The sequence below is a fragment of the Emydura macquarii genome, unplaced genomic scaffold (genome assembly GCF_026122565.2).
Source record: "Emydura macquarii macquarii isolate MOO-44397 ecotype Brisbane River unplaced genomic scaffold, CSIRO-AGI_Emac_v2 contig_1253, whole genome shotgun sequence".
Lineage (NCBI taxonomy): Eukaryota > Metazoa > Chordata > Testudines > Chelidae > Emydura > Emydura macquarii.
In genome coordinates, this window is record NW_027131390.1 from 4,368,426 (window position 1) to 4,493,492 (window position 125,067).

The window sequence follows — 125,067 nt, forward strand, 5'->3', positions numbered from 1 at the left end:
CAGATTCCACTTGAAGAGGTCAAGGACTCACAGCACAAACTGTTGAATACCCTGCAGTCAGCGACACCCTCCAGGGTGGCATAATCCATTAATGAGACGTTGCTGAATCCAGCTAAGATGGTGTGGCAACTACTGTTTTGCCAGTGTGTAAGTGAGCAGCTAAGAAGTATTATGTTCCCCCTGATGATTCTGGATTTTTCTTTTACTTTTGTTGTTGTTGTTATCCCCCCTCCATCTAACTCCATGGTGGTGGATATGATAAATGAGTGGGATAAGCAATGTTTTTCCAAGTGTACTCTCTCTGACAAAGACCAAAAGAGATTGGATCTCTTTGGATGGATGTCCTACTCATCAGCAAGTCTACAGTTCAGGATTGTGAACTATCAGGCAATCATGGCCAAATACAGTTTTACAAACAATAGTAGATTTACTGCCTTAATTAAATATCTGCAGCAGGAACATAGGGATCAGTTCCAGTCCATCATTATTGGTCAGAACTCCGCATCCTTGGATCATGCAGAGACTGCTGCCAGGTCTATTTTCACGGTAGTGGTTATGCACAGGGCATCATGGCACCAACTCTTGGGGTTTCTGAGAGGAATATAGAACAGTTGAGGACCTCCTTATCAATGGTTGTAAGCTTTTCTCGGAGACCATGGATAAGTCTGCGTACACAATGAAGGATTCTAAGGCTACTTTATGATCCCTGGCCATATGTACATCTACAAATAAGAGATGGTTTGTAGGTCACAGATTGCCCAGAGATTGCATCCTGCTCAGTTCTCTGTATTCTTTAGATCCAGTGGACTCCCCCAGGAAGGAAAGGACACAAATTTCAGAAAAAGAGGGCTGCTCACCCACCCTCTACAACCACCCACTCATCTTCAAAGCAACAGTTTTGACAGACTGGTTGATATTCAAGTTGTCCTGCAACCTCTGCTTTTACAGCTGCTTCCCTTTGCTCACCTGCCCCCCTTTGGAGACTGCCTTTCTCATTTCCAACATGGTTGGAGGTGAATCACTACAGATATGTGGATCAGAGAGGTCATGACATCAGGCTGTATCATCCATTGTACATCACTCCATCCTTTCCACCCTCTTCCCCATTCCTTTTCAGGGACCTCTCATGAGTTTTTGTTGAGACAAGAAGCGAGCTCTCTCCTTCAGTTAGGGTCGATAGAGCCAGTTTCGCCTTCTCACAAGGGAAAAGGGTTTTACTCAAAGTATTTCCAGAAGGAGTGAGGATGGAGACCGATCTTGGATCTAAGACTTCTGTACAAATTTGTAAAGTCTCAAGTTCAGGTTGGTAACTCTGGCAGCTATGATTTCTTCACTGGAGAAAGGGGATTATTTTTCGGCCCTCGACCTACAAGATGCCCATTTCCATGTAACGATACACCCATTGCACAGGAAATATCTATGCTTCACTATAGGCCAAGATCATTTCCAATACCGAGTGCCTCCCTTTTGCCTTTCATTGGCCCCAAAGGTGTTCAAAGGTCCTGGAAGTAGTGGCTGCTTACCTCTGACAAGACTTTCCATACGTCAATGACTGACTACTCAATAGCTGTTCCTACGAAGCAGTGCTATCTTCTATCCAGATGACTCTTGCTCTGTTCCAGAAGTTGGGTCAAAAATCCTCATTAACACGTGTACAAAAGATAGTTTATAGGCATGTCTTTGAACTCATTGACAGCCAGGACCTTCCCTTAGACCAATTCATAACTTTTGTCAAGTGTGGCATGGATAATTCAGGGGAGCCCTCAGGCCACAGTAAGGAACTCTCTTCAGTTCCTGGGACGCACATCAGCTTGCACCTTCGTGACATATCACGCAAGGCTGTGCCTCCGCTGCTTCCACAAGTGAGGAATTCCCTAGACTGGTGGAAAGATCAACTCATTGTCTGTGCAGCCATTCCTTTATCACCCAGCTCCTTCAGTAACTTTAACAACGGATATATCACCGTAGGGATGTGGAAATCACCTCAATGTCGTCATGATTCAGGGCAGATGGACAACTCAAGAAACCTGTCTCCACATCAATCTGTTGGAACTCAGGGCTGATAGGAATGCATGCCTTCATTTCCTACCCCTTCTCAGGGACAAATCAATAGGGTAATTATGGATAACATATCCTGCGTGTTCTAGATCAATAAAAGCGGGGGGGGGGAGGGGAGCAAGCTCTCCCATCTTTTGTGCTGAAGCCATGAAAGTACAGAACTGGTGCATAGCTGATCTGATCCAAATTTCAGAACACCACATCCGATGTTTTCAGCAGACACTTCTCACAGGACAATGAAAGGAAGCCACGCTCTTAAATTCTCCACAGCATATTCTGAAGATGGGGACTGCCAGAGGGGATGTATTATTCACGTTCTCAAGTTGCATTTTTGGTTATTAAATGCCCTATATCTTCTTTTCTCAAATCTATTTTGAATTGAAAGGCTTGTTTCCACCCTCTCTGGATGACATCAAGAAATGCACTCCCCCATTTTCTTAAAGTGATTTCACACAGGGTTTTAGTGGCTACCTGAAATGTGGTTAAAGTGAGCTATTGGGCTGATTCCCACTGTGATTCTACACTGGGAATCAGGGTAAATATTTGCTACCAATACACACCATCTCCAACAGTTCCCCCCAGAACGACTGTGCCCCAGCTCCTCAAACTTGCTTTGATGCAGTTATCTCTTGTCATCCAACTGGTAAGAGATTCTAAATCTAAATGGCAGGCATGAGTCTACATGCTCTGTTTCACTTGGAATGAAACAATTTATGTTGCCCAGGTGTCCTGTTTGAAGTCAAATTACAAACAACAAAAATGACTAAAAGTCTAGAAAACCTGACCTAGGAGGAAAGATCGAAAAAATTGGATTTGTTTAGTCTGGAGAAAAGATGACTAACGGGGGGAGGTAAGTCTTCAAGTCCATAAAAGGCTGGCTGTTACAAGGAGGAGGGTGAAATTGTTCTCATCCACTGAGGACGGGACGAGAAGTGATGGGCTTAAATTGTAGCAAACTAGATTTAGGTTAGACATTAGGAAAAACTTCCTATCAGGGTCGTTAAGCACTGGGACAAGTTAAGGAGGTTGTGGAATCTCCATTCTTGTATGCAGCGGTAGTGTAGCTATGTTGGTTCCAGGACACTAGAGAGAGAAGGTAGGTGACAGAGTATCTTTTACTGGCCCAAGTTCTGTTAGTGAAAGAGACAAGCTTTCAAAATTACACAGAACTGTTGGCAACACAAGTCCAGACCTGAAGAAGAGCTCTGTGTAGCTCGAAAGCTAACTCGAGTCACAAGTGGCTGTTGCGTCTCCTGTGGCTCTTTGTATCACATGATATTAAAAGTTTGATTTAATTATTAACCACTCAGGATGCTTTTACTATGTTATTAACCAATTGTAGTTGATAAAATAATAGTGGTCAGTCATTTTGCTGTGAGAATAATATATATAAAAACTAAATATTTCCCATCATACTGTTGAAATATGAATAGAGAGCACTATAGTAAATGAACCAAGGAATTCCACTAGTGTGGCTCTTTCGGGTAATGTTGATGGCTAATTTAGCTCCTGAACCACTGAGGTCTGAGTATCGCTGATCTAGATATTTAGTCCTGAACTAGATGCTGCGATCCTTTCCAATTCTACATTTTTATGATTCCAGGATGAGATATGCCCTCAGTGCCCTTAGAAGTTAAGCTAAAATAGTAACGTTGTTATGGACTATTTTTACAAAGACTCACTTAAAAGTCTCATTGTATAAATTAATATCCGGAGCAGCTCTCACTTAAGTACTTCAACTTCACCATCTTTTGTGCAATCACTTTTAAATAACTTTTCATCTCCACATGGTGTTTTCCTGCTGCCTATGCACAAACAGAGAGGTGACCCGTAATATGCAAGGGGAAAGGTGGTTTAATTTCCAACATATTCTTTTACACGGCTCAAGGCATGGCATATAGACCTTTCATAAACAAACAAAGATTTTTGTGAAAGAAGCAAACAGAGTAATGCTGGGCCCTAGAAAGGAAACATTAAGCTTTTCTTTCAAAGTAGACAGATTATATTTACATGGGATGTCAAACAGAGAAATTGTTTCTTTTCCAGCACGAGACAAAACAGAAATTATAAATTAATCCACACTATAAAAATCAAAGCTGAATTTCAATTTCTTGCCCTCCCCCCCCACCCCACCCCCCAAAAAAATCAAGTATGCTTGTCTAACACGTGTGTACAGAGGACCATGGCTATGTTGCTATATATTTATTTTCAGGTCATTATCAATGAAAAATGGTAAGGTATATTTCCATACTACTTTGAAGTGGGAGTCCTGGACACATGAGTTTTCTCTTGCTAGATATTATGTATCTATACTTAAATATCTTGTTACATTTGTATGTTACATGTATTTATTAAAAAATTGTGTTTTATTTAACGTTTTATGATTTATGGTTGTGATGCAAAAAAGATCTATAACTAATTCCTCAGTGAAGAAGACCCTTATACCCCATATACTTGTTAATGATGTCAGGAATTGAGAAAGTACTACTTCTCCATCTAAACTTAATGCTGTATTTATTTCATAGTTTTTAGTGATGGAATTCCAAATTCCATCTTAAATGACAAGCTTTATGTAAACTCTGATCATTCTGGTATTTATACATAAAATGTTGCTGTAAGTACAGAGGTTACCACGTAATAGAATAAACAAATGAACCTTTCAGATAGAACAGTTTGCTTTTATAGTGCTCAAACACTGATGTGAACATGGATTTAAAATAACAAATGTTACTTTAATAATTCTTTTGTACAGTAGATGTAGATATAAAAATTTCTTCAAAATAATTTCACGGATATCACTAAACATTTCATAGCTGTAACAGAAGCACCTAAGTGTGCTTGTCTTTTATTTAAAGTTATACGTAGTTAAAATATATTACACTTTTGAAAGTATTTTAAATCACTGAATAGCTTTTCTAGCATCTTAATGTGCCACATGGGAGTAAAGGCAGTCCACATTCATGATGTGACTATATAGTAAGGTAAAGTTGGGGTTTGTTTTTTTACATCCACTTATGTCATTACTCATGTCCTCAAGATAACCATGGTGATGAGACCTGAAAGACAAGAATTGAAGAACAGTGTAGTTTAACTGAATGAAATAGTCAAAGTAGAGGTCTAAAAGTTGCCTGTCACAGGCCAGAAAACAACGTAAGAGTGCATAAATCTACAGAGTGAATTTTTACATACATTTCACTTAATATTTTATAGGAGTAACTTTCAAATATTATTTAACAAAAGTTTGGCTTAATCAGAATCAACGTTTGTTTAAAATGTTGGTTCTAAAGAACTAATTGTGTCTACATCATCCAGTATGAACAGATCCAGAGACTTTAGTGCTAGAAGCTCTCTCTGTATGTTCTGCGAACAATTATGGATCAGATTGTCTGACAATTTTAACCTATTGTTGCTATTTAGATTCTGTGCAGGGACTGTCTTACTCTGCATGTACAATACTTAGCACAATGAGGCACTGTTCTTGGTTGAGGCCTTTAGGTGCTTTTCTAATATTAATGTTGCTGGCACCACCTAAACTAAGTAACGGAAACATTGTTTTCTCTTCTACTCTGCATTTAACAGCACCTTTGTCTATAGTCTGTCTCATCGACCAGTCTGACTTCCTGTCTCCTGCCATCACTCAGGTAGTGTGGGAAGTTCCCTCAGATTCTTGCCCAGCACCCATCAGCATGTGTAACGGCAGCAGAGCTATATAAAAAGGAAGGTGCCTAAATGTGTTTGGCATTGTCACTCTTCTGTCCGCTCACTGCCGAAGCCCTTCCCTAGCGGCAGGGGAGCAGAAAAAGGTTCCTAACGGGTCACACTATTTAAAGAACTGACTCACTTGACTTTTTAAAAACTAAGTTCTCTAGCACTAGTCATGCAACCATCAACTGCCCCCCGGTGTGAACGCTGAACTGCTGCCACGACATTCAAATCTGAACCGAATCGCCTCGGTTTGGGCAGATTGAGTGGTTTATTTTGTCAGACTTTGTTTGCTTGATCCTCATTTTCCTTCTGTCTCAGCTTCTGAAACAGGTAATATATTAAAAGTCCAGACCTGCAAGTGCAGAAGCACCTGGCGTTGCACTGGGGTGAACCCTGGAATTGTTCAGTAGTAACGGATAGATGGTGAAGAAAGCGGAGGCCGAAGGCGGCTAATCACGGAGCTGCAGGTAAAGTGGGGCTCCCTGAACTAAAAAATACACTTCCACTGGAATGCTCCTTAAATTCTTTGCCTCAGTACGTGTTTAAAGTCGAAGTCCACAAATAATTAACTCAGATTCCTGTATAGGGCATCTGAAGACTTGCTTGGACATTGTGAGTTTCATATCATCGAAGGTTAAAAATTAGTTACCTAATAGCTTAAAAAAAAACCTTGCTCCTGTGAAAGTACCACTGCACTGCAGAGATGTGAGCCTGAAGCCAGATAGGTCACTATGGGAAATGAAGGTGCGGGTGCTGACCTGCTGTTACCATACAATGTCGTAAGTTGTGGGTTCTATTTAAGGGGTCCAGGGTAGGTAGGTAATGGGTGGAGCCAAGGTGAGGCAGTACTGTCCCTTTGATAAACACCCCATCCATTCACAAATCTAAACTAGTTCTTCATCCTATGGCAGGCACTAGCATAGAAAGTTATGACTACCAGAACTGGAGAGAACCTGAGCTTACCAGTTAACTCGTTTCACACCACCAAATGCTGGGTTTATTTAAAAATGCACAAAGACCACCTATGCCATAGGTCAGGGCCATGTAAAGCATTTAACTAAAAAAAAAGGACCTATGAACTAAAAACAAAGACACTTTCCTCTTTCCCATCAACCCACTGAGTTGCTATAGGTATAAGCCTGAGAAGGGAAGATGCGCTATGCATGCTTTCTCCATGGCAATAGATTTACGTTTTGGAGAAGAAAGTGAAGTGTATACCAGACTAGGAATCTTTTCACTCCTATAAGAACACCCAGTTGGTGGATGTTTAAATCTAGGGATTATTAGCTCGCACCTTATCTGATCAGCTGCTGTAATCATACAGATGAGAAGAGGCCAGGACCCAAACCACATAAAACATGTAAACACCTTAAATTGTACCCAGAAGCCAGGAAGCTAATGCAGCTGTCTGAAAAACTGTATATTATCCCATTTTTTGCACTGTATTTTGCATCAGCTATAGCTTCTGAGTGGGTTTCAAGGAGAGAACACGCTGCAATCATCTAGAAGTTATAAAGTCAAGAATTACTGTGGCAAAATCCAGATCTGAAAAACAATCACCACAGCCTTGTATGCAGATGTTTTTGGCTACTGACAGCAGGTGAATTCAGATGCACATCTGGACAAAGGGTGAATAAACCACCTCAATACTGGGCACAAGGTTCACCACACAATCTGATAGAGCCTGAGTTTCTGGTTGCTTGTCCTTATTTTAGTCCTGATCTCAGCCAGGCAATGGGAAAAGCAGAGAGCGAGTCCAGTGCTACTTTCCTTTAAATCAGCACTGGTTGCTGATGAGTAACACAAGTCTCTCTCTCCATGAGGTTAAGGGGCTACCTTCTCACTCCTGCCATTTTAAGGAGCAAGTCACAGGTGTGGGAACCAGAGGACGGTGTTGCGGGTGCCCTTGTCCATTCACCCATCAGTGCAGTTCTGTTTCTCATTACTAAAAGCTAGGATAGAAGGAGGCAGCTCTTCACATTAGATCTTGTCTGGATTAGTGGGGTTGAAGAGAAGGAATTTCTAATGTCAATAGATAAGATGACAACTACAATTTTACAGTGGAGAAGTCCTGGCAGAGAATCCATAGGAAAGAGCAACGTGTTCCAGTAGTTTTCTCTGACAAATGATTGCAGTCTTCAGCAACGTAACCAGTCAGTAAATGAAGGTGTACACCCCTATATGCTAGGTTCCTGTTCTGAAAGAGACTTGTCCAGAACACTAACATTGCTAATGATGATGGCTTCTGTTTGAACCCCAGCAAGTATTACCGGGATCTTCTATGTTAAGTACAAGTGGAGATGTAACAGAATGAAATTAGTCTCAACCCTTGCCCCTGAGACATGAAAGTACATCTCCTTATCTAGCCAGTTGTGAATTTCAGAGAAGTTTCTGTGAGTCTACATTCTGGCTCCCCTAGAGACTGAAAAAAAGATGTTTTTTAAAAAAATCAACTTTTCAAAACCCCTTACCTAACACATAAGCAGCTACTAACTTTTGATTCACACTTAAATGGAGGTAGAGAGGTACCAACGATTCCACTTCCCCCGATGTCGGTAGCATTAGTGCTCCGATGCACACTATTCCCAGGAAGACTGTTAGTAAACTAGGTCCCGATGAGGCAGTTCTATTTTCTGAAAAATAAAATGGCATTCATTGCAATGAAAATCTGCTGCATTGAAACTTGAAATGTTTTGCATTATAGTGCATGTGTGAGGTGCTGCAGAACCATGAGATGTTGCATTTGTCATGCCCCTTTGGCCACCTCATCTGCCCATTTCTGCAACTCTGCTGGGATTAACTTTAACATTCCAAAGCATGAACCCTCTTTCAAACATCCTTTTTCCTAAAGGAAGACCATACAAACATGTTTCCTTCTTTCCCCTTCATTTCCCTACCTTCAGTCCCCAAATTACATTAGTGGGAGCTGCAGGATCTTTGATGCGGTGGTATGACTGTATTCTAATAGCCCATGGCACTGTCTGAGAGCTGGGAGTCCATACATTCCACTGGTATAAGGCATTCGTTTCCAGCGCTGGTAGATTAAGATAACTGTAATCATGAATACGACTTACAGAAGTGCTGTTTTGGATATATTTTAGAAAATGTTGCTTATGATCCTCTCCTCCTGATGCCTGTAGAACTAGGCTCAGAAGGAGAAGGCAGCCTGGCTTACATATGTGGAATGATGAGAAATAACACCAATCTATTTTTTTAAAATTCCTCTTAAAACATTTTACACTTGTTCCTGTAGCATAAACCAAACACACAATGTAATATAAGATTTTGCTGGCACTCACTTGGGGATGACCTGCACAACGTGTTCAAGGCTATTATATCTGTAGCCCATTTAACCCAAACATACCAATAAAACCTTTAAACAGTGGAACACCATGTGGTTTCTTTTTGGTAAATAATATTGGATTAATACTGCAGTTCTGGGGACCAACTTACAGACTTGGAGACAAAGGTATAATTAATTTATTATTTATCTAGAGCAGCGGTTCTCAACCTTTTTTTCCCCGAGTACCACTCGGGTCAGGTGCAGTCAGGTCAAGTACCACTTGACCTGACTGTACCTGACCTGAGTACCACTAGGGAAAAAAAAAAAGGGGGGGGGGGACTTTCGGCAGTGGCGGGGTTACATGGGGGGAACAATGCTCTCTGCCGAAACCCTGCCGCCATTTGCCCCTTTTCGGCGGTGGCGGGGGGGCAGAACTTGTGGAGGCGGATTTGGTGGCGCGGTACGGCTCGCATACCACCTAGCCTTCTTCGAAGTACCACCGGTTGAGAACCGCTGATCTAGAGTAATACAAAGATGTTATCTTTCTAAAATATACTGTAAAATAACGCAGTAATAAGGTTGCAGAGGGGTAGCCGTGTTAGTCTGTCTATAGTAAAAACAATGAGAGTCCTGTAGCAATTTAAAGACTAACACATTTAATTTCTGCAGGCACAAGCTTTCGTGGGCTGACGAAGTGGGTTACAGCCCACAAAAGCTTATGCCTGCAGAAATTAAATGTTAGTTTTTAAAGTGCTACACGACTCTCGTTGTTTTTTCAGTAATAAGGCTTTCTTGTGGTTAAGGCAAAGGAATAAAACACTATCCCTTATGTCTGACAGATGCATTCTGGGTGAGGTAGGTTTTCCACAACTGCTCTCTTCCCTCAGAGGAACTGTAAATATGACGTTTTGTTATGCTGCCTTTATGAAACCCTTGATATCTCTTTATATTACTAGCGAAGTGATGTTTGAATATGGTAAGAACCTCAGATGTCTGGCTCACTTTAATCATTTTATAGCTCGCAGAAGCTAAGTACCAGAAAACATAGTCAAATGGTATCAATTATTGCTTGAGCAATCGATTAATATGCAGATTCAAAGCTACCAAAAATCAAGTGCACCTATAGATACAGCTTACAAGCATGATCTCCCCTCATGGAAAAAATCTTATACTTACAATGTAACAGTGAATTATATATTAAAAGACAGCTTCTGTAATTATTCAAAACCTGTATCAGTTTAAAGGGAAAGGCATAAATAAATAACTGGGATCCAAATATAGAAGTCTGACTGGACGCCCGGCTGCAGCTAGGAGTTTGTCTTGACTAGGACAGAAGGGGCTAGTTAACGCACACCACCTAAAACTCTAGTGCAGACACAGCAAACTGTAATTAGCATCTGCTAGTTGGCAAATTGAACCTGCCTAGGTTAGTTTCAACTTGAGCAGCTCACGTCTGCATTAGAGCTATAGAACATGCTAGCTAACACAGTCTTAGAGAAAACACCCCCCTTTACCCTAATCTAAATGTACCAGAGAAGACGAGGAAGCAGAAATGGGCAGGTCATTTTTTTTTTTTTTAAATCTTTTACATACAGCCAAGAGGTTGTGACTATTCCTTTCAGGTGAGAACATTGCAACCATCATCCACGTCCGTCACCTTCAGATTCGATGACTAACATGCACTACATAGAGCTACTTTACAGCCATCGAGAAACTGACGCTGGCGCAGAATGCAGCAGACACTTGGTAAGTAGAGTACTTTACCTCACGCTTACTAAACCAGCACACCTGTACTGGCTGCTATTGGTTTCTGGATGAATTTTAAGGTGCTGATATTGACTTACAAAGCCCTAAATGTTTTAGAAGCTGAGACTGCCTCTCTCCGTGTGCCACTAGAGCTGACACCAGCAGAAGCCTATGCTAGTGTAAACGAGATGGGTCTGTTGGCTGGACATTCTTAGTGAGGGCTCGGCCGTGTTGGAATTCACTCCACCACTTGGTCCTGGATTAAATGGCCTTCAGGGCACACTGCAAACTACATTTTTCCCCAGGCACTTAAGTGTGGGATAAGGGTGGGGGAGAGAACGGGCGCTTGGAAGTTACCTATCTTGCTGTTGGTGGATTATACTGAATTTTACTGCTGTGCTTTTGGGGTATTCTTTGCGACGTGCTGCCCACTTAAGAGGGTACCTAAAGTGTATGGCTAGTTGTCCTTTTGAGCATTTGTACAAATCTAGAGAAAAAACCCCAAAATGAATAATCAGGGCTCCATCCATGCTGAACATGCTTCTGGGCGGCATGCAAACACTCCACGAGCATCCTGCATTGGGGGAGGCTGCTCCCTGATCTGAGACGGACAGACACTTGGAATTTGGCTTCACAGTGCTGTCCACGCCCATCCTTCTCCCAGCGGTGGAGTCTGACTGCCCAGCACTCTTGCTACAGACCTGGCAATGGGATGTTTCAGCCATGCTTGGGGGATGCGCCAAGCACAAACTCCATTCCCTGGCTGACCGTCAGCAAGGGAAGAATATTTAAAGAGGCTGCACAGTCTGAAGAAGTCCCCCTTTATTTACAACTCCAGAACAGAGCTCAGCCAGAGACAGGCAACAGGCTCCCTTAGGCCAAAAAAGCCCCATCCCCCGCTTCCCAGGGTGTCAATTGTGATCAAGAGAAAAGAGTAGAACTGGCATGTCCCTCCCCATCCCACACCTCCTGAAAGAGTGCCAGTTTAAAGACGCTCCCCACCACTAAATGGGTAGGAGCCCTGATAATTATCCCTGTTCAGTGATCAGGGTGAAGAGGCCCCTACCCTGTATAAAAGGTTTTGATTTTAAACTAAAACCTCAGCACTGTCTTCCTCCCTCCCCTGATGGAGCTGCACCTGCAGTATGGTTATATAACAACGCTAATCCAGTAGGGACCAGTGATTCAGCCACTAGTGACCATTTTCTAGTAACACACAAGGTCTAATGTTGCCAAAAGGGGATGCAGACACGGCTAGGACTCCATTCTTAGCACACCTTACTGGTCGTAGCACAGTAGGTAGGTAACTGTTCAAAGGCTCTAGAAACACGCTGAAATAGCTTTTTGCCTTTTTTTTTTTTTTGAGTTGCTAATATGAGGTCTGAAAGATCTTTACACTGAACCTTTACATCTATTAACATTTAGCCAAGTTTTATACCTAGTTTTTTAAAGTATGGATTCAAAGCATACATGGAAATGGCTCCTGTTTTCTAAACTGATTTTGCATTTCTCAGAGGGATGCTGGCAATGCTGGTCCCATTTTAACCCTACCACTCAGATGTTTTTAGTTTGCATTCTCTCATCATCCTGTTCCTCTGCTCTGGCTGCTCCATTCTTGTTAGTAGATACGGTGTGGTAAACTAGATTCTTATGCACTGGAATGGCCATACTGCAGCAGACCAATGGTCCATGTAATCGAATAATCTATTTCAAACAATGCCCTGTACCAGATGCTTCAGAAGAAGGTACAAGGAATCCTGTAATGACATAGCCTGACCATAGTGCAGTTTCTTCCTAACCTTCATCAGTTAGTGGTTGATTTATAACCTGAGGCATACGGGCTCATGTATGAGCCTGATTCAAACCCCACTGAAGTCAGTGGAAACTTGTCATTGGGTTTTTGGGATCAGACCCTAAATCTTTTTTTTTCTTATACTATCAAGTGGGAACATCCATGGTTATAATCTTTTTTGTTTAAATTGTAACTGAAGAACACAACTGTCCCCTGCCAATTTGGGACTTACATCATCATGTATGAACAGTTGGTGACAGTTTTGTTTTAACAAGAGGAATTCTCTCAGGTAGCACATTTCAGGAAAGATGTGGACAAACTGGAGAATGTCCAGAGGAGAGTAACAAACATGATTAAAGGTCTAGAAAACACGACCTATGAGGAAAGACTGAAAAAATTGGGTCTGTTTAGTCTGGAGAAAAGAAGACTGAGGAGCAACGTGATAAGAGTTTTCAAGTCCATAAAAGGTTGTTACAAGGAGGAGGGTGAAAAATTGTTTTCATGAACCTCTGAGGATAGGACTAGAAGCAACGGGCTTAAATGGCAGCAAGGGAGGTTTAAGTTGGACATTAGGAAAAACTTCCTAACTGTCAGGGTGGTTAAGCCCTGGAATAAATTGCCTGGGGAGGCTGTGGACGCTCCATCATTGGAGGCTTTTAAGAACAGCTTAGACAAACACCTGTCAGGAATGGTCTAGTTATTATTACATAGTCCTGCCTTGAGTGCAGGGACTGGACCAGATAATCTGTTGAGATCCCTTCCACTCCTACACTTCTTTGATTCTATGCAAAGTTACTTAGAGTGGGATTCACAACGGGACTTAGTCGTTCTCTCTCTCTGGCCCAATGTATAGTTAACTAATAAAGTGGACAGCTTCAGTAGGAGCAATCTGCCCCACAATATGATTATGGCATTCTCTTAGGGAGTGGGAGACCCAAGTTAAAATCTCTGTTCCAGGTTGTGGGCGGAGAACATGAATCCAAGTCTCCCACATCCTGGGTGAGCGCTCTAATCACTGGGTAAAGGTTGTAAGGGAGGCCCTGCCATCACCAGTTTGTATGGGTTTTCATGCCCTAAGCACACCTACCAGACTGGGCCCTGGAGGCAAGAGAAGGCCTATTTTGCCTATTTGCTTAGGTATGAGTTAGGCACTGAGCTGCTGAACAGCGTCAGCACGTGAATGGTGGAAACACAGGTGCCATGGGATTCTAGGCACCTACAAGGGCAGGTGGTAGCTGAGCAGGGGTTTCATGTAAGCCAATGGCGCCTAAATGTTGGATTTAGATGCTTAACTGCTACTTTCCGCACTTAAGTCATCCTTGTACATCCTAGCCTTTTCTCTAATTAAGCTGTCAGAAGGATTGGGGGTGAAAGGTTCATTTTCAGCCAGACTAAGTAAAGATTAAAATTTTGTTTTAGAAGACAACAAAACAATCAATGAGTTAACAAGCCTTCTCGCCACCCCTCGTTAGGTGTAGAGCTCATGCTTCAGTCATGGCTGTTGGTACATCATCTACTCTCTATGCTACTGCATGTGCATAGGAGGTATTCGTAACTCCACTTTTCTGTGCATTTAAAAGCTAAAAGAACAAGACACACACCAAGTGCCATGTGCAGAAAGAGTTTGGCTGTATCTGCTGCTGGTCAGGAGGTGGAAGATTAAAGTTTTGAAACAGACCAAAATATATCTGGAGACACGCTTTGATAGAATAAGTTAGTCTCTGAGGGCATGGTCTTGCAATCCTTTTGCAGCCACAGATTCCACTGAAGTCAGTGGGAATTTGCTTGTGTAGTGGGATTGCAGGATTGGACCCTTCAAAGATACAAATGAACAAAACTCCAGATAGTAAATGAGATGTTAGGGTCACATGGTAGTTTACAGCTCTCTTGTTTGACTAAAGAGGACCTAAGCAGACAGTAATACCATGATTCTGGAGCACCACTCTGAAGAATAAGCCGTGCGCTCTTACAAGAAAGTAAAAAAAGGGAGATAATTTAGAATATTTTTCTTCTAGAGTCACCTCTTTCCAGTCATTTCAGCTGTACCAAACTGTTTGATCCAGAAGAGGGTTAGGTAAGACATTAACTACCTGATTGACACAAAGTCTGCTCAAAAAAGACACTTTCAGCCAGGTGTTCTTTAATTCTTTTTTCCTCTTCTTCCTTTTGCTGTTGCTCTTTCGCTGATGGAAGTAGCGTAGCAATGACCTCTTTTCGCCCTAATGCTTTCCTCTGGCTTTGCTCAGACACTTGTAACCGGAATTTGTCTATCACGCCATAGTGACAAGCCCGAACGTCTCTGTGACGAATCACACTGTAGATTTAAAAAAAAAAATTGTCAATTTTTATGCATGTTCTTTCAGAAGCTTAAAGTAATTATATTAACAGTACGAATACTCTAGTATTAGGGGAATCTTCAAAAGCAAAAACCAATCACTAAGAGTTCCAGCTAGATATGTAGTTAAATTTCAGTGGATCTTTTCACTGCTCTGTGGATACATTTCTTACATTTTGTTTAGAAACCTGCAACTAACTTTGCATGGGCAGATCCCTGCATTTCTGCTGAGCCTCATTCGAGAGGTTCATCTTCATGATTTCAACTGCAGGACGGGGGTCAGGAAACTCCTATTATGCCCACAATTACTAACTGAGCACCCAAAATGATGCAGTTCTCTGGTACTTCACGTCAAAAGTCTCATACAGGACTCAAATAGCAGAATTTAACTTAACTAAATTCAGCACCTCTTCCATATCTTTCTTCTATGAACAGTAGTTTGTTCACTTGGGTAATCACTGTAGTTATAAATCATTATGAAAATGCATGTGTACCTAGTTCTAAAATCCCACATTATTTAGCCACCATAATGGTTATTTTGGAGCAATTTCAGTCTCTTGGGTTAATATGCACTGTAACTCTCCCCCCCCCATATGACCATAAAAACCTTTTCAGAGATATTAAGAGCTACTAAGAGAAAATACGTATTTAAGCCACTTAGCTCCAGGAAATGTGCAGTCTGACAAGTTTCAGCCCAGAGCAAGTTGCAAACTCCAAAGAATAAAGGCTTTTAACTACACTGGCACTGGATGGTGCCATTTTAACACTGTTCCAGGAAACTGATCTCCTGAGCATTATAATACTGCATAAAAAACCCCCACAACTTCTGCATTTTGGACCGAATTTTAAGAAACTGGATTCAGTGACCACATTAAGTTACCCACAAAGACTTGTTATCAAAATAGTGGGTATACTTAAAATTAACATGTAGTTTAAGTAGGGCTTTCAAAAGGGAATAGAAAATGACAGAGGTTTGAAATACATCAGCCTGTAAACCATATGCTTATTAAATATAGAAGTATCTTCATAACCTTAGAAGCAAATGAGTTTGGCCATGATGGAGTTTCACTAAGTAAATTTATTTCAACTGTGGCTAGGCAACTGCCATCTGGTGAAGAGTAGATCACTGAGCAATGAAGTTTTGATCCTGCACTCCTTATTCAGGCATGTGCTTTTGCTTAGGTCAGAACTGCAGCTTCAAACCTTTGATTTTTATTTTAAGACTTCTTGTGTTGCTTTAAATTATTTTCTATTGTTGGTACCATGCTTCGAAGCATCAGCATAAGCACAGCATTATATAAAGATTCTGTTTGAGCATACACAGTTCCTGTCAAGCAAATAGATGTTTCTCTGCAGACCCATATAAACAGACACATTCTCCTGTTTCTTGCTGGAGAGCCACTGCATAATTAGAGGCTCTGTAGAAGATCAGTGTATCTGGCAAAGGGCCATATGTATACAGCACAGTTCATATCCTACCCTCACAGCAATCAACATAGTTCCAATAACGTTACCCATATCGAGAGTCCATCCCCCAAAAAGGGGATGTTGCTGGAAAAAAATATTCTTGGAGACCTAACTAAGGAAACTAATATTTTCTGAGATGGACCCAAAGGTAATCAAACAAAATTCTATAAAGATCAGCTAGAGATCAGAATGACTCAATGAATTACAGCAACATAAACATTCTATGCACTGCTATGTGTTGACTAATCATTTCTGTGCCTTTCACAGGTTGCTGTCCCTACCCACTGATGCTTTTTAGTGGGAGTGCCAGTTGGCTGCACCCTTGAGATTCCCAATCATTCCTGCCACAGTACTGGATTGGCTCCTCATATCAGAGTAGTGTCATTTCCTTTGCAGAGGACGAATAGTTCATTACAAGTAGGTCTTTTGTTAATGGCATTTATTGGCCAGAAAATCCAAAAAATGCTTTTTGGCATTAGTAAATATATCATCAGAAATCCCCATTTCCTTTTTCTTTATATTTTTCTGCACATTTCCTGCTCCTCAGGCACACAATGCAGATTTGAAGTCATGTACATCAGCATGAAGCTAACATACAGAAGGTGAAACACGTCAGGCTATTTTGCATTAAATTAATATTTACCAATTTGTTCTGCCCTGAATTACAGAAGTCAATACTGATATAACATGGTTAAAGCAAAAAACTAGAAGCTTTATTTAACACTTGGGGCTTTTGAAGGTAATGCTTAACTGTCCATCAGCCCTTCTCTGTGAGTGAGTTGGGATCTAGGAAGGATAAACTTTTTTTTTTTTTTTTTTTTTTTTAATGGTAGGCAAGAGCATCTTCACTGAAAGGACAGCAGGAGTATACTCACTGTGTTCCATAGCCCATGGAAAGCATGCACATTAGAATTTCACGGATTCTCACTTTGCCAATCTGCAAATAATTCTCACCAAAAAATCCCAAATTGCTGGTCTCACTCATCTTAGCAAAAAACCCAATAGCAAAGTATTCTAGTGTGGTTCATATGACTAAGACTGTTACTTTTACAAAAATATACCATAGGATGTACTTATTGGCACTCTACTATTGTTTATTCATACTCACACAAGCAAAGAAGTGCACCTATCTAATGCCCCTGCAATAAATGACTAAAACAGGGGAAAAAAGCCAGCAGAACACAGAACGATGATGATTTTAAGAGTTCCGTACACTTACCAAAAGAAATTTACAACCTAAATGTTGTGATTCAGTGCCTTGATCCATTGTTTGTTTACTTTTCTTGCTAATTCATAAAGTTTTAGCAACATGCAATGTGTTTCTGCTGGTTAATATAACTTTGAGGTTCTACCAGATTGAGGCAGGAACACACTTTATATATTGAAGTATTTAATTTTATCTGGCTAATTTAGAATTACCAAGCAACTTGCTTAGGCACTCAGATATTCTAACGTTCAACCCAATGTGAATGATATAGTAAAAGCTTCATAAAGAGTGAATAGAGGTTAACATTTTCTGTAGTGTGGTTAAAAATGTGCCTTTTAAATATTAGCTGACGTTTAGATATACAATTAACTCATTTAGTTATTCAAATGTTCTACAGTTAGGGAGAACTGAGCTATTTTTACTTACATATCAACACAACACTGAGGCTTCACTGCACCTGCAGCATCGACAACAACATATTTATTTGGAGTTGTACAAAGAACTGAAATGAAAAGGACACTGATAGTTACATGGTATAAACCAGCCACAATGCAAATTTTAATAAACAGATTTCAGTATGAATTTTAACCTAAGAAACCCACCTTTGAATTTTAAGGCAAACTCATAGGGATTATATAGAGTCAACACCTGTTTGTGTGTTGACTGGTCATCTGCATAAAATATAAGCTCCGTAGGAAACACAAAAACAGGAAGATTTCCTTCCACTAACTCTGGCTGTCTTTTTTGTTGCTGCATTGGCACCGAATCCCTCCTGCTGCTTCTTCTGTTCTTATGATTTTGTATCCCACACAGATTTCTGGGTTTTAGTCATTTAAGAATTCCAAAGCATTTTGGCAAGTCTGCAGAAGAAAGGAAATGGAATGATGATTGTGTTTGTTTTCACAAGTCCACAGAACTTAATCAGACAGCAGCATTTGACATTTTGGTTTTGAGTTTGTTTGTAATTATTTTAACTGCCTTCAAAAATGTTTAAGCTAATATAACTGTACTCTTCTTTGACATTTTGTTTACGTCCATTTTAAAAAAACTGCTATAAAGTGAATATGCACTCCTTTCATTATTATTGTTTATATTGCTGTAGTGCCTTAGTCATGGACCAGAGACCCCACTGTGCTAAGAGCTTGAGGAACACAAAGACAGGCCCTGCAGCAAAAAGGCTATAACCTTAGTATCAGACAAGAGGCAACAGCTGGATGAAGACAGACAGACAGACAGACAGGGGAATACAAGGAAACAATGAGACAATATTGGTCCGCACGACAGCATACCAGCGGACTAATCAAAACATCCCAGGGTACAGTACAATATGTTATGTGCCGTTCATGTTTGTATATGAACCATGTCACAGTGCAAAGATTCAGAACAAAAGAATCAGGAAGACCGTCATTCTTTGCCTAATTGCACCTTTTTAAATTTGAAGTCTGATCATAATAGGATTTCAACATAAAAGCAGTGAATTAAAAATCAAGTAGGATGTATAAGACATTTGTCATTATTCAATAGTACAGGCTAGGTTTTGGATTTTTCATCACATTTACTGAAGCTAAATTTGTAGTCATTATTTAAGTTGATACAAAGAATAATTGTTTTCCCCAGTGTGTAACCAAATCATCTTTTTTCTCTGGATTTTTCAGGTTCATTTCTGGACTCTCAATCCAAATAAAACAAAAATAAAAATCCCACAAACTGTTCATACCACACTCCCAAATGTAATTTATAAGATAAAAATTAAGGCCCCAATCCTGCAAAGACTTATACAGATTCTTGCCTTTACGCACTAAGTAATTCCACTGAAGTCAACAGGACTATTCACAGTGCATAAAGTTAAGCAGGTTTTTAAGCAGGTCTTTGCAGAATTGTGGCCTAAAATAGTATTTCAAGGCTAATAGCCTCATGAGGACACCAGGAGCCTGACTGCAGACTCTTAGGCTGGGTGTACACTAGGAAATTTTATTTTAAAAAATATCCCACTTGTGCTGTCACCTATGGAGGTAGCATACATAAGGCTCCCAGTGATTTCCAACATTGCATCACATCATCAACTTGGGCCCTGTCTACACTTACCTGTGAGATTCGGCGGCAGTTGACGGGAGTTACGCAAAGAACGCAAAAACTTTGCGTAACTTCTGTCGACTGCTAAGCTTCTCTTCTGCGCTCCCTCTGCACTGTGCTGTGCTGTTTTTGTAGCTGGTCTTAGTACGTCGATTTCTGGATTGACTGAGTGGGTCTGCACTAACCGCTCAGTCGATCCAGAGAAATCCATCTGATGGCGGCGAATTTGCCACCGTCAGTGTAGTCATAGCCTAAACCTGTTGCACCAGTGGTAATTTTGTTTCTGGAATTACCTAGTGCAGGCACAGCCCTAAATCTATTACATTAAGAAATGCCTAATTTTCTGTTTTAAGTCATGAAATTACAATTCAGCGTGTCAGTACTTTATATTTGAGCTCATTTTCACAAAACTGATTCCTGAAAATCTGAGAGAGATAAAACGGATACTGCATGCACTACCAGATGTGCAGATTTTAGTTCTGGTTCAAGATGTAAAAACTTTTAAATTCTCCAAGAGTAGATGCATATTGTCCTTCCCAAGGACTGATGGTTCTTATTCCAGTATATTTTTCCCCCAAGATCCAATCTCCCTTCAGAATCCAGGATTACTTTCCAGTAGACTAGAATGCTAATTATCTTCTTTTGAAAACAAATCCCTGATGATAATATTCCTGACTGATGTTACAGTTCTTTTTCAAAACCCTTTTTAACAAGGCTACATATCAGCAAATGGCAATTTGAATTCTGAGCTCTTCTCAGAATTTTGGTAAATATTTTTTGTTTCAGAAGAGATGAATAAGCTCTGCAATTACTTTGCACAGCAAATCTAATTAGTAGAACTTGAGTATCTTAATGTGCTATTGCTAAATAATATTCACTGATTCATTCAAACATACAAGAACTGTATCAGGGTCTAACTTGAAAGAATGCCAGCTCACAGGAATACAAAACTGTTTTCAAATAAACTTTCTTACAGGCAACAGAGGAGAGAATTCTAGGATGAACTAATTACAGTGCAATATGTAGTAAGCAATTCAAGAACATAAGAAATAAGATATTAAAAGTTCTCATTAATATAAAATCTACATATATGCAATGGCTAAACTGCACAAAATATTTTTAATGGTTTTAGTAAATATACTTTGTTCTTACTTACTACATTACTGAATAACTAATAGAAAATATATTTTTGGATATTTTAAAATATCTTATTGGATTATAAAATTCCAATAAATTTGATTTTTTATTTTTCAACATTACACTTTATTATTGTTTCTTTTTAACACTTGCAATGGATTCATTGCAGATTCCCTGATTCTATCTCAACTCCAGATGTCATGTGGGGTTTTATTGTTTGTTTTAAAATATACATATGCATCATGTTGTTGCTTCCACTTGTCATTTATTGGCTGGGTAAAGAGTTATTATTCAAACTGATACCAATGGAAAGTGCTAAATTTTCACCAATATGAACGAGTAAGACCTAGAAACTTTTGTGGCATAGCAACATCAGTTAGGGGGAGGGGGAGAGTGTGTGTGCGCGCGTGCGTGCGCTGGCAAAAGCCTTCATGTTGATAGAGTTATACCCGCATAAAACTATAACATATTATGCTTGCTGAATCAGTATAAACTATACTAGGAAAAGCACTTTTTATAAGATACATCTAAACAAGAAAGGTTTGCTGGTATAACTATAATAATACCTAGGTCTTTCATCAGTAGATTTCAAAGAGCTTTATAAAAGAGGCCTATAACAGCAAACCTCCTTTGAAGTCAAAGTGACTAACAGTGCATAAAGCTAAGACCGGGCCTAAATCTTCGCAGGATCAGGGCCTAAGGCTGCAATCCTGCAAACCAATCCACACAGGTGGACTCCTGCAGCTGCCTGGAGCCTCAGTGATGTCAATGAGATTCTGCAGGTGCAGAGATCCACTTGCACACCTCATCTCATCTTAGCAGTGTTAGCTGTTTTGCCAACAGACGAAGTGTAACAGCCACTCTACACCGATGACTTTCCAGCTCAATAAAGAATTCTTCCTCCACAGAGTAACTAAAAGTACACTGTGTCATGACAGCACTAGTTTGCCAGCATTTTCTTCAGAAACCCCTTTTCATAAGAGATTTTAACTTGGCAGAGAAAAGCTGGAATAAAATAGAACATTTCTCCAACCCTATAACTTTAATTTTTTGGCTATTTCTTAGTTTACTAATAAACAGTGAAAATAAAATCAGGAGACTTTCACATTTAAGATTCTGTTCTATTCTCTGTTCTTATAACCAGCTCATCACCATGGTTCCTGAGCATATTCTATGCTCTTTTTTTGTATTCAGGACTACAAATGGCTTCTTTTTAAAGGAGGAAATTGGGTAAGCAGTTTATTCAGAATAATGAGCTAATCTCTTTATAACAGACCTAATATGTGCAGTACTTTTCCTGAGATTTCTAAACTGTACATCTGACTTAAGAAATCTGTTACAGTGTAGTATGTACAAGGCTTTGCACTGGAGCTATCATCTACTAGCTAAATGATGTATATTGTAAAACTCTTCCCCACTGATATATTCAAACTGTGTCAAGTTCCAAAATATGATCAAGATATTGATATATTTATTATGTATTTACACAGTAAGACACAGTCCCCTTCAGAATCATTATGGACTAAAAGATAAAACAATCTTAGAAATTCTTGTCTTTTCAGATATGTCAAGAAAGCCAATACAGTTTGAGATTCACATTAAGGATTAGCATAAGATTCCAACAGCTTTATCATTTATTTGTATCAGAGTAATTTTAGATGGCCTTAATATATATCTACACGATCTATATGCTAACTCTCCCTTCCAAATAATTACATGTAGTTTATCTAGAACAAGAAGTCAGGATGGCTCCATTCTACTATTTCTAGCTGTCATTGACTCACTGTGCGAGTTTGAGCAAATTAGTTAACCTCTCTGTGCCTCAAATTGTTAGTCTATAGAGGACTCAATTCAGCAACATACTTAAGTGTGTGTATAGTCCCATTTCAATCTATGGGTCTACTTGCAGGCATATTTTGTAGAAAAGGAACTAAACTGGTTGTACTAGTATTTACCAACCTATCTCACAGGGCATTCTGAAATGTAATTAATACTTGCAAAGTGCTTTGAGATCAGATAATCTCAGAGTATTATCTATTACATCATATTAATGAAATAATGGTAGCATGATTTATTGTGTTCGTTTTTATAAGTTTCTGGGGAGATTCTTTGTTAAAAGATTTTTAAAGAATGACTACTAAACATTAAACTTGGATAAAATTAGCTAAGTCACAAAGACAAAAACAAGGACATTCTATATAACACTGGTGCAGTTTCTGATCCATTTCGTTGCAGTTAGGTAATGCAGAATTTTCAATCAAGTAAGTCAACCTTCATCTGAATTTCCTTATTTTTATGGTGCTTATCTAATTTTCATCTAAAAGTACCACGTTATTTTCCCCTCAGGTCAGGTAAAGCTGTCAATGCAGGGGGGAAAAAATGGAAGCATCTGTGAGAAACTGACTTTTGAGTTGGGCTAAGTGGGAAAACAAATTATTTTTCCTAAATGTACTAACAGAAACAAAGAGATTCCATCTTGGCCAATCCTTTGTGTACCACTGTCCTTAAAATTGTTCCTGGAGTAGGAGTGGATCTTATTGTAAAGCCTCGGCTGAGGCCGGAGTCGAAGGGGAAGTATTGGCACACACCCCAACTTTTTCAAAACCTTGTCCACAAGCCCAGGGAGCAGCAGAGCTATGGCACGATCAGCTCTTGCCCCGAGCTGTGTATGGCACCATCAGCTCTTGCCCCGAGCTGTTCTCCACCCCTTCGAGCGCTGCCTACTCCGGTGCCGGTGTAGACACAGCCTGCAGCTCCCAGCAGCTGAGACTCGATGTTCTGGAGGGGGGGCGAAGAGAGTAAAACACGGTCGCACAGTTGAGGAGGGTTTCCAGGCCTCTCGGCCTTGCACGGTGGGTCGGGTCAGTGGGGTGACCCCCCCCAATCCCTTGAGGCCGCTCCAAGGTGGGCTGGGCTGCTGCTGCTCCCTGCACCTGTGGAGCCGCTCGGGGCCTGCGGCAGGCCGGAGCCGGGGTCCAGGCGCTGGCCGCAGTTGCGGCTCCCGGCCGGCTCGGGGGCAGGTAGGCAGGCAGGCTCCGGAGCTCCCCCGCGCGGGGCCCGGCGGCGGCTCCACGTGGCGCGGCTCACGTGAGCGTGTTGACAGCCGCCGGCCGAGGGTGACGCCGGGACCTGTCAATAGCCGGGGGGGGGGGGAGGGAGGGCGGAGGAGAAGGAAGCGGCCGGGATGGGGGGTGGGGGGGCGTTCGCTGCTCCACGGACACAGCCCGACGCGAGGTCCCAGCCGCACCGGGGGAGGCCCGGCTGCAACGAGCGGGGAGGCGCCGGGGCGGTAGGACACCTCCCCTCCCCCCCGCCGCGAGCCCGGCTGCCCCCCTCCCCCACACGGGGCGCCCGCAGCGCCTCAGCGGGGATCCGAGCTGCCCGCTCCGGCGGCCGCCTCAGGCCGGGAGCCCCCCGGTCCCTGCCCCGCCACTCACTCACGGGCAGCGGGGATCTCGCCGAGCCCGGCCCGTCAGGAGCGGGGATCGCAGCTCGCCGCCGCCGAGCCCGGCCTGTCCGGGGCGCCGAGCCTGCCCCGCAGCTCGCCTACTGGGGCCCGCGGCCCCCCTCAGACCTTGCCGGCTGCCGCACTCACCCCTCGGGGCCCGCCGGGTGCTGCTTCGCCGGCTGCCTGCGGAGCCCCTTTGTCAGCACCCCGCCCCCCCCCGCCCGACACTGCAGGGAGCGTCGTCGCTATGGCTGCCGGGATCGTGGCTGACTCGCCCCCCCCACCTCCGCTCCGACTGACGTCACGGGCCGGCTCGCGCTCCGTCCTGCTGCGCTGTCCTCTTCGACCGTTCGTCCGGCGCGCGCGGGGCGGGGGGGGTGCGGCTCCTCGGCCCGGCCCGGTCACCGGGAGCCTCTTCCGCCGTCACCCGCTCGCCCCGCCCCCTCTGGCGCGGTGAGGGCCCCGGGCTGACACCCTCTTCCCCCCCCCCCCCCCCCCCGCCGGTCTCCCCCCCTGGGCTGACACTCTCTCCCCCCATGGTCCCCCCTGGCTCCGGGCTGACACCCTCTTCCCCCCCCAGTGCCCTGGGATGACACCCTCTTCCATCCCCCTCCGACACCCCTTCCCCCCTTCCCCCCCTGGGATGACACCCTCTTTCCACCCCAGCGCCCCACCCCCCGCCCCAAGCTGACACCTTCTTCCCCCCCCCCCCCAGGCCTCCCCAAGCTCACTAGGGACAGTCTCACTGACCTCCTGCAGCGGGCAGGGCGTCCCCTGTCATCTATGTGGGTGTGTGACCCGGCCGGGTATCTCTGGTCACCGACCCCTGTGGCCTGGTAACTCCGAGTCATGCTCTGGCTGGTAACTCTGTGACACCCTTGGCCTCCCTCCTCCCCTCCTGCTGCTTGTGACATTCTTTTGTTACGTTTTGGCTACCTACAATGAGACTGGTTTCGATGGGACTGCATCGTCCTGTATGTGCAGCACCTAGCGCAGCGGGTTTCGGATTCTGCTTTGGGCCTGCTCGCACTGCCATGTGAATGTATGATCCACCAGGCCAGGCAGTAAGATTGCTAACACCTGCCCTAGGGTTTCAGTACCAGTGAATAGAAGTAAAACAGATGAATTATTTAGATTTGTATCAGCCTTTCAGGCGGCAGGATTCCAGCATCTTTCATGAGTTACACCAGTGGTTCCCAACCTTTCTGGCCCGAGGGTCACAAATATCATTTTTACAACCCTGAAGGGCTATCAGTCTCCACCAGCAGCCCCTCCCCCTCTTTGCAGCCAGATGGAAGGAGTTCTCCTTGCTGATCTCCCATCCCCCTGGCTGCAGCAGGGAAATTGCATGTGTCCTGCAGCCCCATGTGCTTTACCTGAGTCCCTAGGCAGTGACTCCTTTCTGCAGCCAGGGGGACTGGAGATCATTGCTTGCTCCCCTCCCTCTGGCTCCAGCAAGAACCCCAGCACCTATGGACCCAGGCGGAGCGCTTTGCCGCGCTCCTTGCTATAGCTAGGGGGAGGGGAGCGCTGAGCTCCTGTCCCCTTGGCTGCAGCCAGGAGCCTGCTCCGATCTTGTAGCCCCTCGGCAATGAGCTCTGCCTGGGTCCTTAGGCAGCAACTCCCTTCTGCAGCCAGTGGGAGGGGAGCAGCGGGCCACTTTGAAAGACCCCTTGGGCCACAGGTTGGGAATCACTGAGTTACATGATGCAGTCACTCTACTCACTACGGAAATACAGCCGCCTCAGAAGTGTAGCACAGCATCTATTTAATATTTCACAATAACAATATGCAACACTTCATGACAGGAAGTGACTTTTTGTCCAGTTGTAATTACAGGGGGGGTTTAAAATAGGAAGAAAGGCGTTACACTGGAACTTAGCCAAGATGATAGTGCTAACAACCATCCTCTCTTGCAAATGTCTCCTATGTTTCTTACAGTTGTTAATGTCTGCACCAGGAATTACAATCTTATAACCACAATTTAGTTGCTTTTGGAGTTTATCACTAATTTTTAAAACAAATTTAAATCTTTTCAGAATCTCTGAAAATTCATGAAGTGAAAGTATAACCTGGTAATATGTAATATTTCTCTTTGAGAGACTTAAATCAGCCAAAACAGCTTAATTTTTCAGTCTGTCAAAAATCAGCTGAAGAATTATTGTTAAACATTTTTGCTGGTAGATTTTGCGTCTTCAGAATACTTTTGGAAAGCTAGGACGCTTATATTGTGCACTAATCAATTGTACCATGTTTTCTCAGTTTGAAAACCTGTATTAGCAGAAGTTCCTTAATGTAGTAGGCATGAACATACTTCTAAAGTATTCCAATTAATAATGAACAGAATGATCAAATTAGAAAAATATAATTGAATATGGCTAGATTTAGAAATAATTTTAATCAAATTATTTACCAGTTGATTCAGCTCATTTACAAAAAAAACCTGGAATATTATAAGAATGGGTTTTCTTTTTCTTTTCTCTTTCAGGATAAAACTTCTGGTTCCCCATGCCTCCTCACATACTGAATAACAAACAATTGGCTCCACTCCACTGACTTCTTGTTGCAAATTTGAAATGTGTGTTGATCTCCTGCCTACTCCACCCAACCATGACTCCTACTTGTTCTAGGTTGCTTTGTTTACCAATTCTGTATTGAGTCCATTGAGTTGCAGGAATTACCATACTGTGTGAGATCACTAGTTTGTCTAGTCTGGTATCTTGTCTCTGACTGTGGCCAATATCTGATGCTTCAGAGAAAAGTGCAAAAACTCACATAATGGACAAGTATGCAATAATTTGCTTCTAGGGAGGTTTCCTGCTAACTCCAGGCAGTTAGGCCCAGATCCAGTTTGGCTCCTAACTTCCATTGTGTATCTGGACCTGAGTGACTGGCTTACATCCTGAAGCATGATGAGGGTTTTATTCCTTATATATCTTTATCCTACCTAGTATAATGGCACAAAATAAACCAACATAAATTTAGAACAGCTAACTTCACTGGTCATTTTTTATTTGTAGTGTGGTACCTAAAGACCACAGCCCCATCATGTTGGATGCTATATAAACATAACAAAGAGACAAAACCTATCCCACAGATCTTACAGCCTAATCAAAGGAGAGAGAATAGATGGTTACTTTCTGATCTTCTAATTAAATTCTAAGCTCTTCACAGTAGACACAAGATAACAATGAGATCATACAGACTACATGAGCAGCAGCCACAGCGCCCCACCTGCCTAGCCGTTATCGAATATTTTGTAGGCATCATGGTATAGGAGAGTTTTAAGAAGGGATTTGAAGGAGAATGAGGTGGTGGCATTGTGCATTTTTACAGGGATAAGAGGTGGCATGGGAGAAAGTGAGAAGGTGTTAGCTGGAAAATTTTATAAATGGGCAGTTAAGACAGACTGACATTTGCAGAACAGAGGCAGGGTTCAATGTCTTGATACTGTATAAAAGAGTACACGTAGGGTGAAGATAGTCTTTGAAAGGTCTTAAAAGTGAAGACTAGAAAATGATCTTTACAGGTGCATTTTGAATGGATATAAGTGTGACAAGGTGGGAATTGTCAAGGCCAGAAAGGAGGAGGTTGGAGTAATTCGGATGAGAGATGATGAGGGTCTGGATAAGAGGTTAGCTATGTGGATGGAGAGGTCAGATTTTGGAGATGTTATGGGAGAAGAAGCAGCAAAATACAGCTTGGATATGTGGTCCTAGAGAGAGAACTGAGTCAAAGAGTATGTCTACTTGGGTTTTTTTAATTTAAATTATAATTGATTGTCAATTAACTTGAGGTAGTTAAAACCCTTATAAAGGCCAGTCTGGACTTTCCCCCAATGTTTGTTCCAGGCTACAAATGTTTGTGGTTTACCCCAGACATAAGAGATGTATGCTTGGTGAAGATACATCAGGTGATTGGCCATTTTGGTGGATGGGAGAATCAATCCCGGACCGTAGGTCAAATGAGGTAGTGAGAGCAAAGAGACTTAGCATTGCACTCTGCTAAAATCTCCTCAGTAAACTTTGTCCATTGGGAGCGCAAATTAAAGATAAGATATCCAGTTCGCTCACTTGCTGTGTTATGCAATATGCTTAGTAAATTTATGCCAGGACTGCTGCCAATAGGAATAGCTAGGGCAGTTGTCCCATGCTTCATGGGAGCCCAGGCCTGAGAATGTCCCGTGTCTGGGACTGTGCAGCGCAGCATCATGTCTTCAGCAACTGCTGAGGGAAGTCAGCTGTAGGAAGATGCTTTGGAAAGAGCTCACAGAGACAGTGCAAGGAGCCTGGACCTGTAAAATTATGGGGACGAAAAGGGGAATGGCAAAATAAGGAGCTGATATAAAGGAAATTGAAAGAAAATCTGGTAGGTGAGTGGGGATCACTTACAAGTAGTGGGGGGTGAAAGAAAAATAGTGGCACACGGAGCAGTGATAAGGGACTTTCTGGGGAGGTTCAGGTCAGTGTTCATGAGGTTGTGCGGGTTGAAATTCTATTACTATATCTAGTTGTAGGCCCTGTGAATCTTTGCTGATCCCATATCCTGGAGATCTCCCTGGGACTGCCATTTTGCAGCCTAAAAGCACTAGCCAGTTTTCTGCTATGTAAAGTATTGCATGTATCCTGATCACATAGGAAAAGTAAGAAATGTGAGAGTGAATACAGAAAACACAGAATGCTCCCGAATGATTCCCACCATGCATGTTTTTTGATTGCTGTGGTGACTACCCATTTGTTTGTGTACTCTAAAATTATGGAGATTCATTACTTCATCGGTGTGAAATATCCTGTTACATTGTCAAAACATTCCATTGTGCTTCGTTCTTCTGTTACCTCTCATACTTGTATAGCAAGGCCATTATTCCAGTCTTTGTCAGTCATGGCAAAAGGACTTACTGTATTTAATGGAATATCAAATCCTTTAGCATCTAGATATAGAGGAAGTGTCACTACAAAGTCACAGACAGGATCCACTTAACCCCAGAGAAAGGGCCTCTATTAAATTCATTAGTATACTGTACATCTATGATGTAGGTGAAACTCATTGTGGCAGAAGAGCTGGAATGCTTGATAGTGAAACATCTTATGGGTTCTGAGAGGGCCTTCTTCAGCTTAACGTATGCTTTGAGTCTTGGAAGGTAATCTCCAAGAGATGGAATACAGAGAGCTGGGACTATTACACAAGAGACATGGCAAAAATTAAAGAGTTACAAAGAGGGGTGGGAAAAGCAGGGAACTGTCAGAGGGGAAGGGAAAACTTAAATATTATTTCTCTAACAAGAGTTTTATATTCAGTTCTTAATATATTTAGTTAATGGTGAATTGCTTGTGCAAGCCATAGAAGCTTGTGCTTCCTCCCTGAAAATTATAAAAGGCTCTGTGTTTGAAATATTGCCATAAATCCTTGGAGTTTACATTTTCTTAGCAGTCCTCTGTTTTCTTTTCTATTCTGCAGCACAAGATATCAGATACACTCTTCCCTGCAAGTAGCTGGGATGGTGAGAGAAGGAAGAGCGTGAGTATCTTTCTTGTTCTGGTTGGGGAAAGGGAATGGTTTGTGGTGTTCTCTTTTATTTTGGATGTCTGCAGAAAATTATCTGAGCTGTTCCAGTATATTCTGTCAGTGAATACTGGTGGTATTCACAAGAGAGGGTTCTTCCACTTTAGAGAACCATAAAGAAACCCAAAACATTGTAACATTAAAAGAGTGTTAATATTCTAACTTAAAATAAACAAAAATCTTCCAAAATCAAGCTGTTCTTATGTCCTTAATTCACCCATTTACAATGTTCTTATTTTTAACTTGTACGTGATGCAGCATCTGAACTTTCCATCCACCAGTGATGACTTCCCACACACCCATGTCTTTGCCGCTTATGAGTTATACGCCAATTTTAACTTTTGGTACACTATGTATATTTGTATGTCAGTGAGTTATAATGTGGCCCTTAAGAGCCACGCACCCAAGCCCAGTGGAGGGAAGGCAGCTCTCTCTCTGTTTGAGGCATAATAGCTCTTGGAACTGGAGGAGGGGTCAGTATGCTGGGCATCAGTAGTTGCTGCAACATGCAAAAGCTACTTTGGGGGAATGCACTGGAAACAATGGAGGTCAACCTCTTCTCGTGTGCTCCCAGGTGAAATTCACCCTTGGGCACAGGGCCAACACAAGGACTAGGTACCATTTTAACCCCTCTTAAGTCCTTCTATAACAGGAGCAATTTTGCACCCAGAGTCCAGGGATATTATGCCTTAACCAGGCATAGAGCTTCCCTCCATGGCGCTTGGGTGTCTGGCATTATTGCTACCTCATGTGCTTGGGAGAAGAGGTGCTCTGGCACATCTGTACGGAGGCAGCCATATTGTAATTGGTGCTTAGATACCATGGTGATAGACATCTTTTAAAAACCCGAGATGGAGATAATTTAGCAGCCATCACCTCTGAGACGTGTTGAACCCATTTCTGCAGAGTCTGTAGGATCCTACTGAGAATCTCCATTGTCTTGCTCACCAAGAAGCTGCAAACTCAGCAAGGGCTTTGCATCTCCCAGGGACGTGCACGTACGTCTTTTGTAAATAAGCAGTTATGGTTGTTTCATTAAACTTCTAATAACATCTTTATTTTATTTTCCTTCCAAACATGTTTACTTCAGCCACAACACGATATCTGTAGTGTTGTCTTGAATGCAAGAGGCTATTCTGTCAGATTTACAGCTATTATAAAAATATGATGCTATCTGCATACAAATGGATGCCATGAACCTTACAGACATTTCCCCTATCGTTACTGAATAAAGGAAGCAATAAAGAATCTAATATTTACCATTGGGAAACACCTGCAGATCTTAAATTAAAACCAGATTATATACTTACCAATGAGCAGTTATAAAAACAAACTCTTTGCAGATTCACTTAAATACATAGTTATCAAAATCTTATTAAAAAGTGACTGAATTAAAGGCTTCACTTAATATAATTCAACACCTAAGTACTTCAAGCCCTCCATCTTTGGAATTTCTATGGTACCATTGGCCACTGTCGGAAGACAGGATACTGGGCTAGACGGACCATTGGTCTGACCCAGTCTGGCCGTTCTTATGTCTTTCAGGATCAGCACAGCCTTCTGGAGGGGAAAGCAAGGTAATATTACAATATGTTCTGTGGCCCATTTTACTGTCTCAGGGTGTTGAGGGGGTTGGAGCCTGGTTTCCACACAGAGCCATACAGGTGATGCCCTCTACCCCATTGTGTGAGGTAAGAAACCAGTCTGTCTTCAGGATGTAATGCATCATGCACAGTTTCCAGTGTAATTTCTCCCTCCCACATGTCTTTTCCAAAGGAGGGAACCATTTGGTTCCAAGAAGGCAAAATGACACCCAAATGCTGAGTCACATGAGCAAAGGTCCATTCCAGGAAGCCCTTTGTACATGGAGCGCCATTGGCTTTGCTGAGTGATGAGCTGTGGCAGGGGTCACTATGGCAGTGATTAGAAAATAAGTCAAGTAGTGTAAATCACTTTGGGCCAAATTCAGAGGTGATGTATAAAGTGATGTTACATGTTGGTAAGCGGATGAGGAGTCTAAATGGGTGCACTCCCACCAGAAACCACAATGTTGCTGCTTGCCGTCCCTGAGGTTGAATACCTTGTCCATCACTGTGGCATACAATTTGCCCAATCTCTGTGTGGCTGTAGAGATGAAATCAGAGACTTGGATTTTTATAACTGTCTTTCTTTTGGGAGTTGATAATCGGCCCTATCCTTTCACTTCAGTGGGCATTTGGGTGCATAAGGAAGACAGGATCAAGACAAAATCTGTAACTTTCTCCTTTGGGCAAATCATAGCTCTTTACTTGGAAAACCTTCTCACATCTCGTACCTGACTTTAAGCGTCTGGGCATTGCAGAACACCAACATATGGATTGTTGTAAATTTTCATTCTTCACACACAACAAACATTAGACACTTGTGTAGTATTTCCAGGATGTAAAAACTGCTTATTTATAATATACTAATTCCACAGAAGAAATATTCAGCAATTCTCTTGTACTGCCACTAGAGGTAAGACAATCTGCCAGAGTGAACAGCAAAGAAAAATGTTCTGTTGGAAGCTAGTACTAGATCCTTCAAATGGTGTTTTTGGTATGTCTCTTTTAAGGCCTGATTCTACTATCTTTATTCACGTTGCGTAGCATTTATGTCTTTGAAATAGTGTAACTTTTTGTGGGATGAAGTATTACTTAATGTGAGTAAGGTTTACAGAATTGGGTCCTTATTTAAATAGTGCCAAAAGCCAGTTCTGGCATAGTCTTTTAGAGCATGTCCACACACAAACTTGTACTGAAATATCTATATCAATTTTAATTCATATCTTTTATTATGTTTGTGCAGTTTTGCATGTGGACACTGTTCCAAAACAAGGGTGTCCACATACTTGCACTGATGTAACAAAAGGTGTGGGTTAAAACTGATTTAGTTATTTGGTGCATGTTTGTGTGTAGCCTAAGTCAGTCATAGCCTCTTTTGAAGGCAGTGAGAGTTTATCCTTAGTAAGGAATACAGAATAGAGTCCAGTATAGTATGTAAGGCCTTCCGCACACTCGGATTTATAACTATGCTTGAAACGGTTTTCAAACTTGACCACAGTCATAACTAAGGTGTAACACAGTTTCAGAATTGAGTTGCAACTGTCTTCTTTAGCCATGCATGCTATAGAGTAGTATAGATATAGTTTCTGGAGTGTAGTCTGGAGCATGATTTTTGGTTATCATGGTTTTTAAAAAACAAAAAATCTTGCCATCTATGACCATGTTGGAAAACAAATCTCGGGAGGCCCCTGTCTACACTAGAGGTTTTAGGTATTGTAATCACTATTTCAATGTCTCAGCATGGCGGGAACACAGCACACAAAATTACTGCCATCTGTGCATTGGCATTGAAAGTACTGTTGGTTGCTGTGGTGAAGCTAACCAACTTGTTGCAATGCCAGTTTAGTCAGCAAGTGTCAGTGCTGCAGCTACAGCAGGACACGTACACCTCCCAGTGCTTTCCCACAATGCTTTTGCCCATCCTTCATGACAACTTTGACAACTAAGAGCATTGGCTAAGAGCATGGCTGCATGCAAACTCAAGCTCTGCCTGGCTCTCCATTCAAGGCAGGCCCAAGAGCATTTCCCTACTCTGTCTGCTTCCAGGGCAGCCTGCCACCCAGCCCCCAGAACAGCAAAGACACATACAGATATATAATAGAAAATGCCAGTTCATTAAAGCCCCTTGAGGCTAGAGCTGAGCAGCGAACAGAAATTCCATTTCATGGAGAATTCTGAGATTTTGAAACTTGGAATGAAACCCAGCCATTTAAAACTTCTCCACAAAAGAGAATAGTGACCACATGTAATTGAATAATTGAGACACTTTAACAAAATTGAATCCAGCTGTACGTGAGGTACAGTGCCTCTCAGGGCATGTCACTACCACGGTCACTACAGCGGACCACTTGCAACGCTGCAACTACGCCATGGCAGTGCTGCATTGTAGATGCTTCCTATAGCAATAGGAAGGATTTTTCATCAGTTTAAGTAATCCATCTCCTCAAGAGATGGTAGCTAGGCTGACAAAAGAATTCTTCCTTCAACCTAGATGCATCTACACTCAGGGTTAGGTCTGCTTAATTGCAGCACTTAGAAGTGTGAAATTTTCACACTCCTAAGCAACATAGGTAGGTAGATCTACATTTTAAGTGTAGACCAGGGCTAAGAAATTCTCCAGGTCAGTGCAGTTCTGCTCCACCTCCCTGTCCTCCCAACACAATCTCATGCTCTAGTGATGCAGTCTGATCCAGGCAATTCAGACATAAAAACGTGCATTGATCTAGGGCTCTCTCCTCTCAACAGTTTTGTTTTCTCAAAATTTTTAATAGCTGTACTGATAGAATCCTATTGGCTCTTGTAGGAGCAAAAAAACCTTTCTGTTAGGATACAAGAAAACAGGGCCAGATTCTGATTTCACTTATCCCAGTGTAAACCCACAGTAATTCCATCGAAGTTACTTTGGATTTACATCAATGTGAGATCAGAATCCAGCCCATATAATTTATTGAAAGAAGCAGCAGTACTGACACTTGCCTTTTTCTCTCTGCACTTACACAATCACTAGATATTGACTAGTTTATTTACAACTTTCCCATATTTTGCATTAAATGTAAAATAGTAAATCTGATTCCAGAGGGGTTTTGGGTTTAGCTCATTGCATCCACTTTGTTAGTATATAAGCTGCCACGCTATTGTCTCCCAAAATTCAAAAAAATGGGTGGCAATCTCCCATGCTTTGTCCACAGTGTTAACATTTTCAAATGATGCAGTTTATTGTCAAGATGACCTTTTTGATTTTCACGGTTAGGAGAAAAGTTACATAAAAAGGATGAATGAACAACAACAAAAGAGGATGGTGAGGGTCACATAATCAGAAAACCGGAACCACCTACAGTTGACAGACTTTATACTTTCAATATGGAAGGCAGCATTGTCTAGTAGTTAGAACACATGATTGAGGGTCAGGAAATCTAGGTTCTGCCTTATACTCACAGTGTGTGTCCCTGAATAAGTCACTCAGGTCCAGCTCAGAGATGTCAAGCAGCTGTAGTTGCTTGCCACTGCCTCAGATATTGGAGTAATAGTGACATTTTGCACTTAATAATACCTTTCATTTGAGAATCTCAAAAAGTTTTATGATAATGGATAAGTACCATTATCCTCACTTTACTGGTGAAGAAACTGAGGCCCAGAAAAGTTATGGGCCTAGTTTTCAGATATACTGAGCACCTGTAACATCCATTGATTTCACTTTTGAAGTTTCTCTGTCAGTAAAATGAGCATAGAAATATTGAACCACTTTTCTACAGCCTCTTGAGATTCTTGGATGAAAAGCACTATATAAGTGCAAATTATTTTATTTTAAGATAATAGAAGTAACTGTATGTTGCTAAACTAAAATAATGACAAGCATGCAGGAAATAGGAAAGAGCTTTTGAGTTCGTTTTGCTTCTTTGTTTTGTTTTTGTCCAAGACACAGGAGGCACTTTTGTACAGGCCTTATTCAGAACAAACTCCTATAGAAATTCCCAATAACTCACATGGGAATTTGCCCTGAGTAAGGTTTGTAGAATCAGACTGGCCGCCTTTCACTTCTTCTGTAGATGTTTGTGCTTCTTGATGCTTCAATTCACCTCTTTGGAAAATTATGTAATACAATTTTCCTTGGTTTTCATTATTTTCTCATTTCACAGGTAACGCCCTTTTGGAATTTTGATTAGTTTAAGAGAGAAAAGATTTAATTAATCTCACAGATTTTTCCTCCCAGATATCTTGATACCAAGACTGCTATTATAATGCAGCTTGAAGGCTTGTCTCCTTGTGAAGTTACTGTGCAGCAAACCAGGGTGTGAATCTACAGTGCACCAGTTTTCCGTGTAGTAACGTCTCATGTGGACAAGACCTGAAGTTTAATATGGGGCTCTCTTTTAGTGCAGTATACTTTGATTTCTCATAGTAAGAAACAATGGTTTGACTCTGCTATGAGATTTCTACTCCTAATGCTTTCCCTAATGCTCAACTAAGAGAACATGCACAGCTCCATCCACAGTAGACGGTTCCCTTTAGACTCACGTGCCTCTGCCAGATGCTTTGAGATTATAAAATCTGGCTTTGAAATCATTCGGGTGAAGGATCTTTGCAAGATAGCAGGTGGGAGCTGTAGGGAGAATGACTCAGAAGTGACACTCTCCATGAAACGCTCTTTTATGAGGACAAGGAAATTGCCAACCATGGAGTTCCTGCGCCATATGTGAAGCCCTGGGAGCCAAGCTGACGTATATTAATTCAAGTCTTGTTTAGGTGCATGATATGACAGTTTAGGCATCCATGATCTAAAATATTCTAATTATGTGTTTTAAAAATACATGCAAATTAAAAAATAATATCTTACTATAAGTCCAAACAAACTGTACAGAATTTAAAAAAACATTTAAACAGAGAAGCACATTCCCAACCTGCATTCTAGTATTTGTATAACGCTAGGAGCTGATAAATACAGGTACTGGATGAGGAAAAACTGGCAGCACTGGAGAGCAGAGGGTTGCTCAGATATAGAGACTTTTTTACTACACTTTTTCACCAACACTACATTTCTAGGATAAATGCTAAGCTAAATGCCACCAAAATTCCTCATGTAAAATGTGTGTGAGAATCATAACTGTTGGAGAGGACTTCAGTTTATCTACTTGCTGTACAGCAAATCCATTTCTCAAGTGGGCTGGTTTCGTTGGGAAGTGTTTGTTTTTAGAGAAATTACATTCCTGAGAGTGTAGCATACATACTCTACATGCTGAACAGCTGTATTAATTTGTCAGATGTATTCTCCAGACATGTTTTATAATAATCACTGAAAATGGCTATCAGGTATGTGGTAATTTTAGTTATCTCTCTGATTTATTCCTCCATGAGGCACTGGTGTTTATTTAAAAAGTTTCCAACTCATACACATGATATTTTATCTGCTGAGACTACAGTGTGTGGTAACTATTTCCCCTGGCTGGTATGTGTAGGGTCCATCCATGCACAGATCTTACCAAATACGTACAGAAGGCAGAAAGTAGGGAGTCAGCTGCATCTGTGTCCTCACTTCCTAGTTCCCCTTTCATGGAAGCATGTAGAGGATCACAGATCTGCTCTGCCAGAAAGCTAGAGGGACACTGGAGATCCCAGAGCAAAGCAACTGTAGATAGTCAGGCATTTCTTTGATGCAGTTTTGCTTATTTACAAAGAATGTACAAAGTCCTGTGTTCCAAACAGAGAAGGAATCACAAAGCAGGAAACACATCATCAAGGGTGCTCTTTTCAGCCTGCATCCCGATCCAAAAATCTCTTCCCAAGCTTTTTCCAGGGTCAGCCACACACTTCTAGCTGTTTAAGAGTGCCTCTCTCACTCTGTCTTTGTCTGACCTCAGTTACTGTGAGATCTCTGGTCTCATACACACGCACCTACCCATAACAATATTCAGTCAAAAGCTCCTGGATGGGTTCACATGCATATTTAGTCTTAGGTAGGGCTTATGCTTACAGTTATGTTAATTGAGTGTGAGTTTACACCTATTAATCTCAATGAGGTTTTAACCCGTAACAAAGGTTTGTCCTGATCATAGTCTTATTTGATGAGGAAGCACTGTGTATTTGGGTTTGTAATTTAAAATGATTAGGAGGATGTTCAGAGCCTGTGAATGGGCACTAGTTATTGTTCTAAATCTAAAGAAAATAAGCAGTAGTTTGCAACTAACTCTTTAGTCTGACGGTGTATCCACTATTGGGTTGTGTGTCTCCTAATGAATCTTTGCACTTTGATGGAACCCAAAATGCAGAGGATCCAATCCAGAGGGGTTTAGCACCCCATTTTAAACAAGTTCTAATTGAGGGGGTTTTTGTTTTGTTTTTGTTTTTACTACTCTCCAGACATCTTCCATTTGATCATAGACATCCAAACTTTGCCAGTTGAGGGTTGTGCTGGCAATTGGCCATGTGTCTGAGGGCTGCATTTACTTTGTATGTAATACAACAGATTGCAGTTGCATTCCCCTTTAACACAGAGGTGTGACCCACAGAGACTACAGGTACCATCATGCAGCTGTGTCTCGATCAAGGGGCCTCTTTTCTTGGACTGGCGCACTGCATTCTGAGACTTGTGCCACATTTTAAAAATATAATTGTGGTGCATGTAGCTATGAAATTGCTGGCCTTTGTTTACTGCTCCTCTAAAGTTCGAAGCTGTGTCCTTGGGTGTAGTGTTTAGCAGCCATTTTGTTGTCATTGCTCATTTGCAGACTGTGAGGAGGGAGACAATGTGGGTCAAATTCTCAGTGGATTTTAGTTTCTTTCTGTGTCTCCATGTTTGAGTGCCCGGCTTTGGGCCTGATTCTCAGATTGCTGAGAACCCACAGATTCCAGTGGCTTCATTTGGAGTTCTGAGTGATTAGCACCTCTGAGAATCAAGCCCAAGATGTGTCAAGTTGGATACCCAAAAAATGGAGGCACCCAAAATCAGAGCCCTCTTTTGAATATATTGATCTGTGTGCTCTCTTCTGGAGTCTTGACCCTTCGTTGTTCCTTGCTTTGTTGTTATAGGAAGTAACTCACTCTGCGTGATAGTACTGTTGTGTGCTATGATATGACATGCCATTGTGAAATATTTAAAAAGAAAAATACGACCTGTCAATTGGGAACCCTAGTGGAATTATTTGGTACCAAATCCAGTTGAAATGCTTTGTTGACTTCCATCCTTGGGTCCATTACAACAGTGTAGGGCAACATTAAGTTAGCTGCCATTGTGTGCATGCACAGATAACTGTGACAATGTCATTTGAATAAATCACACATCATGTGCAATGCAGCTCCTCCCAGATGAACCACAGGAGACTGCAGAGCTGCTCTCCGCTCTGCTTTTCTCACTTCTCCTCAGTCGTATCCCACAAAACTGCTATTTCCCCATTTGGTCTCCACACCCCCATTCTCCTGTTTTTTCTCACTTCTCCCCGTGGCATTACTGGGTGACGGAAGCTAGCTAGGCAGGGAGTCTGGAGTCCATGATATAGGAGAGCCCCCGACCATCTGCACTGAGGTACTTACACTTAAAAGGCTTGCTCCAGCACCATTTCCTCCGTTCCCCACTACACCAAACCAGCAGCTGCACTGAGGGGAACTCTTCCTTAGTACTGCTTCCTTAGCGCAGAGACACTCCGCTCCTCTGGCACTGTTGCCCTGGTGTGCCAGAGAGCTGAGACAACAGTGCTAGGAGAGCCCTTGAAGCATCAATGGGTTGGTTTACAAGCACTGAGTTCCCTCAAATCCCCATTACAGCTGTGGTCTCCTGCTTGAAGCGCCCCGCCCCCCCAAGCCCCATTTCTCCTCCCACACACCTCCACTTAGTCCCCAGCCCTGATCACTCCTTATGTCCTCATACATGTCTGCTGCCTCCTCTTTGCTCCCAACTGGGCTGATGGATGATACACCGAGGAAGCTCTGTGTGTGGGTGGTGGGATGGAAGGAAGAAGAGATGGAAGGGGCTGAAGAGAGCAGGAATGTGGGTGCACAGAAGGCCCCCTTTGCTTCCTGGGCTTCTCAGGTCCTGTGTGGAGCACAGAGCTGGAGAATCGGGGAAGTGGGTTAGTAGTGACAGAGATTGGAGGTAGCTGGCATAAACTGACACCTATTGTTGGCTTTTCCTTGCAGAGACAAAATTGGCTGTGCTGAATCAGGGGAATAGCTTCCTCCAAGCCCCACTAAGTTTGAAACCTGTCCTGTCACTGAGCTGTTATGAAAGTGCATGTGTGTGGGTGTGTTCGGGTGGGGAGGGGGAGGGAGGTCTGTATATGGGAACTATGGTGGCTACCTAGAGGAGTCCAGGAAAAAAATAGACACTTGGGATATTTTTAAGGGCTCATTAGTAATTGTTTCCTCTGCCAAATTTATTAAATATTTCCCTGCACCTGATGTGACTGAGAGAGGCTCTCCTGGAGGTTATTTTCATTTTACTTTCTGTTGGCTGAGGTAAATTATTACCTTCACTTGATTATTGAAGGCTGCTGATAAGTGACTTTTTTATCTATTTGGGTTTAGGCTGCTGAGAGGGTATGTAAGTTTAATTATTGTCAGGGCACGCAGAGCTTTGTATGGGTTTTCTTTTTTAATGACAAACCTAAAGAAAAAAATATTTACCAAGAAAATATGACAGAGAATTCAGCTGTCCCAGGAAGAGTGAATGTATTAAATTTGGAGACTAAAATCAAACACTGAAGTATGAAACAGAGGAATTGTTGTCCTGTTTTAAGTGCAACTGTCAATGTAACTTTAAGTAGGGATATACATAATATTGCCTTTTTATGTAACCATCCACCAGTAACCAGTTGTAACCAGTATGTTTGCTGCAGGGAAGGTGAGGGATTAGATGGTGGAGTTCTCCCTAAAAGTATTTCTAACTTAAGAAGTAGTCCACAAGTGGAAAACATCAGAGAACAACTGGTTTGGCTAGTGAAGGACTATTTTACTCTATTAAAGTGGCACATAACAGCCCACGGGGTTTTTAAAAAAAATATTATTATTATTATTATAAACCTTTCTTGTTTTTTCAGACACAAGCATCAAAAAATATTACCCGGGAATGACAGAGTTTACAAGATTTGTTATTGCCTGTTTGTACAGTTATAATGAGCATTTAGCTCTTGGAAACTGTTCAGAAAGGAAGTGAAAAGACAAATTCTGTTCTTGCAGCCCTATTCAATTCATCGAGGTTGCACACAGGTAACCAAAGAGCAGAACCTGGCTGCAAAGCTCTTGTATGTTGCTAACGATAGGAAATAATAAAGCTGCATGCGTAGTGCACAAAAATCTAAAGGGTGCAAGGGAGTGACAAAGAGCAAGAACAGTGGTAGAGTGGGAAGTCAGGCCACTCGTTCTGTGTTGAGCAAGGCCAACAGTCTGTGTGTCTAACAGGAAGAGAAGTGAACTGTTAATGTTAACTGTTTTTCAGGTTTAAATTTACCTTGTATGGCACAGCAAAGATAAGTGCCGAAGTTAGTCTTAATTAGTGTCACCCCCTAGATGAGAATCCCATGCTCCCACACTGCTGGAATGATATTGATTTACAGAATTACCTCAAGGGTCAGTGTTCTTCTTCTTTATAAATTCCTGAAAGCAAGGATTTATGTGGTGAAAAAAACTTTATTTGATAGAGAAAATTTGAGGAGCACAGTTGTGGAGTGGTTTTAAACCAGATTGGGGAAAACTCAGATTAATTTAGCTTTATAGTGACTTTGTATGGTTGTAAGGTCCATATTTTTTAAGTGGTTGGTTGCTGTTATGGTTTTGAGGCCAGTGAGACCCAGAGTGGAAAGCAGTGAGGGTTTTTGGTTGATTTTTTAGAAAAAGTAAGTTTGTGATTGAAATGGTGACTAGTGTATACTGTTTTAGTCTGTCAGATAAATATGTATTGTGAAAAGTCCAAGACATCTCACTTGTGTAAAACTATCATGTGCCTAAGGCTTTACAGAATTGGGGCCATTATTGGCAAGACACTAGGGAATCCTGTATTCGTACATCATGCAAATCTCCCATTGAAGTCAGCACAAGTCTCAGTAGAGTAAGGGTTTTAGTGTCTGGCCTTAAAAGTCCATAGAACTGTAAACTTAAAAAGATCTCAGAGAGGCTTGTCCACTCACTAATGAATGGAGCTCTTACTTGACAAATGGACAGCCAAGGTTTGTGTACCAGCCTCTTGCTGTGAAAGCTGGGCAAGGGATGGGAACATTGCTAAGAAGTAGCCTGCTCAGTCCTGGGGCATGGGAGTTTGCTGCGTCACTTTGCTGTGATTCATCTGACCAGTTAAGTAACTGCATAAAAGGGAGCCCTGGACAGTCTGCCTCCTCCACAGGTGTGGTGGCTGTGATACCCACATAGAGGATTGTTAAATGCAAAGTGATACTGACCCTTGTTCGTTAAAGTTTGGATCAGCAGCTTGTTAACTGCTCATTTTTAAGTTTTTCCAACTCAGAGGAGGTGTAGAGCACTGCATAGCTCAGATGCAATTAGTCACAGTATGAGGGTGAATATTCTCATCCTGGGATACTATTTGCTCTCCAGTAACTCCTAAAAGAAAAATGACACACAAATCACTAGACTAGGAGGATGAGACATGGTGTCTGGAAAGCGGATGCCCAGATACCCTCCAGTGATACTGCTAGGCATGTACGTGTCTCAGTGAGACAGCTACATAAATCTAAAACACAGGAGGGACCCAGGACCACCAGACCTGTGGGTAGTCACTCTGTTATCATGACAAAGTAGCAGAGCGCTATAGCTTTTGAGACTTTAATGTTCAGAGGGGTAAAAGGCGCCGAGGCAAGAAGCGTGAAACGGTCCCTTTTTTAATTAAATGCCAGGTTTACCCTCCTGGCCATCTAGTGGCTCAACATTTCTGTTCGAAGAGCAAGGTTTTGTTTTACAGATTGCACACTTACTCTAGTCTAACTTTCATCTTTGTAACTCAGTCTAGGGGCTTGCACACTCTACCACTCATGTCAAGGGTGTGAATAAGTCACTCCCCTAGTGACGTAAGTTACACTGACCTAAGTGCTGGTGTGGACAGCGCTATGTAAGCAGGAGAGCTTCTCCTGCGGACATAGCTACCACTGCTCATGGAGGTGGTTTTATTATGCCAAGCAGAGGGCTCTCTCCCGTTGGCATAGAGCGTCTTCACCACACACACTACAGTGGTGCAGATGTGCCACTGTAGCATTTCTAGTGTAGACGCCCTTGGTCTTGGAGGAGTGGAAAGAAACTTAGAAAATGGAAGGTCTCAATCACAGCCAGGGCTGTCCCTAGGGGGGTGTGGGATCCAGGGCGGAGGAGGCTGCCACCGGGCTGAGACCCCAGGGGCAGGCAGCTGCCACCCAGCTGCAAGCCAGCTCGCGGGGCGTGGGAGGCTGCTGCCGGGCTGGGACCCCGGGACGCGGGCAAGCCACAGGCGGTTGCCGCCTGGCTGCAAGCCTGACTTGCAGGGCATGGGAGGCTGCTGCTGGGCTCCCAGCCAGGGCACAGGAGGCTGCCACCTGGCTTCCCGGGACTCGGGAGCGCTCGCCTCCAAGCTGGGAGCTGGGACCAGGGAGGACATGGCCGGCTGCCTCCCAGAACACATGGGCTTGCACGACCGGGGGACCAGTGTGGGCGGGGCCCCCCAAAGTGCAGGGCCTGGGGCGGTCGCCCCTATTCGCCCTATCCTAGGGACAGCTCTGATTACAGCAAGTTATACTAAGGTCTCTTTATGCCATAAATATGTAACTGATGTCCCCTTACTCGTCACCTGTCAGCAGCTGCAGTGTGAGATTTGGTGCCTGAAAACCTTTTGTGTATTTTATTTAAAGTTAAAATAACAGAGCGGTTTGAGCTGCAACTGTGAGGGGCCACTTACCCCAGGTAAGGGGAGTTCTAATAGTGATATTCTCCCTCTCTGCAGCTGTTCAGACTGGGAGCTGAGCAGACTCTTCTGGATGATAGTCCTTTAGGAGGAAGAGGGATGGATTGTTGGCATCAGAAGTTTCCATGACAGTTGGGAGCTGGTGTCTGGACGAAGAGAGAGCAGCATGACGCCCAGGGGCACAGGAGGGTATAGGAGACAGGGAGGCTGGAGGAAGTCAGTAGGAAGCTGGGTAGAGTGTGTGAGGAGAACAGCATGGGGGCCAAGGGAGTGAGAGGGAACCAGCAGGACCAGGGAGAAAGCGAGACAGAGAAAGTGAACTGGACTGTCCTTCAAGGGTGGGTGCTCACTGTGGTGACGTGCCCTAAGGTTTTATATTAATCTCTGGAGGACACATTCTTGTCCCAAAATGAGAGCCGAGGAGAAAGCTTGTGTAGCTCTGATGAGGGGTAAGCTGGTTCAGGGCTGACATTGCTAGTAAGTTCTCTGGGGCATAGATTCTCAACCTGTGGTACGTGTACCCCTGCGGGTACACGAGACCCAGGCAGGGGGTACCTGGGGAAAAACAGAGTGAAGGGGAGGTGGGCAGCAGCCCCTGCTTCCCACCCAGTCACAACTCCCAGCTGGGAGGCGGGCAGCAGCTGCCTGCAACTTGCCCAGGTGGCAGCCTCCCTCCTTGGCGCAAAGCCCAGTGCCCAGAAAACTTGTCATTTTCACTGCTCTATGACAGCCCCAGATTTTACCAATTACCCTCTTTTCCTATCTTTCTCTCTCTCACCCTCCTTCCCTGTCTCTCTCTCACCCCTTTCTCCTCTCAAATCTATGGCAAAAAATTTGGTGCGGTTTTCCCCAGCATTGGCATCCCACTCAAAGCCTCCTAGCTTTGGGTAACATCACCTTTAGCCCAGGTACATACTTGATCTGTGCACCCCTGGTGTAAAGGTGGTAACCCTACCCCCACTAGATCTGACATCTGTCATATCACAGCCTTGTATACTCAGCCCTTCTTCCAGCATATGGCTCACATTAGTCTGTAAATATAAAATCCTGTGGAAAATTGAGTGTTGGGGTACTTATTAAAATTTTCAGAAGTTAGGGGGTACTTGCTTCTTAAAAGGTTGAGAAACACTGCTCTGGGGCAGGGACCGTCTTGTTGTTTGGTGTTTGTACAGCGCCTAGCACAGGTGGGCCATGGTTCATGACTAGGGTTCCTAGGCATTATGATGATACAAATAATCAATAGTACCAAGGCACGTATGGAACGTGATATGTGGGGTGCCAGTCATGACTCAGCACAGGCAACTATTGCACGCCCATGAGTCCTTAGTTACACACACACTTCTCCCTAGCTGACATCAGGAAGGGCCAGGTCAATGAGCCAGGAAAGAGCTTTTGGACTTGTGTCCTTCCAAGCAGTTAAAAGTACACTTTGAAGACAGGCTGTGAAGTCTGCTGTTTTTCTCCCATGTGTCACCTCGAGCGAGATACTCCAGACGGGCTAGAGTAAATACTGAGGTTGAAAAGAATCTGTGCGTGGCTTTGAATTGGATGTTGGAAAAAAGGTTTGTTGATCTCTGTGATACAGACTGCAGGAAAAAAGAGCATTTCTGCACCCTTTTGGGTATGGGGCACTGTAAAAGGCTCTTGCAATCAAGGTTACTTCTTGCTGAATAATCCTTCCAGATGTAGAGGCAACTGTCATAGTCCTTTAAAGAATTCATAAAATATTTGTAATGACCCCAATCTTACAGCACTTTCTCAGTACAAGACCCAGATACAATGTGTATTTTAATTAGGGTAAAAATAATTTGCTTCTCTGTAGCTGTTTCCTTTAAGCATCTCAGAGCAGTTTATAAACACTAGGCCTCCTCACAACACTTTTGTGGGGTAGGAGAGTACTATTATATCTCTTAAATCTGTGCAAAAAGTATCTGGTAAGATCATCTTGCTTCCCTTTCAGTCTAACCATGTCATCCACCTCCACACCTCTGCTATTCTTTTGCTACACAAGCTTTCTGCTCAGCTCTCATTTTGGGACAAGAATGTGTCCTCCAGAGGAGAGACAGACTGTTTTTTATACTATATCAGGTTCAAGTTGTCTTCAGGGCCCTCCGTAACTCTGCCCCTCCTTGCTTACCTTAGTCCCTTACCAGTTTGATCCTCTCCACCTGATCTGTTCTGCTAATGATGCCAACTTCATCACCCTGCTTAACTGCTTCTCCTGCAACCTTCCTTATATGCCAACCCACATGTGGAACACACACCCTGAACTGGTTCCAACAAGGCACCACCCTCTCCTCATTTAAATTCTTCCTGGAGACCTATTTCTTCTACAATGCCTCAAGAAACTGCTTCCTCTTTATTTATCTAGTAACATTTTAAAAATAAATTAATGGAGCAAAGTTTGAGAGAGAGAGAGAGATATAATGCGCTCTAGTCTTTGCTGAGTTTTCACATTACCCTATTAATGTTCCCTGGGCCTTTTTCTCCTGCCCCTCGCTGCTGATTAGTTACCACTCATTCATTCTGTCATGTCTGAAATTAGTTTATAAACTCTTTAGGGCAGGTCTTGTCTTTTGTTTTTATTGGGAGGTGCCCAACAGAGTGCTGTTAAAATGATAAATGACATTGTGCAGATGGGGAAACTGACGCACAGAGGCTACTTAACTAGGCCAAGGTCACGTGGCAAGCCTGATGAGCCAGGGATAGAACTCAGATTGCTTAACTCCTAAACTTTTGCTCTAACCATTAGCTAATTCTCTCAGCTGTTATCATTGCCTACTAAGAATGTTCTTTTTCCAAAATAATCTAATTTTATCCAACAGAGCCCTTTTGTAATAAATGCTTATGATAAAATACAGTTCCATTGAACAGTGGTTTTAATGGCGGACATTTGCTTCTTGCATGCATAGTGGTGATGAAATATATTTATTGCTGTGGTCACAAGGATTTAATTTCAGTGAATCCTGACGTTGCCTGTTATTATGGTATTGGAGAAGTTGAGGTAATCATCCTTAAATTAACATATATGACAGTTTTCTGATATCAGGCAAGGAATCTTTCAATTTGAGAACCTCTCAGGATATGTTCAGTTAATGTCTTATCCTATGGCTTTCCTCCAGCATTTTGGTGTGAATGTTGTGTCTGCCTGTCTTGTTTTGTGAGACTGACAAATGAAAATATCTAACCATACTTTAGGATTCTCTCTGGCTGCAATTCATCCCAGTGCAATGGATTCCTATGGGGGACTGAAGAGGTGTGTAGAGGGCCTTGTCTGGGATTGCACCAGCAACCTCCGGAGCTGAACTACGAGTGTCTACAGCTTATGCTAATAAGCTAGGCTCTCTGTCTGGGAGTTGTGAGGGTCTGTCTACACTGCAGCTGGGAGCAAGCCTGCTTGTGTGCTAAAAATAGCAGTGTGGATGATCTGGCTCAGGCTTTCCAGTCTAGTGGTTTGGGTGGACTTTAGAGCCTGAGATTCCTCCCCAGGTGGAGTATCCACATTGCTACTCCTCTAGTGCGACTTTGTCTACCTGGACTGGGAGACCAGCAGCAATGTAGATGTATCGTAATAAACCCATATCTTTTGTGAATCAGCTACAGAAGGCACACTGACCAGCAGGTCACATAGACTTTTTCCCCGAGGGGTGAATTTCAGACTCTGTGGAGCACTTGTACTATTCATATGGCTTTTCTACAGTACAGCATTGCTCACAGTCATGTACAAATGCAATCCAATCAAATTAGGAGAGGGCTGTCCTTTACTACATGCTTAAGTTCCTAGTACAACGGGGCCCTAACTTGGTTGAGGCAGTGATATAAATGGTGAATAATGATAGATTGTAGCCTAGCTTGAATTTGGAGCTCAGATGAAGGGAAATGCATTTCCCTACTCTGGACAACAGAGCCGTGGTGGCTCTAGGCTCTTTAAAAATACTTCCCTAGTTTCAGGATTCCATTAGGGTGCTGGTTGTGTCGCACCCACTCAAGAATATCGAGAGAAATGTGTGGTTTTTCTCACTATAGGGATATCTATTGAATCATCTCTTACCTTGTAGCTTGAATAATGTCACCAAAAACTACTCTGCAAATGCATTCGATTTAAGTGGTTGCTTTCCAGTGGGTAACAATACTTCTACTGCACCTTTCATCCAAGGTGCCCAAAGCCCATTGGATCTGAATCTCAAGTCTGGCAGAGGTGTGCTTGGCATAGGACCAGAGAGGAGGAAATATAGGTGGCTTCACACAATTCTTAGTCTGGCTGGGGGTCAGTTCATAGCCTGGCATAAAGTAGAGCAGCCTCAGGACTACTGTAATGGGTGCCTTGCTTCTGCTGGTTCCCAAGGACTGTTCCAGCAGCTGAGAATAGTTGGAGCATAGACACACTTCGGACATACCCTCTTCCCTGACCTGAGGGCTGCAAGGGAGGTGGCACAGATCTGCTACCCTGGCGCAGCCCCAACCAGGCTCGTTTTATACACGGGGAGAATTCTCAGCTCTCCAGATCTGCTACCTTGGTAGCCCCTTTGTGTTGGTAAAGTGCTATAAAGGGACCACACTGGATCCAAGAATCGGGTCCATTGTCTCCCAATGTCCCTGGGAGATAAGTAGGAATTATGTCCCCATTTTTACATGAGGACACGGAGTGAGACTGACAGACTCAGTGCTGTGCGGAAATAGAACCCACACATTAATCTGGCATTATGTGCAATCTGATAACGAAGATACAGTACAACTGGAACAAACACTTTCTGGTTTTATTTTTCTATGTTCCTGCATCTTGTCTTTATCTTCTCACATCTGGCAACTTAGTATATATATAAATGTAATTACCAAGGAGGGTTTCAATTTCTTTTTTGTCAAGAAACCACTGAACTTTTCAGTTGTTCCATTCTCATCAGCTCCCAGCAATTTTTTTAAATGATATTTTTCCTCCTGAGGGGATGTTCTCTTGAACTTTGAGGCTAACACTTCGCACAAAGTTGTCCACGTCTGGGCAGCTGCTGCTGCTTGTTTTGAAATCCTGCTTTTTGGATTAATTTTGTATTTCCTCTGGGATATTTGGTAAAGACTTTGCATATCTGCCATTATAACAAAATGATCTCAGCACATGAAGAGCCAATCTCTTCCCCATCCTCTTGTTACAGGTCTTTAAATCTAACTGGAAATTAGACTATGTTTGCTGTTATGCAGGCAGCAGTGATCTGACTTTCACCTTAGGGCTGTGGGCAATGTCAGCCCTTTTCATGCAAAAAATATGTGGGAATGGGCCATAGGAAAACTCTCTGCTTCAGTATCCCCTGGGGGAGAAGGGGTTGGCAGTCATGCAAAAAGGCCGGTCATGGCACCTCTCCTAACTCTGTGGAATCCAGGAAATGGAGGGAAAATCTAGTCTCAATTGTATGGATCTCTATGTGGGCAGTGTCAGTCAGTCCGTGTTTTCTCCTGGTCTCCAGGAGCTCTGCAAGAGCTGCGCTGTCATTAGTGGATTGGTTGCAGCTGCATCCTGCCCCATTCCCCTCTCTGGTTTTCCGGATCCCCTAAAGCTGCAGCCACACTTCAGCTGGATGCACACCCGACGACATACCAAGTAAGTGGCTTCCGATATACCTGAGACAGGGAGAGGGGATAATGCTGTGTACACTCCAATCCCCCTATTCCTGTATTTATGACTGTTGTAGGCAGCATTTTCACTAGTGCGTGGAAGGGATAATAGCCAGTATGAAAATCCCAGTCTTTCTTTGAATTATTCACCTTATTATATATTGCTTCCATTATCTGGAGATAAATATGACAGTTACCCACTGTAGGGATAAAATGTATGAACTGCCAATAAATCAGTGTGAAATGGCATTTACACGATCTTGTGAAACTAAACTCGAGAATGTCTGTATGACTCCCATGGAAGTCTGTGGGAGGTTTGCATGTGAAAGGTCTTCAGAATCGAGTTAATATGGGATTGACCTCCAGCCTTCAGTTATTGCCCTGTAAGGAGACCCAAAACTTACTGAAGCCAATGGAAAGACACCTATTGACTTTAATGGGCTTTGGATCAGGCTCCGAGTTCTTAATCACTGTACAGATTGAGGGTGAGGCTAAGATATGAAGCAAGTAAAGGGGGATGGAAATCTTTAAAGGATAAGTGTATTTCCAAATGAGGAGCAGAACAATAGTTGTGCGGAGGTCTGTAATGTAATTACTAAGCCAGCAAAAATGAGTGCAGTCAGCATGACCTGGGTCACAGTCAGGCAACACCCAACAAAACTGGCATAATGCGTCATGTCCCCTTCAATTGTCTGGTCTACGAGTGGCTAACTGCCTACTACTGCCACCAAATAATACAATATAGTGCTTTTCATCAGTCGATCTCAAAGCACTTTACAAAGGAGGTCAGCATCCATTATCTCGTTATCTCCATTATGCAGATGGGGAAACTGAAGCCTAGAGAGATGAAATGACTTGCCCAAGATCATTCAGCAAGGCAGTGCAGAGCTGGAACCATAACCCAGGTCCCCTGATTCCCAATCCACTAAACAACACTACTAGAGTTCAAATGGCAAGGCTCTGTGTTTTGATGCTACAGGCTCTGGGTTCAAGTCCTGATGATGGCACATGCAAGAAGATCGTTAGACAAGCGCACAATTTTTGCAGGGTCCCATTATGCTAGGTGTTGTTCATACAGAGTTCTTGCCCCAGAGAGCTGATAGTCTAAATGCACAAGAGAAAAAAAGAATGAGGAAATATTTTCCCCATTTTACAGATGGGGGAACTGAAGCACAGAGAAATTAAGTGACTTGCCCAAGTCACACAGGAAATCTATTGCAGAGCCGAGTTGAATGTTGATGTTCTGAGACTCAATCTAGTGTCATAATAAGAGCATCCTTCCTCTTTGATTTGCTTGACATCACCAATAGCTTCCTTGTATCTTTAAAAACTCCAGTAATCTGTATGTGATCTGCTGCTGCCGTGTTGGTTCCCCTGGTTGCTGGAATTGAGGGAGGAATTACTAGCTAACTTTTTCTTGCTCGTCAAATGGAAGAAGCTTGGTCAGCCACAAATATTTTAGTTCACTTCATGTAAATATGAGTTCATCCTCTTAGAGAGGAGATAGAGAAGGAGGCAAGCCTAGTATGAAAATAGGACTGGGTGTGAGACACTTCTCAATTCTCATTCTTGCACTGACACCGGCACCTTAAACAAATCACTTAGCCTTTCTGTTGGTTTCCCCTTCTGTATGAAAAGAATAATACCTACCTCAGAGAGGCATTGTTGGGGTTAATCAATATTTTTACAGTGATTTAAAGATTAAAAGTTCTACATAAATGGTCTAAATGTTAATTGTTTAGCGCTACTGGAACCAGACAAGTGGTGAGGGCGACTGTATTTCTAGGCCAAGATGGGAAGCACAGAGCAGGGACTGAAGGATTTAGCTGTTCAGGAACTGGCAGCAAAAGGAGATTTAAATTAGACTATGTCTTCCTGATTGATCCATCAAATGCTTTTCAAACTCTGACTGCTCATCAGGTGCCAAAGCTGGGCTCCTTTAATGCTCAAGGGTGCATGTCTAGTGCCTTTCAGATCTTTTGATCTTGTTAGTGTCCCTGTCAGATAACAACTCACTGAGAACAAAGTATTATATGAAGCAATACAGATGTTGAGAGGCAAGGAGGGTTGTTAGAGCTAAAATCTTGTTAGATGTTAAGCCAGGTCAAAACAAGGACTAGAAAAATAAGAGCTTGTCTGCATGGTAAAATGGACCAGAAGAAAGCACACTACATTATTCTAGAACAAAGTGATTTTTATTCTGGAATAAAGTATGCACACCCTGCTGCTATATCTGTGCACATGTCCATTATTTTCAGCCGTGGTCAAACAAAAGTCACATCAGTCTAAACTAAAATAAGTCTTGCATTGTGCCCTGAGTGTTGCTAGACTTCAGCTCTGATGGAGTCCAGCTGGAGCAAATTCCAAAAGCCATAGCTCTCCTCTGAGAGAATGCTGCCTGCCACCACTCCTGACAAGCTCAATCTCAGAAACTGAAAGCAAAACACTTGTCTTGACCTTTCATTGCTGTGATGAGGGAGGGTGAGAAAGGTCTCTGAGACAAATGCGTTCCTTTCTGTCCAGTCAAAGGAATCATGGGAGTGTTATGGTTTTACAGTATCTTTTAGCATCTCACATGGTCTAATTGGTCATTGCAGACACGAAACCTTTAACTACTACCTTGCTAGTTTGAATTGCTCCAGGTGTCCTGTGTCAAAGGTTACCATCTGATCTGATCGCTATTCATTGGTGTGAGCGATTAGTATAAGGTCTCATCTCAGTCAAGTTCTTGGTGCATGAATGTCTACACAGCAGTTGGCTGACATCTTCTAGAGAAGTTCAGGACTGAAGCGAGATTAAACTGTCCTTTTCATGCCTAGAATCCATCCTGGTAGGTCAAGGCTGAGACATGTTAGCAGGGAAGTGTGGGAAAGCATGCACTATGCTTTGTGTTGTATCTTGCCTGGATAATTTGGATACAAATTCTAGTTCTATCAATCTGGCTCCTCTCATGCACACTAAATTTGCTTTAAAATATTCTACCTCCTTCAGTGTTTTCATCATAATTGCTAAAATTCAGAAGCCCTAATAACGGTTGTACTTCTATTGCACATATCTGACTATTGGGGAAGGCTCTTGAAAAGGAGCAGCCACGTCAGAAGTTTGAATGTAACCTTGTTTCTTTGTTTTCATCATGCAAGCTTTTTAAATGGTTCTCTCTCACTTTATGGTCCATGACCATTAAATAATTTGCTAAATTATGTGTAAAATATAAATACAGAAGCTAAGCTAGTTATTTAAAAAAAAAAAAAGGGGGGGGGGGAGGAGAGACTTTTAGAAAACCAGTATATAGATAGGAATAACATTTACCAGTTTTAGGTCCAAAATGTAGATCTTGTGTGTGTGAAGAGGGTATTTACAATATCTAGCAGGCCAAATTCATCCCTGAATTCAGGGAAGTTACACGAGAGATGGTTCTGACCAGTAGGAGTAAAAGTATATTAATGAATAATTTTTGTCTTCACTTTCAATTAAAATAGCTTTGGAGGAGATTTTAACTCCTCCTTCTCCTGCCTTCAGTGTTGGTGAATCTAAACATTATTGTTCAAGTACATCAGAAAAATCTACTGAAGTGGATTAGAAACTACCCATTGTATTTTAATTGTTCAGCCTGAGAAATGTGCAAATAGTAAGGGGATGTATATTGTGACATGAACATTTGACTCTAAAAATTGTTTCCATTCAGTGGAAAGTATTATTAATAACTGAATTAACTCTTTGAAATGAGATTTGTTGACAGTACCCCTTTACTATTTTTTTTGCAAGCACTTACTAGTGGGCATAATGCTACACAGCTTCTTTAACTTCACTGTGGAAACTATGGGGTGCTAGTTAGTACTACACTGGCAGTAGATGTTTAGCACATCAGGATCTGAATTACTGATGAGTTCAAAATCAGGGCGATTCCATGCACAGGGGGTCTACCTGTGCAGAGCTTACTGCAAGATTGAGGCCTCTGTAGCATTTTCGCCCCTTTGATCCAGATTTAATTCCGTCTCCTGCAGATAGAGGTTCTCCTGTGCCCCCCATTGAATATTAATGGGGGGTATATAAAATCTTTAATTGTATTGCCATTAATTCTTAATTGCATCTCCTTGCTTTTTGAATGCATAAATTCAGTTGATGCAGTAAGTTATATCTGGCAACTTTTAACTTTTGATAGCCTAGATGGCCATTATACAAACAACAAACAGTAACAAATGGAAGGGATAAGGAATTCAGGACTCTTTAAAGTTTTGAGAGTCCAGAAATCCACAGTGGTCCTGAAATCCAGTGCTTAGTTCAACTGCTGTGGTCATGCTAATGGGCCTGCACATAGCTAATGGCCTTCATTTGGAGCCATGATCTGGTTTCTTTAGTACTCCAACAGCGTAAAGTGTTTGAAACCAAGGTGAATTCTACCAGGGCAGCTGGTTCTGGGTATTTGGAAGGTTGGCATAACAGTCTTCTGTAACCACTCTCGTGTAATGCAGGGTCGGGCCAGAGAATTGTGCACCCTGCTATTCTGGACTCTCTGGTGGCTCAAAGGGGAGCAGTCTGTAGGTAGCATAAGTAACATTGTCAGCCTGGCCCACGATCAGAGAGGTATAAAGGTTGCTTAAAGATCCTCAGCTCAGAATTGGGACCAGAGCGTGCATGCGGTATTTTAAGTTTGAGATAAGACTCTGACTCAATATATTTCTATTTTCTTACAAGTAAGTTGAACAATTTTCCAAATAAATTAATGACAATTTCTGCTATCTTGGAAGACTTTAAATGGACTCAAGTTTTTAATTGCAAGAGGTTGGGAAGTTGTATTTTTCTTCAGAAGTGCTGTTAATGTGTTCTTGTAAAGTGCTCTAAGCAATCTGCCACATCATGGCTCAACAGTTCTAGTCACTATCTACTCCCCACAGCAGCAGCAGATCTCCAGTGGAGATAAGGCATTCGTGAGATCAGTAGTACTGGAAGACTTTGTTCAGTTCCTGTGTCCCTATTTTTAAAAGGAGGTTGTAAAGTTGGAGAAGGTGCAGAAAGAGTCACAAAAATGATTTGAGGGCTAGAGAAATGGCAGCAAGAACCTTAAAGAGCTCAATCTGTTTAGTGTATTGAAAAGGAGATTGACAGGTGACTAGATTAGTCTCTAGGTACCTTCCTAGGGAGAAAATACCAGGCATTAAAGCGCTCGTTAATCTAGCAGAGAAATTAGATCGATTTTTAATATTCAGGGACAAACTATGAAGGGAAGTGATGGATTCTCCATTTCTTGACGTCTTCATATCAAGACTGATGCTTTTCTGGAAGGTATGCTGTAGTGAACACACCCGTTATTGGGCGCTATACAGGGTGGACTGGTGAAGTGTCATGGCCCGTGCTATACAGGAGGCCACACTAGATGATCTAAGGGTCCTTTCTGGCCTTAAACACTTGAACTGCACACTCCTGCTGGGCAAACCTGGCCCTCGGCATCCACAGGGAAATCTGAAAGCCGGCCTGTGCAGTGACCCTCGGTGTTCCCAAGGGGGGGAGGATGTGACCACATGCACAGCGCCCGTGGGCACCATACACGGGGAGGTAGGATGGGAGCAGGCCCCGCCAGAGCCTTGGCCTGGGTGCTGCGGTGTGGGCACTGCCAGGTTGTCAGCCGCTTGCCTGGCCAAGGCACTGCACCGATCTGCAGCGTGAGCAAAAGTTTCCAGCGCAGCCTCGGCTCTGCCTCCCCGTGTGCGCTGCGCAGGCTGCTGCAGTGATGCGCTGCGCGGCCCCTTCCTTCCTCGGCCCAGCGCCGCTCCCCCGCCCTCCCGGAAAGCCAGCCCGGCCCCAGCAGCTCCCTGCCTCATGAATATGCAAATGATGGTATAATTGCCAGCCAATGGCGTGCGGGCTGGTCACATGGTGCCGCCGGAGGCTGAGGGGAGAGAAGTTGGGTCTCAGTGAAGCCCAGGCAGCTCAGGTGGCGGCCACGGGCGGCGAGCGCTCGGGCTGCAGGCGGCGGGGGAGGCAGAGCCGCTCCCCCCGCGGGGCGCCCGGGGCTCTGCCGGGACCATGCCGATCCTCCTCTTCCTCATAGACACCTCGGCCTCCATGAACCAGCGGGCGCACCTGGGCACCAGCTACCTGGACATCGCCAAGGGCGCCGTGGAGCTCTTCATGAAGGTGAGTGCGGGCCGGGCGGGCCGCCCTGCCCTGCCCTGCCCTGCCCTGCCCGCCCCGCGCCGCCCGCCCATCCACCCGCCGGCCGGCCGGCCGCCTAACGCCGCCTCTCGGCTCTCTCCGCAGCTGCGGGCCCGGGACCCGGCCAGCCGCGGGGACAGGTACATGCTGGTCACCTTCGACGAGCCGCCCTACTGCATCAAGGTAACGCCCAGCCGCCCGCCCGGCCCGGGGGGCGCAGCCGGCGGCGGCAGCAGCCCGTGAAGATGGCGGACATTTTGCTTTTGTATGGAGGAGCGAGGCTGGCTGGCGGAGGGCGCTGCTGAGATGGAGGAGGGGGAGGAGCGTGATTCGCCGCCCCGCCGTGGGGCGGGGCCGGACCTGCTCCCCCCCGGCCGCAGGGAGCCCGGCCCGCGCCGAGCCGCACCGCGCGGCTCCGCCCCCGCCTCGCCGCCGCCCAGTCAGCGCCTCGCCGCCTCCCGGACCGGCCCGCCCCGGGCTCCCGGAGCAGTGCGGGTCCTGTCCTGTCCTGCCCTGCCCTGCCCTCTTACCCCTCTCCCCCGGGCTCCCGGAGCAGTGCGGGTCCTGCCCTCTTACCTCCCCGGGACCGGGGCCGTGCGGGTCCTGCCCCTTTTTATCCCCCTCCCCCGGGTCCCGCCCTTCTTGCCCCTTCCTCACCCCAGCAACGGCGCCGTGCGCGTCCTGCCCCTTTTGCCTTGCCACCCCTCCGCCCCCAGGAACCGGGAGACCGGGGCAGTGCGGGTCCCCCACCCCCGAGACCGGGGCATCAGCACCACCTCTCTGCCTAGGCACCAGGATGCCGTAGAACCGGGGCAGTGTAGGTCCCACTTCCCTTGGTGCCACCGCCTCTCTCCTCAAGCACTGGGACCCTGTAGACCAGACCAGGCCAGGGTGGGGCATGTGCCTCCCCCCAGCCCAAGCACTGGGTGCCAGGGCAGTGTGAGTTCTCTGCCCCCACACCTTACTGCTGCTGCTACATAAGGACTGCAGGAAGGGGCTTCTGAAGCTTTTTCTCTGCTTTCCCCCCATCATCCCCTCCCTTTGCTTTCCCCTCTTTCAGCAGAAGCTTCTGCCTCCAGTTCCCCTGCTGGTGCTAGGGCAGCTTAGACTAGAGAGTGCATCTCTCTGCTCCATTGCGGTACCTAGTGCTCAAGGATTAGGGCAGAAGCCGGCATGTCTTTAACTTGCCCCACTCTGCAGCAGCAGGAATAGCATACCTTGGAGAAGCAGCCTGGAAGTGATCCTTTTCCCTGTACACATGTGGCTTCTAATGCAGCACAAAGATTGGGGCAACTGACAGTGTCTCACAGCTGATGCTTCCTTTCCATGCCGCACCTTGGTGTCCCCCTAGTTAATAACTGAAGCAACAGACTGGGCTTCTCTTTGCCTCTTCCTTCTCTACTTACTGCTAACGGTGCAGCTCAGGTATCGAAGAGAGAGACAATGTGGTGCTGCATTGCCATGTGTTGTGACTTAACAGCTGTTCAGTGTGAGTGTAAAACATAACTGTTCTGATTTGATAGTGTTACTCTGCACAGGTGTACGTGATGACACAAGGCAGGGCTGAATTGGGCCCAGTGTGTGTCTTTCTCTTGCCCCATTTTTGTTATTTCTCAAGCTTGAGGCAAGTGGAACAGTGTCTTTGTCTCTCCGTGGCTGCTGCACCTCAAGAAAATGTCTTCACCCCCCACCCCACCCAGAAAAGAACAACTTAGTGCTATTTGTTTGCTTCTCTGACCATGACTTTCAAGCAGCTGAACTGTCCCAAATAAACATAATTTTAAGTCTCATTAAAGCACACCACAAAAAACTCTTTGCTGTTAGAAAGGTTTTGAACCCTCCTAAAATGGATCCATTGAATGGTTTTGATCATAGGTATTCCATTACCATTCTTTTCTGCTTTAACATTTCATTAATGACCAATAGTTATCATCTGGTAACTGATTAAAAGCAAGCAAATGTCCACGTCACAAAACATGCTGTTGTTGGCAGTTTTACCAAAGAAGCTAAGAAACAATGGTCTCTCCAGATCATGGTCAAAGCATGTTGATGGAACATAGGTGGGCACTGATGCTGTCTGCATTGCATGTCTTCTGTGGGAAGAGAAATTTAATATCTGGGGCTATTAATCTTTAGCCAGCCTTTAACCAGCACTAAATTCACACGATTGAAATGCAGTCTGCTCTCTTTAATGCTGATAACACTTGTATAAGTCAGTATTTATTTTGTATTTACTACTCCAAACCTGTCCTCCCCCCTCTCAGAATGGTTCACTTTGTCCCTCTGCATTCGTGAAGATCCATTTTGAGCTCTAGGTTAAAATCACCTAATTTTTGGCAAAGATGTTAGCTGGCATTCTAGTCTGACAATTCTGCAGCACAGCGTGAAATATATTTCCCTCCTCATCTCCACTCAGGACTAAATACAGCTATCCTAGCTCTTTTCATGGCAGCCTTAGCTGTGAGAACACATTTTCCTATTTTTGTTGTATTGCACACATGATGTAATGAAAATGTTTGTAGTTTTTTAGTGTCAATGCATCTATTTGTAACTCTGTGCAATAAGAATATTATAGGTCATTATCACATGCCATGCCAAGTCTCCGTAAAAAAAATTCCTATATTTTGAGTCTTGTGCCAATGAGTAGTACTTTACTACATTCTACTAACTTTGGTACATACCAATTGAAATGTGTGGGATCTGGTGTGTTTTGTCCATTTTAATGTGTAGTGATGCATAGTCTAAAACAAAATTAGTATGAATTTGGTACTACAAACTTAGTATGGTATGTCTTTTCTTCCATCTTAAGAATAAGCGGGCTTAGAAGCATAAGGACCACCTGCAAATATTTTTAATAATTCAACAGCTTGCATGTCATCAAAAGCATATGGAATATTATGATCTTATCCTGTGTTGTAAATACTATTGTATGATCATAGTTAAATGGGAAATAGATATTTCCTCTCTCTAGTTCAAAAGTAGCCAAGCAGATTTGTGTATATTACAGAAACTGCTTGCAAAGGAAATACTAATCAAACTACAACAATATTGGTGGATACGCTAAATTTCCTTTTTTCTGGGTTGGGAAAGGAGAAACAAAATATATTCACTCTTAAATTTACTAAGTTTTTTCTAATACTTGGCAGCAGATGATGTCCCTTGTTAGCTGCTTTGATCTCCTGTTTGTTGTATCATTTACGGAGTGTGAATCACAATCTTGTTTCATTGGTAACTTTAGGAAGTAGTGGTTTAGCCCTTTCTATCAACTCCAGCTGAGTTGACCCCACCAGGTGAGGGAAGAGGGACAATGGCACAGTTCCTTTTGTTGCAGGAGGGCTGTCACTTCAGTAACTTATAACCCTATAATTATTTTACTTTAAATCAACTACCTGGCTTGACTCCTGCTAAAAGAGGGTGCCCTAGATAAAACAATACTTCATGATCTGTGGTGTTTATACTAGTACAGGCTTGCTGGTAGGCAGAAGAGGGCACTTGTTGAAATCAGTGGAACGTACTCGCTTTTCCGTACCCCATGTGGTGTTTGGAAAGCAATGCGTAGTAAAAATGATTAAATATGATGTAAAATAGATGTAGCTATCTGTAGGCTTAAATGAAGACCAACATCTTACATTTTTTTAAAATCAATTTTTTTGGTCTCCAGAGCTGCCCAAAACTGTTGTCAATGGACTTTGTCCAGCCACTGGTGTCGGTGGAAAGATGCCCCTGACTTCACTGGGCTTTGGATCAGGTCCTTTGTTAGGTTTTCTTTTGGTAGAGGGCAAGTTATTTATTTTAAGAATGATCTAGGAAGCTTTATTTTTAAGTATTTTAAAAATGTATAAAACTTACTGAGAGAAAAAACCACTAAGTTCCAGATTAAAAACCTTTAATGAGATGCTAAGTGAGTTTGCTAATGTGCTACTGGACAGAGGCTAGTAGCTGTGCAGAGACAATAGTGCAAGTTACTTTAATTCTGATTGATTTATTATGTCATGTCCTGTAAATGTCCACGTCTATGTTGCTTACACTTAATTTGAGGTATTGCAGGAATCTCATACTCTCGTACACTCTTAATTCCCGTTTGAGAGAATGGCATGTTTGTTTGCTGCTCCTACCTGTAAATCTCCCCATTATCCTAAGCAGGCACAACCAATTGAAGCAGACATGATTTTAATACGTTTTGCCCGACTGCTACTGCTCTGGCAGTGCTGTGTGTAGAAGCAAAAATATCTTTTGGAAGAGGATGGGGAAAGAAATTTCCACCTACCTCCCGAACCCTCAGTAATTGTTCCTCTTGCCATTTTTCCCTATGGCATAGAGAAGTGAGGTGAATATTCATCAAAAGCTAACCAAAGATGACTACAGATTTAGGTTCTGAGATGCTGAGATCTCCAAGTTGTTAGTCAGTCTTGCAATCCCTGGGCATATGTATAGACTTGTTTGGTTTCTTTTTTTAGGAAGACTGGTCATTTCTTAACTCATTTGCTGCTTTTTCTCTGATATAGACAATCTCATTTTTGTCACTCACTCATCCTACAGTTTCTGAAACAGTCCCAAATTACTTTTGTGGCCTATGCTTTGGGTAATTATTCAGTCCCACAATAAAGCACTAATACATCTTATCCAGATTTACTAATTTCATGGACTCTCTTACTCACTTGTGACTGATATGATTTCAGTGGGGTAGGTGACAGTGCGATGGCCTTCCCTTAGTTCTTGGTGGTATTCTATGTGGCATTTTCCCAGAAATAGTGATTTTTGTTTTAGATTGAGACCTTGTTTTAACATGAACTTCATAAATGACCTGCTCAGAAGTCAGAGTATTGAGACAATTTACAATTGATTGATTTACTTCAGGGACTAAGGTTCAGAGCTTTGTATTCTTGCTTGTTTGTATTGTTGCATATTATGTTGACTTTAGTTGGTGATCCAATGGGTTGGGCCTGTAGTTGGTTTCCTTAGACCTAGTGCAGTAATATGTACATGTGATTTCATAGCTGTTGCTGAACTAAGACAGAGTTCTAATTACAGTACTAATGAAGTTTACTGCCCTATAGAACTTTTCTTCTACATAATATGTTCAATTAATATTTGTATATTAACCCTTACTGTATAAACGCATGAAAGATGGAGGAGTTATGGAAGAAAGTGCCAAGATTTGTGGGAGAAACAGAGGAATGGGGGTCAAGGTGAGAATTGTTGAGACGCCATGGGGAATGTAGAGAAGGGTGGATAAGTAGTGTGGGAAATGCTGTGAAGGGCCCTATTGATGAGTGCATGGAGTGTGAATCTGATGTACTAAAAAATGGGGATGTATATGTGTGGATAGGTGAAGAGTGGGAAACAGAATGAGAGGGAAGGAAGGTAACTTCAGCTGTGTTTTGAATGGACTGGATGTGGCATCGTGGGTCTTGGAGGCTAGAAAGAAGTAGTGTGCAATAGTCATGGTTGGAGATGAATGCATAGACAAGAGTTTGAGCCATCTTGATAGACAGAAAAGGAAGGATCTTGGAAATCTGATTTTGAAACCATTACGTGAGGGTCTATGATCTTTACTTCAAGGTTTGCTGCATTAGTTGGCTGGAGGTGGTAGAAATTTCTGGAAGGTTCCTGTCCGCTGAAGGGAACTGAAATAATGCCAGCTTGGTCACTTTTTAGGGAGGCTGCTCAGATTTGGGATTAGTTTCACTATCGTCAGTAGTCTGTCTTTTGACATGAAGTCTGTATACTTAATGGTGTCAAACTGATCCGTGGGTTTCTTTGTTCACTGTGAAACTGTTGCTGCATGCAGGCAGTGGGTATTACCGTGGCCTACGTGGCTCTCTGTGATGGAGGGTAGATGAGTGTGCTCTGGAGGCAGAGAATTGAGAGCTCCAGACATAGGAACGGAGAACTCACTCTGCCTCTGTGCAGGTAGGAGAAGGAAGAAACCTGTTGTGAAAACTGTTGGCTCTGTAGGTGAAGAGCTGCAGGAAAGCTGTTCCAGATGGCATGTGCTGCATCGGATAAAGGCTCTTTTGGCAATGGCCAAATCAAGTAGCATCAAAGGAGGCTTATGGAGAGGGAAGCAGAGAGTCCATTAGGGTAGGCTGTAGCAAATCCATGGAAGGCTTTTAATTTGAGGTACAGTAGATACTTGTTTGCAGCAACACCTTGTAAGAGCAACTGCTGCTTATGAGCAACATTTCTCCTAGGGACACTTTCCCTACTGTGAATCCTTGACAATCCCCATAACAGCAACAGCTGCTTAGGTGCAATGCAGCAAGAGGGCACCGATGTGTTGCTACTAATGAGGGACTGCTGTAACTTGAACAGGATGTTGCACTGAATGGGGTTGTATGAGACTGAAAGTGAAATAGTTACACTTCTCTGTACATGTAAGATTTCTGACAGAAGCATTCTGCACATGTGGGCACCTGTGTTCTGGGTCAAACATGAGGGTAATGGAGTTCTGAGTTGAGGGTGAAAAGGAGAAGAGGAATTTCTCCTCCTAGTTCAGAGGCAGGTCAAATTGGCATGCATGAGGAATCATTTAAATATTAAGATATGTACATTTAAGTATTTGTTATACAGTAATATAAAAGGGAGACTGTAGAGACATGATTTCTGATTTGTTCCATTAGCCTAAAGTTGCTTTTGTGCACTCCAAGTACCTTTACACATGATGGAATATCATTTTTTTCAAGTCTTCAGCCAGCCCCCAAAATCAAGTCCTAAATTCACAGAACAGTCCTGTTCTAACATGTGTAACGTGGCTTCCATTACCCTTGTTATTTTTTACAGTCTTTTTTTTCTCAGTGGTGACTTTGAGCATGAACAAATAACAAATTACAGTTAGTAGTTTAAAACTGACGACTGTTCTTATCGTTGTTTGTTCTCTTAAATTCATTTGCTTAACAGAAGTCGTTTAGTTTGAAGGGAGATTGGGGCAAATCCCTAATGACTGTTATCCTTTGAGAACAAGATAGGTTTAGAATCCATTTACTGTTACTTGCTTGGGAATAATTTTTCTGCTGGCTGTAAGAGTTCCCCTACAGTTAACTGCTTCCTCTCCAAGTGTAAAATTCAGTATTTTGTTTGGTAGCTTGATTCCATAGTCCTAAAGAAAGGTGACTCTGAGGAAACCCTACTTAGTTGATTTTATTTTTAGTTGGACAATCTTGGTATGGGGTGAGTAAGATCAAAGCAAAATAAAATGGTGGGTGTTTTTGGTGGGGGTGAGGCAAAATTGTACACGCAAAGGCCCCCAGTGGATGTATTTAAAAATCTAAAACCAAGTACTATTCACTTGAATTCTGGGGGGGGATTATGTAATGAAAATATTGTGGAATAGTGCCACCTTTCAATTTAAAGGGATACTACTTGATTTTTTTAAAATTTCATTTTCTCATAATACATTTTAAGAGTGCTCTCTACCTATTGCTGCATGAGCCTACGGTCAACACTAAACATGCTCAGGCTGTTCTCCCACCCTATTTTTGATGCACATTCCTTCCTGCTGTCTGCTATCTCCATTTTCAGCTGTGGTTTCTGGTAAACACCTCTTGTAGAACCTGGGGAAGGTACAAATGTCAACAGTGGCAAATTAGTGATACACAGTGCTGACAAATGCACAAAACTGAAAAAGTAGAGGTTTTTTTCTTTAGTTTGCAGTAAGTTTAAGGGCTACTTCTAACAACATTAGATCACTTTCAAATGGAAATATGAAGGGTTTTTGTTTTGTTTTTTAGTTAATGGAGCTCTCTAAATTCCAGTTTCTGCAGAATATGAAGCACTGTGTTCTTCTAAGGCATTGAATTCTGAATGGAGAGAGCAGTGTAAAAGGGACTGGTTCCTTGATATAGTTTTGTCCACCATATCCAGTTAGCTGTCAAGTCTTACCATTTATCTAACTGGAGACCAGTTAGATGACTTGTTTTCTGTGGTCGCTTATAATCAATGAAAAGGAGATGCGGTGTGGGTTGCCACACTATTTTTATTTAAAGCATCTGAACAGCTCAGTGTATCTACCGTAATTTGCAGATAATGGCCCTGATCCTGCATGTGCTTACATAAGACATTGATGGCATAAAATGGTAGGATTTCTTGGAGAAGTCACATTGATGCTAACTCCTACCGTTAATAGCCACTATGACCATTTAGTTTTTGTCTTTTTACTTGGGTCTGTTTTATCTTGGACGGGTCCCTATACACATCTTGAAGCCTTAAGGGCTTACTAGATAAAAATAAAAATGTTTGCACTAAGAGGCTTAACTAATCTCAAATGCTAAAATCACTTGTTATTGCAAGTTTAAATTGTAAAATCATAATACATATTTTCTACCTATGTCTGTTTGCAAATAAGTGGCAGAGCTTCTCTGTTGTGAGTAGGGAGTTGTCTCCAAGTTTTGTATCTTAACTGGAACTCTTTGCTAAATGCTCTTCTGTTTCTTGTGTACTACATGCTGTTTTTTCATCAAAATACAGAGGCAAAATCCAGAAGAATGACTAAATTGTAATCCAGGCTACATAGCATGGCTTTATAGTCCTATATAAATATGTAAATAATAACTTAGATTGTAAATTCCTTAGGGCAGGAACTCTCTCTCCTTTTAACCTATATGATGTACTATTACGTTCATCTGTAAAATATGAATGTGTATGTTAGCTTTTGCAATAATGAATACTATAAGATAGCAAATACTCTTCATTTATTCTTAATTGCATATAATGCATTCATTCTCATTTTGAGTTTTGAAAACATTTCTCCCGAAGGAGAATAGTCTACTAACTTTGAACAACAAAGGTACAAAAATGATATTCTGAATTTAATGTAACAAGAATACACAGAATTTAAGGCGGCTGGCCAGTATTTGCATGCTGTGAAAATACCATTAGTGTGAAAAGCTGCTTCTCTGATACACTTCAGTTTCATGATTTTAACGGATCTATATTCCTGGGTAACAGTAATGCATGTCTAGTGACTTTTAATTGTCTAGAATATTCCGGGTTCAGTTTTAACTGTGGAGCCATAATACAAATAAATGGCTGTTTAGTTCTAAGAGTTTGATTTACCAGTTCGTCAGATAGGAGCTCCACTATCATGATGATTCAGTACCTTCATGCAGTACTGTACAACTACTAGATCAACTTCTTGAGTAACTTGCATTAATAAAATGGGGATGGGGGAAGGGAGGAGAAGGGATGGAGAATGCCAACATTTTAAACCAATTTATTTTAACTTACATTTAAAACTAACCATTTGATCACTAATGTGGACTGTGGCGTTGGGAACTTGCTACTGTTCTCTCTTGCCGCTCGCTAATTTTTGTGCCTTATTAATGTGTTCTCTAGTCGAATATTGCAATATATTCACCACAGAATACAGCTATTTCCAGAATCTATACCATCATCTTCTAGTGGTATGTATAGATTGGCTATTAACAATACCACTTAACTGCATGCCAACTGTAATTTAATATGTAATCTCTGTTAGTTTTATACTGAAAACCTTGAGTAGAATTTGAACACTTAACTGAATTTGACAGAGTGTAGTTTTTTCATAGATTCCTCTTAATATTTGCTGGAGTCTAAACATAAAGATGAACAGGATCATATGGGGAGCCATTCTAAACACAAGAAACGGGTCAAGCTAGGGATGGGTTTTAGTGAAATGGTTGGTTCATGTCTAGAATATGCTTTATAAATGGTGTCAGTGCGCAATTTAGAGTCCGTAATTGCCCTAATACTTGTATTGATCTATCCATTTTTCCCTGTAGAGATTGAGGTTCTTGCCTTTTCTGTGTAAGGCATGGATATTAAGATATGTCTCTGGGATTAGTAGTTTTAGTTAGAATTTCAAATGAAGTAGCTACATTTTTCTTTCAAATGTTGATTTTTAAATTTGGTTTTAAATTGGCTGCAAAACAAGGTGTTACAATGTTTAGCTAAAAAAATACTAACTAGAGACTATTGAGGTGGACATTCATTCAGTTGCCTTGTGCTTCTCTGCTTTTAATGCTGTTACAAACTTAGCTCTCTAATGTGAACTTTTCACAATAAGTGACATTAACAATTTTATAGGGTGTAAAGCAAATTTTTCTTATGCTTGTTGTTAAAGGGACTTAAAATTAATTTTAGCAACTCTTTCAATGCTATTAAGCATCAAACAAAAAGATTGTATAAATGTATAAAGATTACAGGGTTTTTTTTAAGGAACTATGTCGCCTAATGACTTTTAGTTAGATTTTTAGTATAAGCAAAGGGGTGAAATACAGCTATAGTTTAATTATATTGTTGTTGGTTTTCAGTGGAACTGACAAATTTATCTTGGTATTTTAGTGGGGTAGTAGTCTCACCTTAACTACAGTGGTGCTAGCTTACTTTTTTAACAGCTGACTTCTCTAAGTGCTGTAAAGTCCACATGCTTACTTGGGTTGTCTTGACAATTTTTGTTTCATGAGGATCCGGGGTCCGTATTTGAGGTTGTTTGAACAACGGGTTCCTGGGGTACAGCCATTTCTCCTCTCTTCCCCCCAAGTTGTTTCCTATAACATTTTTTCACAGGGGTGAAATTAATGGTGCAAGTTTGGGTCACTTGATCAAGAGATTCTCAATTATGGTCTCTCAAAATTCTGTAAAATCCACGGGTATAGGGAGATTGTTTTGAAAATTGATATTCCACAACGGGGACTGAGGTGGACTTTGGAAGAGAAGGGGAAGAGAATACCCACTGAGATGAATATGTCAGTTCACACATCTGCAATCCTCTTATGCTATAGAGCAGTGTTTCTCAATTCAATTTGGCCATGGAACCCTTTTGAACTCGATAAATAATTGCGGAACCCCCCAAACTCTTAACAGTATTTTTACATATGGGGCCAAAAAAAAGTCGAAATAAGCAAATTATATACAAACAACTAGGTCAGTGGTTCTCAATTAAATTACACTTACACTCCATACCCTCTGCCGAAAAATCTGGGACATCTTCCCTTTTTCGGCGGCGCAGAGAACAGCTGCTCGCGGAACCCTAACAGTGTTCCTGCGGAACACCAGTTGAGAAACACTGCTATAGAGGGTTGTGGAGAGTACCTTCCCCCTACCATGCCCTGAAGTGGAGTATAGGACTCTCCTCCATTTCCCCTTAATGCCTCCAGCTGGTAGATATGCTCTTTGCAGCTCATCAGTTACCACCTAGCTTTCTTCATCTCTCCAGTCCTTCTGGATGAATGGAGGAGCCAGGAGGGAGGGCAGAGTTGTTACCTGAGTGGCAATGAGGTGATCCCATGAAGCTTTCTGGTGCCTCTCAATCCTGTAACCATCACTGCCATCTCTTCCTCAAAAAATTTAAAAAATAAAAAGGAAATTCACTGCCCAAAAAATTGATGTACTTGACATTATGGAAATGTACAAGGCACTTCCGGTCAATGTTAACTTTGCATTAAAGTTTTTGGTCAGTGAATGTTTGCATTGTTGGGAGTGTGCTTTCCTTATCAGAGTTTATAATACAGAAGTACCTGCTATTTCTAAACTAAAGGCTGCAGTACAGGAATGAAGTGCATAGCCTTTTTGTATATACCAGGATGATATAAGTCTCTACACATCTATTTTTGTATGCACTTTTGGTATCTTCAGTCTAGTAAAGCTGCAAGTAATATGAACTGTGTCCATGTGATCCATCTACATTAAGTTACTACATGAAATACATAGCTGGTTTAAATACAGAATTAACGTAGATACTGTAAAATCTCATGCTACTTGAAAACCGTACTGATAGGACCACTTGTTTACTGAGTGGAACAAATTCTGGACAGTTTTGTATTCCTTGTTTAAATACTGATATATTTGGAAACGGTGGTTATGATGACCACTTTCTGTTTATGTTCCTTTTTGTCATTTATTTAAGCATGTGTGATGGCCTTGATGTTGATGCAGCAAAAAAAAGTGGTGCTTTCGATTGTAGGCATCTAAATGTCTAAAATATTGCAGATTAAACCCTGGAGAGCAGTGATTTTTAAAAATGCAGATACAGCAGGTAACAAGACCTGTCTCGCTGGCAGTTTGCTCTTTGAAGGTATTGATTATTTTACTTTGCCTCAGAGCTCCATTTGAATATAATGTTTTTATACACACATGCATGTATGTATGTATTATAATTATAGGTGTGTGTGTATATATTAAAACATTAAAAACACTGGGTAGTCATATGGTATCTTTGTTCTGCTTTCCGTGGTGCAGACAGTATAGTTCTACTCTATGAATGCCTGCAGTTTGTATTAAGCTGTGATTCAAACTTGCATTTAACAGTTTGATCTGAACATCAGACGCTTCTTACTAGCAGATTTAAGGGTGTCAATACATTTGAGGATTAACTTTAATGAAGGGAGAAACAAATGTTTAAATGAATTAGAAAAACAAGTTGTGAAGCAATCATTAGGATTTGGCTAATACAGCTTGTATTTCAGTATTGCATAGGAGGTGACTTTGACAAATGGATCAACATGTTTAACTTCTCCTAATGGAAATTAATATTTTATGTGTTTTGTACCTCCAGCTCAATGCCATAGATCTCTCTGAAAAGGACCATGTGTACTGCTGTGTTTACACACAAGAGCAGGGTTTAGGTGACTGCAGTAGCCTGAGCTGGTTGTATGTTGTGTGAATTTTGAAATGTCATGAAAAACATACAATAAAACAGAATTAAGAAAAGTAATCAGCACTGAGAGATCTTATTAACAGTAACCAGTAATCCCAGTAACCAATATTTATGCACGCCAATGTTACGCACTGCTTTTGATCTTGTTTTCTTCACCTATTCAAGAAAGAGTGTCTTGAAAAAGGAAAGCGCGGCTGGACTTTTTCTTATTTATAAGCATAACTTTGTAGATAGGAAACTGAATCAGTCTTTCCACAGACAGTCCACTATTTTAAAAATTGAAATTATGTGAAGAGTTTCCATCTCCATTTCTGGAGGAAGGAGGGGTGGTGAGGTAGAATTTTTCTGCAGTGGAAAAATTCAAGCTAAGTTCTTGGGTTTTGTATCATGTGAATCAAAGAATATAAGGATGGTATGGGGGGAGGTTGGAAATGAAGGGAGCTGCTGCTGAGAGGAAGGGAAGGACAGGTGTCTGGGACTTCCTCTTCGGTATGATCCCTCCTGTGTGGAGCTGAGAGGCTGCCTCTCTGCTATTCCAACCCATGCAATTTGAGAACATTTTCAGTGTGCTGAGGGGCTTTCTAAAGACATTGGAGTAGTTTATGCTTCTCTTGTCCGTTTTTGGAACAGGGGAGAAGAGCTCTTAAATTCTTAATTTTTGTACTCTTACAGTGCTACTTGCAATTATTTCATTAAAAACATTTCTAGTAGTATTAACAGATTTTTATTTAAATCCCCATCTATGTTGGAATTAAAGACAGTAACATTGTGCTATTGGATGGGAATCCAAAGCTGAAACTGACTAATTTAATTTCACTGTCCAAATTGAGTGTCTAAAAAAACGCCAATACCTCAGGAGTAGTGAAAAGTAGAATATTAAAACTAAAATAATTTCCATAAGTAAGTAGTATAGGCAAACAATTTGATTATCTTCTCTTTCTCTAAGGCAATTTTTAGAACAAATGACTCTTCTGCATACCTTGGTGTGTGTGTGTGTGTGTGTGAGAGAATACTTTGTGGAGCTTAGAGCAAATTCTTTCAATCTGTGAACATACTACACTTCTGATGCATTAAAATTTGAACAGTGCAGTGTTTTCTGATGGTATCTACTGTCAGAGGAGTATGAAGCACATGTCCTGGAGAAGCACCTCTCTAGACTGGTCTAGTAATGAAGATCACTACAAGCCTGCCACTATTCTTGGGAAATTCATGGTCATTTCTCTTTGGCCATGTCTGTAACTTAAAAACTTAAATGTGCTTAAACTGAAAAGGAGCTCGTGTCACTTGCTGCTTTTGAAAGTCAAAGAAACACTAGATTGCTATCTAAACTATTTTGTTCTAAGGAATGGTGGGTGGATTTAGGCTGCAGTATTTAGGGCTCAGAATATTACTTGCTCACCATTAGCACGCCAACTGCGTGAGTGCATTTCTCCTTGACTGTTGGGTGTTCCAATCACTGGCCTGTCTGAAGCACGCAGGCAGAGTAAGAAAGGTGACAGGATGTTTGCCGTCCCAAAATTAAATTGCCTTTGAACTTGGGGGAAGTCTTTGTGTAGTGTCAAATAACTGATTTTAGAAATACTCTGTAAAGTGAGAGAGCAGGACTGGATCATCTAAGCAATTCAGTCGAAGGTAGAATATACAGTGTAGTTTTTATCATGCCATTTGTGCTTTCTCAGGTAATGTTACTTAAATTCCTACCTTATATTTTGAAAGCCCCATATCTTTGGGCTAGTCTAGATCTAAAACTTAAGTTACCCTACTTCTTCTTTGCTCAGGGGTATGAAAAGAGACATAGCTGAACATTTAAGGTTGTTTTGTTCAATACAAATAAATTTATTTGCTGTTTAATGTATTTAAATTCCAGTTTGCAGCTTGGCACAAATCATGAGCAAAAAGTTGTTGATCTAGTGTTTAAAAAAAAAAAAAAAAAAAAAGCATTTCATTCACCATTTTCTAGCATACTAAAAAGTATAATTAACAAGAATCTGAAAATACTAAGTTATATAATTGTTTAAATAAATGTATATAGGTACAGTGTACCCTGCTTGGTAGCAAAAAGATGTACCAAATCTAGTGTAAAGGCTCTATTTAGTTGTAAATAAACATATTTTAATGGTTATCAACCAATGAAAGTGCACCTATCATTAGAAAATAACAAATGTACAAATGGTGAGAAAAATTGATTCAAATCAATTATTTAAACCAAGGTTTTCCATCTGATTTAAATCACCTTGATTTTAAATTGCTCCATCCTGCTCTGTGCATATCTAAAATTCAAGCTCTTTCTGTCTGCTTAGTATTCTCTTGTATTTTTATACTCTCTCATGAGGATGGTGCTTTTTGTCCAAACTTAAAGTGAACAGTTTGGAAAACTTTCTTTTTTTTTTTTTTTTTGGTTACACATTTGTTTTGAAGATCACCCAAACGTCTCAACTGAATCCTACACCAGTTATCATAATTTTCCTATCTTTTAAAACTATTTATTTAAACTCAACGGACTATTTAATTTCTTATATTTCCTGTACTGCTTAGTTCTGCTACTTTATTTCTGTTCACTTAGCTGGTAGGATCAAAAAGACCCTCTCTCTTCCCTTGGCGTGTCTTTCCAGCTTTTGTCTGGAAGGAGACTGCTTAGTTGTGCAGTGCCTCCAGATGTACTTAGTTGAAGAATTGTATTGCACAAGACAAACTTCAGGATTCCAAAGATGTTGTTTGAAAGTTCTAATTATCTCCACAGAAGGCTGATTGATCTCCCTTTTGCCCAGTCATGACTTCTGGGCATTTGTGAGAGTCCCCTAAGAGCAAGTATTACAAGTACCTCATTAGACCTTCATATTCACTGAAGGTCATCCCATTAAAATTAAACTCTGTTCAGTTTTTCTTCTAAATTCTCAAGGAATGGCAAATTGACACTTTAGTTTATTTGCCCAGATGTAGTCTACTCAATGTTAACAAATTCTGTGCATAAAAATGATGCAGTAGGAATTCGGTATTTGAAGAGCTGAAAAAATGGAAGTCTCACAACTGGAATTTATAAGGAATCCAAAATATAACTGCAGTATGGCTTTGACTTTATTCTTGTTCGTTTGCATACATAACCTCTCAGTGTCTCCTTGTTTTTGTGATTGCATCTCCAGCTCCTTTTCAATCTATATTGTTCCTACTAGCAGATGAAAATAACTTAGCACAGGTGCAACTCTTTTCCCTCACAGTAGCATATTCCAAGGAAGCCATTTATAATCCTAACAGTTTTGAAAGGCTGCTGCTGCCACAAGAGCCCAGAGGTGATTACTCTGAATAATTCTGCAAGATTCTTTTAACCGTGGATTGAGGAAGAGGGAGAATACAGAAAAGCTCAATCTTAGGTCGACTTTCAACTCCTGGAGGACCCTGAATATCATCGTCATTCTTCAGTATTGCGTTCCTAGGTCAAAATCACCAAGAGAACCATATTACAGAAGTGATTTTTGTACTATTCACTTTAATTTTTTTTTAATGTCCTTCAAGCACGCCTTGCACTAATTGACAGAAAACATTACTTTCACTTCCACTGGCATTTGTTTAAACAAGGTAGAGTTAGGGGAATTCTGTATTCCCTCCCACCTTCACTCACAGGGAATAGTCCTACAGAATCACTCATTACAAAAGAGAAATATACAAGACATGCAGTTTATAAACTGGAGGAAATCCAGGTGTCCACTCAAGATCATATCTCCTGTGTGAGTATAAGGGATAAAACAGCAATGAAAAGAAGGCTGTGTGGAAGACAAATAATGGAGATCAATTGTTTCTCACCTGGATTTGCTAAGTTATGTTAAGAAGTGGTAATGTGTCATTCTTATGAAGCCCTGGTTTCAAGTGGCAGCTGTGAAGGTTCTCAGTGAAACTATTCTAATTGCTTATTATCTTTCTTACCCTATCTACATACACCAATTTCTCTATAAATGACTCTAAATTTCTCTCTAAAAATGCCTTTTTTTTAAAAATAAAAACATGAAAATCATGACCTCTGTAACTTGTTGAAACAGCTGTGGAGCACTGGATTGTGCTATTCAGCATTACAATCAGAAAATTGTCAGATGTATTATACGCACCTTCCTTCAACTGACCAAGCCATTGCTAGAAATGTAATCTAAGATACACCCTAAGATGAAGAATGTCTGTTAAGCCATAGTATTGTTCTCAGGAACAGAAAACTGCTGAACGCCCAGTAATAAACAGGGACTGTAAAACAAGGTGGTTACCATTCAGTTCAGTGGATTTGGGGATGCTTGTCATCAGATTTCATTTGAAAGTTGACATTAAAAGAATTATGCTTCCATAAGTGTGTATTATGTCACTTTCCCAATCTGTATGATAAAGGTCATCAGGCCTCCTTCCATGTATTGCACCATTCTCCTGAAAACCCTTCTTGAGCTGGGACCTGGTTTACTACCAAGACATTTAGCTCCTTTGGCAGGCATTCATATCAAATGACATTTAGCAGTTGTACTGAAGAGTTAGGAGGATTCAGAGGTCCTTTGTAATTGTTCAGTTAAGTCAGAAGAACTGGAGTTGACCCAAAAAAACTCATTGCCAACATTCAGGGTGAAAAAAACTATTGGACAAATAGTTTGTTTACAAGCAACAAAATGAGGGATTTTGAAAGTTGGAGTTTCTTCTAACTGGTTATTAAACTATCTTGAAATATCTGTGGGGCAGATCTTGGAATGCAGGAGGGCAGAGAGAGATCCTGTGCGATATTACAAGACTGTTTCTTCAAGTTTCCTATAGACCTTCATAAATGCCTTGTGAACTGTTGAAATGCTGGTCATTCAACTAATCACGCCCAGTGCTGTCAGCTGAAAAACTGCTGTGATATTATACAAGCACCAAGAAGGAAGTGAAGTCAGAAGGGACTGAAACTCTTGCATGCTGATGATGAATGCAAGTTTTTCTTTTTATTGAGACAACTTTTTCTTTAGAAGCTGGAAGAATGGTTCACATTTCTGTGCGCTCAGACCATTCCTCTAATTTCCTTCTCCTGCACTGACTTAGAATCATAGAATATTACAGTTAGAAGGGACCTCAAGAGGTCATCTAGTCCAACCCCTTGCTCAAAGCAGGACTAACCTCTGCTATATCATCCCAACCAGGGCTTTGTCAAGCCTCAGCTTAAAAACCTCTAAGGATGGAGATTCCACCACCTCCCTAGGTAACCCATTCCAGTGCTTCACCACCCTCCTAGTAAAAAACTTTTTCCTAATGTCCAACCTAGACCTCCCCCACTGCAACTTGAGACCATTGCTCCTTGTTCTGTCATCTGCCACCACCGAGAACAGCCTAGCCCCATCCTCTCTGGAACCCCCTTTCAGGTAGTTAAAGGCCGCTATCAAATCCCCCTCACTCTTCTCTTTTGCAGACTAAACAAGCCCAGTTCCCTCAGCCTCTCCTCATAAGTCCTGTGCTCCAGCCCCCTAATCATTTTGGTTGCCCTCCACTGCACTCTCTCTAACTTGTCCACATCCTTTTTGTAGTGGGGGGCCCAAAACTGGACACAATATTCTAAATGCGGCCTCACCAATGCCGAATAGAGGGGAATAATCACTTCCCGTGACCTGCTGGCAATGCCCCTCCTAATGCAGCCTAATATGCCATTAGCCTTCTTGACAACCAGGGCACACTGCTGACTCATATCCAGCTTTTTATCCACTGTTACCCCCCAGGTCCTTTTCTGCAGAGCTGCTGCCCAGCTCGTTGGTCCCCAGTCTATAGCTGTGCATGGGATTCTTCCTTCCTAAGTGGAGGACTCTGCACTTGTCCTTGTTGAACCTCATTAGATTTCTTTTGGCCCAATCCTCCAGTTTGTTTAGGTCACTCTGTATCCTATCCCTACCCTCCAGGGTATCTACCACTCCCCCAGCTTAGTGTCTGTGAGTTTAGACCAGTTACTTGACTTCCATCTGAGTGCTCCATATTTTGCTTGTTTTATTTTAAGTGGCTGTGTCCCCTGATTTGCAGTCTGTCTCTTAGCACACCCTCCCCATATATTCAAAGTTATCAAACCAGAGCCTCACAATAAATGACTAAAATTTACACCTATTCTAGAACACTTGAAAAATAACTGGAGATGTGAGTCTCATTCAAATCCCCTAAATCTGCAGGTGACCTTGCTTATTAAAAAACATTGACTAGACTCCCTTCCATGAGCATATACACTCTCTATCACTCTTGAGATCAGGACTTGAAAAGTTATTTGAACTAGGTTTCTAGCCTTTATGGTTATAAAGATACACTATGATTTGGAAAGCCATGCTGGTTTCTGAAACCTGCAGACGGTACTAGTGCTCTGATACTGCTCTGAGCTCTGCCATGCTGCAGCACAATAAAAACTAAAGAACTCTTCAGTTGCAAAAATTGTAAAGTCAGGGAGGAATCATTATGATCATTTAGTCTGACCTCCTGCATAACACAGGCCACAGAAATCCATAGTAACCCTTGAATTAAACCCATAACTTCTGGTTAAGCTAGAGTGTATCTTAGAAAGAAATCCAAATTGGCTATAAAGATTGAGTACCCACCACATCCTGAGGCAAGTCAGTTACTCTCACTGTTAAAAATTTGCACATTTATTTCTAGTCTGAATTTTTGTACCCTTTAGTTTCCACCCACTGGATATTTTTTTGCCTTTGTTTGATGAGATTAAAGAGCTCTCTATCAGATCTTCTCCCCATATATACATCGTGATAGAGTTGCCCCCTAACACTCTTAGATAAACTAAATTGAGCTTCTTTACTCTCTCATAGTAAGGTGTAGCTGTTTTCTGAATCCTTTCCAATTTATGTGTCAGTCTTAGACACAGTATTCCAGTAATGGTCTCATGCCATATGCAGTGGTAATAACACCCTGCTATTTTTACTCTGTTCCCCTGCTTATGGGTCTGTAAAATGGGGATAATGATACTGACCTTTTTAAGTGCTTTGAGATCTGCTAATGAAAAGAGCTAGTTGTTACTTTTTGTAGCCAAGGATCACATTTGCTCTCTTAGCTACTGCATCACACTGGGATCTTATGTTCGGTTGGCTGTCCACCATGTCCCCTAAGTCCTTTTGAGTGGTTGCTTTCCAATTTGTTTGCCATCTTTATAAGTGTGACCTAGATTCTTGGTTCCTAAAATGTATGGCCTTGCATTTAGCTGTTCTACAATGCATGATGTTCAAGTTAACCTCAGGTAAGTTCTGAGCAGCAGTAGGGATTGGAGCTATTCAGTGTAGAGGACTCAAAACTGAGGCTTGGGGTCAGCGGTGGAATAACTCTTGCACATGCACACACCTACCTCCTTGCTTCAGCCAGATAGCTGAGGGAGTAAAGCATAAATATTGGAGAGATGTTCTCTACTCCCTGTTGCAGTAGTCAGGAGTCTCTGGGGTGCAGAGGACAAGGCAGAATGTCCCTTCCAGCAGTGGGGGAGGGATCAGAAGCGTACAACTATCAGTCTTCAACTAGCAAGTGTCTATCTGCCCCCTAGAGATAAGGAAGGGTTCTTCAGCACAAGAACCTGGTAAGGATTCTGAGCCATTTTCTATCAGCAAGGAAGACTGGGCAGAAGAAAGTAGAGTTAGAAATTACAGGGTAGGAGTTAGAGAAACCAGAGTAGAAGAAAAGTGTGTTTTTTAGAATATATAATGTGGGTGTGAAGGAAGAGAGTAGAGGAAAGCTTCATAAAAGAGGCATGGAAAAATCATGGAGCAGGTCCTCAAGGAATCCATTTTAAGGCACTTGGAAGAGAGGAAGGTGATCAGGAACAGTCAACACGGATTCACCAAGGGAAAGTCATGCCTGACCAACCTGATTGCTTTCTATGAAGAGGTGACTGGCTCTGTGGATGTGGGGAAAGCGGTGGACGTGATATACCTTGACTTTAGCAAAGCTTTTGATACGGTCTCTCACAGTATTCTTATCAGCAAGTTAAGGAAGTATGAGTTGGATGAATGGACTATAAAATGGATAGAGAACTGGCTAGAGCTTAGGGCTCAACGAGTAGTGATCAATGGCTCCATGTCTAGTTGGCAGCCGGTCACAAGCGGAGTGCCCCAGGGGTCGGTCTTGGGGCTGGTTTTGTTCAACATCTTCATCAGTGATCTGGAGGATGGGGTAGATTGCACCCTCAGCAAGTTTGTGGATGACACTAAGCTGGGGGGAGTGGTAGATACCCTGGAAGGTAGGGATAGGATACAGAGTGACCTAAACAAACTGGAGGATTGGGCCAAAAGAAATCTAATGAGGTTCAACAAGGACAAGTGCAGAGTCCTGCACCTAGGACGGAAGAATCCCATGTACAGCTACAGACTGGGGACCGACGAGCTAGGCAGCAGTTCTGCAGAAAAGGACCTGGGGGTAACAGTGAACAAGAAGCTGGATATGAGTCAGCAGTGTGCCCTGGTTGCCAAGAAGGCTAATAGCATATTGGGCTGCATTAGTAGGAGCATTGCCAGCAGATCACGGGAAGTGATCATTCCCCTCTATTCAGCATTGGTGAGGCCGCATTTGGAGTATGGTGTCCAGTTTTGGGCCCCCCACTACAACAAGGATGTGGAGAAGTTAGAGAAAGTCCAGTGGAGGGCAACAAAAATGATTAGGGGCTGGAGCACAAGACTTATGAGGAGAGGCTGAAGGAACTAGGCTTGTTCAGTCTACAGAAGAGAAGAATGAGGGGGGATTTGATAGCAGCCTTTAATTACCTGAAAGGGGGTTCCAGGGAGGATGGAGTTAGGCTGTTCTCAGTGGTGGCAGATGACCGAACAAGGAGCAACAGTCTCAAGTTGCAGGGGGGGAGGTCTAGGTTGGACATTAGGAAAAAGTTTTTCACTAGGAGGGTGGTGAAGCACTGGAATGGGTTACCTAGGGAGGTGGTGAAATCCCCATCATTAGAGATTTTTAAGCTGTGACTTGACAAAGCCCTGGCTGGGATTATTTAGCTGAGATTAGTCCTGCTCTGAGCAGGGGGTTGGACTAGATGACCTCCTGAGGTCCCTTCCCACTCTGTGATTCTATGATCTTTGTGAACCATAAACAGTGAAGCCAAGAAGGGAAAAAGGAAGTAAAAGAGAAGTGAGAAATATAGTGAGTTGCATTTCTGAAACCTCTCAAGTTGGCTGATTATTTGGTTTTTAAATCAATAGTATATAGCTGTCTAATACCTTTCTGGTTCTTGGGGTAGTGGTGAGGCCTGAGCTGGGAATAAGGTTGTGGCGACACTGCGTAGGCTCAGTCCTTGAGCTAATATGCATTGCATGCTTTGCAGGGCACCACAAGAGCAGTTCCTTCATTCACCCCCACACCGTAGGTATCCACGTCTGATTTCTAAGTCCCGTTCATTTGACACACTTTTTTAATCAAATGTTCTCATTCTGAAGGAAGTACCCAAATAGTTCCATTTGTCACTTCTGCTCTGCTGCATCTTTCATAAAAAGTTAAATAGACACAACCATTGTTTCAAAAACGTAATACTGTGTGTAGCTTGTCAGTCTTCCACTTGGTACTCCGTATTCTTTACACATTGCAGTTGTGCGGGAAGATATTTGAGTGGCACCTCTGATATATATATATATATATTTTTTTTTAAAGTGTGTATCATATAAGCAGATCAGCATCTACCTGCTGATGAGAAATGTAATCTGCCTTGGAGAGGAAGGGTGATAATTAGACCCTGCAATTGATGTTTGCCAGGTCACTACTAAAATGACCAATGAACTGTTCTTTGTCTCTTTTTATATTACTACATAACAGGCTGGATGGAAGGAAAATCATGCAACATTCATGAATGAACTGAAAAACCTGCAAGCTTCAGGATTGACTACCCTTGGGCAGGCTCTCAGATCCTCATTTGACTTGTTAAATCTCAATAGATTAGTATCTGGAATAGACAATTATGGACAGGTAACAAATATTTTTTTTTTCTTCAGATTGTATCAAACGCTTCGCTGCTTTGTGGATATTTTTAAATAGCTGGGGGTGGGGGTGGAATATGAGTAAAATGAGGAGGTTGCTTTGAACTGGGCATAGTAAAATGATCAGGTTTTTTAATAAGAACATAAGAACGGCCATACAGGGTCACACCAGTGGTCCATCTAGCCCAGTATCCTGCCTTCCGACAGTGGCCAATGCCAGGTGCTTCAGAGGGAATGAACAGAACAGGCAATCATGGAGTGATCCATCACCTGTCATCCACTCCGGGCTTCTGACAAACCGAAGCCAGGGACACTCGGAGCATGGGGTTGCATCGCTGACCATCCTGACCTATCCTCCATGAACTTATCTACTTCTTTTTTGAACCCCGTTATAGTTTTGGCCTTCACAACACCATCTGGCAACAAGTCCCACAGGTCGACTGTGCGTTGTGTGAAGAAGTGTGCTTCCTTTTGTTTGTTGGTTTTAAACCTGCTCCTGTATATTTCCTTGGGGACTCCTAGTTCATGTGTTATGTTCTATCAATCTTCATAAACTAAAAATAGATATAAGTACAGATTTTATTTTTTAAAACTCTAGTTCTTGTCACACACTAAGCCACATGCAAACATCTTGTATAGTATTTGTGTTCAGTGCATATTGTGTGTGCGTACACATGCGTGCACACATCTGAAATCTTAAAATTATAGACATTTCTCAAATAACTTCTGATTCAAGCTTTGTTTTATATTTGGCTTTCCCAGTATGGTATTTTAATGAACAATGTCACCATCTGTTTAAAAAGAAAATGCAGTTTGAAAGATGACTAATTTTCCCACTGTTAGGTCTCCTGAATGTATTTTACAGCAGTCATTCTTAACCAGGGGTACACATACCCCTGGGGGAATGCAGAGGTCTTCCAGTGGGTACATCAACTCATCTAGATATTTGCCTAGTTTTACAATAGGCTACATAAAAAGCACTAGCGAAGTTGGTACACACTAAAATTTCATACATACAGTGACTTGTTATACTGCTCTATATACTGTACACTGAAATGTAAGAACAGTTTTTATATTCCAATTGATTTATTTTATAATTATATGATAAAATGAGAAAGTAAGCCATTTTTCAGTAATAGTGTGCTGTGGCACTTTTTGTATTTTTATGTCTGATTTTGTAAGCAAGTAGTTTTAAGTGAAGTGAAACTTGGGGTATACAAGACAAATCAGACTCTTGAAAGGGATCTAATAGTCTGGAAAGGTTTTACAGTACACTGATCTTTTTTTTCCCCTCCTGCAAGGAGAGCCAGCTAGAATATAGATATACGTCTGCATAGCAGCGGTACATCTACTGGATGGAATTAGAACTGCTTTGCAGTGCCACAGACTCTCTACTCCTAACACTCACCTTTTGCTTAAGTGGTAGGAACCTGTGACTTTGTGGGAGGAAGGTCTGAGTTCTAATCTTGTGGTCACTCTGGAGTTCTGAATGGCTTTGATGTGCAGTATCGTGTCAGTTGTGAAGTTCTGCATGTCCACTGATTTATTAACACCATCTCAGGCTTTTGTAAAGATGGTTTGGCAGCTTAAGTTCTTCTTCAAGTGCTTGCTCATGTCCTTTCCATGTAGGTGTGTGTACGCCGCATGCACTGGTGCTGGAGCCATTTTCCTCAGTGGTATCCATAGGACCGGCTCTAGCGCCCTCTGCAGTGGCATGCGTACCAGTATAAAGGGCACTGCTGCCCCTCCTCCCACTCTGTTCCTTCTTACTGCCCGTGGTGGAGCTGGAACGTCCTTGCTTCGGCAAGCATTCTACCAGTGGTTTCTTTGGTAGCTTTAGTGTATATAGCTCTTTTAGACAAGCTAGTTAGTTAGTTAGTTAGAATAGTTGTAGTTTAGTCCCGTGGAGGTCCCAGGGACGTGGCATAGCCAAGTTCCCAGGCTTCAAACCATGTGCTTCATGTAAGAAGCCCATGCCCATAAATAATCCTCACAAAAGCTGCTTAAAGTTTAAAGTGCCTGGTTGAGACTCATGTCCAGGATAGTGCAGGATCTGCAGAAACTTCAGACCGCGCTCTGAAGAGGACCGGGACATCGGGTTAAGAGTGCTCCTGATGGAGTCTGCCCTTAGACTGGACTCCAGGTCTGGCTTCCTGGACTCCATGCCCAGCACATCGGTGTTGACTCAAAACGCTCCGCTGGCACAGAGTTCACCCCAGCACCGGTTACCATCCCCAGTGCCAAAGAAGTGGCACAAGAAGCTGCACACTGGAAGAGGGCACTGCCCAGCCCCGAAGAAGGACAAAAAGGGAGCAGGGGGATGAGCTGAGACAGTGCTGGGCCGCTCGTCTTCCCTGGACGTCAGGTCAGCTACGGCCTCACCCATTAGAGCTCCTAGTCCTGTCTGGGACTTGCCTCCGACTCCTGGGAGCATAGGGGTACCTGGGACCTCACGGTGTGATCCACACCAGAAGCTTTTCAAGCAGCCAAGGACTTGCTCGCATTTCCTGAGGCGTCTGCGCCTTGAGAGGAGAGACCTCTGCATCAGGATCCTGTGCTGGTGCAATTGGCAAGTGTGTGTCCTTAGGAAAACCCACGATGGAGCACCCTCAGAGATCCACACCGCCACGCCCCAGCCCCTTGTCGGTCACCAGCGCTCTGGCAGCAGTCTCCAGAACCCCGTGACTGGTCCCCGGAGACCAGCCATCGACAGCTGGATGCCCCAGTACTGATTGCCAGACCCCTGCTACCGGTCCTTGGAGTCCTGATGTGGGTCGTCAGAGTGTCGACACAGATCTGTTGTCGATCTCCAGAGCGCCGCTTCTGGTCGATCCCCAGATGCTCAGCACCGATTGGCAGAGTCCTGGTACCACTCCCCCGAAATGAGACACCGCATCTCCCAGCACAGTAGAGAGGTGGAGACAAGATCGACACCACAGTGGTCGCCAGGAGAGGACCCCTCGGATTCAGAGGGCGAGGAGATTACCTTACCCAGGGGTCAAGTGAACCCAGCCACGGCTGCAGGTTTCCCCTCAGGCTTGCTGCTGGGCTGGTGGGCACCAGCACAGAGGCCTGGACCTGGCAGTTCTGGAACCCATGGGGATTTCCTCCTGCCCTAAGGTCACAGGTGCAACCTTAGGTCTCAGAGACATCTGAGACATGCTTGGTGATAGTGTCACGCCTGCTGCTAGATTTGTACAAGGAGCTGGACCAGGCTGTGGAGGCAACGTCTGTTGTCCCAGAAGAGGCTTCCTCAGCTATGGAAGAACAGTCACCCACTCCACCCTTACCTGCCTCATCTTCACCTGATGAGGCAGTAGTGGGGACATCTGCCATGGTCCTGCAGGATGATTTCAGAGCGCACCAGGAGCTGCTCAAGAGGGTAGCTTCAAATTTGGGCTTAGAGGCGGAGGAGCTGAAGGAGTCATTGATGCACTTACTGAAATACTGGTGGCAGCAGTCCCTACTAGAGTGGCCCTCCCTGTCCATAAAGGGGTTATCAAGGCCTTATGGCAAACATCCTCCACTCTGGCCCCTACATCCAAGCAGGCCAAGAATAAATATTGTGTTTGCCAGGGGATTTGAACATATGTACAATCACCTGTCCCCAGGGTCATTGGTGGTGTCAGCTGCCAACGAAAGGGACAGATGGGGCAGTGGAGCTCAACCCTCATGAACAAAGATGCAAAGAAGCTTGACCTCTTTGGCAGAAAGATTTATTTGACTGCTAGCCTCTAGCTCTGAATATCAAACCAGCAGGCCCTGCTGGGGAGATATAACAAATGGCATTCCTTGGCCAAATTCACCGACTCCATTCCTTCGGCGTCCCGGCAGGAGTGTGACTATTTTGGAGGAGGGCAAATCAGTTGCCCGAGTTTCTCTCCAGGTAGCCTCTTACGTGGTTGACTCAGCAGCCAGAACAATGGTGTTAACTGTCTCTATGTGGAGTGCCTCATGGGGCAGTCATCCAGCCTGTTGGTGGAGGTCCAGCAGTTCAGCCAAGACCTCCCTTTCAATGGTGCAGCACTGTTTTCTGACCAAAGGATGCCACTCTGCCCGGGTTGAAAGATTCAAGGGCCACACTCTGCTCCTTGGGCCTGTACACGCCATCTGCTTCCAAGAAGCACTTCAGGCCCCAACAGCTGCAGCTATTCATAGGCCAGACCTAGGAGTGAGCCCTGTAAGAAAAAGAACGGAGGCTATAAGCGCAGTCAAGGTCAACCACCTGCTGGCACTTCCCAATGGGGCTCAAGCTGCTACCCAGTTGGAGACAGGCAGGCCTTTTGAGGGTGCACCTGGGAGCAGCCTAACAGACATTCCAGGATCCAAACCACCCCTTCTTTTCCAACTGCCTTTTACCCTACCTCTCTGTTTGGACAGCTGTAATATCAGACCAGGGGGTGGTAAGTACCATTGCAGTGGGGTACACCCTTCAGCTTATTTCAGGGGCTCTTCTTATGAGCGACTTCTTGTACAGAAGGTGCAAGCCCTCCTGTAAAAGAAGTTACCTTACAACTGAGAGGAAAAGGGTTTTACTCCCATTACTTTCTAATCCTGGAGGCCTATGGCTCATACTTGTTGAGGCGATGTAGGTCCAGTGTCTCAAGAAGCTTGTTTCTCTCGCCAACAGAAGTTGGTCCAATAAAAGAGATTACCTCACCCACCTTGCCACACTGGCGCTCATGATAAGCCAAACGCCCAACGTTCTCCTTGATGTCGGATGTCTTGGACTTAGGGTGGGGTACCCTCCCCTTTGCCCCCTCAGGACCCAAGGCCTCTGGTCCGCAGAGGAGTTGACATTATACGTGAATGTCAGAGAGCTTGGGGCAATTCAACTAGCCTGTGAAGTGTTCACCCACCTTGTCTCTCTAGTATTGCACTCAGCACATCCATGAACCTCCAGAGGCAATGCTTGTGAGTCACCTACATGGAATGAACATGAGCAAGCTTGTGGTCCTGGAAAATGAAAATATGGAAGTATGCGTATTTTAGGTTGAGGGTGGCATACCATTCTCCCGGATCCAGGAAGTGGATGATGGAGGCCAGGGAGACCATACAGAACCTCATCTTCTTGAGACACTGGACCTACTCATCAACAGAATTAAGCAGTAGAGACATTAATAACTTACTTTACAGTATAACTCAGCCCTGGTGCAGTATAACTTAGCTCTATACTGTGTTGAAACAATTGGAATGCATCCAGTGCCCCTTGTACTGGTGCATATGCGTGCCACTGCTGAGGGCACTAGAGCTGGCCCTATGGATACCACTGGGGTGGAGGGGAAAAATCTCTGGCACTGGTGCATTTGGTGCACACACATCTTCATGGAATGGACATGAGCAACACCTCTCGAAGAACAGCAGTTACAGATGGTTAGTAACAGTTTTTTCTTAAAGGCAGATGTTATGTTTTATGTGTGTAAATTGATGAGTACATTTACAGTCCGACACAAGCTTAAGCGAAGTATGACATTAAATATTATTTGCTAATGTTTTACATATTCTCATTTCTTTAGGGGAGGAACCCATTCTTTTTAGAGCCCTCTATTTTAATTACCATTACCGATGGAAACAAATTGACACATACTGCTGGTGTTCAAGAGGAGGTAAGACTTTTTTGTATTTGTCTTGCTTTTTAAAATGGCTACACGAACTTTCCTTTGGGAATCTTGTTAACAATTAAAAGTATTTCAGCTTTAAAATCTGTCAACTTTCATCTTGGCATTGTGCTAAAAGAATTATGAATTAGATTTATATTGGTGGTAATTCAGCTTCATTCTGCAGACAACTTTGTAAGAAAGGTGGACCCGCTTTTTCCTATTGCCCCAGAAGTCCACAGACCAGAGTTTGAGAACACTGATTTAATAGAGAAGAAAACTAGTCCTTGAGTTTATCCATCATTTTGATGATGATTAGTTTGGGTACACATCTTCAAATGAGCATCTGATCCCTTAAAGCTTTCTTCAAATCTTTCTTTATTAGCTTCATCTTCCTTTGAATTCTCCTCTACCTGGAAGTGAACTAACCAAAGAACCATTTCGTTGGGATCAAAGGCTGTTTGCCCTCGTGCTGCGTTTGCCAGGAGCTTCTTCTGTCGAACCAGAACAACTAGGGAGCGTACCCACTGATGAATCTGCGATCACACAGATGTGTGAAGTGACAGGAGGTAGGTGGATGTTATTTTGCTTTGGTTTCAATTTGGGATTTGCCTTGCTCTCTAAGGGTCTGTTTAATGGGATGTTCTTGGAGGATGGAGGGAGAGAAGTCATTTTACATCTAATTGTTTTTCACCTTGAACACTGACTCTACAGTGTCAGCACAGCATGGCTGCATCTGGGTTTCCACCTTGCAGGAGAATTTTTAAATGAAAAAATACTGGCTCTTTTAAATCTCACAGTTTTTCACATTAAGCTTTGAAATCCTTTCGTCTTTCTTTAATAAAGACTGGTCATCTTTGAAAAGTGACTAAAACTGAAACTACCTCACTCATCAGATCTACTCCTTATGTGCTCAGTAAAACCTGCTTCCTTTAATAACTAATGTTTACTTCATTAACCCTGTGGTGCTAATATAGTTAAAAGGAGTGAATTACACAAGAGCAAACAGAAGCATCAGCAGCAGTACTGAGCACCATTGTCACCAAAGGCTTAATTTGGCCTGCAAAGCCTATGTTACTGGTGATAATGCACAGGATGGAAAGGACCAACTTGGCTTTCACAGTCTATATTGTTTTCACTGCGGAAGTATTGTGCTACTTCCCTTGATTATTTGAGTTTGTCACTAAAGTAGCAATTCTGCAGTGATAATTCCATGTAAAGCTGAAAGAGCCTGGACTTACAATGTAACTTTCATTTTTATAATAAGCAATATCCTCCCTTACTTTACATAATTAAAATTTTCAAAGACTTATTGTCAGACTTTCACTTCATTGCTCCCCTTTACTTCTAGGTCGCTCCTATTGTGTGCGGACACAAAGAATGTTGAACCAGTGTTTAGAATCTCTAGTTCAAAAAGTTCAGAGTGGTGTTGTTATTAACTTTGAAAAATCAGGACCAGACCCAGCTCCCATTGGAGAAGGTACAGTTAACTGTTCACTTTCATCTCTGTAGCTGTAATCTCTGTGCCAATGTTTTTTGTCTTGCTGACTTGTAAACTCAATGTAGATCCTTAATGTGTATTGTAGCTGGGACTTTCCTTGAACTATCTTGTCTTAGGAATGAAATGCCTTTATTCCTTGCTATTTTGTTGACTAAGGAACTACAGCTCAAAAGACAGAAAATATCCAACATTGCTACTTATTCCTGTTGTAAGTAGTGGACGCAGTGTAGTTGTAGCCATGTCGGTTTCAGGATATTAGAGAGACAAGGTGGGTGAGGTAATCTCTTTTATTGGACCAACTTCTGTTGGTGAGAGAAACAAGCTTGTGAGCCGCACAGCGCTGAAGAAGAGCTCAATATCCGATGCAACAAGCTTGAAAGCTTGTCTCTCTCATCAACAGAAGTAAGCAGTAGAGACATTAATAACTTTACTGTGTTGAAACAATTGGAAAGCATCCAGGATGCATTACACACGCTAGTCTTCTGAGTGCTATGCATATTTTCAAAGCAGTATAGGGCTGAGAATATATAAAGTTGTTTTTTTTAAAGTACCTCAAAATCTGCCTTAAGAACTTCTAAAAAAAATAAACTAGAGCTGTGTGAGAATTTTATTTGGGCTTGTCTTCACTAGATTTTACCAGAGTTAACTCAACTTCAAGTAACTTGAGGTCTTCCGAATATTTGTAAAGGTTAGAGTGGATTACTCCCCCTTCCTCCCCCAATATTTTTGCTTTGCCCTTGGGCTCAGTCTAGGGTAGAGAGCAATGCATGTATCCTTAAACAAACGTTTGGGGGGGAGTGTACACACTAGCCTTTTGAAACACATGAACTAGTTGGAGTTAATTGCCAGTCAGTGAACTTGAGGTCAGAATGTCTGGTGTTAACAATCCCTCGGCTCTCGCAGGCTGAATCTACGCTAGAAAGAGGTGCATTTTAACGTGTTAATATGTGTAAAATACACCTTTGTTTTACCTACTGTGAGAGTAACTGCAAAGATACCTCCCAGATTTACAATTCTTGAAGACCATTACTGTGGGGCACCATTAAGGATTCTTCAGTATGTTACAGCGATAGAATGTAATCAGTCTTGGAGATACTGCCTATTTGAAATCTAGTCGTTTTGAGGGTTTTCAGGTATTGCACCTGGTAACTTTTGTGGCTTTCCCATTCACGTTTTTTCCATTTTGTCTCTCCCCTGTTTGGGGGGGGGGGAACCCCACAAATAGAGGAAACTGACTTTATATGGGGAAACAGTGAAACTGACTATACTCAAAGCGCTGTCAAATGCACAAAATGAATGGGGGGAAAAGAAAATTGTTAATTATATTGATTTTTAGATACTGCAGTGGATTTAAAAAAAAAACCAACTTCAGGCGTAGTTTTAAATTGATACACAGTACAGGTGTCTGTTTTTTAATGTTTTTGGCATTGTGCTGATTGAAACTGATCATCTGTGATCGATCAATACTTTTCTTTCCTAAGTGCAAGTGAAAAACTGTGTGCAAGAACAAGAGAGAGAGTGTGGAGGAAAAATATTTGTTGATCATGGGGCAATTTGTTCAGACTTGCAGAACTCTACACCTAAAAGTAAGGAGAGAAAACTGACCCCGTGGCATGTTTAGGAAGACCCTCTTTCCCTACAACTTACACATATAGAATATCATATATCTTACAAGCAAACTTGAAGATACTTAGACAATGCCAGTAAAACAAAAAAATCCATTGTGTATTGCCTTTTGGGGGGACCCTTTAGGCATCCTACCGTGATCAGTCTTACTTTCATTCTGAGCCACCTTTTCTTCCCTTCTACTTTTCTCTCCTGTTTGCCTGCCTGCCTGCTTACCTCATGACACCTTTTCACCTACTTAGGAGACTATTTTAGACTTGCCCCTGGCATCATGTGCAGTCCAAGCTGGCACTAAGCGAAGTTTTTGGTGTCTGCTGGTCTCGGTACTGGAGTCTGAAGGTTGTTGTTCTATGGGAAAGCAACTGGATGAATTTAACTTAAGTTTTTTTTTTCCTTTTACCCCAATCTATAGTACAGGAGAGTGTATGTATCAACAATACAAAAGTGTCAAGAGAGTGCAGACCTGACCCGAGTCAAGGAAGCAAATAAGTTCTAAACCAAGAGCAGCAGAAGTTTTTGGTGTGGAAAAATGTAGCAGTGTTAGTGCTCTTGAAATTGCTGTCCTGCACCCTATGAAATACGGAGAAATGAATTGATCTGAACAGAAGGGCATGTTCTGTAATATCAGTCAACCATTTCTGAAGCAAAGCAATTCAGTAGTGTATACCCGTGGCAAATGCTGGAAACTAGACAGGCAAACTGAGCTACGCACCTGGGGAGCCATGTTCCAAAACTACATCTAGGTTTCGTGAAGCAATCTGAGCTTATCTAACTGTTTTAACAAAAAGTGGGGGAATATCTGTTGAGTTAATATGGCATAATGTGCTAACTGATAGAAAACCCTTAAATTCACATTTCTGTGGAGGAGGAGGAGTGAAATGACTTACTAATAAGGCATTACGAAGTTAACAGACTGCTGAAAATTAAGACAATCTACTCCCATAAGACACATTTTACACCTTTAAATTGTCTTTCCTTGGAGAAGTTTTCTCATTTAATTTCAACTAGTACTAACCCTGTTTACTGTACACTGCATCACTTTCAGTGAGACTGTAAAATGTAAGTGATCTGTTTTTGTTGCCAGGGCAGTGTTAGAGAGTCTAGATTTGTTGTATATGGTGCCGTTTTTCAAACCAGTACTTAATAAATACTGAGTCTAAACAAACTGCATTTTGTGTAGTAGACTGAGCAAGCAGTGCTGTACTTAGTATAATTGCTGTGTAACTGGAGCAGGACAGGAGAATGTGGGCAAACATGTTCTTAAAGTGACTTTAGATTATGCAATTTTACATGCTGATGTAGGTGTTCAGTCTTGATAAGACACACATTGGTGTCTTTGAAACAAATGGAATGGGACATTGGTTGCTAATGAGAACTTCCTGGGAAACAAATGCCTACCATGTAGCTTTTTATTTTTCATTTTTTTTTTTTTTGCTTTGTTTAAATTTTAGATGGACTTGTTGATTCATCCAGGCCCATCAATTCATTTGCTTCTCAACCGTGGCATAGTTGTCATAAACTCATTTATGTACGACCTAACCCTAAAACTGGTGTTCCTGTGGGGCATTGGCCAATCCCAGAGTCATTTTGGCCTGATCAGAATTCACCAACTCTGGTAAGTAAAATGAGCTAAAGAAAAGGATTCCACATCTACTGATTTGATAGAGAACTCTGAAATGAACAGTAAATTAGTCTCTTACCCCATGCTTGCTTATGGTCTGGCTTTGACTACAAAATGAATAGACTATCCTTGATGCTGATTGGTGAAGACAAATCTAGATATTGCATCCCAGATCACTTCTGGATCTTGAAAGTTTATTACGATAAATTTTTCATTCAGTAAACTAGTTCTTTTAATAGTTTTTAAATATAGCATCAATCAGGTTTTAATTTAATATTTTTACATTTTGCGACATAGCGCAAATGAAGTTTTCAAAGTATTGAGTCAAAATTATACTTTGAACTAAATTATTTAAAGCATTAAAAAAAAAATGGGGCTAGAAAATACAGCCAAAGGGTTTTAAATTATCTCTTGGGAGGTTAGAAGATGTAGTGCATTTTTGACCCTCCTTTGACCACTCTTCCTGGTGCTTAGCAGCACCTCATGTATATGATTCTTATCTGCCTAGCAGGGAAAGTTGTGTTTGGGAAGGAAGCAAATAATTGCATCTTTTAGATTAGTGCTTCTCAACCCATTCGCCATTATGGGCCACATATGCAGCTCTCTACCTGCTATGTGGGCCACATCCACACAATATATATTCTATCTGTATGGCCATGAGGATGTCACATGGGTCGCAGATGTGTGCTGATTGGGTCGCAAGCTGAGGACCACTGTTCTAGATAATCATGGGAACATGCAGCATGTGCTTGCTCTTTTCTGGAACATTCAGTCATTTTGTTGTTTGTTTGGCTTGTCCTATCAGCCTTTTTTCTTAGATCACTTCTAAGTGGGCACATTATGTTTTTGCATTTGTGCTATTTGTTCTGGGGAAAAAATCAAACTCACTCGGGAACATTCTGAGCAATCATATTGGCAACGTGAGTACATTTTCAAATACGGACTTCTGTGAACAGCAGGCTGAGAGGACAAGTTCAAGTTTTCTTTAAACCATATATTAGAGCACTTTGTGGATTGACTGGGATTTAGAACTTGAAGTATTTTTAAATCTTTACTATTAACTAAACTCTTTTCTCTTGTGAGTGAGGAGGAATTATGTGCCAATGTTGTTCAATAACTCAATTTAGTTAATAGTCCATTATCTTGATTCATCTGGATCACATAGTAGGAATTTAACTTTCTGCTATTGTCAAAGCTTGATGATTAACTTTTTGTTCTTTAAGTGTTGAAAGCTAGTGAGGAATAAAAGATGTGGACGGGAAGTGTTGAATTACTGTATGTCTAGTGTTTTATTAAATGGTTTTATTCATTTGTTTATCTGTGTTTAGTGGTACAGCTTGATTTGATTTATTTGAAAGAACATAGTATCAAAAATGAAACCCTATTAAGATATTACCTTAGACGGGAGCTGTATTAAAGAAAAGAAAAAGCAAAATTTTGGGTGACAGGTGCTAACATTAAAGATTTAACCTGATTATCTTTAACACCAGGCAGTTGGTTGATTCTAAGTCATGAATTTTTTCTTCCTCCTTTTAGCCGCCACGCACAGCTCATCCTGTTGTGAGGTTCTCCTGTGTAGATTGTGAGCCAATGGTAATAGAAAAGCTTCCTTTTGACAAATATGAACTTGAACCTTCGCCCTTAACACAGTACATCTTGGAACGAAAGTCTCCCCATGCCTGCTGGCAGGTATTTGCTTTTATTTGATGATATGAAGTTAACAGGAATCCCCAGGCAGTGCTACATTAATCTTTGTAGACCTAGAAGAAGGCAAGAGGTGTGTCTGATGTTATACTGTTCTGCCGAGTTGAGGAAATGTGTAAAGATGCCAATTACCTCAATTCTGACTGGATTTTTCAAGCCTTTGAAGATGTGATGCCACTACAGGCTTCATCAATTCATTTAATTCTGTTTCGAAGTCATAGCATTTCAGTGGTAAATATGTCCCCCAGGTTCCAGTCTCACATGAAAAGCAGCTTGCCATTTGCATATTGGAAAAGAGAGTGATATTAATTTCCATTAGAACTTAGATGTTATGTAAATGACCTAAATTCTAATGTACTGCTAAAGCCACTAATTGCCACTTCTCCCATCCAATTCATACCTCCTGCTTAATGCACTGGATTGGTCTTGTGGAGGCATTGGTGCTATTCCTGGCTTTGTCACAGGCTTCTTCTGCATGACCTGGGGCAAATCACTAAGGCCAGATCTAAACTTAAAGTGGTGCAATGCCACTTAATGAAGACACTACCTGTGCCACCAGGTGAGCTTCTCCCATCAGCGTAGGTACTCCTTCTCCCTGAGAGACTGTAGCTATGTCAGCGGGAGAAGCCATCCCATCGTCCTAGCACTGTCTACGTTGAGGGTTAGGTTGGTATAACTACATCACTTAGGAGTGTGGATTTTTCTAGTATATTTTTCTAGTATAGACCAGTGTTTCTCAATGCCGGTCCCTGAGGTTTCCCTGACACGGTTGAAGAAGGCAGCAACCGGTTCCTGGTATCAAAAAGGTGGAGAGACACTGTTGTAGACTAAGCCTTAGCATTTAGGTCGATGTGGCTGTAGTGTTCAGGGTTGTGGAAAATCCACACTCTGAGTACTGTAGCCATGCTGACTTCACCCTCAGTGTAGATGCAGCTAGATCCATGGACGAATGCCTGTTGTTGACCTAGCTACTGTTGCGTGGGGAAAACCCTACGCATCAATGTAGGCTGCATCTATGCTACAGCATTGTGCTGACGTAGCTACGGTGCTGTAGCTAGACCACTATAGCCCCTGTAGTGTAGACGAGCCCTTAATTGCTCCGTGCCTTTGTTTCTCATTTGTAAATGGGGTTCTCCTCCCTCACAGGGATATGAAGAGGAATTAATTTACTATATGTGAGGTGCACAGGTGGTACAGTAATTTGAGATCATTTCATCTCTAACTTGCAAATAAATGGTAAAAGTAATTTGGAAGGGTAACCAACAATGAAACAAATCTCACTGTTGCCTAGAAAAAAATTGAGGGAATGCAGTCAATTTACAATCTGGTGAATTCCAAATAATGGCTATAAAGCACACTGGGATACCTCATCTGCCCCTGGCGCCCCCTGACAAATTTTGTAAATAAATGTCCCTATTTTCTTTTAATGGCTTTTCTTGTCCTGGTTATGTGAAACACCCACTCAGACAAGGGAAATTGACTAATTACAGTAGAAACTATTTAACAGACTGTACTCTAAGTGCTGTCAAATGCACAAAAGTTAAAAAACCTAGAAAAATAGTGGAATATTATTTTTTCATTTACAGTAGTCTTAGGTATTACTTGTAACATTAGTAGACAAATAATCAGCAGATATAAGTGACTTTTGTTGACTGTGTCCCTATAAGAGTCAATAGTTATTTCTAAATGGGACTTTCTTGTACTTCTGTGTATTGACACAGATTTCTTAGCTGCCAAATGGAGAATGTCTGTTTCTCAGACTTAGTACTCCACTCCATCATTACAAGTTTAGCCTCTAGAATAATAGCACCCTCCAAGTTAGAGACGTGTGTATCTTGATAATCGGTTTTCTGAGGATTAATGCTGTGTTTAAGATGCATGTTTACAAATTGGTAATATCTCCTTAGCTTGAGCATTTGTGTCAATGTATTGAAGAATGAAAAATTAGGCTCATTATCAATTGTGCATGTGTTTTAGGGAGATTACTTTATAAATCAAATTATTAGAAAAATCTATCTGCAACAGAGATCAGGTATAGCCTGTTAAATAGTGTCCAAGCAATGGAGCTTCCATCTCTTCCCTTGAGAGCCATTAAATATAATGTCGACAAAGCACTAGAGAACGTACTCTGGAGAGTAATCCCACCCTGGCAGGGGATGGACTAAATGACTAAGTATCTTTGCATCTCTGACATCTGTAATTTACAAGTTTAAGTGCATGTCCAGTTATATGTACACAGTTAAAATCAAACTGAGCAATTTTCTATAATTTTCCCCTTCTCTCCTTTAAAAAGAGTAAAAAATTAGATCGCACTTTGATAAATGTGCAGCTTTTCAAATGTTTTGTTTTAAATATAACAATGCCTCTTATGTTCTTTGTCAGGTATTTGTGAGTAGCAGTGGAAAATACAGTGAACTTGGCCATCCATTTGGGTATTTAAAAGCAAGCACTACTTTAACCTGTGTAAACCTCTTTGTGATGCCTTACAACTATCCTGTTTTACTTCCTCTGCTAGGTAGGTAATACAGTACATCATGCAGCTTAACAGCATAAAAATATGATGGCTAATGTGCTGCCCAAATGTATCTGTTAGAGACCGTTTTAAAATAATGGAGATCAGAGAGTATCAAATGTTGCAAACTCTTAAATATAATTTGGGAGGAGAGGATTTTCATACCCCCTCTCCCTTTTTTTTTCTCTCCAGCAGAGGAGGAGAGCTACCTGCTTCCAGTGCATGTTTGATGCTGTTCACCTCCTAGACACGTAGCCTCTTCCTTAACCTGGAGTAAGCTTCAACCTCCATTCTTTTCCCTCATGTAGGATGTGGTATCTCCATTTTTTGCAGTTGCTCTTATGGCATCCTACGTTTGGCTGAAAGGTCAGGTGCAGGACTTTTTAGCGGTGTTGGGGAGAGAGAAGTCAACAACTACAATTTAGAGTAGCAACCAGCAGGCAGGACTAGAGCAATGAAGCAGCCAGCATTTCCCCTCGAGGACCAAATGTTTCATTTTCATGATGAGCTTGCTTTCCCACAGGCAAGATGATACGAGAGAGGTGGTGCATGAACAGGTCCTGTAATAGCTATAGTTGTAAAGACTTTGGTTCCCATGGCAAAATGCTAATGGCAGAGGGAATTGCTTCCCTGGTGCTATTGTTTCTTCTGTTTGTAGAGCCAGTGTGTTTTAAGAATTATACAAATTAACAGTGAAGGTTTAAGATAAGTAAATATTGAATTTTAAAACATAATTTCTCGTATTGTATGGAACAGTCACGTACACTATTCTGGCAAGAAAAGGTGCAAGAATGTTTGTTCATATTCCTAATACGTATTGTCACCTCATCATAATCCACCAGCAAATCAGTACGTCTTAGTTAAAATCATTAGCTCGTGGCTTGTATATCAGCCTGATAATGATTCCAACACCTAGCACTTGGAGTTCAGTTTCCAAGTGCCCGCTTTCTGCGAGCTGGTTGCTACCAGTTCAGATGAACTGCCACTTCTATTGCAGATCTGCTAGTCCAACAAAGGTCATCAGTGGATACAAATAAAGGTGGTGTAAGCATTTTGATCTGCCTTCCATCTACGCAGCTCTACCACTTCTTCTCCCACCCTATTTTGAGAGGCGAAAAGTCTTCCTGTTGTGTATGGATAACAGGAATGTGAGAGAGGTGCCTCTGCAACATGTGCTATGCTGCACTCTACCTGAAGCACTTGGTGTACTTTGTCTGTCAAATCAAACTGCATGATGCTGCTTAACTTACACGATGGGGCTTTTCAACCGCATGAGTCATAAACAGAATGTTTACCATGGCGGTACAGTGATGACACATCCAGATTCTCCCAGTGCATGTCTCTTGAACTGTTTCTTGTCACTGGTTTGAACACTTCCATCCATGACATGTAAGGATCATCAAAATTTGGTTCAGTGACCGTTCTGCATGAACCTAAACGAAGGCTTTTTAGCTGATTATCTAGCCTGAGATCAATGGGAGAAATTGCCCAGTACTTAGCAACTGACAGTACACTCTTAATTGGTCCAAAAATACTTGTAAAGATACTTGACATCTTTGATATTTGTGGGGGTTTTTTGTATTTAAAAAAAACAAGACTGGTTTGTCTTTCTTCTTCGAGTAGTGTCCCTGTGGGTGCTCCACTGTAGATGTGTCTGCATCCCTGTGCTGCTGATCAGAGAACTTTGATAGCAGTGTCTGTTCAGCTTGCACATGTGCTGTCTTTCCTCAGCTGAGCCTCAGTTCCTTCTCAACTGCCCTTGGCTAGAGACAGAGCCTATAGCTGTTGTTTAGTGGATTGTTCTCTCTCCTTTTCATTTGTTAATAGTTAGCTTTAGAAACTTTGTTTTCTTCTGACTCTTTATTTGACTGAGCCTAAAAAAAAAATCAAATAAAAAAGAAAGAAGAGTTTGTACTTGTGTTGACCCCTTTTTGGGGGGGAACCCCCTGGACAATGGTATGCCCAGCTCTCTGGGCTTCATGAAGTGTCACACTTGCAGCAAGGCAATCCCAGTTGCGGACAAGCATTCCTAGTGCATTTGCTGTCTCAGCGAGGGCCAGCAGCTCCAACCAAAAATCGTCTTTATGGAGGTGGCTCTCTGACTCCAACCCATGAGTCTTCCCTTCAAACTTTAGTGTCGAAAGACACTGATTTGAAGAAATGATTCAGGGACTCCACTGCTAAGTGGAGAAAGAGAACAGGAAGTCCTGTAAGTGAGCCCAGGATAACCAGAATCGATCTCCATCTTGCTCAGTATCCTCAGCACTGCCAGCACTGATATCATCTGGCATCCACACCTCACAGCGACCATTAGCGTCTAGTACCATTGTTAGGCCCACGACCCTTTGGGCACGGGTCTTCGTTACAGAGAGGTAAGGGCAAATACCCTAAGATGCTCCCAGTACACGAGCTGATGTCAGTACTGTCAGAGGCATTGGCCCATCCAGTACTGGAGAGATCAAAATGGACGAGGTCCCCAGGACCACCATCACTGCCAGGGTGTTTGGTACAGTCTGAATTTCATCAGGCCAGGAACCTGGCTACGCTGGAAGCATCTGACTCTCTGCCCCTTGGTACTGAGATCACAGCACTGAACCAAGACCGATCAAGAGATATATTTTCCCACAATCATGCCATGCTCCTGCACTGTCAAGTGAGGGATTGGACAGTGAACCAGGAGTTTCTCAACACTCTTCCCAAGCGCCATATAGGACCCAATATCAACAGAGTTCAGGAATGTACCATCAGATGGCACCACCACCATCTTGGTACAGCCACCTGTAGGCACCTCCACCAGGCCTTATGCCACTGCTGTGGCCATACTGGGACCCATGGGTGGCACACGGACAGCCTGCCTCATGGGCATTGAGCATCACTTGGGAACCTTCCAGGCATGCTCCCGTGGCCACAGCATCGCGGGACTCAGAACCTGAAGAAGTGGAGAAACAGAAGAGGTAGACACAGAAGAGGAAGTAACACCCAAGATCATATCTTCTTTTTTTGCCGGACAAAGCAGTCATGTCATCACCTCTTTCCATGGCAGATGACTTCCACTTGTTCCAAGAGCTGGTGAAAAGAGTGACTGACACCCTCCATAGACCATTGGAGGAGGTTAAAGATGCACACCACCAGCTCATTGATATCCTGCTTCATCTATCTCCAAAATCGCCATCCTAGACCCAGCTAAGACAGTGTGGCAAACCCCAGCTTCAGTGGCCCCAACGTTCAAGCAGGTGGATAAAATATATGTCCTTGTGACAGAATCAGAGTTCCTGTTCACCTATCCGCCACCCAGTTTCATCGTGATGGATGCTGTGAACTCTCATGGTTGACAGCACCACTGTAGGACAACACCTTTATGATACAGACTGAAAATGCCTTCATCTCTTTGGTAGGAAGGTGTACTTGGCCATTTTACAGTTTCAAATTATCAGCTACCAGGCACTCATGGCAAAGTACAACTACATGAATTAAAATAAATTAAATGACTTTATTGATAAACTGCCAGAGAGGTCCCAGGACTTCAAGGCCATCATTCAGGAAGGGCAGCTAGTATGATGGCCCTTGACATCTTTGCAATTGGCTTTTGACACTGATGACACGGCTGCCAGGACTCTCTCCATGGCTGCGGTGATGAGACGGGCATCGTGTCTTCACCCCTCGGAATTCCCAAAAGGAGGTGCAGACCACAGTGGAGGACCTCTCCTTTGTGGCTGTCAAGCTCTTCGCCGAGAAGACCGATGCCTCCCTCCACTCCTTGAAGTATTCCAGGGTGTCTTTCAGGTCACCGGGGCAAAAGAGACATTTTAGCCCTCTTTACCAACAGAGTTCTTATTCCTCCCAATTCACTTCACAACAGCACTGTGAGCCCCAAAGGAAGAAAAAAAAATTCCCAAAATGGAAGCCTTTGGGCTCCCAGTCTTTGACTCAAGCACTACTTTTGACAGTCAGGGTGAGGTGCCATGAGACCTCTCCTTTTTACTACCTGTACCTATGCACCCATTTGGCCACAGTTTGGCAGCATTCCCCAATGCCTGGGAACGCATAACATCAGACAGATGGTCCTGGAGGTTGTCAGATCTTGTTATTCCATCCACTTCACCTCACCACCCCCTCCACAATACCTTTCCCCTTTTCAGGGACCCTTCTCATGAGATAGATCGCCTACTGCAGTTAGGAGCCATAGAACCAATACCTCAACATCTACAAGGTAAGGGTTTCTACTCTCGTTCCTTCCTATTCTCAAAAGGAAGAAAGTTTGGAGACACATGCTGGACCTCAGAGCTTTCAACAAGTTCATCAAAGCTCAGAAGTTCAAGATGGTCACCTTATTGATGATCATTCCGTCATTGGAAAAGGAAGACTGGTTTTCAGCCATTGACCTACAGGATACCTACTTTCACATTTCAATAGTGCGGGCTCACAGGTGTTTTCTCAGGTTCACTCTGTGACACGACCTCTACCAAAACAGAGTCCTTCCCTTTGGACTTTTATCGGCCCTGAGAGTATTTTTCAAAGTTCTCCCAGTGGTGACCACCCATTTATGATTGCAAGGGATAATGATCTACCCTTACCTGGATGATTGTCTCCTCAGAGCCTGGTCACTTCAGGAGGCTCATCGGGCCACTGAGGACGTAATATGCTTGTTCACGGAATTAGGCCTACAGATCATTTTGGAGAAGTTGACTCTCACACCAGTGCTATGCTTAAAATTCACAGGGGCCAACATAGACGTGTTATAGGCCAAAGCCTTCCTACTTCAAGAAAGGTTTCTATCCCTGGTCTGCCTTATAGACACAGCTTAATGCAGTTCTCAAGTGCCAGCCAGAATCTGCCTCCAGCTCTTGGGGCATATGGTGGCAAGCACAGTGGTGATTCTGCACGCCAGACTTCACATGTGATGCCTGCAGCTGTGGTTCAGTTCGGTTTACAGACTGAACAGAGACAGTTGTGGACAAACCTGTCACTGCACACCAGAATCAAGAACTCCCTGGACTGGGGGAAGACCCTGGCCAGTGCTTGCAAAGGTATCCCCTTTTTTCAGGCGCCACCTTCGTCACTCCTGAGCACTGACTCATCCCTCATTGGATGGGGCATGCATTTAAACTGTCTCTCCATGCAAGGCAAATAGTCACCTACGGAGATATCCCTCCACATCAATCTCAAATTGAGAGCGGTCAGGAATGCCTGCGCCCATTTCCTCCTGCTGATAACGGGATCACATATGACGATCTGAAAAGACAACATAGCCTGCATTATTATATCAACTGCTAGGGAGGTGCCAAATTGCCCTCCGTATGTTCGGAGGTGATGAAACTATGGAACTGGTGCACCTCTCACAACGTCACCTTGTCCACAACTTACCTCTCGGGCACGCAAAACTCAACAGCAGACAAGCTCAGTCGCAAATTCCTACATGACCACATGTGGGAGATGCACCTGTCAGTACTTCATGACTTGTTCACACAATGGTGAACACTGTCCCCGTATCTGTTCACCACTTACCAGAACAAGTGTCCGCAGTACTTTTCCAGGGCAGGGATCAGTCAGCACTCTGGGCACTCCTCTCCTCCTCCCATGGGACAAGGACCTTGTTTACACCCTCTTTCTGTTTTTCTCTTCTGCTGAAGATCCTACTAAAGACAAAGAGGGATGGAGCTTATGTAGTCTTGATTGCTCCCCCATGGCCGAGATAGATCTTGAAACCCTTACCTGATGCAGTTCGCAATGTGGCCACTGATCTCCCTTCCGGACACTCTGCACTTTCTCTCTCAGGACAAGAGGCAAACCATATGTCCCAACTCGGGCATCCTCCGCCTCAAAGCATGGCTCCTACATGGTTCCAGTACTTAGAAAGCTCATGCTCAAAGGAAGTGCAAGAGGTTCTACTACACAGTAGAAAGTCCTCCACATGACACACTTACCTGCAGGAATGGTCCATTTTCCAGATCAGGTGCACGTCCCAACAAATCTCTCTATTGTCAGCAACTATTCATCATATTCTGGAATATGCGCTGACCCTTAAAAAATTGAGGTTATCTCTGAGCTCTCTCAGGGTCAATCTAGCTACTACATCATTTCACCAAACGTAGAGGGGGTACTCGGTACTATCACATCCAACCACCCAAAAATTCCTTAAAGGAATAACAAACCTCTTCCTTCAACCTCAACTTCCTACCCCCTCATGGGACCTAAACCTAATGCTGAAATGACTGACTAGGCTCCCCTTCGATCCTATGGCCACTTGTTTGCTAGCTTACCTATTGATGAAATGGTCTTTCTGATTGCAATTACGTCGGCTAAAAGAATAGGGAAAATAGCAGCTCTGATGGCTCATTCCCCATATACAGTGTTTTTCCCAGATAAAGTTACACTCAGACCGCATCTGAGGTTCATCCCTAAAGTTTCATCCCTTGTTTCATGTGAATCAGTCTATTCACCTTCCTGCCTTCTACCCTAAGGTTCACCAAGACTACATGCAGGCCATGCAGCATACCTTAGATGTTATGAGAGTCCTGGCATTTTACCTTGAATAGGACAGAAGCCTTCAGGAAGTCCCCAAGACTGTTCCTCTCCATGGCGGAAAGATCTAAGGGCTCAGCAGTATCCGCCCAAAGACTCTCCAAGTGGGTCTTGAATTGCATCAGACTGATACCAAATTCATAACATGACCCCTCCAGACTTGATCCGTACACCTTCCATGAGATCGATCTCCTCATCTGTCGCCTTCTTTAAGGATGTCCCCATCTCCAAGATCTGCAGAACAGCAACATCAGTCCACACCTTTGCAGAACATTATGTGGTCACCAGGGACTCTGCCTCTGATGTCATCTTTGGCTCCACAGTATTATAATCTATGACTAACCCGACTCCAAGGTCCCAGCCCTCCAAGGGGGTTACTGCTTTGGCGTCACCTACAGTGGAGCACCCATAGGGACACTACTTGAAGAAATTGTTACTCACCTTGTGCAGTAACGATGGTTCTTCGAGATGTGTGCTGTGGGTGCTCCACTACCCACCCTCCTCCCCTGTGTTTTGGAGTTCTCGCTATGACTGTGCCATAGTGAAGGAACTGAGGATGGTTAGCCCGTGTGCCTGGTTAGCTTCATGGCACAGCACTAAGAGAGAGCGCATGTGCGGGCTCAGTGGACACTGCTACCAGAATTCTCCAGTCAACAGTGCAAGGACGTGGACACACATCTCAAAGAACCATTATTACTGCACAAGGTGAGTAACGTCTTCCTTTTTCTGATCAGGGGTTTGGTGTCCTACAAGGGAGAAGAAAGAATAACTTGCTCTGGTCAACTGTGACTGCTCTTGATGCTTTTTAAGAGCTGTGTCTACCTTGTTTTTGGAAGAGCTCTGCATCTGGGGAATGAGACAAACCTTGATAATTAGGGTGGAATGCAGATAAAGTCTTCACCCTCCCCCCTTTTCCATGATTCTGGGGGAAAAAATGCACAATACAAGAAAATGAACTTTCTCTGAACTGCTCTATCTAATTTATTGGTTCCCTGTCTGTCAAGAAGTTTTCAACAACTTGTGTGTTTCAAGTGTTGCTAGTTGCTTATGAGACCATTTTTTCTTGTATTGGTTTATTCCCACTGTTCCATTGGTTGGTAAGAGAAGGTTTTAATTTGACATCCTGGAACTTAACATAGTGGACAGGCCTGAAAATGAGGTAGAGCAAGTATGACATGAGGAAGCCCATGAATATTAGTATTAAGGATTCTAAAGAAAATGGAAGATTTTGCCAAGTTGGTGAAGTGAGTTGCTGGGACCAATGACGAAGATGTAAATCATACCATAGTTAGAGACTTGGCAACTTGTCTTTTAGGCTTCTTCAGGAGCAGAAATGTGGATCCTATATCTGGCTCCCATCTTAGAGCGTGTGTGCATGCTTCAGTCCCAACTGATGACGAGCAATGTAGGGGCCTATTTATGGGAGAGTGGAACTGGACAGTCCAGTGTGATGGACTGATCTGAGCAATAGTGTTGGTGTCTGGCTGACAAAACTCTGGTCTGTGGTTCAGAAAAGGATGTCCGTACTTCTATAAAACCAAAGCCTGACCATGTGGGATGTGCTAGTACATGCTGGTACTGATGCCAGAGAACCATAGTGTTCTAACTTGGCACCCTGAGGACCAGAGAATAGCAAGTACAGTCCTGGTCTTTTGCTTCTCTAAGTTCGTCCCAACAGTGAAATACAAAAGATCTGCCTCTGAAGGCACTTCTGCTCCTGGATAGGTCCCTAGTGTACATATATTGGGCCTGGGGATGGAATCGTCATGTTTTCTGTCACATCAGAATTGTAATCCTAGGACTGACCTGTGTGTAGCAACTGTTTCTCTTGGTGTAGAATTTCTTACACCAATTTCCACATGTCTCCTCCTAACAAAGAAACACCAACACTGGAATGGAATCATCAAGCCATTGCACTTACAGATCTTGTCCCATATCTGCAGAAGAGCAGGCTAATTGAAATGCTACAGCCATAAAGCATAAGTGATGCCAGGGACTTAAAATTGGAACACAACAAAGATCAAGGCTATTGAACTCTAGGGTGTTATCTTGGCTGAGCAATTTACAAAACTCTTTCCTGACTGATCCTAGTCATTGAGGCACTAATGTGGAGGGCTGGCTTTGATGAGAGAACAGGGCTGTGCATGCTTTTCTGAAGAGTCATTGGAGGTGATGGAGAAATAGCAGATAACAGGAAAATATGCCAGAAGGAAACTTAATACAACCAGTGGCATACTGTGTATCTCCGGCGCCAGAGGCCAATGATTGCATTTGCGCCCCCCTGGTCCAGAGCTGGCAGCCCAGTGCTGAACTGGCCTGCTGGGGAAACCGCCCCCCTCCGGGGTGTGGGGAGTGAAGCCATGAGTGAGGTGCCCCCCTACCCCACAGTGGAGCGCCCCACAGGTGTGACTCTGGCCGTGCCTCCCATAGAACCCTGAAGGGCCAGCTGGTGGTCCCTCCCTATCGGTCCGCCACTGAATACAACCCCCATGTTAGTGCTTATATAAACTCAAAACAGCATTTTGAAAAGTGTAGACTTTCCATGGAGAGCTGGTGACTTGGACCAACTCAGATGAAAAAAGCTGCCCTCCTCTCCTCCTGTGAACTAAATGAACTGTTCTTGTATAGTATCACAGAGCCAAATAAAGCTTTTACCCTAGTGGGAATATCTGGGCAGACTGTGTGACAGTAAGGGAATAGGGAATACCTCTATGATGGATGGATCACATAATTATCTGTTCTGTTCATTCCCTCTGCAGCACCTGGCCGCTGTCAGAAGACAGGATACTAGGCTAGGTAGACCATTGGTCTGACCTACTATGGCCATTCTTATGTTCTTATGATTATTCCATACTTACGGAACAGTGCCCTTGGCTGGACTGTCTGTGGGGAGGGTCATCCCATGGCCTTTGGATGTAAAATCATGATCCTCTTCTGCTTAAACTAACAGACCATGTCCATTAGCTCAAAGGCAGTAGAAGGCTCATAAATGTCTATACATAGACTAGTGGCTAGAGGTGGACAAAGTCACACTTTCACAGGTGTAATTGAACAGAACGTAACACTGTAATAATGGATGCCGGGTTTTTCTTTTTACCTTAATTAATCTGTTAAAGCATTTTTATATTGACTGCAGATTATGCAAACTTGTTATCTGAACAAACTTGCTGGCACACTGTCTGCCCAGATAATTGAGATCCTACTGTATTATTAAAACTGTGTTGACTTTTTTGCCACCTTCTTGAGTTAAAAGTTAAATCAGAATTTTAAAAATCTGTAATTAGCCATTCACCATTTGCTGTTTTCTTTTTGTACTTTGTCTAAACCAAGTAAAGAAAACAAGACTGGTCAGTTTCATCTATGTTTGCAGTCGGTCCCATGTCTCACATGGGTCTCTTGAATTATTACAGTATTAACTTGCAAACACGTGAACCCATCCGGGGGGCTCTAAGCCCCTCTTGTAAAATATTCAGTGCCCTCAGCTCCCACTGACTGCCCTCTGTTTTCACTGTAATCAGTACTCTGCAGATTCTGGCCCACTGTCTGCAGGAGAATAGCTGAAGACAAATTTGATATGTCTTTAAAACAATTACAATGAATAGGTTTGTCTTAAAATCTTTTTGTTGATGATAAATCTTAAATTATGGCCCTTAAAGTGCTTGACAGTATCCTTTTATGAAAGGAATGGTGTAACTGAATTGTTGTGAAGTTTCTTCACATAGAGACTGGCATCCTGCCCTAACCGAGCACCATGGCAAAATAAATGTCAAGGGCTTAAAAGCTGTTACTAGTGGCTTGAAACATAAGCGTATAGAAATTCAGATAATTTCACACTAGTCTGACAAAATTGTCATGAATGTTGAGCAATCCAGATCTTACTCCTCTTTTTATCACAGTTCTAACAAACTAATTATTTTGGTGAAAAGTTCCAGAGGGGTAGCCGTGTTAATTAGAAGTATGGCAACTTCTACAAAAAAACTTCAAAAACAGACTTCAGCGAGTAACTGCAGAGCTGGAACTCATATGCAAACTTGACACAATCAAACTGGGTCGGAATAGGGACTCAGAATGGTTATCTTATTACAAGAAGTAATTGTCATTGTTCACACATTCTCACCTTCTAATCAACGGTTGTGAATAGGCCTCATCTACTCTAACTGAATGGACTTTGCTAACACCTACCCTCCCCATTGTTGTTCCTTACCCTTGGATGTATATATATACCCCTTATCTGATTTCCGTTTCTTGCATCTGACAAAGTGGGTTTCAGCCCATGAAAGCTTATGCCTGCAGAAATTAAATTTGTTAGTCTTTAAAGTGCTACAGGATTCTCGTTGTTTTTTTTAATTATATTGGAACTCTTCTTGCCTTAAATTGGTCTAAGATAAAGGTCAAAACAATTAATTTAACCCAGATGTTGGATCTTTCTATTGTAACTCATTTACCCTGCCCTGTCCTTCCTTGAAATCTGAGGGTAGGGTAGAGAAAGAGACCAACTTTTATGTCCTGCCTGGAACTTGTAGCCATTTTCTTTCCCATTTGGAGGATAGGAATTCTTACGCTGGCTGTCCACAGTGTAAACAGAGTGAAGATTCTGCAGGAACTCTTACATGTCTGTGTCAAAGCTCTGTTTACACTTCACACAATCTTGTTGAAACAGCATTTGCAACTTTGATATCCAAAATTTAAATTCTCAGATTGGGAACATGCTCTAGTATGGGTACCCTTAACTAGTTGAGCCAATGCATACTGTAAATATTAATCATACTATTTATGAATGGTTACATATCAAGCGATATGTACTTTATATTCTAGAATATCCTTCTTTATAGAAAGGAACTAAACCAGTAATAAAATAGATCACTGGCTTATTGTGCCCTGTGTTTGACAATACAACATTGATGTCGCAACACTGAACACTTTTCAGTTTTGGTCTCTTTGTTGATTTAAGTGTGCATATGTATGTGCATGTGTGTGTACGCAATTCAATATATAGAGATTTCTGTGCTGCAGATAGCAACTCCTAAAAGAATCTCTTGTTTTCATAGCTTCCATACCACCAGGACATGGTTAAGTTTATTTGAAACACCACCATCTCATTCTGAAATAATTAAGCACATATAAAAATTAATAGGCTTCTTTACAATATAACAAAAAAAAGATTGTTTTGTATTTGCAATAAACCATAGCTACCCAAGCATGGGAAGTTCTCACAGATTTAAGTAGATAATACTGCCCACTATGAAATGTGTTCAGATTAAAAGGGAGTCTTAACTCCTTGGAAAAATTCAGCCCATTTCCTTCAGGCCAGAAAAAAGTAATTGGAGCAGCTGTAGTGTGGGGTATTTTTGTTTGTTTGATACAGAATTTATTTAGATTGGAAAATACCTGTAATTTAAGCTTGGGTTGAGTGTGCGAAGACAGAAAATATGTGAAATGCTCGTTCCATTTATACAGATCACTGAGCAAGTAAAACCTGACTCTTCAGAGAGATCCCCCTGAAAGTCCAGCAAGGAGAAAACGTTTTTCCTGCCATGCCTTTTCTTTTTACAACCTCCTTCTGTATGTGTCCCTGTCCCCTGCATCCCTGCCCAACCTCTTATTGGATGTCAGTTCCACTGTCCTCCAAACAACATCTCTAGCTTCCTTTCTGCCAGTGTTCTACTGACCTGCTGAGCAGAGACTATGAAATCTCAAGATGATAAAGTGCCAGGGCAGAGAATGGTAATGCAGCATATAGACTAATCCAGAACAGCACAAAAATTTTGAACTCTACATACTCTTCAATGGCAAATGTTTGGAGATTGTGGTTACAGTTTGTAGCCCGTACAGCAAATAAATTAATGTTGTAGGGCTTGTTCCTACTCTGATATGTAGCCACAACTCCATATCTTGCATCTTATCACAAGTCAGGATTGAAATTTTAGTATAGGTCTGATGAATGACAGATTCTTGGAATATGAGAAATGGCCCGAGGTTAATGTGGATTGGTTTGAGCTGTTATGGGATATCCTTAGTTTTATTGAGAAATTCTGATAAGAGGAGTAAGGGAGATAATAAAGCTGCTGTGATGCATATATTCTCTCTCTTCCTCCATTTGATAGCTGTGTGCAGTATTTAAACGGTCCTGTTTAGTTTGCTTGAGAGATCATATAGGCAACATCCACTGTACGTTTGCTGTAACAAAATCAGGCATGGTTTCCGGTGTCAAAACTAGTTAGTATGTGGGATGCAAAACCCTTTGAATCTAAGATTAAGGGCAATTGTTGTGGGGAAGCCCCGTGAAGGAAAAAGGAAGAAAAAAAAGGAAAACCAACTTAAAAGTTAGCATTGGGACTATGTAATCAAGTCTTGTTTTCCCTGTTACAGATGACTTGTTTAAGGTTCACAAACTTAAGCCAAATCTGAAGTGGCGACAGGCTTTTGACAGCTATTTAAAAACAATGCCTCCTTACTACTTATTGGTATGTACTTTCACATATTTTAATTCTAGAAATAATGGTGGCTGGTAATTAGAATCTTATGTATTATGTCCCTTTTTTCCTAAATTTTGAACACGAACTATGAATGTTTTGTTAGTAGATAGACCGTTTGTGTTTGTTTTATGTGTGTGTCAAGGAGAGTACTTTTTTAAAATTTCCAAACTTGTTCTGTACTGCTAGCGATAGTAAACATTTTAAGATTAATTTTAAATTTCTGACATTGTTTTACCAATCTGAAAATGTACTTTGGATTGAATTGCTTTGGCAAAAGTGAATTGTAGACTTTACCATTGTAATTTGATAAAGAGTGTGCAGATTACTATTTACAGTTACTAATGTGTGTGAATTCCTAGTTCTTAGGAAAGTGATACTAACAGAACTGGCTGGACCAGACAAATGAGGGTGGGCACAACATAAGCTTTTGTACGTAGCTTGGGCAATGCACCTCTATGTGGACTTGCATCATCCCGGCTATTTTAGTACTGAGCCTTTGAGTGACAATTGCCAGTGGTGCCATATTGCATGGTGTGCTGGTAATGTGGCGTAAAGTCCACTGCAAGCTAGCTAGGCCCACCAAACTCATGTCACATGTTACCTGAATAGACTTGAACTCTAGTTTCCAAAAGTCAAAAGCTAGAGCACTAATCCATGTGCCCTAGTTTCCTATAATTGATTTTTTTAAACCTTTTTTTTGATTTATTCTCTTACTATTGTGTATTTTGTTTTCCTTATAGCCATTAAAGAAAGCCCTAAGGATGATGGGAGCTCCAAATCTGATATCAGATAATTTAGATTGTGGACTTAGTTACAGTGTTATCTCTTACCTTAAAAAACTCAGCCAACAGGTAGTATTGATAAAACCTTTGCGATTAGAAGTGCATTGATTATTATTTAGTTTGTGTTCTGATTATAAATCAATTAATCTCTATGGGGTTTTCCATTGTTGTATCAAACTTTCACTGTAGGTACATGGATGAGCCATTGTGGAGCCAAGTCACTGTGGCTTCTATAAGTGGTGGAATGAGATGGGAAGGAGGCTTTTTGGGTTTTTTTTCCAGTTACCTTTTTAAGTGTCTGCTTGATTTCTACTCTAAAGAGTGTTGCCAACTGGACTTGAGTTTCTACTACTAATATTCACTATGGCTAAAATCAGTTGCTTGTTCTTAGCCACTTTAAATTGCGCCTCCATTGGTGACCGAAGGCAGTAAATGTCTATTCTGGATGTGCATTACTAAAATGTCTAGAGCTTGGCCATACAGAATACCACTCTTGTCTGAAAGTTGACATTAAAAGAAAAGTTTAACATGAGGCAGGGTCATCTGGCTTCCTCCCACTCAGCCCCCGTACCTTCCCATCATATGGGTTTGTGGCTGACACAGAACACTAAGGAAATCAAATCCGTCTCTTAAGCTCTTTCTTGAAAGTTCAAGATGGAGGAAACACTTTCCCTGTGATGCATTTCTTACCAGCCCCTTTCTCTGTGAGGTCCTTTATCGTCCCATTTGTCTAATAGAGTGAGTTGTTACTTAATATCTTTTGCTATTATTCTAATAAGGATCTGATTATTTAGAAATAGGTAGTTAAAAAACCTATAGTTAGTGCTGGGGAAGTAATTCGGTTTTAAATATAACAAAAACCCATCCACCTCAAAAAATGCCCAATTTCAAGGAGGCTTCTGATATGATTGAACATCCACTAGATGTAAATTCCGCTGGTGGATTTTTTATGAGTGTTTTGATGTACAAATTCTTATAATGTACTTAGTATATAGGATCAGAAAGTCTTGTGGTCACTATTGTAATGTTCACGGAAATCCACAGCAGACGACTAAAATGAAAACGTGCATTATAGACTCTGGTATAGAGACAACTAATTTCCGAAATTCTATGTCCTTGCTTTGCCCTTTAAAATTAGGGAAGAAATCTTAATATATGATGAGGGAACATATAAAAAAGGAAGTTCCTATGGGGAAACAAGTTGATATCTCGTAAATATCATGAAAGTGAATGCATTTGTACTCTCGGAAAAAATCAAAAGATGCTTAAAGTGCAAACTCCTAAGTACAATCACACATTATCCAATTAAATAACCTTGTAAACTTCTGTGTAAATTGCAGAAATAATTTGCCCTTCTTACTGACTAGCTTATAGTAAGGAAGCAAAATTTCATGTAAATTTTATTTAGTTAGTTAGTTTTTCTTGTCACTGGATAGTGAATTTAACTTAAAACAAGTTATCAGGCAACACCAAAAGTCTGAAACCATAGTTTTTGTGGTGAGAGAACTTTTTGTTATTGTAAATACTAGTATCACAATGTGTTGTTACTTCAGCTCAGATTTTTCCCTTAAAGAAAAATGTCTCAGTGACTTCCTTCCTTTTTATTGCTACTGGACTTTTAGCAAAACCAGTAGTGTTTATAACCCCTCTAGTGCTCCATAGTACTAGTTAAATGCAGAAATTTTCTGTATTGGCATAGTAGAGCATGGTTACCTAGAAACTGACACTCCCTGGACATGTAATTCTCAATTCCTTGAGCAGCAGGGAGTCAAACTAACACTCTGTTGACCTCTAAAATAATTGAGAGTTTTATACTTACATTTACTGATTGTTTTTCTAATACCATGTAATTCCATTTTAGACAAAAATTGAGTCAGAGCGGATAATAGGTTCGGTGGGTAAGAAAGTTCCACAAGAGACTGGAATTAAAGTGAAAAACAACTCCAGTGGCCTCTCCCTGGTTCATAGCAGGGATTTTAAGCAACTGCTGCAAGGGATCACTGGTGACTCTCCGTTGAGACTGGCTGAAATGAATGTTAAAGAGTTTGCTGGCTTCCACATAGGACTCTTAAACAAGGTAAACGTTATACAGTGGGTGTGCATGACTAAGCAGTCTGTCTCCTTGGCTCTCATATAATGTAATGGTTCTTAAACTTCTCTGTATAGTAAAAGGAATTAAGAAGTTACTCATTTCTTAATTACTGATATCACAATTTAGGCATACATAGAAAAATAGATAACGTTTTTCTGCAGATGCTTTATGGATCTGTTTGAAAGTATAGATTAAAATGATTAGTATTTGTTCAAGTGACTGTATTTGCAGAAAGATACATCTGGTAGTTCTTCAAGAGTTTGCATGATTGTTAGCTCAGAGAAGCTGAGAGAACTAGTACTGAAATGTGTCTTGTAGCGATCACTAAAGCGAAGAGCACATGAGAGTAAATTCTATCCATCTATGGAGAACTCAAGCATTATAATAATCTTTAAACATTGTTAAAAATCCTCCTATGTATGTTATCTCTATAGATAAAAATGGTTGGCTTAATTGAAATTAATATACTTTTGTTTAAAACTAGGATTTGAAGCCACAGGCGTTCAGAAATGCTTACGATATTCCTCGTCGCAGTCTTCTAGACCAGCTAACTAGAATGAGAACCAATTTGCTGAAAACACACAAGCTTATCCTGGGCCAGGATGAAGGTAAATAGCTACCTTTCCATTGCTAACTGTGAACAGCTACCACTGGGGTTATGCTGCAGTGAGCTGTTGTGCTCCGGACGAGTGTCTGTACATAGTGTGCTGAGTCACTCCGACTGTTCAGAACACCTGTCTTTTTGCTGGAGAGTGGATTCAAAAGGGGACGCTTCAGCTTCTACCTTGGAGACTTCAGTTCTTGCTTTAAATTTTAAATACAAGCTTCAGGGAGAGCTCTACTACCCAATTGCCTGTGGCAGAAAAGAGTTTGATTTGGTTTTGGTTTTCTGTGATCGTGCCTGAGGCTGGAATAGGCATACTATTTCCAGTTTGCCTACTGCAGCTTACCTTAAAGCTGGTGCTGATGGGCACTTCACAGTCAGGGCTGATAAGGGTGAGAGTGGGATGAAAGTTATTTAGATGATTTCTCTTCACCCCTTCTGTCCAAGTAAGGTAATAAATGTAACTTTTTGACAGCTTTATCATAGTGCTACATATCAGTCTTCAGCCCCATAGTGGTACATAACCCTTATGATCTTATGTATTCTTAACACTAGCAATTTAAAATGTGTATATTCTTTACATCATCTTGGTTTTAAAATGGACTAAGTAATAGCATGCTTTTCCACTGCAGACTGCCTTCACAGTGTTCCTGTTGCTCAAATGGGAAATTACCAGGAATACCTTAAGATGATGCCTTCTCCCCTTCGGGAGATTGATCCAGACCAACCGAAAAGGCTTCATACATTTGGCAATCCGTTCAAACAGGATAAGAAGGTAGGAGGAGCAAGATTCCTGCTTTATATTTATATTTATTTTTGGCCAGTGCATGATATGGCTGGCTCCCATAACATTTTCAGACTATTCAGTGGAGTTATTCCTTCAACTTTAGAATGTTCTTGACCAGTTTTCTATAATGTGAAAGTAGAACCATTCTCATTCTCTAAGTACATTATCTGAGAGAATTGGATACAAAGGTTCATGTTTTTGTTTTTAAGTGCTTTCCATGTTAAGCTGGTCTGCGTTTGAAATACAGCACCTTGTATTAAACACAATGCAGAATGTCTTCAGATAGCTACAAGGAAGTAGTAAGAGCCACCTGAGTTGATGAGGCTTACTCTAGTTATATCAGTGGAAGATCTGTTTCAAATAGAATTTGCTGGTCTCTTTGCTTTTCAGGGTATGATGATTGATGAAGCGGATGAATTTGTCACTGGGCCTCAGAACAAAATCAAGCGTCCAGGAGAACCTAACACTCCAGCATCACTAAAGAGAAGACGTAGTATGTCACCCCTGTTGAGAAGACCACAGTCACCGCCTGTTATAACTAATCATGTTGGCGGAAAAGGACCACCCACTGCTTCAGGGTCACCGTCTTATCCTAACCTCAAAGCCATCCCTGCTCACAAAGGTACGCTGAACCCTGCCTCAGTTACAGATGAAAGTGCCAATGCAGGAAACCATTGCCTATCTGAATGAGTTTGTAAAAGGGGTAAAAGAGCCAAGTTATCATTTTTAAGTGTTTTAATTAATTTTGGTGAGAAGATTTTAGTTTCTCTTTTACTCGTCTAAACAAGTGGGCTATCATTAGCGCTGGGCAAAATCTTTTTGTTAAAGCAATTTTGATTTAAAATAGTTTTTAACCAAAATCAAATTTTGGTTCAGAAAAATTTCTAATGGAAAAATCAAACAACTTTTTTTTAGTTAAAGTTTTGGTTTAACTTTTTCATTAGAAAAAAACAAAAAATTTTCACAGAAAACTTGGATGAAAACTAAACAAATGAAAATGTGCATGAATTTCCCAACAAAAGGCATTTTTCTTCCAGTTTTATTGTTTCTGCCCAGCATGCTGGGACAGAAGAAAATTTCTTGCTGTCTTTCCAAGACATGCTGTAGTTGAACCAGAAATTATGAGCTTGATACAGGAATTACTGAGTGAAATCCTATGGTCTGGGTTTTATAGAAGGGCAGACTAGTTTATAATAGTCTCTTCTGGCCTTAAAATGTATGAATGTTGTTGGCATTCCAAGTATACTTAGATTGGGGAATCTCAGAATAGCCAGGTCTGCTCTTTTGACAGCAGATGGGTACTAATTCATTTATTCAGTGCTCCTTCTTTCCTGACATCTAAAATATGAAGATGAAAAGTACAGTTGAAAATTTGATACCTTTATAAGAGTGGTCCCAAGATGTTACTGTGTTGCAATAGCTTGCAGATCGTTACTCTGTAGAGAAGATTTATAGTGAGGCATTGATTTGAGGAAAGATAACAATTATTTATATGCTTGGATAAATGACTGCTAAAGGAATGGAGGCACAAATCAGCAAGAACTTGAAGAGTGTAAGTAGCAAATGGGGGAGGAATACATTTATGGAGATAAAATTAAGACATGGGAAATTTAGGTGAATTATGATGGTGGTGGTAGTATCTAGAAGCTCCAGTCATGGACCCCATGGTGCTCGGTGCTGTACAAATACAAAACTAAAAAATGGCCCTTGCCCCAAAGAGCTTACAATCTAGGAGACACGTCTTGAAAGCAAGGAGTTAGGGAGGTTATTTTACCTCTCTTCTTGGCACTGGTACAACCACTGCTGGAGTATTGCGTCCAGGTCTGGTGCCCACAATTCAAGAAGGATGTTGATAAATTGGAAAAGGTTCAGAGAAGAGCCATGAGAATGATTTAAAGGGTTCTAAAACATGACTTATAGTGATGGTTTCTTCAGAGCTTAGTCTAGTTATCTTAACAAAGACAATGTTACCCAGTGACTTGATTGCAGTCTGTAGGTATCTACCTGGGGATATTTAACAATGGGCTCTTTAGTCTAGCAGAGAAAGGTCTAATGCAATCCAAGGTCTAATGCAAGGTCTAATGCAATCCAGTGGCTAGTTACGGGAGTACATCAAAGTGCTCTACAGAACTTTTAGTGTATAAGTTGCAGGGTCCACACAGTTGGCCATTGTACTGTACATTCACACCCAGCTTTCCTCATACTAAATAGCCAAGCAGAATGGATTGATTTAACCAAGGCGATTTAAATCACCAAGAGAAAATCATTGATTTAAATCAAGTTTCCCACTGACACTACGCATATTTCTTAAACAATGGTGCAAATCTGATCACTAAAACATGCTAATTTACAACTCAATACAGCATTTTACAACATCTAGGAGAATATACTTTGTGTCATTTTTTAGATAACTTGATTTTTATTAATTTAGGAAATGGTACATAATACTCATTACCTGTGTCAAGCTGCAGATGCAGCAGCAGTATATTAGGAATGGTAAGAACTAAATCACACACACAAACACAATAGCACTTATATTTTATTAAACTAAATCTTAAATTTTACATACGTTTTGCAGTTGCAGCCATCTCCTGAGTTGCCGGCTGATGGCTGTCCTTAAGCCTTTTTTTTTTTTTTTTAATTTTCAAATTTTATTTTCTTTAACAGACAAGTCATCACAACACTAAACGTACGCTGTCCTTAAAACTTCTACAACTAGCTTTCATCTTCCCCACTCCCACTGTCCTTTTTATTGATAGACTGAAACAGCAATACGAGTTTTCCTGCTTTTTCAACTCCAAGTCGATTTCTTAGCTTTGAGTGAATAATACCAAACAGTGGAAATATTCTTTCTCTCTGCCTGCAGAGAAAGCTACTGCTGTGAAAAAAGTTGACTTAGCAGCTGAAGGAATTCTGTTTCAAGGTGCCTGGCTAATGATCTCCACCAATTCAGAGAAGTGACTTTGTTCAAAACATCATCAGTAAACATGTACTGTTTAAATGGTTCTGCTCCAGCCCTGAAATTTATTATGACTGGCATAACTGAGGAGTGATTTTGAGATGCCCATGCTATGGCAGCATCATCATCTTCAGAAGTTAGACATCTACCTTTATATCCGGGGTCATCTTCAGAAGTTAGGCATCTACCTTTATATCTGGGGTCGAAAATGTTCATAAGAAAATGAGGTAGAGTTAGTGCTTGATCCATTTGCTTTTTTATTGCCTGCAGTTTAACTTTCTGGTGAGGTATTTCTTTCTTCAATGTCTCTTGAAGTGCCGTCCAAATTTCGACAGCATCAGCAATGCAGCACCAATTTCTCTGAAGTTCATTTAAGGCTATGGATATAGGCTTCAGTATACTGAGCATATCCTCTACATTCCTCTTTAAGCCAATGTTAGATACTTTGCATCAGATATTTCCATCTATTTTATCACTGTTTTCTTCACAAAGTTTTATGAGAATAGGCCAGTTCTTTAATAAATTGTTCAAAATAATCAACCACAGAATTCCATCGAACATCTTGAGGGAGAATTAGTTTGGATCCTCCTGCTCTCTTCCATGAAGCTGAAGCAAAATGGTTGTTATGGAAGTATTTTGCGACTTCAACAACATTTTCTTTTATTCCTGGAGAAGACGTACTTAAGTCTTTGGCTAAAAGATGCGTTAAATGGGCACTGCAGCCATGTTATTAAGAAGTATCCTTCTGTTTCTTCCTCTAAGTATCTTCTCATCTTTGCCACGTTTGCAGCATTGTCTGTGGCAAAACTGCGCACGTGGCAGTTGAATTTTTGTTCACAGTTTATTGCAGCTTTCACAGCCACTTCTTTTAAATATTCTGTTGTGTGGGCATTTCCCGATGTGTCTATATTGTTTCTGAAAGATATGCAACCCCATCTTCTGTTGTCACACAGGCACATATTGCTGGATCATTGTGTACATTGCTCCACCCATCAAGGCTTAAACTGACAAATTTCCCCTTAGTATTCCTTGCACACTGTTCAGGTTCCTTCTCATACACTGTATCTAGCAACCTTCCACCAATATCTGCTCTACCAGGTGGAGTGTAGCCTGGTTGTAAGGACTCAACCAGGTCAATGAAGTGTTTATTGTTAACAATGCGAAAAGGAGAATTTGTGGCATAAATGAACCGAGCAGTCTTTTCATCTGTGGTGTCTTGTTGGTATTTGCTGGTCCTTACTACAAACCCATCCACGGTGGTGGTTTTACTGTATGATTGAAATCTTTTGCTTGTTACTGATACTTTGTTGTTTGAAATACGTTTAGTTGCTGCTAAAAGTACCAACAGATGACTCTGAAGTTGTTGCAGATAGACAGTCAGTCTCTTATGCTTAAATGGAATCCTGAAACAAAATTCAAAAATGATTTTTAATAGTCGTTCTTAGTTCTTCTCACTCTATTATTCAGTTAATCATTTAAATTTTTTTCAGCAAGGATGCAGATCTGATTCCAAATTACAAAAAAGCTAAGACTGACTGTACTAAGAGTGCACTTAATCTTGGAGTAAGCCCCGTGGAACTCTCATTGGCACTTGTTTTTTGAGAAAACAAGTATATGATGGGGTTCCCTTGGGAAAGCTGAGTTATGCTGAAGTAAAATAGGGAATAGACTTACGGCATCACCATTATGGTCTGTGGCCATGATGTTCCAAAATAAGGGGCATATATTCTGAAATATAAAATAAGAAAATGACACCCAGTGGCAACTGGCAACTCTAGATTTCTCTTACTGCAGCTTTCTGTACCGTATACTTGAGTGATAGATTCTAAACCTAGTTAACTAATTAAACACAAGCTATAAGGATGAGCTAAACTGAACTTTTTTTTTCTAGCAACATCAAACATAGCAAACAGCTTGGGAATTTACTTGTTAAATCTCACTTATACTAAAAGGCACAGAGAGAGTCTTGAAGTATGATGCATTGCAAAGTGAATTATTTAAGTTACTAACCAGTTGATCCACATTGTTCTTCAGTCATTCTCATCTTCATCCACACCATTTTCTCCTAATAAGCAGCTTTCATTATGATGTTTCATTCTTGCAACTAGGCCCTGCATCTCCTTGCATTACTTACACTTGACACATTTTCCTTTTTTACCCAGGGAAGGAATTTCTTCAAAATATTCCTAGATAGGGTCTCTCTTATGCCCAGAAGCCATGACAGTTTTTCTGTGGCAAAAGTGTGGGGGAATATAGGAAGCTGTGTGTACACTGAATAATGTCTTCCCTTTTTCTTTCCAGTCCACTCCACTGTTCCTTTCTACTCTGCCTCTGTCCTTTGTCTCTCTGTCTTTAAGACAGTGTCTTAACTAACTCCTCTGCCTTGCTTGGCCCAGCTCCACCACCACACAAGCACAGAACAACAGTCCTATCCAGCCTGTGTCTTTCTTTGCACATGTGACTTTAGTCTGCTGAGAAACAGAAACTGAAAGCCCAGAATGTTCAAGAAGCAAGAGCTGGTAGTCAGGCTGGACAGACTAGAGCCATTAATTCATTTTTATGAGACTAAGTATAGGTTTAGCATGTTTGTGATGAGATTTAATTGTAATGGCTATATTTTTTAAATGAAAGAAATTGAGTATTTTATTAATTTAAAAAAAAAATAAAAATCCAATTTTTAAAAATCTGATTTTTTTTTTTTGAATAATTGATTTTTATCCACCCTGTTCAAAAGTACTGTTGGGACAATGCTGCACTTTGGAGAAAATAAGACTAGATGACCAAAGATGTCCTTAGCATTTAAAACAAGAAATGGAATCTCCTTTAGATGCTTTTAATGCTAGAGTTATGGACTAATTATGATATATAATTTAACTTACAGATACCAACAACAGTGTAGTTCAAGATGGTAATGGAGAGAAGAAGGCAGAAAATTGTCAGTCATTAGACAAACAAATTGATGAATTGTCTACACAAATGGTTCCATCAGTCCCTGCTGCTATGGTAGATGATGATCTGCTACCGAATGACTTAGACTCTTTGCCTGATGAGTTTAATTGCTTAAGTGAAGATGGATTGGATCATAAACCTGCTACCAATGCACTTATTAGAGGACCTCTAAATTACAGCGTGCCTGTTGATGACCAAAAAATGGTAGTGGAGTCCACTTCTGGGACTGTGCCAAACTCATTGCAAATAACACATACTATGTTAGAAGGAAACAATGCTGATATCAAAATAAAAGTGATGAAGGAGGTTCGCAAACCTGGAAGAAGTAAGTATCAAATGTCTATCTTGTTATGGCCTACTTAGAAAACAGAATTAATTACTTTAGAGTACATACAATTTTATACCCTTAGATTTGGAACTTTTTCAGATTGCTGCGTATAGAGTGATATTTTGGGGGCTTTCTTGGACTTGTTATATAAATGAATTGGGGCTTACTGGTGATAGTGATGGAGAAAACACTTCCTAACCTTGTTGGACATTGAATATAATTTAGTGGGTGCAGAACACTTAAGGTGAAGCACCTTTAAACCATACTATTTTATATAGCACTAATTACATTTTTGAAACGACCTAATTCCACATCTAAGACATACATCAAGAAAAATGGATTGCTGAGTTATTTGAGCATATGAAGTCTGATATTTCGTTGTGTTGCACTACAGAGTGTATGCACAATGGACTTTTGCTGCAATACATCCCATATCCTTCAAACCTACTTTGACCTGAGTTCACAGTTCTGTTTCCATGAAAAATGTAATGATATACCCAGTACCAAAATTCTGTGAGGAAAAGCAACTCTATCTTCTGCTTTTGGTGTTTGTGGTTTTGCCATCCTTGCAGGACAAAAAGGGCTCCAGAACTTAGGCCTTGGAGGTAAAAACACTTGAACAGTATATTTGAAGTTAACAGTAGAACTTCACTGATCTGCATATCGTACGGTTCATACACAGTCATACTCTTTCCATTTCTTAAAGATTGAATGGCAGGATGCTGCTGTAGTTAACTAAGAATTAATTACTTCCACAAATTATACTACAGAACCTTTTACCTAATATGTTGTGAACTATAATAAATGTAGTAATTCAAATAACAAAGGACTCCTAAATGCAGTATTCTAATTCGCCAAACAGAGGATTTTTCAGTGGGTCTTCCTGTCACTTATGTAAATGAATGAGGTGTGTGCAACATAAAGTCTCACACACATTCTGTTAATGATGTAAGATCTTAAACAACCATTTATTTTTAAAAGCATTTCAGTCCATCTTTAAAATGTAAAATAAATTGCACCTGGGTAGCTGAGTCAGGTATTTCTCTGCTTCCTATTTTATAGAGGAGGCCACTCTAATCATATTGTTATCAAATCTGCATACGGTAATGGGTGACTTTAAAACCATATATTAATATATGATGAATCTCCTGTCAAAGCTTTGAAGTACTCATGAAAGTGAAAAGACTAGTAGTGATGGCACAAACCAATCATGGTTCAGATTGGTGGGCTGTAGAAGTATTTTTACTTGTGACTTTGCCAGTGCACCCTGGTCACAACTTGTAATTCCTCTGCTGTTCTGGTCCTGGATCTGTTAATCATGCCAAAATGTGTCACTTTGTAATATGGCTAAATAGTGGGGGAAATGGGAGCGCTGCCCTTGATTTCACTTTTGATCTGATCTAATTTTATTGCTATGCAGCTCTGCCAAGTGATCTTTGTGCAATAGCTAAAATATCTTTCATAAATGTTGGTTAAATGGCAAATGCTTCATAAATGGAGAACCTTGTGAAGGAAGAATCCTAATTTGCCTGCACAAGTCGAAGCTTAAACATGCTCCCAGAGATGGCCTTTCCGGGTTGAGTTGAGGTGCATTGGCATTTTGCATATGTACACAACTTGTGGTGGATAAAGTGAGAACAGGCTAGTTTACTGAAGAATACCACTTTTTTCCAGTGGCAGCTAATGGAAGTCAGCTTCTCAGGTCAGCACTTGAAGTCCACCAGCACTTAGTAGCTTTTAAATTCTTGCTATCAAACATTTCCTGCACAAAAAAAAAAGTGTTCTGTCTTCAGTCTAGCATATATTTTCAGGCATCGCAGAAGTGCGAAATTATGAGCTTCATTTCTTCTCTTGGCTGATCTTTGTTGGAGCCCCATTTGAAAAATTAGTTTCTTAAATCTGCATTTCTGATTGACACAAATGTTTGGATTATTTTAGATTATGAAAAAATCTTCTCTCTTCTTGAGGAGGTGCAAGGACCTATGGAAATTCAGAAATATTTCATTGAATTTGCTATCAAGGAAGCAGCAAGGTTTGTATAAAGACTGAAAATGAATATAAATAAAACCTAGATTAATTTTTATGGCAATTTTGAACATGGCAGTAAAATAAACCTTTTCCAAAAGAATATATTTTTTTTTCTATTCCAAAAAATTTGTCATTTTATTAACTTAGTTTTTAGCAAATGAGCTACTCCATAAGAAATAGTGACAGATTATCTTGATTTACCATAGCTCTGTGGTGTTGTAGATTTTTAAAATAGAAATGGTTCCTTGATGAAAAAAGAAACAGGGTTTGAGTTTGGGTCTATTTGTAATTTAAAATACTATAATAATAATGTCTAGAAATACGCAATAGATCTCTTACAGAAGATGTAGAAAAGTTCTGGAAACGTGATTTGTATGTTAAATGACTGACTAATGTGAAAGTCTGTATTTTGGAAGGAAAAAATGAGTTTAAACCAACATTAAATTACTCCCCCTCTCTTTCGTAGGTTTAAAAAACGGGTCTTAATACAACACTTAGAGAGAATACTAGAGGAAATAGAGTTCAGCAGTCTACCCAACAGAGTTAATCATGTCAACAGTAGATAACAGTGTACCGGCAAGACAAACATGGACCAGGGATGAGTTTGCTGTGCCACAGAAGAATGGAAGAAGACGTGTCTGCTGCCCTCACCATCTTGGCGGTCAAGTGATTTTACTGTCAGAGTCTGAGAAGAAGCAGTGGAGCTTTAACTTTAAGAACCTCTGTCGGCAGAAGCTGGGCTATAACCTTAAGGATTTGCTATGAAAGGTGTGGCTTTTTTCCTGTGGAGGGTGCTATTCGCTCAACAGGCTGAAGAAAATAACCATTGCTGCCCCTCCTGCAGGTGATGAGAATTTACTCACTTGAACATTGTCATTATAGACATTTACGTGCTGTAGGCAGCAGGTTGCATTAAAAATGGGGCGCTGTCAAACACGCACACTGTCTGCACTCTTTGGAAAGATCCTGTGTGTTCAAAAAACCTCCCAAAAACACCCACGTGGTAATATTGCATGTTGCCACAACAGAGACAAGGGTCATGTTCCCAAGAACTGATAGCCATGCCTATAAACTTGAGTTTCAGTGTAGATTGAATCAGAGTAAAGAAACTGCTATTCTCTGTTAATGAAAGCTAAAGACAGCCCTGTGACTGTTACCACCTGATGGTCACTAAACAATCTACCTCAGACTCTCTTCTGTTTTGTCTACAGACATTATGAAAGTGCACCTGAGGCTTCCCAGGTCCCCGACTTCAGTTCTCTTTCATCCTGTGAGGAGGACGGAGATTCTTCAGGTGGCCTTGGCACACGCTGTGCTTTGGAAGCACTAAAAGGAAATGCTTTTAAAATGTGTATTTTAATGTTCATACAAAAGAGATTATTTTGAACAGTATTGTTACCAGATCACTAATTTGATATTTTAACTGTATAAAAAGAATTTTTGGAACATATGTATATATAAAATAAACCATTTATTAATTTTTAATAAGTGCATAATCTGACTGAGGAGTCTTTAGCAAGAAGTGATGGTTCCTCTGACTGGTACAAACAGAAAAATGGTAATGTTTCAGCAGAACATTGTGATTGAGCGGATAAGAACTGAGCACACATAGCACAGCACACTTACCCATAAATTCTTTTCCCCATCTCAATCACAGATCTTGGAAATAGCTGCTGAATTTGTGGGTACTCCACAGCATTTTCAGTTTGAAAATATTCTCTGTACAATCCAGTTAGAATTAGCAAAACCTCTATATGAAAAATTTGCTTATCCAACATATCATGTCCTTTGTGTACTAAATGCATTAGGAAGTCCCCTACTTATCCAAAACCACGTATCAAAATTAACATCTTTCCCAGTTTCATTCATAAATGGCTGCACTGTAAATTTAAGAAGTAGCTTTAAAGAACAAATATGGACAAAAGAACATCACTTTTTTAAGGAACACAAAACAGATGGATCAAGATAACTGCTGCAACACCTACAGTCAAGTACAGGACCAAAGATATGCCCATAATAGGTGGCTTGTATGACGAAGGACCTGGTAAATGTTTGGTTATATTATGAAGTAGGAACCATACCAATTTCCAGCAATCTGATCTATTACAATGGTTGTGTTTTGAAGAAGTGACAAGAAGATGAGATCATCTTGGGTATCCACAAACTTTTACCTTGCAATAGAAGTATACTGTTGGAGTCTGGCCATCCAGGCAGAATGTCAAGGAAGATGGATTTCAGCTGGCAAGGCTATATACTTGGCTACGAGCAAAGAACCCCCTCCGACAGAAATAGTCTTCCTCATCTTCCTCCCCACTCTTGCATCTTTCAGTTTACTGTCAGGCCCGGCCAATAAAATATCCACAATGAGACAAATCCACCAGCAGCAAGTCTCCACTGCAATATAAGATAATAAAGGGCTTATCTTAACATACACCCTGTAATAATAGTAAGTGGCTGTATGTTTAATGCTGTCTCATGTCGCTCAGAATGGTCCAAGTGCATCTCTTCAGGATCTGTTATGGAGAGTTGCCTGTTTTCATGATAGGACTTCAATTCCTAGTATCTGATTCTGGTCAGAAATAGTCAAATTCCTGGATTTAAAAGACCTGGTGTGTCAAGCAAAATACCCATAATGGGTTAGGCAGTGAGCCTCCCTCTATGGCCCTTAATTATGCTTATTAAACTCTTCTCTCATGTCAAAAGACACCAACCTATATTTTTAATGAGACAAAGGGAAAGGCATCCAAAATATTAATTCATATTGCAACTTGTTTGTATCCAGAATTTGGTGTTCACCATGACAAGAGCTGGCCAGCGTGGCCAGTAACATTAAGCTGGTCTCTCTGCTTTTTAACTTGCTCAGACTGATTTGGAATTTTCTGCCCGACTCAAGTGAACAATATCTTTTGTTATTTCCAACTAGCTTAGTAAATTGTAAATGGCAGGGGGAGGAGAATTTCGTTTTTACATGTACACATTGATATGGATGGAAAGGTTGACGGGGAAGAGTTTTGTGTTAAGGTCAGATATGAACTTATCCAAGAAAGAAATGGGACACTGCACCTTAAAAATAAACCTTGCTAATGAGAGTTTTGTAGACTAATGGTAAAGTAGGAGAAATCCAGTTCAACCAGACATCCAACATACATATGGCCTGAGTTATGTCATGAATTGAGTATAACTCTAGGACAACCAAGTAGATGAATGTCGAGAGAAATAAAAGGCAGTGCTTGCCTAGAAGCCCAGTCTGCTCGATGTTGCCCATAAAAATCCCACAACATGTGGGGAAAATGTTAATAGAACAACTAAGGATTCTGTAAGAAGAATAAATAACATTGCAGGATACAGAAAGTAGAGCAAGACAAATGTAATCCTGAGCGTCACACTGCATATTTGAGTGCTGAATGCAATTGGGATCACTGGAAAGGTCATTCTAGGGTCAGGCCATTCATTACAAGTAGAATACACAACCCCAAAAAGCTGCAGAGAAATCAGTTATTTGTCTGCTTATGTAGACATGAGTGTCTGCAACATTATGATAGTCTCCAAAGAAGAGATCAGGACCCTGCCCTGGACTGCTAACCTATATTTGTAGTAAGGAAATGAGCTTCTGACACACATTCTTCCTCATTGGCATGTTTTTGGGGGGTTTTTCATCTGTCTTTTGCTAGGTTGATGAGATACCAAGGTTGCACAGTTAAAGTGAAGTGTATTGAGGAAATGTGAACGTTAACTTTGCCATATTGTTAAATACGCATACCTTGCAACTCAATACACAATCTGGCCAAATTTAAATGTATGGCTCACACTAAGTGTATATACAAATGGGCTGTTCAGTGTTTTGGAGCCAACTTTTCTGCATGAATCTTTTTGCATTCCCTAATGCACCCTCAGTGGTACGTTAACTTTCTTCACCCTTAAGTCTCCAGTTCTGCTCATTGGGACCAGGCACCTATGGCTGACAATCCCCTATCCCTGCTGTTCATAATCTGTGCATTTCTAGACAGGCCTAACAAGCAACTATGCATTTGTACAATTACAATTTGCTCTTGCCCATGCCCAAACGGCATTTTCAAATGCCCATAACTTTCTGAATTAAAAGCCGAAGAGTATTAAACCTAGCAAAGGTCCTGCTCTTTACCTAAGGGCCCACCTGTATGGTAAGCTTGAACTATCAAAGGTCCAAGATCCGTGAACTATCTGCATTTTGAAGCAGTGGGGTGGAAACAGTGCATTCCTCTCCTCCTCCTGTCCCCCCACACTCCCCAAGTCTTGATTCCAAAATGGCAGATGGGAACTGTTTCCATACTTCATAAATAAAGTCCTGGAAAGCTTCAGTTTGGAAGAGGACTTTTTTCAAAGTTATGAACAAGTGAAAATGCGTGGAAACCAGTTTGTAAAATTAACTGTAGCATTTGCTACCAGCCAGCACAATTACAGCACCTTCAGGAAATGTGCTTTGCAAATAGAATGTCCTTGTTGTGAAGGGCCCACCAGTCCAACTCTGCTGAAGATGACACATTGGACACCATGCCAAAGGAAGGCCTGCAGATGGAGACAGGGAAGAGCAAATTAGGTAGGCTTTTTAAAAGGAGGGAGTTGATAAAATGTTCAGCCACCGGATCGAGAACAATTCTACTTCAATGCTTGTGGAACAGGACTTCATTTTAACTTAAATGGAGAAAAATAAAGGCAGCAGTCTAGACCTACGTTATTGTCCCTAGAGGCCATGGATAGAGGGAGTTTCAAACCCATATCCACTTTACAAACTTGTACAATTTCATTCTTCATGTTCTCCATTGCAAGGAAGGAAGGTAAGATGTGATATTCCAAATATTTTCAGGTTAGCAATGCAGCTGTGATAAAGGACAACCAAAGGGAAATGCAGTTGTTAATGGAAGCTACTCTTTTTGCACTAGACTGCTAGACCAACCATAACGCTTACCTTTCCTTTTTTCCACTAAAAAGAGACTTTTTTTATTTTTACAACTATTTCCCCTGTGTAGTAGGTACAACAGGGCTGTGACTTTTGTTTGGTCTTTGGGGAAAGCCATCAGGAAAAGCAGCTGCTCTAAAGCTTTTTCCAGCTTAAAGTGTTCTGGCATTTTTAGAATGTTCTTTAAAAATAAAACACACCAGCTACTTTTTGGGCTTAAAAAGTTTGAATGTGGTGCCTGCAGCAGTGGTTCGTTTAGAGAGGGAATCTGTTAGGGACAGAGTTTTCATGGGCCTGCGAATGTTACACAGCTGTAACCTTGTTTTGAGACAACTTTCACACATGGTTAGGGCACAAGACGGTTGTAGTGCCTTTTGCTTAGCCCGTTGGGACCGTGCTGCAGACTTATCAGGACGGCTGAGTACACAATTTTTAAAAAAAGAAGAAAATCTGTGTTATAATGGAAAACCATCCAAACAGACTGTTGGAAACTGGTTGTGAAGCACAACTCTGTCCAAATCATGTTTAGTTTTTGAATGGTGCTGCTTTATCCAGAAACTGGCTAAGCCTAGTTGAGAGCAGCTTGGTCTAGGAATGATCTGAGAATGAAGTGGGGAGGGCCTGGAAAACTTAGCAATCACATGTCCAACTCCCTCCAAACACTATTTTGTGTGATCCTTGGGCAAGTCATTTAACCTCTTGCTCTGTCTGTGCTAGGAAATTTGGTAATGTTCTCACTGTTGCTACTACTGATTCAGCTCCGGGGATGGTAATGGCTAGAGCCCTATTGCACAGACAAGGCTCCAAGTAGCTGCTGGCATTTAATTGTCATCTAACCTTGGTCATAGCAGGTCTGCTTCAAATTCCAACCCCCTCTGACATCTTGCCTATACTAGTGCTCCCATCGGTAGATCTGAGTGGTGGGATGCTATTACAAAATCAGAGAAATTTAGGGCTGGGTGGAACCTCAAGAGGTCAGCTAGTCCAGCCCCCTGTGCTAAGGCAGAACCATCACCAACAGGTGTTTCTCTCAACCTGTTCTTAAAAACCTCCATTGATGGAGGTAACCTGTGCCGGTATTTAACTATCCTTTAGTGTTTGAGTTTTGATGTTAGGGAAAAACTCTTTATCTCGAGCTGCAAATTGAGCCAATTACTACGTGTCCTACACTGAGCAGACACAAATAACAATTGATTACTGTCCTCTTTAGACAATCTTCTACATATTTGAAGAGTGTTGTTATGCCCCCATCAGTCTTCTGCAGACTAAACATGCCTTTCTTCATAAATGAGGTTTTCCAAACCTCTTATTTTCATTGCTCTCCTCTAGATTCTCTCTCCAGTTTGTTCACATCTTTAATGTGTTGTGCCCAAAATTGGGCACACTACTCCAGCTCAGGCCTGAGCAGGGCCAAGTAGAGCAGAATGATTGCCTTCCATGTCTTACATGTGGCACTCCTGTTAATACGCATGACATTGTCCATATCAACTTTTTCACATCATGTTGTTGGCTTACATTTGTGATCCATTATAACCTCTAGATCCTCTTCTGAAGTACTGCTGCCTGGATAGTTATTCCCCTTTTGTAGTTGTGCATTTGATTTTTTCCTTCTTAAGTGCATTACTTTGCACTTGTCTTTATTGAATTTCATCTTGTTGATTTCAGGCCAGTGCTCCAATTTGTCAAGAGCATTCTGAATTCTAATCCTGTCCTCCGAAGTGCTTGCAACCACTTCCAGCTTGGAGATGTCTGCAGATTTTATAAGCATACTCTCTATTCCATCATCGAAGCTGTTAATGAAATTGAATGTATTGAACTCAACACAGACCCCTGTGAGACCGCACTTGAGAGAGCCTCCCAGTTTGACAGCGACCCATTGATAACTACTCTTTGGGTACAGTCTTTCAATCAGTCGTGCACCCACCTTATGGTAACTTTTTCCAGATCACATTTTTTTAGCTTGCTTACAATGTTAAATGTAACAGCATAAATAACCCACAGTACTCCATGCATCCACTGGGGGCAAGGTAAGTTTAGTGAGAGCCCCTTAACTTTGACACCAAGCAGTCAGAACAAAGAGTACTGATCTCACGCGTGCAGTCATCTCTCTTCAAGCAGCTGGTCCCAGTGACTACAGTGACTTTCTCTCGGTTAAAGTTTATTTCTTTCAGTGTTTACAGGTAACAGAAGCCAGTGGTTTTGGCACTGAAGCTCCCAGGTTTGACTGACATTGACAAACATGAGTAAAGACTTCTCCGTCTTCCTCTCCCCACCCCCTGCCTATCCCCTTTATGCAGCAGCAACTGCATAAACGTATTGGAAAAAATGGTACTTCTCTTTCCGTAATTTGTTCTTTGAGATGTATTGCACATGTCCATTCCAATCTAGGTGTGTGCATGCCGTGAGCACAGTCGCTGGAAATGTTTCCCTCAGTGGTATCTGTCGAGTCAGCTCTGGC

The 125,067-nt window shown here is 41.8% G+C and overlaps 2 protein-coding genes across 12 annotated transcripts; one reads left to right on the plus strand and one right to left on the minus strand.

Moving 5' to 3' along the window:
• Positions 1–4,555: 4,555 nt before the first annotated feature.
• Positions 4,556–24,550, minus strand: MOSPD1 (motile sperm domain containing 1). 4 transcript variants are annotated; one of them, XM_067548044.1, is made up of 6 exons: positions 24,536–24,550; positions 18,196–18,453; positions 18,020–18,095; positions 14,675–14,898; positions 8,235–8,396; positions 4,556–5,114 (listed from the first exon to the last, which is right to left on the minus strand). In XM_067548044.1, exons 2-6 carry the CDS (start codon positions 18,347–18,349, stop codon positions 5,083–5,085), a joined length of 648 nt encoding a protein of 215 aa, XP_067404145.1. In that variant the 5' UTR covers positions 18,350–18,453; positions 24,536–24,550; the 3' UTR covers positions 4,556–5,082. The 4 variants fall into 4 exon arrangements, with proteins under 4 accessions (XP_067404145.1, XP_067404144.1, XP_067404143.1 ...); XM_067548043.1 differs by lacking the exon at positions 24,536–24,550 and adding an exon at positions 24,399–24,493; XM_067548042.1 differs by lacking the exon at positions 24,536–24,550 and adding an exon at positions 24,245–24,455.
• Positions 24,054–119,161, plus strand: LOC137153044 (integrator complex subunit 6-like). 8 transcript variants are annotated; one of them, XM_067548038.1, is made up of 21 exons: positions 24,054–24,092; positions 26,740–26,829; positions 29,709–29,768; positions 31,359–31,390; positions 77,425–77,574; positions 83,102–83,191; positions 83,568–83,751; positions 84,534–84,662; positions 87,761–87,924; positions 89,467–89,619; positions 92,017–92,149; positions 105,038–105,132; positions 105,885–105,995; positions 107,788–108,003; positions 108,503–108,626; positions 109,255–109,397; positions 109,800–110,031; positions 115,250–115,642; positions 117,584–117,677; positions 118,140–118,517; positions 118,885–119,161. In XM_067548038.1, exons 5-20 carry the CDS (start codon positions 77,455–77,457, stop codon positions 118,237–118,239), a joined length of 2,481 nt encoding a protein of 826 aa, XP_067404139.1. In that variant the 5' UTR covers positions 24,054–24,092; positions 26,740–26,829; positions 29,709–29,768; positions 31,359–31,390; positions 77,425–77,454; the 3' UTR covers positions 118,240–118,517; positions 118,885–119,161. The 8 variants fall into 8 exon arrangements, with proteins under 8 accessions (XP_067404139.1, XP_067404136.1, XP_067404137.1 ...); XM_067548036.1 differs by lacking the exons at positions 24,054–24,092; positions 26,740–26,829; positions 29,709–29,768; positions 31,359–31,390 and adding exons at positions 51,662–51,696; positions 54,074–54,149; positions 54,916–55,001; positions 55,125–55,202; XM_067548035.1 differs by lacking the exons at positions 24,054–24,092; positions 26,740–26,829; positions 29,709–29,768; positions 31,359–31,390 and adding exons at positions 51,647–51,696; positions 54,916–55,001; positions 55,125–55,202.
• Positions 119,162–125,067: the final 5,906 nt, after the last annotated feature.

What these genes read in the sequence shown, in the direction of transcription:
- MOSPD1 (XM_067548044.1), bottom strand. Translation starts at nt 18,349, where the DNA reads ATGCAGCAACAAAAAAGACAGCCAGAGTTAGTGGAAGGAAATCTTCCT. An exon ending in CCTCAGTGTTGTGTTGATAT is followed by an intron (nt 14,899 to 18,019) that starts GTAAGTAAAAAT and finishes TTAAATCTACAG; the next exon opens with TGTGATTCGTCACAGAGACG. An exon ending in GCAGACTTTGTGTCAATCAG is followed by an intron (nt 8,397 to 14,674) that starts GTAGTTAATGTC and finishes TTTATTTTTCAG; the next exon opens with AAAATAGAACTGCCTCATCG.
- LOC137153044 (XM_067548032.1), top strand. Translation starts at nt 54,891, where the DNA reads ATGCCGATCCTCCTCTTCCTCATAGACACCTCGGCCTCCATGAACCAG. An exon ending in TTAAAAAACTCAGCCAACAG is followed by an intron (nt 105,996 to 107,787) that starts GTAGTATTGATA and finishes ATTCCATTTTAG; the next exon opens with ACAAAAATTGAGTCAGAGCG. An exon ending in GCTATCAAGGAAGCAGCAAG is followed by an intron (nt 117,678 to 118,139) that starts GTTTGTATAAAG and finishes TCTCTTTCGTAG; the next exon opens with GTTTAAAAAACGGGTCTTAA.